The sequence below is a fragment of the Xiphophorus hellerii genome, chromosome 5 (genome assembly GCF_003331165.1).
Source record: "Xiphophorus hellerii strain 12219 chromosome 5, Xiphophorus_hellerii-4.1, whole genome shotgun sequence".
Classification (NCBI taxonomy): domain Eukaryota; kingdom Metazoa; phylum Chordata; class Actinopteri; order Cyprinodontiformes; family Poeciliidae; genus Xiphophorus; species Xiphophorus hellerii.
Window position 1 is genome coordinate 18,030,298 of NC_045676.1, and position 124,710 is coordinate 18,155,007.

Below are 124,710 nucleotides of genomic sequence, written 5' to 3' on the forward strand. Positions count from 1 at the left end.
GCCTAAATAAAAGTATTCAAATCGTTTTATTTTAGTTACTTATATTACATTTGTTTTTCAACCAATGGCAACAAAAGTATTCAAGCTATAACAGGGTCTATTTCCATGACGTTTTTACTGTTTTACCTTAACTTAATGCTGTAGCTTTTTAATGTTGACGATCTTCCCCAATTTTCTAACATTTACCCAGGAATAGGCGGTGGAGGCAGCTGTTATAGTTTTAAATACACCTCCTTACTCTCACCGGTCAATTTATTAGTCTGCTCTTTTTCTGAGTACTGCCAATGTCAAATCAGCCACACATGGCAGCATGTTGTTAGGCAACATGCTGAAGTTGAAAGTGACCTGAGAGGAATTCAAGGTTGTTTTTACACACAACTTTCTTTTTGATTTACAGAGAATGGTTCAAAAGGGGCAGAAAAAGAGAGGAGAGAAAACCGTCGTGTCAGTAACCTTAGTCTAGTCAAATCAGGGGTCCAGAACAAGAACTCTGAGTTTTCTCTCTTATAGTTTGTGCTTAGAAGTCAATTACCTGCAGATCCTTCCTAAATCCCATAATTACGGTTTTTAGATATGTGACAAAGCCAGCTGCTGGTTTTGAGGCATCTCAGTGACACAAGTCATTTGGATCTAATACAAACCTGAGTTTAAAAAGGTTGTGGTCGGTAGTAAGTAACTCAATAAAATGTAGAATTAAATGGGTTTTTGGTAGTTTTTATTTACAAGCTGAAGACCAGGAATTGGCTAAAATATCAATTGATGGAAAAGAATAACGAAAGTGGGGGAAATCACTGATATCAACAAAATGTTTGTTAGTTTCTTTATATTGAGGAGAAAAGGCTGTCTCCCAAAACAGCACAAAGTGGAGTACTCTATTTGTTTTGCTGTAAAGCTCTCACAAATCTCTTTTGGTTTCGTGATTGGTGGTACGGCATTTCCCACCGTGCGTGACCTGAGTGCAAATCATCAAAGAACCTGCAGCCTGTTCCCATGCTTCTTCTATGGGTCTTGCTATTAAATATAAGAAGATCAGGTTAAATGATCAAAGACCACTGGTTTCTGGGGTTTAAGTTTTGCTCCATTTCATCAAAGGCTATTAGTCTTTTTAACCCACACTACCTCGAGGTAACATAAAACGGACAGGTAATGGAGCTTTGCCTTTCCTGTAAATACTGTACGTGTCTTCTGCAGTGGGAACCAATATGAAAAAGGATATAATGACACAAAATGGAAGCTCCATTTCTTACATTCCTGTGGCCTCCAACAACAAAGGTACCTGTCTCTTTTATCTGCCAAATAAACGGCTCCAAAAAAAAAAACAATACAAGCAGACTTCAAATGCACATCCGACAGACGGTTGGTTTTTCCTCCACCTAAAGTGTTTATCAGACCACTCTGGGTATTGTGCTCCCAGTCACCCACTTCCTCATGCCCCTGCTTGATTGTTGCAACATCTGTCCTTCTGAACCACAGCTTTGGAGCTATTAGCATCTACTTCCTGTTCAACATGTTCTCATGTCACTGTGGCACTTGTTCCAAACGAACAGCAATGAACAGATTGAAACAAAGAAATGAGTGTATCTCAAGCACATGTTCCATCCGTCATCGACAGTGAGGGAGCTTCTTTTAAAGTAGCCAGTCCTGCTGCTGTTTTCCTTTGACTAGTCATGTTATGAGCACAAACTTGAATGTATCATGGATTTTGTGTTTTGACTAACACAAAGTTACGTGTACGATGGTAAAGTGGAAAAATGTGACACCTGGTTTAAATTTAAAGTACATGACTGTGTTTGAGCGACATTCAGACTTCAGTCCACTTGAAAATCTGTGGAAACGCCATTCAGTCAGACTGAGCTTGAGCGACTTTTCAAAGCAGAACAGGCAAAAATTCCTACGGTAGAGACGTACCCCAAAAGAGTCACCACTCTAATTCCAACAAAATATTGTTCAACACTAAATACGTTATACATATTACCAACTAACCACAACATTTAACAAAAACATTTCGAGAAATATTCACAACACATTCAAGTGATAAGGTTTTCAATGTGCATTTGTTTTTCTTTAATTTCTATTGTAAGTTAAGCAGAAATAAATTCAGCTTATCCCCTCTAAGGGAAAAGCTGAAAAACTTCTAAAATGTTGTACTTTTAGAAGTAAATAAAAGAAGTTTTACTTCTTTTTAGAGGGGAAGTAAAACTAAAGTGCTTCTGTCTTTGGTTAGCTTTGCTCTCTTTTCTCCATGTTCTAAAGCTTGCATCAAAGAGAGAAGTTTGATAAAACATGAGGTCTGCACGTGTTGTGCAGAGACCGCTTTGTGTCCATTGCATGTCTTGCCACATCATCTGCCTGACAAAACTGTTGCTCTCTATCCTGATAGGAACTAGGAGTTTGCCTTCACCTTTGCTTTAACACCAAAAAGCGTAGCCCTTGCAAAGTAAAGAAATATATCATAGAGCAGTAAAAGGCAGCATTGGATTTGAACAATCATGCTTGGCGAAACAAACTAATGAAGACTTTTATTTTCTTGATTTTTTTCACCTTGAGGATTTATGTAAGGTAGAAGACCATATAAAATAAGTTTGAAACAAAATTAACCTTTTTGATATACGTATATCTGTCTCTTGTTTTTTTAGTAAAAATTAGCACCATTACAAGTCTGGCCTGCTGTCAGTGTGGTAATGCCTGTGAGCATGACTTTCAGGGTTCAAGTTCAGTTAAACTTTGGCTACGAAACTTGGCAGAAAACCAAAGCAGTGTGTAGGATTGTTGCTCCATTGATGTTCAATTTGGTAGGCTAATTCTTTGTCTGAATTAATGGGCTTACACTGACCAAGGTAGCACTTGTGCCTCTGACAACAGATGACAGCGACTGGAGACAGTACGCTTGAAATATGCCAATTGTATTTCGTTAATAGTTTGCAAGAGCTGATTTATGACATCTGAGTCTGTTCAAAGAAACCTGGTTAGTAGAACTAAAGGGTCATGGTGATAAATAGATGTAGACTAGAGCATTTTATTGTATTTGTGAAAAAAAGCTAATGCGCAAATGAATGCCTTATTTTCCTTTGAGCCTTTATACACTTTAACCTAAAACATAACTCTCCCTCGGTTTTGGCTGCATCATTAATACTGGGCTCTTTTACAATTTCCCTACATCTCCAGCCAGCTGGCTGGAAAGCCAAGCAAACCTTTTAGGACTCTTTGAGTCAACAGTCCGTGCAATTTTTTGGAAACGTAGCCTACACAGTGCTAATCAAATGTCTTCAAAAGAGATATGCGTTTAATTTTTTTTCCAATAATAAATAACACACACTTTGATTCCTTGTGAGACACTGTGTTTTTCCTACTAATCCTTTCCAGTTTGTGCTGAGTAGTGCTGTACGTGCACCGATCCGTCTCACTCTCCCCATCCATCTCTTTCTCTCTTTCTAATCCTAGACAAAAGGGACCCGGACGCTCATTCCAAAAAGTTGGATTTGTGATCGTTTAAACCCACTTCTAGGACAGAAGAAGAATTAGCATGAAAACACTGACGGAGAATGTAAGGAAATGAAGTTTTGTACAAATACATAAGGCCCCGAAAGTATGGAAGACGTGTCAGTAAATTTTCAGGCTCATGTTCCTTAAAGGTTTGTAGAGTTTTGTTTAAGGTCGACAGGAGCCATTTATCAACAACACAGTATTCCAAGGCTTTAAATAATTATGGTTTTCAAAAACACTAGGACCTTCTGTCCTGCTCTTCCTACAGGTTACTGTCATTTTAAAGAGATACTGAAGAAATTTAAAGAGAAACAGGAGGGGTTTCTCAGCTGTTTTACCCACACTCACTTTGTATATCCCTTCTTACATATTTGTGAATTCGATTTGTTTTGTTCTTGTATTGACTTACTTTATATTTAGTAAATTATTTTGACCAGAAAAGATACTTTTCTCTTTTCTGTATGTGTTGCACACAGAAAGGCCTTAACATCTCCAGTCATCAGATCCTGTGTACTTAATCATCATCAGCTATAAGACAACATATTAGAGGCTTATAAAATAGTATTTATAGAAATCTTTATTTTCGATTGGTGTTTTGGCCTCTCTTGGCGTAATCATTAGCGTTAGCCACTAGGACCAGGAGATTTGGATTTACACCAAACACTTTAAATAAACATTGACGACATGTTTTCCACCTACATCTAAAAGTCAATGTTAGCTCTATTTCAGTTTTTCAACAATTATCTCTGCTAAATTGGTTTTCATTTGGTTGATGGGAAGACAAAGCATTCATCCAACTTTGGTGTGACAATTATCAAAGACCATCGCTACACTTTTCCTACTCAGCAGTCTGTTTTTTTGTGCTGCTGACATGTCCTGTCGCTTCTACAGGAGATGCCAAAAAGGCACTGTGGTACAAACAGGGAGCTGCTGACAAACAATAACGCGGCCCAGTGCCATCTCCAGCTGCTTCCTCTCTACAAAGACCCTGAGTGAAGTGGATTGTGCTTATTTATTCCGCTTTATAAGGCTAACATAAAAGACAGAGTTATTTATGCATGTGTGTGTGTGTTTTTTTTTCTGCTTAGTTTCGGAATAGGGTGAACCCTGTTCACATTGAATCAAAGGGTTTTGCTCACTTGTTGCCTCATAAAAAGCTACAGAAGCTAAGACCAGCTGTTTTTGTAGGTTTGTTAATTCTGCTGACTGTTTTTTTTTTATGTAAGTGTTGTATGGAACAATTCTGAGCAGTCAGAGCCAAACTCACTGTGGGAAAACATCTGAGCATTCCAGCTAAGAGTTTAGTAGAGAACAATTCATTCAGGTTGGATTTCTACCAATTAAGACTAATCAAACAAACCCAAAACTCTCCAAGTCTTTGGTTCAAACTTTAGATTATGTTTCATATCGTCTGTCCTGTCAACCAGGCAGCCTCAGGCTGCTGAATGTCCAATGACCAAAAACCAGCTGCGACCCACAACTATCCTGGTCTAACTGGACAACTGCAAACAAAAACTAGTGACAAGAAATGTGACAATGACACAACGTTTTTCTGAGAAGATATGAAAATATTGGCAGCGACGTGCAAAAACATTCATGCAACTAGAACTTTTTCACATTTTTAGAAATTGTAGAAACTATTCAGTTGTATTGGAATTTTACATAATAGGAGCTAATGTTTTGTGCAAATGAAAATTTGAAAAGTGTTAATTGTATTCATGCTCGACAGAATCCCAAACCTTGAACATCTCTCTCAGCACTTTACAGTCTGTTATCTAAAAATAATGACAATGTGTATGAAATACCTGCAGAAAAAATAAATAAATAGGCAAAAGACAGAGTTATTCAGAAAAACACAACCAAGAGGTCCATGGTAACCCTGGTGGAGCTGAGGAGACGATTGCATCCTAAAATTCATGAATTAGACCTAAATATAGTTGGGAATCTGTGGTAAGACATTTTCTATCCAGTCTGATTGAATTAAAAATACTTTGCAAAGCAGACTTGAGAAAATATTAAGGATAGCTATAGCATAGAATAAGCAAAGAGACAATCAAAAGTTTCTGATGGACTTAGCTGATCAGCAGTAATCGATACCACACAGATTTTTGAGTAAAAAAAGAAAAGTGTACACGTTTGACTTTTGCAAAAGTAAAAAGCTGCAGGTGGGCCCTGCAAACCTGACCCTCTGATCAGATTTTCTCCAAACTGTGATTGCTCTATTATCTACTCTAGATAAGATACTGACTTCTCTTGCAAACCCCATACGACTCCACTTCAAAAAAACTCCCTTCAGCCGTAACATTGCCCAGTGCTGCTGCTTCTTGTCCTATCAAACTCAGAGTATGAAAAGTGCGAACAGCAAGTTGCCTATCCTTCCCCTGAAAGTGACAGCGTCTCTACCACAACTGCACCAACCAGCTCCACAGCCACTGGGGAAACTTGGCCATTTCCCAGGCACGTCCCATGAAGAATGGCAAAGCCTCACGTCTGCAGCCGATTAGGGAGCGAGATTAAGGTCTGCCAGGAGAAACCGGGCCATGGTGGAGGTGTGGGTACTGTGAGAGATGGAATGAATAAAAGACAAGTTCAAACCAAAACCAGCCCTGCTGGGCTTATCCACCATCAGCTGCTGAGTGGTTGAGCTTCCTGATAAAGATGCAAGGAACCATGTGGAGGAAAAAGAGACGGAGGGGAGGGAAATGCCCAGCCATTAAGTTTACATAGGTTTCAGCCCCCACCACCAGCCGTTCTCATGCCATCCAAAATATATTAGCTCTTCTTTCCCTTTACCTTCATCTCATCTCTCACCCGACGTGATGGCCCCTTTGAACCAGGCTCATGCTGGTGCTCTGAGCTCTTATCCAGTCTGTCCTCATAACAATTTACAGTAGCACACTTCTCTAACTGTGATAACCCTCTGATGGGAGAAAACAGCTTCATCGCTCTCTGTATTAGACACACGGCTTTGGTTTCGATGAGATCTTCATCTGGATCCTTTTCATCTTTATCCTAATGAAGCTTTGCTTTGAAATGTTTGTTGTACTGTTGGAAATCTACACTGCACATCTGCAACTACTGTTTTAGCGCAGGATTATGAGGGTGAATAATTTCAGATGAGAAATTATTCACGTGATTGCAAAGACAAGTTTATGAAGTTTAAATTCAAGATAAAATGAATGCCAAGGAGGCTAAAGTTCTCAACTATAGACCAGTGCTTATAGATAACCTTATGATATGAAGTATCATAAACAAACACAACATTATTGTTGTAAATTGTTTGTGACAATGTATTGATAATATATTAGGTACTGATATATGCTCTTTGTTTGGTTGTGTCCCAAATCTGATTTGGGTGTCTTTCTAACAGACGTCGCCTGTATAGCAGTAATGAACATAACATAAAACATAACCATTATTATTGTTTACAACTGTAAAACAATAAATCAACGCACAGCATATTACACCAGTGACTTATTCACATGAATGTGTTTTATAAGGCAGAGCATTTTTAACAAGTTCAACATGCTTGTGGGTTTAGTGAAAGTCTGAGCTCGTAACTATATGCTCATTTAACTTTAATGCCATACAGTATTGAATATTTTCATGTCTTCTCATATTACCAAAAACAACTTCAATATATTCATAGTCATTTTATATAAAAGACCAACACAAAGTAATAATTAATATGGATTAGAAGGAAAATATGGGATTCACCCATTTATCTTTGCAAAATAGCTCGAACAAAGGCAGGGGATATTCTGTGAACAGCAAGTTTTGGCCAGATTATTAACTGGATTTTGTGTAACATAAATATGCTTTTAAAATAACTGAAATTTATTTAGGAGTGCCAAATTGAAAGACAAGACTTTTTTTTGCATAGTTTATGGGTAATTCAATGGGCACACGCTCAAAAACATAACATATAAACATATAAACATCTTATATAAACCAATAAAAACATAAGCAATTCAAAAACAGATAAACTGAAATAAATGAGTGAGTTCATTAAATGTGGCTGCAGTTGTTAACCTGACTTTGGTCTTTGGAGCCCATTGGAGGTGTGGATGCTGTAAACCGGTGTTTGGTTTTCTTTTGTGTGTTTACTTCCAATAGGCTTGGATTTTATCAAACGAAGATATTTGTGTATAAATATATATGTTTCCTAGTGTTTCCTAAGATTTCTAAAGGTTCCAAACTTTTCATTTGTTAATTTTCAAGGATAAATCTGTTGCCTTCATTTGTTTTGGTTCACCAACTTTGCCCACATTTTATGTGACATGTTCCAATAAATATATTTCCCCTTCCTTCACTCGTTTTGTAATCAGGAGTAGCTCCACCATCTAGTGGTTGTATCAGAAATACATCAGCTGTCGAAAACATACCCCAATGGCAGTAAAGCATTTTCTGATGTAGTATGTAAAAGACCATGCATGTTGCTTCTGTGGCAACACAAACGACTCCAAGCCAGTCATCTGAAGTTCATCCATATTAGGATAATGATGCTAATAAGGCTAATGACAAAAAAAAGGATGATCTTCTTTTCTTTCATGTTAGCAGTGAAACAAGAACAACATCTCTGTTCCTTAGGACAGTGCTGAATGGATTTTGGCTTCAGAGGGTGGCTCATCCGCTTTGAAAATCCTTTTTCTTCTTTCTTTTTTTTTTTTTTTATTCACATAAGAGAGGAGGCGACTGGAGCTAGTGAGAGAAAGCAGGCAAAGGATTGTTTGGAGTCAGAAACACATTTCAAAGGCTTCCCCAAAACCAGACTGCAAAATCTGAGATGAAACCAACTAATAAAGTGCCACACAGTAATAAATAATGCAACAAGAGGAAACAACATGAAAGATCTTTTCATCTCCTTACAGAGGGGAAACTGGAAGAAGAAAAGACGAGAATGTGTGTACACTGTTCTGTGGTTATTGGAGTTGTTTGTTGGACCTGCTTTAAAAGTTTTGGTCTCGAGAAGAAATGTATCTCCTTTTAAAATTCTTGAAGACATAACTTCTTTAAGGTTTACAGAAAAAATGACCAAAGGAAAGAATATTCTTATTTATTTGAGCCAAACCCAAAGACCTCTAGCATTTGGCCTCGGTCTCTCCACTTGTATTTACTAATCGTTATAAATCTTCTGTTCTGGGCTCTGATCTAAGATTCAGATTCATTCATTAAGGTTGCTTTGCTTATTTTTTTTAATCAAAGTTCCATCGTGTAGACGATTTTCTAGCCATAACTTCCCTGCCCTTATTAGTAGAAGAGCAGAGCTGAATCTTATGACTCAGTATACACTCAAAAGGCAAAAAAGTCCCCTTGCACCCACCCAAAATAGTTGTGTCCACCATCTGACGGCCAAGGATGGAGATCAAACCAACCTCAAAGCAGGGGGGGTCAAGTCAAGAGCAACAAAAGAGTTTTCTCCCCGTTAAAATAGAGCAAACTTGAGTTGGATTGTGGATTGTGTTTGTAAAAAGAAGACGATCAAGCAATGACTGGAAGGGGGGTTATGATATTATTATTATTATTGAAGGCTGCATAAAGGATTTACAGATCTTAATGCTGCCTGTGAAAGCTGTGTTTGTGTGTTGGTGGAAGAAATGTAGACAAGACAGAAGCAAAATTACAGAAAGTGAAAGAGAAATTGTACAACACTGACATCTTGTGGCCAGAAGGGAAAGCTGACTCTATACGCTCAGAAAATGTTAACAAATAGATTAGAAAACCGACACTTGTGAGTTTTACTTAACAACAAAATTAAAAAAGATTAAATAGAAATTAACTGACAGTTATTTGAATTGGTCTCTCTAAATTATCCCTACTCAGTAGGTGTGAGTGTGTGTGTGCATGGTTGTGTGTCCTGTCTGCTTCTGTGTTGCCCTGCGACAAACTGGCGACCTGTCCAGGGTGAACCTGCCTCTCGCCCGAAACGTTAGCTGGAGATAGACACCAGCACCTCTCCCCACCCCACTAAGGGACAAGGGTGTGCAGACAATGGATGGATGGATGGATGGATGGTTGGATGGATGGATGGAAATAAATTGGGCTGCTTCATGGACTTTAAAACAAAGAAACGAGGAAAAACAACAGATGATAGAAGAACGTAATGGACAAAAGGAAAGAACCACAGAAGGGCCATTCAAAAAGAAACGTAATTAGGCCAAATTTACTGGAAAACCAAACATTCTTCAAGTTACTTGAAGACTTTGTACAAATAATTTATAGCTGTCTCGATCCATGTCTCCTCCTCTGGCTGTTTGTTTACTCTTCAGTCCACTGCCAAACCATTTTCTTTTGTTTGTGTGTCAGACCTCTTTAGACTAGTCTCCAAAACATTTAGAGATAAAATGACTCCAAAGCACAAGTGTGACAAGATTCATAGGGCATTATTACTATTGCATGGCATTGCATTTGCACAGGACAGAGTCATTGAAACCTCTGGCACGCTTAGGTTTAATCTAAACTTCTACCTATTAACTATCTTTTGTGTAATCTGAGGTTGGGTCGCCGACCCAGCAATTTTGGCAGACAGGCCCAGACTTCTTTCTCCCCAGCCACTTAGGGCCTCCTAGCGAATCCCAAGGCATTCCAAAGCCAGTTCAGAAGCATATTCCCTTCTTGTGGTTCTTCCTCTGGGTCTCCTCCCAATGGGATGTACCGAGTCACTTCAGCTGGCTCCTCTCGATGCTGAGAAGCAGCTGCTCTACTCTGAGTCCCTCCTGGATGTCTGACTTCCTCATCCTCTCTAAGGAAGACCCCAGACATCCTGTGGAGGAAACTCATTTCAGCCACTGGTGTCCATCATCTTTTTCTTTGGGTCTCTACCCAAAGCTTGTGACCATAGATGGTCACAACTGTCTACAGTGTAGATCATCCTGTAAATCGAGAGCCAACCTTATGCTTAAATATGGTGTTCTCTATCAACAATCCTTGATGAACATAGAAGTTCAAAAACAAAACACTGGCTCACCTGCAAAGCGTCTGGTGCATGAGGCAGAACTGAAGATGAGCCAATTGCTAGAACCACAGATCTTTCCTAACTGGCTGACAAATGGACCGACATCCATCGTTTAAAAGTGTGGTTTTGTTTTTGTTTTCTTTTTAATAAATAAGATTCAACATACCTTTTTATTAAAGTGCAGATACAAATAGATTAGTCATTTTCAAGTCTGATACTTTCTTAAAATTTTTGATTATCTTATTAGAAATTGCTTTAAAATCCAAATCTGCCAGGGATTTGAATAATTTTGAGTTCAACTAACTTCTTCTAGCCTTGAATGAATCCGGAAATAAACAACTTCCGGTGCGTAGTAGTGAAGAACTATCGCCAGCAGGGGGCGACAAATACCTATTTTCAGTCAATGAAACGTGCCATTATGTTATTTCGTGTGAGCTAATCAGGTTGCGTCATTAAACTCAGTTTAAAAATTATATATTAAACGGTATGCCTATTTATAACTTCGACTTTGAATATACCTTATATATTCAACGCCGACTCCAACATTTGTTTTCGGCTTGTGTCGTTTTAATGCAAACTTTAACTGGGGTTTTGTTTGACAGAGAGATGGAGAAGAGACATGGAGAGAACAGTGCCAGAGAGAGAGAGAGAGAGAGAACTTGGGGGAGAAAAGGAGAGAGAGAGAAGGAGACAGAGAGAGCGACGGAGAGAGATGGGATTGTTGATTGAGAAGATTATCGATGCTTAAGCACCCCGTCCCTTCGCATCACCTGCTTCAGGACCTACGTATGGACTACCGAACGCTCCCTCTGATTTCTGCAGGAGGATGTGGCGCTCTGAAACCCCCAGGTGATATGGATTAACTGGCTTCTTTGCTGTCTGAGGAAGGTGCGGCTCTTTTGCGGCGCTTCTCCAAGTTCTCCACCGTTACTAGGGACGGTCGGGACGGCCCGCCCTGCGCTCAGGAGAGGATTATAGGACGGGAACAGCCGCTACTCGGTAAGGTCTTCAACCCTTGTTGTTGTACAGCCAACTGGACCCACTAACCGCAAGACAGAAAGTGCCTAAAATAGATTATAACTGATCGCAATTGTGTTGCTTTCCTGTCAGTGCATCTCCGTAAGGGAAATGACAAAAAAAAAAAAAATAGGGAGAGAATAAAAATTAAGAGAAAAGATTACATTTAAGTTCCCAATAAGCTTCCACCGTTGTTTTGCCGGGTTGCACAGTGGTTCAGGTGATGGCAATGTTGCCTTGCAGCAAGAAGGTCCTGGGTTCGAGTCCCATCCTGGAGTCTCTCTGTATGGAGTTGACATGCGTGGGTTCTCTCCGAGTACTCCAGCCTTCTCCCACAGTCCAAAAACATCAGCAATAGTCCTTGTGTTTGCGTGCTTGGGCTTGTGTCTGTGTTGCCCTGTGAACCTGCAAGGATAAACAGTAGATGTTGTTCTGCATATCACAAATGTGATAATTAGGTGTTTATTGTGAGATGTACATGTGCATTAAATGACAAAGCATCCATAAACCTTTTATACAGAGCTAATAAATAAATTATCTTAAGTTTCCCTACCCCTACTCCTCCATGAGAGCCAGTGCAGCAGGTGAGAGCTGCCACTCTTTAATAAACTTACCTCAGTCAAATAAGCAATGATGGGTAACCAAAAAGTGCTATGTTGCCTTTTTATACTCAGGAACTCTGACCGATCAAACTATTCAGTTCAGTTTATATGTGCAACAAATATCTTGAGACACTTTTCTTGACATAATAAGTCCAATACATATTAATTTACATAAAGTACATACAGGGGTCCTAATTAAATGATATCAATTTATGCCAATTCAGTCTAATCATATAGTCACATTTGAGTGCATTTTCCTAAATAAAAGTGAAAAAATTCTAATTTTAGATCCACTGAAAACAGATGTATTTTTTGAGGTGGAGTTGGAAAAACTACAAAATGAGAATAAAGTCAAATTTCAAGAGAGAATTTGAAACTAAAGTACTGAAGTTGTATTTCACCTCCCTAGTATCTGACACCGACTTCATATCGATATTATCAATATTTTGAATTTATCCACCCACCCTCCAAAGACAGCTGCTGTTATTTAGTTATTTAGTCCTGTCAACTCTAGCAAAACAAGAACACTCACTACTTTGTCTTTCTGAGGTGGCAATACCCAGCTTGTCTTAAGGGATAAATTAGACACTCAAAAGCAAATGGGCAAAACTACTCACTCCTTAACCAAATCTAGGTAAAAACTTACTATTAGCCCTCATGTACTATAGCTCCTCCAGATTTCTGATGTACCTTAAACCAGCGAGGACACAAAGAAACCTTAAAAGCAGGTGATGCTATAAATTCCATGGATGCACTCCAAAGACAGTAGCTGTTATTTAGTCCTGTCAACTCTAGCAAAACAAGAACACTCACTACTTTGTCTTTCTGAGGTGGCAATACCCAGCTTGTCTTAAGGGATAAAACACACCTACCATGTAAAGAAAACATGATCAAATCAGCTTATTTCTCAATAATCATCTAATCAAATCAAACTAGCTAGAGGAACCACTGTGCATCATACAACATCATGGGTGTATCAGTAAATTTTTTTCCCCTCACAATTCAACTCGCAAGGAGATAATTAAAAAATGGACAATAAAGTAGGGAATAATTAAACTGGATTTCAACATCCATTTTTATTAGATTTAACATAGAATGGTGCAAACAAGCCTATAAACAAATGGCATGTGAGCATCCTGTCCTGTTAGCGATCACAACTGGGCCCTCGTCAATATCTTTATTCATTTTCTAACAATCGTAAGAACGCAATGCTAACTTAATCAGTGTTATTCACTAGTCAAGGGTCATGATGTTATGCCCAATTGATCTATCTGTATGGAAAACACTAAAAGTTGTCATGAGGGTAGATCAACTGTACATCAGTCATTAGATACAAAGACTCTCAGACTAACACTGGCGGCTCTCGCAGCAAGCGAGCCAGTCATTTCACTGTGTTCAACCACTGCTAAAGAATTGATGAACAGATTCATAGTACATACTCTGTGTGAAATGCGTTTTACTAATGCATCAATGTGCGTGCTCACACACACATCTACAAGCACATGCATCTTATGATCACATTTTCTGCTCCATCATGCTGGAATACACTGTGTTGTTTCCACTGTGTTATGATAAGAAACGTGATCTCGTGCTCTGCATGAATAGCTCGACTCCATCTATACACTGACTGTATGTCCCAACCTCAGAGGAGGTATTATCACCCTGTGCTTTGTGCAGGGATGTTAATGAAAACTGAGTCCTGACACTCAAGAGCTGAAACAGAAGAAGAGCGAGGCTGCATGGCTGCGTTCTGACGGCCCTCCCCGCTCGGCTTTACTCATTTATGATGTTATTTTTAGGTTGGGCTACATTTTTGATGCTTCTTATTTGTCAAGTTTAATACTGAGAAACAACTGGATGTGTGCACGTCAGACTCTTTGTTTCTCTGTGCACAAGCGTTCTTGTGCTTACACATGATGAAAAGGCATTTTTGCATATTTTATCTCTCTTTTGGCAGCGTGTTGTTGTTCATGGTTAAGTTTATGTCTGCTACTGTATTAAAAAGCTGTGGGACTCGTAGCATTAGACTGTGCATTAAAAGTAGCAACAACTTCCCCAGATCAGTTCTGCAATGTATTGAGATCGCCCTATAATTTTGTTTGTACAAATTAGATCTGAAAGCTTTACTTTGTGAAATCTTTTTCAACATTTTATCGTAATATCTGATCTTTCACACAGCTTGTTAGACAAACACAATGAATCTGAAGAGAACCTTCTATAATGAGGTCCAAAAGATTTTAGGTTGACCCTAATCTCTTATTAAGTCAACATTTTTAGCCAAGTTTGACTTCCGTCTGCAGTACCTGATTAAAGGGTTCTCTGACAGTAGCAAGTATAGTTCCTGAAGTACTTTTCACTGATAAATGTTTAAAAACAAACTATACATCATTTGTGACTGAATGGAAACTTCTGATTTTACATCAGTAGGACAAATCAGGATATTAATTGGAATTAGAGGGAATCTGAACAGCTTAGCTGTGTAAAAACCTAATAAAAATATTCACTGTTATATGGAAAAAGTGTTCAGTTACTTGTTAAAACAAATGGTATATCTGCCAAACACATGGCTTGATGACTGGAAATCCTCTTTTTAATATAATTTTTTCAGGTGAGTCTTTGTTATGAACTCTGACACATATGTACAAACTGTGTTTGATCTAAACCGGTGAAACAAAAATCACAGCTATGGAGGAGTTATCTTTCAGCTACTATAAATACATACCATGTATTTAGATAGGCAGACTATTACAATCTTGGACAAATAAGTTGGCAGAGTCCCTGCAAATGTGAAACAAGTTTTTATTTATTGTCTCAAAAGTTTGTATCAGAGAAAGGGGTTATTAGGTTGTCCAAATTTAATCCTGTTTTCCACTCGCCTGATAAAAACCAGCCCCCTGTACTACACTTTGCTTTGTACAGAGGGTCTGGGCTCTTGGCTATTGAGAAACTATTGCTTCCTGGAGGAGTGGATTCTGCTGATGTTTTAAATTTTACCCAATTGCTAACGGTTGCCTGTGACGTGTAATGCACCAGTTTGATGCTACGAAGCTTCAAGCATCCAACCTCCACTGTGATCCGAACAAGGCGGCTCTTAATGTTAATTCAGTATTTGGAAACATGGCCTATACAGACTGAATGACGTCCTTCCCAGACTGTATTGTAAGTGAGATTGTATTTGAGCGGAATTGCAGAGGAAAGCTACTTTCCCAGAGAAAGCACATAAAATATTTGCGCCCACATTTACTGGATCCCCAGTCTAATATGCTCTTCAAACAGACATTGCTTGGTACACAAGTTGCTATTTGATCCAGAATATGTATGACCTATTCTTAATCTTGCTAATATGAATTAGCTAATATGGATTAGCAAGATTCTGTTCCCTCCGCATTACCAGGCTCTGCAAACTGAGTCCGGCTCCTCAGGTGAGTCCTAGGTGGTCCGTTCAAGTCCTCCATCCAATCAGAGGTCAAAACTCCAAATTAACACCAACCTGCATTCTGATACTGAGGTTGGATTACCTGACCTAGGCATATTTGCAGTTGCTTTGGATGTCCTTCACTTGTAGATTTGTTTTCCATACAGTGAAATGGATAAATTCATATTCTTTAAAGACTTCTTTAAATCTCTTTCCAGGCTCATAACCTGCTCCAATCCTCAGACAACTCTTTTGATCTCACCATGGTGTTCACGCTCTCTGCAACAGTCTAGAGCACACCAACTGCTGAAATGGCTGTTAAATATCTGTATGGCTGAATATGTTAGAACACACAGACTTTTACAGGAGCATCTATTTTCACATGACTGCATGAAGAAAACCTTGTTTTGAAATTTGACCTTTTGGGATGCCTTAAAAAAAATCTATGTTTAAAAACTTGCTTGTTATTTCCAAATCTGGCAGCCAGGCTATATTGGGATGTATAATTCTAATTTATTGAATATGACTACTTGTGACCATGCCTGGAGACGAACCTTTCATTCGCCTCTGTGAGGCTGATACAAGAATAAACATGCAGTTCACAGTGTGTATCGAACCAAGAACAGTTAAGTGCTGGAAAGATCAAATGGGACGTTATAAAAAGAAATCAGCGTCATTAATGGACTTGAGTTAAAAGAGCCAGTCTAATTGCCTACATGTTTGTGAATCTACACAGCTATTCATGAAAAAGTCAGAGGGTTTTTTGCTAGGAAAACCTTTAGAATGACGACTGGAAGTAGTTTACAGAGCCATTTGTGAGTTGAATAAATAAGAAAACAGTTTGCAGCACTGCTAAAATGAAAAGGCTGTGACTGAATTTATAATGGATTTATAATGTTTCTGAATATGCAGACATTTTTACAGATTAAAAGTCTATATGGATGTGACCTTTAAAGTGAACCCAGAATCTTTTTCCTAAATTTTTTTGATTAAGTAAACTAAATAGTCAGCAAACAGCTGGAGGTACAATGGAATAGCTCAGACTACACAGATTCACATATTAGAGTAAACCAGAAACTTGAAAGTTTATGTCTATCCTGACTGAGCAAGTAGCAATAATTTCAGTCTCTAGGTGTAAAGAGCTGATTCCCCAAAACATTTCAAAATATATTTGCAGCAATTATTACTTCCACCAGGTAGTGGGGCTGAATACAAAAGCATACAGTAGTTTTTATAGTTTGCATAATGGAAAAAAAATACACTTTCTTTTCATTTCACATTTACAGTATGTCCTACAGTGTGCCTACTTACCAAGTAAAACCCCAATAAAACACTTTGAAGTCTGTAGTTATAGCATGAATGTAAAAATGTTACAGCAGTACAAGCATTTTGAATCATATGTGATGGTCAAGTGTCGGCAAAATATCCAAAATAATCAGTCTGGTGAATTAAATAGCTCAGTTTTTGTGCACTAGTTTTAAAAAAAATCTATATCTTTCAGCAAGGTTAGGACAAACATACTGATACAAACAGAGTATTAGATATTTGTTGACATTATGTATTCTACTGTGTTTGGTTGGCAGATGAGCACTAGCCGAAATCCAGAGCTAATTTTTTTTTTCTGTATATTTTTTGTTAAAAACTGTAAAAAAAAAAAAAAAAAATGCTGTTTTTGTGGCATAGTTTTGTAGATTGTTCTGTTTTTCTCCTGATTCTTGTTGATTCTCCCTCAAATGTGGAACTTGAGGGACACGCATGCATTCACATCTTCAGATGACAGCGAGCTGTCTGAGGCAGTATTTAGTGGAGTCTTCCACCAGTAAATGTCATTAGGTGACATGGATTATGTGTGTTTGTTTGTGTGCTTGTATGTCTGTCTAAACGGTGATCTCCTAATCGGATTGCTACCTCTAAAGATGAACATAGTCAAGGTGCAGTCAGAGGTTAGGGGTAGACCTGTGTGTTGTTTGCGGCATGTGCCCTGAGATGACTTTTGTTGTCCACTTGTACAACATAAATAAAGTAAATAAAACTGCCACTTCCATCCATCCATCCATCCATCCATCCATCCATCCATTTTCTAACACCCTTGTCCCCTAGTGGGGTCGGGAGGGCACGAAGCTTAAATATTTATATCACCTACAAATTTACATACGACTAAAGTCTTTTCAATTTAGTCACTTCCGTTACATCTCACTGTGTTATCACTGCGTTTGTCCTCATTTCAAGAGTTATTCACAACCAAATCCATTTGAAAAGCAGAAATCCCCTTCCACCAAAGAGGGTGTCCTGTTTTAATCTCATGCCAGGTCCTGTTAAAGAAATGAGGTATCACAATTGATTTCCATCATTTTGGTAACTTTAATGACTGCATTGCATTTATTCTGGTTTCATTCATCTTGTTCTGTGAGCTTCCAGCCCTTAAATGATCTGATCAATCAGTAAAAAGGCCATAGTGAAGCTCAGATGTTTTCTTTACAGTCCTTTATTTTTTCCAGGAAGGTTATATTAGAATATACTATCGTTTCTAAGTGAAGCCTGGTCAACATGGTGGAATAAACAGTGGCGGTTCCTGATTTGGGCAGCCGCCCAGGGCGCCATCCTGTGGGGTCGACATGAGCCCCAACAATCCTCCTTAAAATAATTTAGGTCATCCTAACTGACCTAAAACAGAAAATAGTTTAATGTTAAACACAAAGCCTTTGTGTCTTTTTATACACAATGTGTGTAAATATTTGGTTTCAGCTGCATTCTGTTGCACATGAGTGACTTTTATATTGTTTGAGTTCATTTGTGTGGGACTCTTGCAATCATATGGAAATGCGGTATGTGATAAAACAAAAAAAAAACTAATTAAGTTTGGTGAAATCCAAGTAAAATCTGAATTGTATTATAATTTGCCTCACATTGTAGACTTTAAACCATTTTCTCATCACGCATTGTATTTTTCACATTTCCCCATCTCATCTTTCCATTTTTTTGCTGCCTCATGTGTCTCCTCTCTCTCTCCCCCTCCGTGTCCCCATCTGTGTGCATCGGTATGCCTGTTAGTTGTTGGTACAGCGAAACGGTTGCATTATCTGCATACATTATTGATGTGAGCAGCACACTGACTAACGCACACAAACTCCAGCCGCTAACCGGGATGATAAAAAGATACTCTCACTCCGGACATAAAACACAATGTTGCACACACATCATCAAATGCAGCAAAAAAAAAAATAAGAAAAGTTATTTAACTTATTTTTATCTGTTACTGTACATCAGAAAGAGATTCATGCTGTTTGTTCATTTCTCAGGAAACAGATGAATTTATCCATCTTTGAGGCATTTAAGCTGTTTGATATACACAATAAAAAGCTGCCTTGTTGGCAGCTCAAGTGCCTGAACATATATCAAATGATTAACTTTGAACAAGAGGGTAAGATGAGTTCTTAAAGAAAGGAGTACTGAGGTGAGGGTAACTGAGTGGATGAAGGCGGAGAAGGGAGAGAGGGGATAAAGAAGAGTTCCCAGCATCTCTTTTCCCAGGGCTTTGTAAGGGGCTCGTTAATAATGCATGGTGTTTAGAGCAGAGCAGGGGGAAGTGGGACTCCACAAACAGCTCAGCCCGGCCTATCCCGCTGTGATGGAGTCCCACTATATTTTTTGACGCTTTTATTCCCCCATCCTTCACTTTTCTCCCCACTTTTTCCTGCGTTGTCTTCCTTTTCACATTTCTGCTTCTTTATGAAATATCATTTTGCACTCTGCCTCTCAAGCGGCTTTCTTCTCATCCTTGCCTTGTTAACTTAGTGCACTTTTTCACACTGAATGTTTCCTTTTCCTGCCTGTGAAAATTACTGAATTGTTTAATTTTGTTTGCTGAACAGTGGAGCTTTTAATGTTCACTTCCCGTCCTTCAACCTCTTTCAGAAGAAAAGATTAGAATGTTAAATAGATGTAAATAAATGCAAACATTTGCATTGCTTTTAATATTTTCACATTTTGTCACCTTAGAATAAAAAAGTGTTTTATTGGGATTTTAACTGAAAAACTGTAACTAAAAGGAGTACATAGTTGTGAAGTAAAAGGAAGCTGATGGATTTCAAAATGTTTACCAAACAAAAATGTAAATGTTTGGCACATATTTAGCCTGTCCCCTTTATTCTTGAACAGAAAACTAGATCATAATCATAGCTATAATAACACAGAGTTCACCTGCATGTAACTTTTTATATTCAACCTTGTCAAATTCATCATGTCATCAAGTTGGACAGAGAATGTCTTCAAACATCAGCTTTCATGTGTTGCCACAGATTCTAAATTGTACTAAATGTAGACTTTGATTGGGCTGCACAGTGGCACAGTTGGTAGCACTGTTGCCTTGCAGCAAGAAGGTCCTGGGTTTGATTCCCGGCCTGGGGTCTTTCTGCTTGGAGTTTGCATGTTCTCCCTGTGCATGCGTGGGTTCTCTCCGGGTACTCCGGCTTCCTCCCACAGTCCAAAAACATGACTGTTAGGTTAATTGGTCTATCTAAATTCTCCCTAGGGGTGAGTGTGTGTGTGTGTATGGTTGTTTGTCCTGTATGTCTTTGTGTTGCCCTGCGACAGACTGGCGACCTGTCCAGGGTGAACCCCGCCTCTCGTCCAGAACGTAGCTGGAGATAGGCACCAGCAACCCTCCCAACCCCACTAGGGACAAGGGTGAACAGAAAATGGATGGATGGATGGATGGTAGACTTTGATTAAGCCATTCTAACAAAAGACTTTGATCTAACCATTTTATTGTAGTTTTGGCTGTATGATTAGAGGTTTTTGTCCTACTTCAATCTCAAGTCTTTTGCAGCTCCTGGCAGGTTTTCTTCCAGGACTGGACTGCATGCTGCTTCCCATCAAAGGTTTCCCTTTACTTGCTGTAGAGCAGCAACACCTCAGCACGATTCAGGCACCAGCATGATTCACTGTAGAAACAATGTGCTCAGGGTTGTAGCTTTCTCTCTCACATCTTTGCATATTGGTGACAAAGTTTCATTTGAACAACTTTTGCCATATTTTTGCTGTGTCGCCTGCATGGCCTTTGTAAACTAAGAATAAACAGTTTATGGTTTTTCTTTACTCTGTAGCTTTCTTCTTGCGACTCTTCCGTAAAGCCCAGATAAGTTGCATGCACAACTAATGATAAATATGTTGACAGACTCTCCCTCTGGAACTGTGAAACACTGCAGCTTTTGTAGAGTTGCATGGGCCTCTTGGAGGCTTCTCTGAATAATGACCTGTTTTTTGGTAAGACGGTCAGTTTGGTGTCATTCCCATCTGTTAGTAGTTTTGGAGTTATGCCATATGATTTAAATTTAAGCCCGCTAATGTTCTTTAGCAAACCTCTTTAACCTTCTCAGGACAGCTGGATTAAGTTCCACAAAATTACTAATTAGGTGACATCTGAAGAGAGCTGGGTAAATTTGTATTTATTCAGTGTCACACCAATGCAATCCTCACTTTTCAGACCCATCCATGTAAAAGAAAATTGGAAAAAAAACATGATCCTTTTCCTTACATGTCACAGTTAAGCACTACTTTGTCACATGCAATTTATGCAACGTAAATTGATGTTTATGTGTATGACAACATGTGAAATGGGTGTAGATACTTTTGCAGGCACTGTGTGTTGCCACGGTACTCTACATTTGTCTAAAGCCTCCCTTGTCTTGTCCTTATTATGTTGTGCATATCCCCAGGAGATGAAGATACGTCATCCGGGTCCCCTTCTGCCAGATGATGGACGAACCGAACGTGGAGCGTGACTGCAACCAGCGCCTTCAGGGAGCCCTGGGAGAGGGGGCGGCGAGCAGGTGACTGCTATTTCAGGCAGATTTGTTTGCACGTGTGATGAGTACGTTTACAGAAAATAAAGGTGATGACATTAGAGGATCAGAAAAGTGAGGGATAAAAGTGAAAATGAGACAAACGGGGAGATTGAGTTGCAGCTTTGCAGTTTGTCTTGTAGGGTTGGACTGAAGCTCAGTTTAATCTGGCTCAGCAGGAGTGACGCACAAACTCCCTGCCACAGGCTCCAGACTCACTCTCTAATCCCATTTGCCTGCGCCTTGCATGTCTCAGTGTGTTATGCAAAAGTTGGACGTAATCTGTGTCTCACTATACCAGGATGTTGAATTCACAAAATAAATAAACTAGATTATCACTATGTTTCACTTTTCCAAGCTGTAGAAAGTTCATTTATCCATCCATCGCCTATGCCCACTTTTCAAGAGGCAGGGGGCGGCGTTGGCAAGCGTTTATGGAGTCACATTGCTGCCAAAAACTCTGAGGAGCATATCAATCACATTAGAGCATATGTTAATCAAGAGAGCATTTCCATGTTTTCGTAGGCCCATGAACGCATCACAGAAAGCGGTAGAACAGCCCATGCTGGTTGACATATTTTTCCTTTTAGGGTTGGTACCTCTGCTGACTGATGTGACTGGACAAACAAACATGAACCCATACATTCACTCCTAAGGTCAACCCACTTAACCTTACATGCACATTTCTGACTATGAGATGAAATGACATCATCTGGTAAAAACTCATGCATTAATGGGGAGAACATACAAACTCATAGTCATCCAAGACCTTATGCTGCAAGGCAACAGTGCAAACATGCAGCCCAGTTGAAAAGTCATGTTTTGTCTTTTAAACTTTATCCTTCATGTCTTTTAGTGACATGTAAATAGAACACTGGGTGGAAATTGTGTTTTTAAAACTGATTCATTTTGTTATTCGATTCCCTTAAATTCTTCTTTGTCTTTGCAAGTCTGTATATTGATTGGTGTCGGAAATCACCTGAAACACAACAACTCTGAGTCTCTTTTTGAGCTTCGAGGTTGGAAAACATTTCATTCACTTGTTCACCCAGCATCGACCAAAGTTATCTCCCAACTGTAACTTTCCATCCAGTTGCATTAATTGCTTCTTCTGATGTTTTGCAACCACATTTGTTCTTAAATTGTGTATTTTTAAATCTATGCAGTGTCTGAAAGTTGAAAAATTTTAGTCTAAATTAAAACTTAATGAACTTTCACTGTTTAATCATTTGTATTTATCCACATTTCTCTCTCTGGGTGCTGCTTTATAAAGACATGAATAAGAAAGATATGGATTAGAAAAAAATCTGACTAACAGCTCCTTTACTCAAGAGCTCACATTAAAATTATGTGATTAAATATAGATAAAGAGATTATACGACAAAAGGAACATATTAATCTCATTGTAACTCTAGATGTACACAAAAAAAGTGTTTATAGTGGAAAATAAACTGCAAGTGCTGCTGCAGCCCCATTAGTCAACTGTGAGCGTGTGTGTGTTTTTTTCTGCAGCAGTTGTTATACTGCCCAGCTCCTGTCTCAGCAATAAACAAAAAGCCAACCTTTCTCCCTGAGATGACTCTTTCCTGCAGCAGTTGTATGGCAGGCTCTGCTTCCACACTGCAATATTCGTATTAGGTATTAAAAATCATCCTTTTTAAACAATGCTTTATTAAAGGGAAAAGCAAATATAGATCACCAACAAACAGAAGTGTTGTACATTTAGAGGATTCTTATAAATGAAGTTTTAGGATCTATCCTGTCTGGACTGGGAAACCTTTCTTAATCAGTCTCCCCACTGGAAACCTGCTACATAACATCACAGACAGGCAGCTTGAGTCCACTCAGATTATATACAGCATTTTTGTTTTGTTTATTGCCTCATACACACTCAACTGATTGCAACTGCAACGTGTTACAATCACGACAATCAGACATGCCGATTTTTACTTTCCTCCCTTTAAGAAAACGTTACACTATCCACCCAGAAGCGCATGGTAGACCATTTCTCTCTGTGAGAAGGCTGGTCATTCTTTTTTCTAAGTTTTAATATATGGTTTTTTTTTCTATATTATGTATTGAAAATAGTCTCCATTTTCTTTAAATAATCAATCTATATTTTACAGGAGTAGGAAACCACTCAAGCTTTATCTGCTGTTACTTTACCCACAACACGTCCGTTGGCCCAAGCTAATGCTACACACGTAGTGGTGGAAAGAGAAGTTAAAATAATGTTATGCAACTGGATGGTAGGGGTAGAAAACTTTGTATTTATTTGTTTTCTTTACTTAGGCAGGACAGATTCAGACTGATTTCTTAATCTGCCCTGCAGGCTGCAGTTGTAACCTGACAACTGCAGCCTGAACAACAAAGGACCTCTTGAGAAAAAGCAGCTAAAATAGCAAAGAAAAAAAAATCCAATAATTATTAACACTACAAGTACAGTTTCATTTAGCTCAGACACAGAGAGAGAAAAAACAATGCTGCTATAATTATATCATGTGGTCCTACACGCAGGAAAATAAAAACAAACAATACATTTCCCAAGATGCTAAACAGCTATTAACTTTTTACTCTTACTTGTTTTCTTGTGACTCTGTTGTATTCAGATTCCACTCTGTATCATCCATGTGTTTGTAACAATGTCTTAATGCTGCCAGCCTAATTTGTAAATTCATTTTTATGTTTGGGAATTCTGACCTCTGATTGGTCATTATAGGCACCACTGCTAACTGTAGAGACAGACACAGGCTCGGTCAGGCAGAATTTACAGACACCAGCTAGTAATATAAAAAGAACAAAGCTGCAAGCTATGTCAATAAATTCAGATGCAAACATCAATTGTGACTGAAGCTTTATTTATGCATTGATCTACCTCCGCTGTTTGATGAGTGGTAATAAAACAAACAGCATGAGAATAAGAGACACTGTGCTTTTTTTTCCTATGGTAATCTGGTTTGTTTCCTATGATGAAGCTCGGTGTTTTTATTCTTCTGTTTTCAATAAGGACTAAACATAACTCTTAATTATTAATCAAGATTCAAAACGGCAATTTGTCTCCACAGTCCAGCCAGTCACAAGTGAAGTTCTTGGTTCTGCCACAGCAAAGGGTTTGCTTTGTTGTCAATCTGAACAAGGTTTAGGCTAGCACTGGTCTTGATTTAGAAGTGGCTGTGTTGAGTGTGCAGACCTAATAATATAGCTGTGATATATCTACATTTTTACCAAGCAGTGATTAATCTCGCATTTATTTCCTGATTCGACAAGAATCCTTCTGAAAATGTCAGGGATTAAGTGTAAGGTTTCCTCCGATGCTATTATTACACCTGTTCAGAGAATAAGCTGACATTTCCTCTCTGATCCCTAATCGTGAATGCTGCCGTTGCAGAACAGGAACTGCAATGCTGCTGTGGCTGATTTGATTTGCTGGGCTTGGACTTCATCTGTGTACTCAATCAAAGCCATTCTGGAAGGAAACGCGCTTATAAAGGGGGCAGGTTGTAAAGGAGCACTTTGTCCCAATATTTTTATTGACTGAAAAGTGCAGACATTTGGCTTCAAATCAATCTGTTCTTGAGTATCTGATTTCGTAGAAAGTAACCTCAGAGGAAGAGTGTAATTGAAGAGATTGTATCTATGATTTTGGCAGCCTTCCATCTAGTAGTAAGGTAGCATGAATATCATGGCTCTAAAAAAGTCACACTTTGCATTGTGTTAATGCAATATGAGAAGTGCTTGAAAGGAGCAAGTGAATATGAAGAACGAGATGGGTTAAAGGAAGTATTAAAGGGCTAATATGAGGAAAGGAACGTCAGAGAGGATCAGGAGAGGGGTATGTGCCAGATGGATGGATAATGTGCTTATAATCAAACATCCCCCAGGAGACACTGCTGTCTGCCTGCGTCACTCAACACGCCTCCGCCTTTCTCAACTTTTATCACACTTGTCGTCTGTCATCACCTCCCTTAGTTGGCTGTTTTTCTCACCTATTTGCTCTTTATTTCTGCTTTTCTTCCCCTTTTCTTCTGTCAGCAATTTAATTCCTGTAATGGACGGTGCTAATGTTCAGCTTCTGTCTGGAGGGAGATTCCTTCCTGTAGCTGCTCACTGAGGGACACATCAGACCTGCTGAGATCATTCACTCATTCATTTAATCGACCCCAATGCTGTTTCTCAGTATAGCATTACTGCCGCTGCCTCTCATTCATCCCATCATTCATCTCTTTATTCTTGTGTTCAGTGTTTAGTCAGCAATGAATTATTATGTTAATTCAGTCTACACAAGTCTGGAACTTGATTTAAGCATATTTGAAATCTGGACTTTTCCATCCGTCCGTCCATCTGTCAATCATCCATCATCCATCCATTGTTCCTTCCTTCCTGTTTGTCTTTCTTTCTGTCTATCTCTGAAGTCTGACCACTGTACACATATCTGCCTTGTATTTTGGTTTAAATGTAATTTAAAAGGACGTCTCGTTGTTGTTTTTTTTAAATAAATAATGGCTTCAGTAATTTATTTTGCTATTTAATTATTCTATTTTTAATTATTCACTGTGAGTGAATCTGTTTCTCAGCTACAGCCTGGTGGAGTCACGATGATGTTAAAGGGATCTTGGGTATCAGGAAACAGAGTCCTAGGCTGAATGTGGCTATAAGCTTCAGATGTTCATCAGTAAAGAGAAATAAACTGCCATTACTTGGCCTGTAGGCCACAGAACACAGATCTTTGAAAAAAATGAAATTATGCTTTCTTTTTCAATTACTAACCTAAAACCAACATTGTATAAGGTGTTTAAATCAGTTTGTGCATAATCAGGAAATCTTAAATAGAACATGTAAGGCTGCATGAAGTGGGCTAAAAGATCTTGAAAACAATGACACATCAAAACTCGATCTAAAGGAATTCTGGAACAGCTACACTAACATTAGCCATGTTTCCGTCAATCTTTTTATGGGCATTTGAAAAGGTTGATGGTAATAGTAAAATGAAATTTGAAATAACGTCCTCAGTTTTGCAAAAACATTTTCACTTTGGCTTTTCCAAAAACAAAAAAAGAGATAGAAAAGGGAGATGGAAACACATTTGGCTAATAGGTTCGAACATAGGAATCATCGACCTCACATGATTGATGAAGTGTTGCTTTGCTGTCCTTTCTCTGGTCTTTGTGTAATATTGTCAATATTAGTTGTCGTGACAGAAGAATTACAACTTGTCCGACAGTAACACATGGTAAAATTGCGCCTTGCGTAGCGGGTTGGTTTGCTCCAAACCAGTAGATGGAAACAAAACTTTTTTACATTTTCTTTTTTGCAACATTTAAAATGCTCCCTCAAAATTTGCATGACAATGGGATGGAAACATAGCTACTGTTGGCCAATGTAACATTTTTAGTGTAACAACATTATGTTGGCTAAAACTAACTAACTTTACACTAAGATAAGTTAGGTATAAATAACTTATTACAAAACAGAAAACCTTAATTGAGATGTCATGGCAAAACCTTTTATAACTTTGAGTATTTTCTGTTGAAGACAAATGTAGAATATTCCCATCTGTGAAAATAGCTGGTCAGTCAGTTATCACAGTCTGTACATCTTTAATAAGCATGTTTTCTTGTAAGCTGATATGTCACTATCTAAAATGTTGCCCAGCTCCTCGATGCACCATTAACCAAACCCTGTAGACACCAAAATAGCCCATTATGTCCTTCCCACCAACCACCACAGCCTTTCAACGTTCTCATTTGTGACAACTACGTGCTTCACAGCGACACAACAGGGACTCATTTAAAGGGAAGTGAGTCATTACTTAAAATGATGAACTATTTTTATTGATTGCTATTGAGGCTTGTGGGCAATATTGCATCAGGTGGTTCATAAATCAGGCTAAGAGACCATTAGGCTACACAGTGCCAAAACTGATGTCATTGTTGGCCTCTACCCACGTAAAATCCAAAAATGTCACAAAGGATCTTTGAACCTCACCAAACAATATCGGCTCATATGACAGCATTGTCCAAAAAAGCAAAAGAAGAAGATTTATTCAGTTTTAGCTTTTAAAATGTATTTAATGTATTAAAATTGTTTTATGTCTGTCTAGTGCTGTTTTTGTAGGATGGTGGTGCTTACACCGTAGGTGTTGTTAAAACATTGGAAGCTTAGCCAAACATCCCTGCTCTTACTCTCGACTTTCTTACATTAATACACATGTAGGAAACAAAAGCATTGCAACTGAAATGTCTGAAATATGTGAGCTACTTAGGTTGGATTTCTGCTTTCAGTAAATGTTACATCGTACTTTTTTTCAGCTCATGTCCATTTTATAGAACAATTTGCAGAAACTGCAAATGAACTTTGTCAAATCTTTGGCAGTTTTCTGTCCTGTCCATTCAGAGGTGTTATCTTTTCTCTTCAGCACAGGAAGTGCCACAGTGTGCATTTTGCAGACACAAAGCATGTTTACTCTCGTCACAGAACCATTCTGTTTAACAGCCTGCATTTGCTAATTCAGGACTAACATTGCTGTCAGTGGAAAAGAGCATTTCTGGACTTTGTTTACCTGATTTGTGCATCATCCGTGTCTTTTGTTGGGCCAAAACACCCAATACTACTGTTTGTTTACGCTATAGTAGTATCGTACAGGACAGGGCATATCAATGAATAGGGCAAGATGTAGATTTCTTGCCCTGTTCATTGTTATGCTCTAAATTAAATTTAAGTTGCATTAAAATACATCTCTTTTAAATATTGTAATGATATATATACATTTTCCTTTAATGACAGGTAAATGGAGTCTCAGGACAGGAGTCGCTCCCCGTCCCGCAGAACCAGCCGAGTGGAACAGGTGGTGGGACGATGGCTGAGACGGTCCAGAGATTTGGGCAGCAGGTCTCACTCTCTGAGCAGGTAGGCTTCTGCTTTGTTTTTATTTAGATGCAGTTGTTAGATAATCAAATTTATCTGACTTGACTGTCTTCTGATGTGGAAACCGACCTGTTTAACATCAAGACCTTGAATCATCTGAATTTTGTCCTTGGTGTTCTCAAACAAAATCAAAACAACTTCAAAATCAATCAAATTAGAGTTTTGCAATGAAATATGTGACCGAGAAAAAAAGTCTAAATGAAATATATTGAAAGACTTAAACATTTAACAGCTAAGACTGTTCTTTTCAAGATAAAATTTCTTCATAAATTTGAAAAAGAAAATGAAGTCAACACAGCTGCCTTCTGAAGCTCTGAGTTTAATTAAGATGGAATGATATGGATCCTTTCTTCTAGTCTAAGAACTCAAAAATCAGAAAATCACTTCAGTAATTACTGTGACCATGAGGTTAATAGGGGTGCTTGTTGTCAGAACTTAAAAACTAACATCTGTATTGGTAACAGATATTGGAGGCGTTGTCATGATTTGCAGTATGAGATGTTGAGGAAGATGCGATGAACCAAGGTTGTTGAGTGAGAATGATGATTTAATGGTGAAAAATACAAAGTCCAGGCAGCACAGAATGAGCAGAAGGCTAAGAGCTCAAATACTGGTAGCAACTGGTATCAACAAACAACTGACGGCAGAACAGACATAAGACCAGACAGCTTGACAAGACAACCAGACAAGGACCACAGGTGGGATTAAATACACAGAGAGTAATCAGGGAAATGAGACAAAGCTGAGAACAATCAAGGGGTAGACAGGACAGTCTCGTGTCTATTGAGTCCGGGAGACTCAATAGACACAGGAACCTAAATGAATACACAGAAAAAAACAAATCCTTACAGGCATAGCTGCTCACACGGCAGAGACAACCTGCTTCATGCTGCTTGACCTCTGCAAGTTTTAGAACAAGAAATGCTGCAAACATTAGTAATTTAATTTTTGAAATCCATGTACTCTTGTTTCACTTAAGTTTTGGAAAACAAAATCACAATAATTTCACATAGAACCTCCAACGACATGGTAAGATGTCCTCCTGATGCTTTGCAGAGATCGTGCTGCAGTGGATGGGAAAACAGGAGAGTCCGGTAGCTCCGATCAGAGAAATTACCCGTTCCGATTCAATGTTCAGATCCAAAAGGACCCGGACCTCAACTCCCATGGCCTCACGCTTTCCAGCCAGATCCCCATCCTGGTGCAGGAAGTCACCACAGGTAGGACAATTTCCTCAAAGGCAACATTAGTTATAATTTTGACAGAAAATAGCGTGCAAAACGTAATCTCTGTTAATAGAAGTATCACAAAGTTTCAGTATTTAGAAATGGTTCATCATTAGTTTGTATCAGATATTTTACATATTCATGCTCATCTGAGACTAGTTGTGGTAGTTTGACTTTCTCCAGCAGGTCACAACATCCTATGCCACGGGGTAAATTTCTACAAGGAACTGCAGTATTTTAGTTTGCTGAATCGGTGCCTTCTGCCCCAGCACAATGTTCCCTGTAATGAGTTAACTCTTGGTTGTAAGTTAAAAAGCACCTATATCTATACCCCTCTCAGGTATACCGAAAGAACAGAAAAGAAAAACCACACTTGGTTTCTTATACAAGATATGTTCATATTGAGAAGGCTATTCTTTGTGTTCCAAGCGCTTTCAATTGTAGAAATATATAAATTGCTACATTTGCAAGATTCTTGTTATACATTTTCCAAATAATCAACTTTCCATTATAAAATAGATTTATTTTGCAGTAAGCCAAGATCCCTGCTGCAAAACACTGATTAATAGTTCTTGTTATTTTTTGGCAAATATTGTCGTATTAAAAAGAAAGTATTTGTCAGCCTTTTTTCACTGTAGTCTCCAGTACACGGTTCGCAATTTGCATAACAAATGTCTTCCCAGCAGATTAAAGCGTGAACCTATGCCAGACCTCTGCAGACTTTTGGTCGGTACAAACTGACAAAGTAAAACCTCCAGCTGGGGCTGCTGCTGTACGCTGAGGCTGCAGAGATGCACACAAAATTACATTAACAGAAGGAAGTGCTGCACAGCGCTAATGTCTTTGTTTCTGTTTGTGCGTGCATTTGTGGGTGTTGTGAAGATGCGAGATAATGTAGATACATACAGCCAAAGGTATGCCTGAGCACCTCAACTCAGTGCAAGCACTTTCTCCTAACTGAATTATTTAGCACTGACATGTGTCAGAAGAAGAGTAAATGCAGCAGAGTTTGTAAATACTGTAAGGGAGATTTGGTTTGACCGGCTTTTGTGACCATACTAACCATGTAATTATTACTTTACATTTAACAAAAGTGCTACCATAATCTTCAGTGTATTTTCGATAACATTTCATATGACAAACCATCACAGAAGTAATGCAAATTGGTGAAGTGTAAGGAAAAGTGCACAAACCTTTTCAAAGTTGTTTTTTTTTTGTTTTGTTTTTTTTTTCAGATAGAGATCTGAAAACATGTGAGACCCAACTCTTTATTTTGTTATAAACTGACATTTGATTGGTTTTGGTTTTTATAGGTAAAAAAAGAAAAATCCTTTTTGAGCTTTCATTTCATAAAATATGAGTGAATTCATATATTCACTCATATTTTGAGGCTTTGTGGGTAAAGGGTTAATACAATGAGATCCTAACAGCCCTTTGTTGCAGTAAATTCACTTTGAAATATAGGTGGCATCAGTTGGGATTCAAGATGACAGCACCCAAGAAAAATGCTGATATTAATGAGGATTAAATCAGACCCAAAAGGAAAAAAATGAAGCTGCAAAAATGTTTTCTCCTTTAGAAAATAGAACTGTATCTCCATATGACTTCATGTGAAATCTCAGCATGCAATATAAGTCTGAAAATCATCGTCTGTAGTGGTCTTTCAATATTAGGTAATTAGGTGGTAAACACAAATGCATGCTACATTTTGTTTAGATTTCCATTTGTAAAATATGTTGAAAACCAAGAACTGACAAAACCATTAACCGTGATTTTTATACTCTATTTTGAGTTGTATTTATCTCCTAAAATACTATTAAAATGCACTAAAGTTTGTGGTTGTAAAGTGCCAAAATATGACAAAATTTGAAGGTTATGAATACTTTTGCAAGGTTCTGTGTATTTTTGCCACAGTCACAGCTAGTTAAAAACTGGAGTTAGCATGTTGGAAACTAACAAACTGGATGACTAAAAGGGGACTAAATACTGTAAGTCATCCTTCCACAAAGATGCTACAACATGGCAAATAACCTAATGACACAGAAAACATTTTAGTACCGAACTGTGAAATGTTTTTACTGAAAAACTGAAAGTGCAGAGGAACACAGATCTGAATCCCTCTGAGGTTCAGGGGCACATTACAGAAACTTTTCACTCTCATGTCTGCCTCAAGTTTGTTCTGTCACCATCTGTTTCTACCCATGACACACACTCTCACACATGGACACACACTGGTCCTCACAGCACTAGTGGCCCCTCTGAGTCTTGGCTCAGTTTCACTACCCTCTGTCTCTTTGTATCTGGCAGGTGCTGCAGCATCTTGACAGTGAAATGTGAATCCTTTATTCAAAAGCATTTTCAGACCTATCAGTGTCACCGGCTGCTGTCCACATTGTTTTTAAAGAAAATATCAAGTGATGTCTCGTGTCTGAGAGCTACCTGATATTGCACGCTAAAGAAAGGCAAAGTGGACAAAGCTCAAACCTACGGTGGCTGGAGGAAAGCCTTCATACTGATGATCAATTCATGTATGCATTTTGTTCATAAACAGACCCACATAATTTTCTTTGATTTATATTTTGAAAACACTTTAGTTACTTATTCACATAATATAAACTCAGACCATTTCTTCATGTATTCAGCTTGATAGCAGATAACCGTTTTGGCATCTCTAAGCCTTCATCTTGTCTAATGAGAGCTTCTACAGTGTCAAGCACATTCAACCTGTCAGCTTGTTCATTTGTTTCACTGAACCTGCTGCATAATGCTCTGTGTAACAGGTTGAGTACAGGATAGAAAGATATGTCCAACAAGGTGGCAACCAGGAGAAATATCTGTAATCAATTCACAACTCTAACAGCTGCCAGAAAACCTATCAGTTAAGCAGCCAGTTCATTTTAAAAACAGCCATAGAGACAATATATGTGAGGGTGGATGATTGTCTTGAGGAAGGAGGGAAAGATTCCTGTTGCCGTTTTGAAAAGAATTAATTTTGTTCTTAGAGCAGTGCCTTGCAAAAAGTGTTAATGCACACGGAAGATTTTCGATATAACTCTTTTTATTAAATTGGATAATTTTAGTGAAGAAACAGCATCACGCAGAGCAGTAACACAGCAGACAAGTCAGGATAAAGTTGTGATGAAATTTGAATCAGGGTTAGGTTGTAAAACAACACTGCAAGCTTTAATTATTTCATGGCCAAATGTACTGTCCACTATAAAGAAAAATGTAGATTTAGGCAGAACTGCAAAGCTTCTAACCGTCCAGCTAAACTGAGAGACTGGACAAAGAGAAGCAGTAAAGATGCATAAATCTGGCAGAGCTGCAGAGATTCACAGCTTTTGTTGAACAATCTGTTTATAGGAAAACTGCTGTCAAAGATTTGAAGTGGCAAGACAAAACCCACTGTCAGGCTTTGACTCAAGCCACATAGGAGACACAGCAAACATGTGGAAGAAGGTGCTTTTGTTAGCATAGATCAAAGTCAGGCTCTTTGGTTGGCATGCAGATCAATACGTGTTGTGGAGAACCAAAACCAGGGGTGAACTGGCACTTGGGACTAGTGGGGATTTTCCCGATGGGTCGATGGGTTGGTGTGCCAGTGGTTTAGCTCATAAAGAAGCCACTGTGCTCACCCCGAATCACGCAACACGCTCTTGTTGTGAAGCACTACAACGCCTCAAACTATGCAATATCAAATGCCTTCTTTGCCTTTCCTCCGTTTCAGTCAAGTAGATCTGCTCGTTGTGTGGACCTGTAAACACATGAATGAGCGAGACAGGTCCAGTGTACAGTGGACATTACAAAAACGTGTCCCATAAAGCCTGGCCTAGAAAAATAAATAGCCACTTTGGCACTCAACAGTCAAAAACTCAACAAAAATTCAACAGTCAAAACAGAAAAGTCTGTACTTGTACATCGCTTTATCAAGTTCAGAGGACCCCAAAGTGCTTCACACTATTTTCAGCCATTCACCCATTTATGCACACATTCACAGTTTGAAAGAAGTGAGGCTACTACCGGGTCCTCTGACCACCACCAGCAAGCAAGATGGTTGAAGTGTCTTGTCCAAGGACACAACAGAGACGAGCAGAGTGGGGGCTTGAACTGGCAACCCAGTTCAAGCAGGACGAACCCCTACTACTGTTGCCTTGTCCCCACTAATGCTCCATAAACTAAATCTCTGTTTGTCTCTTGCATTCAGCAGAGAGATACGCAGTGCAGTGACTCTGGCTCGCCTTGCAGGTGTGGGGCCTTATGCAGAGTAAAGTTAGGGACCCCTCTTCCTGCAGAGAACATCACCACCACTAAACACTATATGCTTCAGTTTTGGATATGAGAAAAGTTAGAAAATATTTGTGACTAGATGATCATCAGTGGGTTCCCTTAAAGATAAACATCTAAATATTGTTGAACATCAATATAGAAATAATCAGAGCGAGATTATAAGCCATAATATTCAGTTACCATTCTGATTTCTCCTCGTCTTTATTGCAACTTGAAACTTTGTGTAGATTAAATTAGCTGATAAATTACAACAAACATCTAAAAATCATCTCGGGTATTAAAACCGAACCGAAACTTCAGCATGGGAGATTTCTCTTGGCGACAGTAAAGCACTGAAGCACAATTAATTGACTGCTAATATTCCTGTTGTGGGACAGCGAGCTCTTTAGAGAGCAGGATGGAAAATATTGCATTGGAGTCAGATGAAAGGAAATGACTAGAACACAAGCTGCTGCCTGTCATCAGCACTCATGAGCCGTGTGAGCTCAGACAAATTGAAAGCCCCTCAGGCATGACGACACAAGGACGTTTTGTGTGTCCAGGTGGTCCTGCAGATGGCCGGCTCGTCCCTGGCGACCAGCTTGTGAAAATCAATAACGTGGCTGTCGATGACCTGACCCCAGAGCAAGCTGCTGAAATAATCAGGTCTGCACATGCAAACACAAAACACAGGCTCAAATGTCTGAATGTTGTTGATTTCAGTGTATTTAGTCTGTTTGTAACAGGTTTGACCATAACAACCAGACCTTTTGTGTTTTTTAGGGAGTGTCAAGACACGCTGACCATGACTGTCCTCAGAATCATGCATGTGAGTCTGCTGGTAACCACTGAATGTGGGGATTGAGTTGGACTGGTTGGACCAATTAACCTCCCAGTCATGTTTTTGTACTTTGGGAGAAAGGTGGGGTACCTGGAGAGAATCCACGCGTGCACAGGGAGAACATGTGATCACCATGCAGAAAGATTGGCCCTAAATGTTACACTGACGGAAAAAAAATGCAGCTTGCCCTCAATTCCTAGTGTTTGGGTGTGAAATATTAATGAACACAAAAATCTTTGCAGGAGGAGGCAGACTGAGAGAATAAAACACTCTGACTGCACAGTTTAGTGGAACTCACTGTAAAACATTTTCTTGTGTTTGCAGGTGTTATCATTCTGACAGTTTCATAGACAGGGTTTATACTGCATACTTCCACATTCTTCCTTCCTTTCTTCTTTTCTTCCTTCCTTCCTCCGTTCTTTCCAGACAACAAGTAATAGTTCTTAGTTCACCGACATTGATGCCAAATGTAGTCATACGTTGTATAAAAATGACACTATGTAGCTGCCTTAGTTAACTGTAACTGTGTTGTTTGACATGTTCTGTTTCTCCACTTGTTTATAATTTTTTTAATAGATTTTATTAATTGCTCAGCTGTTGAAAGCTCTTGGATTCCTGAACAATTTTTGTCTTCAATATTTACCCCTCAAACATGATTTAAAATAGAGCTGAGGATCAATATTCTGGAGAGTTTTGTGTCTTGTAGCACTGAGTAAATTAACCAGCATAGTGTGTTTGTAGTACAGCCTGTGCAATTCAGTGTCTCTATTCACATGGGATTCTGAAATGCTGCAGTCAGCAGAAACATTAATCAGGCTCTTTCTGCATCTGAGCTTGAGGTGTATCTCATACAATCCACTCACCCAGCACACACCACTTTATCAGTGTTGGATATGACGGTAGGAACCCACAGGAATTTCCCCACAACTAGATCTACCTTGAAAAAGGACGAAGGTCTTCGCAGCTCATTTGTTTACTGCCTGAACATGCATCTCACTCTGCATCTGTGAAACTGAGGTGTGTGTTTGCATTAAGATTGATTTGATTAGATAATGGTAAATAAATGGCTGCTGCGCAGAGAGTCTCGTGTGGAGTTTTTGCTGACGGAAACACTTATCAAGTGATTCATATCTCGCTTCTCCCTTCAAGAAATCGTTACCGAGATTTAAGAAATCTCTGTAGATCAAGTTTTATTAATGTGTTTTCATCCCAGGGCCCGAAGTCGTCGTTCATCACACCTGAAAAGAGGGCCAAGCTCCGGTCCAACCCTGTCAAAGTCCACTTTGCAGAGGAGGTGGAGGTCAATGGACAGTCTCAGGTTAGTTACCTCAGACAAAAGAATGAGGGGGATTCATCTCAAGAACTTCTTTTCATGTGTGATCTGTATCAGATACAGGGGAATACAGCCAAAAGAGAAAAATAGTCATCTGATAGACTTTTGTTTATTTTTAGAGTTACAGTTTTGTTGTCTTCCAATCAACTTGATTAATCTCAGGAATCTTTATTTTTGGACATACAGTTTGTTCGCGTGAGTTAATGTCACTATAAACAAGAAACTCCCTCGATCTCAAACAGACTTGTTATGCAGACACATGGGATCCACACACAGCTTCATAAACACTTCAGGATTTTCATCTGCTTTTTAAACGAGACCAACTTCAACAGTGCCAAGCAAAGAGACAATGTGCAGATTTTACTTTACAAATTGCTTTTGATGCTGATTTGTATGTCAGTATTATTTCATGTATGCAGTTTTTTTTTTCCTATTTCCTTCATTCTTGCTGGGTTGAATTCCCATGTTTCTTGTGGATTTAAAAGCAGCTGCCGGAGGAAAATGCTGGAAACTGGAGTGTCCATTAGTAAAGACAGGAAATGTGGATCGATACCTAAACCACTCTTCAGTCCTCATTTCTGCAATTACAGGACATGTTTAGATTGGAAGGGAAAAAGTAGAGGGACATTCAGGGGAGACGAAGGAAGAGAGAAAGCAGAGCAGAAGAAGCTGGAGATGGGAGGGATCTAAACTCGACTGCTCTACGTTTGAACTTAAAACATGCCTGCATCAATGTTTCATAACATCACATTGTCAGTGGAGGAAAAACACTTTCCAAAATCATAGGAGAACAGTGATGACTCACTGCAGAGAACAAGCAGGGCAGACAGAAACAGGCCAGTGTAATGCACAGAAATCCTTTTGCAAGAAAAGCCAAAGAAGAGCAAATGTTCTGATTGTTTTATTACACCATGACATGTAAACAACATTTTGTTTTTAATGATGCAGATTTAAGAACCTTTCCAAATTTAAACTAAATCATAAACATGCTACAAAAATGCAACAGTTTAATCTTGCCTCGCAACATTTTGTTATGAAAGTATTCATACTTGTTTCTTCATTTTTCCCGTATGAGCTTTGAAAACACAATGTCTATGTTGAATTATTGGTACAATTATGCAGTGGGGTTCATTTCCTTTAGTCACAACAGGGAAGCTGATTGTAAGGAAGTTCAGGGCAGTACTTGAAGAAAACCTGTCAGAGGCTGTGAAAACATTTGAAACTAACAGGTTGGTAAGGAGAGAATAATTCAGGGAAGGAGCAAAGAGGTTCGTCGTAACTCTGGAAGATCTGCAGAAATCCAGAGCTCAGCTGGGAGAATCTATTGACAATTTGGCTAGTTGGTGGTCTTAATCTTAATCATGTCTTTATGGAAGAGCACCAAGAAGAAAGCCAGGCCTGTTTTCTGGCCTGGCTTGCAGTTTGACAAAAGGCATTTAGAGGTCATAGCAAATATGACCTCTATGATGTGAAAAGCTGAACTTTATGCAAAACTTACCACAGAACTGTGACAAAACAACTAACACTGCATATCACCCGAAATGAGCAGTTCTCATGTGAAATATGTAGCTGGCAATATTATGCTTTAAGTCCAGACCTAATGCATGCCACACAGATTTTTATATGCAAAAAGTGTACAATACAATGCACAATTTTTCTTCCACTTTATGAATCACTTTGTGTTGATCTGTCACATACAGCAGAAACATAATAAATTACATTAAGGTTAATAATTGTAATGTTGATAAAAGGTCCAGGATTTGCAGATACTTTTGTACTTTATATTTCTTCATGCTAGCATGTCCTGACCCTGTTCAACCTTTTTGTCAAACGCTTTCGCTGATCTCTGATGTTCCTGTTTGTTTACAGGGGAACTCGCTACTCTTCCTGCCCAACGTTTTGAAGGTGTATCTGGAGAACGGGCAGACTAAGGCTTTCAAGTTTGAGACCAGCACAACTGTCAAGGTATTTTTGATATGACTGTTGACGATTTTAAAGCCTGAGACGAGATGGTTACGACTGTGATTCATTGTATCCACATGTACGACTGGTGCACAGAGGGATTTTTGTGAAAATAATCTGCAACTTCAAAGAAAAACTTGTTAGAACAACATCTAAGTAAACATTATTTTCTCTCAAGATGGCCTTTTGTTTTTCCACTGTAGGATATTGTGATGACACTAAAGGAAAAACTTTCACTGAACCGAATTGAACACTTTTCCTTGGTGCTCGAACAGCAGCACAACAGCAGCAAGCTGCTGCTGCTACATGAAGAGGAGAGGATACATCAGGTATTAACACACTTTGGGAGAATATTTACGCTTTCATCTGCTTGTGCAAATATAGGTCTGACATGATGTATGTTTGCATGTCCTCAGGTGGTCCAGAAGAAGGAAGTCCATAACTACAGGTGTTTGTTCCGTGTTTGTTTCATGCCCAAAGATTTCAAGACGCTGCTGCAGGAGGATCCCACTGCCTTTGAGTATCTTTACCTTCAGGTACAGCTCCTAGGGAAATAAATGATACCTGAGGATATGTGTGTAGGGGTGAGGGTGTGCGTGTGTGTGTGTGTTTTTGTTAAGGTCTTAATTTTTTTGGAAGTGATTACTATTCAGATAGCTATGTAATGAAATGTAATATGTAAAGTAACACTAAACTAAACATAACTAAACTAATATGTTAATTCTGATGAAATCATGGAACTCATTTCAGATGCAAACATAAATTCTACAAATTCAGTTATGCCCATAAGATTAGTAAAATAATTACTCCTTCTTTCTACAGAAGGATTGCTGAAGGACCTATTGAATTAGTGAGTAGGTGTGATATTTTCTGAAGCGCTATAATTAACTTAGTTGACAGATTTCCGTCTGATGTGGAATAAAATCTCAGCTTCTTCAGAAAAAATACAACCTACCCTGTACCGTTTTTATGATAAGATACATAAAATTGAAGAGCTGATGCAAAAACATACACTAATAACATTGCTTTAAAAAATTCCAAATTAATTTGCCAAATCAAATTTTCATCATTTGTGTTGTTCCATTTTTAAGGGGGTGAACGATGTGCTCCAGGAACGCTACGCCGTTGAAATGCGGTGTAATACCGCCTTAAGACTTGCTGCGCTGCACATTCAGGAGAGGCTGGTGAGCTGCGGACTGTCCCCCAAAGCCAACCTGAAGATGATCACGTAAGCCTTTTAGTGTGATTTATTAAAGTGCAACAGAGAATCAAAAACGCATTTTTTGATAAATATGATGCAACCTTAAGCTATTTATGATATTTCCTCTTCAGTAGATATTCAAACAAGCTTCCGCAGTTTTATGTACTTATGTTTATAAGACACAAAGCTGCCTAGCAGAATAAAATCAATGATCCCCAATAAAAATTAATCTTACTGCTACTTAAGGGTATCTCAGAATACATTTACTCATTCAGCAGATGCTTTTATCTGCTCAGAACCGTCATTCAGGTTTTAGCACAGGAGGATGTTCTGAAAGGTACATCCTTTTCTGACATCGGCATCAAGAATGAAATCGATTGAAAAGTGTAAGCATAAAAGGTGAGGAATGCAGAAAGAAGGTGCTCTGTGCTCTGACAGTGTTTGGTATTTTGTTTTATTATATGGCAAATGTGGAAGAAGAATCCAAACTCGGACTGATTTGAATGTAGAGATGTCAGTTCCTGACAGAGAATCAGGATCATATTTTGGTCTTGCAAACAATCTCAGGTCTTGTTTTGTATCTGGAGTACTAAAGCACTCTTGATTACAGTTTGATTTGAGTTTATTTTCAATTTAAGCTGAAAGCTGTAATCCAGTAGACAAATTTATATCTTTTGATCATTTTTACAACCACTAACTTAAATATTTTTATTGTGATAAACCAACACAAAGTGTGGCTTTTTATCTCTCTTTAATAAAAGCTTCCACATTGCATGATGCTGCCACCACAAAGTGTATTCATGGCAATGCAGAGCATTGTTTTTTTGCATTCAGATCAAATAGTTCAGTTTTGGTGTCATCTGACAAGATTGCTTTCTTCCACTTTTGCAGCGCCCTGGTTGGATTATGGCAAACTGCAAAAAGAGTGTGTTGCAACTTTGTTTAAAAATTACTTTGGATGCATAATTGTCTGTTATTAATTTTCCCAAATATATTAATTGAGTTAGCATTTGGTTATACTGGATTTTATTTGGGAAAACATTACAGATTCTGTTCCAGGGGACAATAACACTTTTGAAAATCTATTCATGTCATTGATAGCGATACTGGATGTTTGTACCGTACAGTTACTTTCTAATGAAAGCAAATGTGAAGTTGTTTTTTCTGTTTGCTCCAGGAAGACTTGGGGCATAGAAAATTTTGTGTCGTCCACCTTACTGAGGAACATGCGAGAAAAAGATCTGAGGAAGGCAATCGGCTTTCACATGAAGAAAACCCAGTCCCAGCATGATCCCAAGCAAAAGAGCCTGTCAGTAGATCAAGCACGGATCAACTATCTAGAGGAGCTGAGTGATCTGAAGTCCTTCGGGGGAAAGTCCTTTGGTGCCACCTTGATGGTAGGCTTTTTTCATCTAAAAAAAAAGGAAGAAAGCTGACATAGACCAGCAAGATTTTTAAAATTCCTTTGTATTTTTTTTTTAAATAACATTTCCTTAGCTGTGCTGTTTTCTTTTCTCTTTCTGATCTCCATCGGGCTTCTAGCTTCAAGACAGGGAGTCAATGGTGAGCCTGCTGGTTGGCGCGCGCTATGGGGTGAGTCAGGTGGTCAACCACAAGCTGAGTATCATGACGACCCTTACAGAGTTCAACAGCATCACTCGCGTCGAGCTGCTACCGGAATCAGACAAAGTCAGCCTCGTCAAGATATACCTGCAGGACATCAAGGCAAGTCCCTGGAGGATTAACGCACCAACTTGCTCATGATGGGCATGCTTAAAGGGCTGGGGCTAAATTTTTATTCAGTTGTCTTCAGGCCTGTAGCTTTTTCTGTCTTTGTAATTGAGACAGAAAAAAGGCTTGGAAGAAACAAAAGACAAGAGCCACCGTAAACAATAAGACTGGTGACATTATGTACAGGACACCAGATAGACTTAATTAATTGTATTCAATTTAATGCATTTAATTTAATGCATTAAATGAATGGTTTCCCACAAAGAAAGTAGTGACAGTAACATCAGTAGCTCAAACTTACAATTTAAGTTTATAAGAAGATTCATAATCTCAGTTTATCGAGTGAGAAAGAGGAGCTTTTTTGAATCTAATCCATGTTTTGATTTTCTTTCTCATAGCCCATCACATTACTATTGGAGGCTGGTGCAGCAAAAGATATATCTTGCCTTATAGCAGGCTACTGCCGTGTGTTTATTGACCCTAACCTCAACGTTTTCCCCTGGATAGATGACAAGAAACACAGAGTTTCTGCTGAAGAAGGTACATAAGCAAAAAACAATTTAACAAGATTTAATTTCTTAATCCTTTGTGTTTTCCTCAAGATCCACATTTAAAGTTCACATTTTTTCAAGTTAGACAATCTGACGGTGTCTGACATTTAAACATTTAAATTTCTTTTGACAGCTTAGAAAAGTACTGCTGCTGATTATAAAAGCAATCAACTACATACCTGAGAAGTTGGTGCCATGTTGGTATTTATCACCTCTAGTATTGTACACCTCAATAAATCCAAAATCAAAATTGCTGACAAAAAGAAGTCATCCAATTAATGAACTATTTATGATTTTGACATGCAAACTGTTTATCTTCCGGTTTTATCTTGTATGTTGTAGAAAACAATTGCAGGGCAATGGAAATGTTCGTACTGCATGAACTATTTCACATTTTATCATAGACTTTGATCTGTTTATCGGGTTTTAATGTGCTAATTCAACAGAGAAGTTTATGTTTCTGAAGTGGGAAACAAGAAACAGAATCAGTATGTTTATACTGTGGTTAAATTATAAATAGTTACTGTGTTCACTCATTGTATGACTTCTGCTGGAGATTTTGATTTTGTAGTTATTGAGGTGCATAATAATAAAAGTGACAAAACTTTTCAAATTTACAGTTGCGTAGAAAATGAAAATAATGTCTTTTTATTTCCACCTCACAATATTCACTGTTTTTTGTTGGTCGGACACAAAATTTCAATAAAATACAATAAAGGTGGTGATTGTACTGTGAAAAAGCTAAAGTGTAAGAGTGTTCATGACAGGCAGTAGATTGTTGCATTGAATGTCAACAACAAAACTTGTGTCACATGTTGTGACTGACTATTGCTTTAATATGGGTTTACAGGTTATGTGTCAAGATGTGCAAGTGACTCAGAGGACTCTTCAGACTTGGATATGGAGCCGCTGTACAGCTTGACATCTCAAGATGACAAACCCCGCACTCGTGTTAGATCCCTGTCAGACTCTGAAGGAAGAAAGAGGAAGGACAGGGACCGGATGAGAAGCAAAGACTGCAAAGAGAAGGGAGACGCACCTGTGGAGAATAAAAAACCAAAACAAGAAAAATATCTTGATACTCCAAGAGCGTCTGCTTCATTAGGAAACGGTAAAGAGGGAAAGAATGAGAACACATTGAACAGAAAGAGGCCTGGTGCAAAAATACAGATTCAAATAACGGGCAATGATTCAGGGGGTCATATAGTAAGCCCTGGAACTGGAGAGGTAGAGCAGCCGTCTGTATCAGAAGCATCAGACTCATGTCACACTGACTCTCGTGTCCTCACCAGTCCCTCCAGTGACTCTCTTGATGCTCTGGAGGAAGACGATTTAATTTCGTGCACCTCCTCTTCTGTCCAGACTCAAGCTCTCTCACAAGCTCATGTCTGCGTCCACTCCCCTTTTCAGCTTCACCTCCACTCTGACGGACATGTTCAGCCTCACCTCCTCGCTCCTCCACCACCTCACTCTCATCCCCTCATTCACCTCACAGTTGTTAGCTGTGCCGGAGAATCAGGAGAAAGAGGAGACAGCAGGAGATCTGGTGATGGAGCTGATCCCAAACTTCTGTCCTCCCCATCCCTCAGCCCCAAAGGTCAAAAACGTTCAGGTGAACTCTGCTCAGCAGACAGCTCGCTGTGTTTCGCTGAGCTCTCCCGTCTTGCAGATCTCCTGCCGAGTCCTCCTGAGGCTAGCGAGGATGATGATGTCGAAGATGACGAGCTGAGGCGGAAGGGAAAGTTACAGAGCAATACAAGTGTGACACTGAGAAAGGCAGATGAAGGTGGAAGTGTTGGAGAGCATCCTCTCTCCACTTCTCCGTCATCCCCGTCTTCCCACAAAGACTTTGTTTTTAACTTTGACCAAAGCGATGCTCGCTGCTACTACAACCTATGCTCCAACATCACCCCTGACAGCGCTCGCAGCCTTCCAGGCCCTCAGGATCCTATCATCCATAAGGATGAAGCGAAGGTTGGTGGATCTGAGCTAATTCCCATCCTCCAGCCGCCCCCTGGATTCGGGGACAGCAGCTCAGATGAGGAGTTTTTTGATGCAAGAGATCGCTTCACCTCACCTGAAGATCCCACGTCAGGTGCCGTCCCGAGAGGTGATTTATCGTTGGCCAAAAAGCTGTTTACAACATTCTTCCAATATCTTTGCTGCCATCTGGTGGCTGTAGAATTTAGTACACAAATTGATTGAGTAATGACTAACAACACAATTTTTTCTTGCACACATTTAATCACAAATGAAGACTAGTTGCTAAAAATACTAACACCTTCAATGGTAAGTGAGGATAAGTTTCAAGAAAAGAGTGACATGAACTTAAATTTCTAATTTGTTGAGATTTCTATTGGGATATAAATTCATTTTCTCAATGTTTCTCCAGCTTCTTATACCACAGCAGATTTGAAAATATAGGCAGACAGATGAAGCTTTGGAAAATACTGTCCCAATGTCACTGACCTATACTTGCATAAAGGTTTTCTTATAGGAAGTCATGATAATTGTAAATTAAACTTGAAAAACTCAGCTTCGTGAACAGCTTAAGCAAAGAGAAACTCGTGTAAATATTGTGTTGCTTTTACACAGAAAGCACATGAGTATTTTTCGAAACATGCAAGAAATGTTTTTTATCCCCTTTGTATTTGTTTTGTTTCTTGCAGGCAGTCAAACAGAAATGAAGCTGGACACCGTGAGCATTCTCAGCCTTAGTGATATCAGAGTCTCTGTAACGGACACAGAAATGGACAAACGGGAAGACCAAGAGGAAAGAGAAAGCAATGAGTCAACATTTCTCCTCCGGAAGAAGTCCAGAAAGCGGCGCTCTTTCATGGAAACTGATTACACCTCGAGAGTTACGTATCCAGAAACTGATATTGAATCGGAGTCCAATTTAAACTCTTACAGGTTTCTTAAAAACATTTCGACAGGCCCAAATGATAACCCAACACTTACTTTAGATCCAGAACCCTCGGGGCAAACCCAAAATCCCAGCCCTACCACCTCCTCGCTCACTCATTCTGAAGGAGAGCCAGCTCAGCTCGAGTCCAAACCCATTCTGTCAAAGCTTTGCTCACATGACCCAGGATTTCTGTCTGCTTCTGAAAAGAATAGGAATCTAAGCCCCCCCTCCAGAACCAGGAAGCAGGAAATGGAGATGGAACCAGATGCAATGGAATCCAAATCAGTCACAGATTTGGTAAAGGTGGTTCCTCCTACTATCACCGTCGTCCGCTGCCGGGTTGATCCAGATGGAAAAGAGAGCGCAGATCGGAGAGGTGACGGAAACGAGGAAGGGGAAGATCAGGAAGAGATGGGTGAGAAAACAGAAGAAGCAGAGAAGGAAAACCCAGCAGGTTTGACAGGAAATGGACCACTTTTTTTGCCTGATACAGTTGAGGAGCACGGGAAAGAAGAAAAGAAAGAGACTGTGTTTGACTTATCATCCAGTTTAAAGAGACCCCTTGTGGGTGCTGAAATACCACAGGGTGCAATCATAATGCCTAATAGTTTTACAGAAGTGAATGAAAGGTTGGTCACTGCACATATAAACAAACATGTTGATAAGAATTTCCTTTCACTGATTTCACCACCTCCTCCTCCACCATCACCTCTTCTCCCTCAAACACCTCCTGCACTTAAACCAGAAACAGAGCTTTTGATAAAAGAGGCAGAAATCTCCAAAAACATACCAACATCAATTAATCCTACTGCTGTAGCTCCCAAAGAACAGAGTAATAACCACTGTGGCTCTGCTAAATTATTAAAACAGGCTTTAATAAGTGTTAATGATGAAGAACTCATTCATGAATCTACAGAAAGCTCTAATTCAGACAACGTTTTTGACGATGAAGATGATGCAGATGCTAGTAATTCCCTAAGTTACACTTCGGGTAAGAAACCGAAAGACAGGACTGTAAGTGCAAACAGTTGCCTTGGTAATTATTTAACCCAGGGAACTACAGATGAAACACACATCAGAGCTCAGCTTCTTTTAAACCTTGAACTCCAAAATAGGGGCCATTCTGTCAATGCTGATCACATTCTCGCTATAAAGTCAATAAGGGCAAAACTGGGAGCTGCAACAAGCATCATGTCCTCTCTTAACTCAGGAACTGCACTGAAAAACACAGTTACACCAAAACCAAAAAGTGACTCCACCTTGATGAGTAGTGGACCTGCAGAGAGTTTAGGAAGTCCTGGCATTGTGATGGCAAAAGCTGCCACACTGAATGATCTCTCCAAAGAGCTTCCGCCCCCATCTCGTTTTATCTTACAGACGTGTTCACCGAGCATCATGGGCCGCTTATCTGCCTCAACGCTAAGGGGGAAGATTCAAAACTTGCCCCTTTATCTATCACGCTCCCAAGAAAATCTAACTCAAGCAGGGGTTGGGAGTTCTGCGCCGAGTCCAGCTGGGGAAGCTAGTAGTGACAATGCATGTACCACCGACAGCGTTCCCATCATCACACAAACCCCTGACTTAGAGACATGCATAGCACCTGACTCAGTCGAATCAGATGATTCCGATGCAACGCTGACTGGATCTGAATTGGATGGGGAGTTTTTTGTAGAAACAACAGCAGCAAAGAGATCTCCTTTGGCGTCTGAGAAAAAAGAAGATAGTTGTCAGCTGCCTGTACAGACTGAGCCCAAACAGCATCATCAAACTCTTTGTTCCAGACCTAATGACAACACACCAGGACCCATAACAGAGCCTCCTGCATCCATAACAAGCCTATTTCAAAGAAATACTTCTGGGCTTAACACCAACATTCCTGGACCTGTAACAGATGCCCCAGAACTAAACATAAAAGTCAACAGTCTACAGGAAGACATCCCAGGTTACAAAGGGAGCAGTCAGTCTCCAATAGTGGTGACCACCCAGAATCTGAATGGACCACAACTTGCTTTTCATGGTCAATCTCAAAAAGCAAGGACAAGCAGTGACAGACCTTTGATGGGTCTTTGTAGTCCCTTGGAGCAGACTTCAGACCCGTCAAAAGTATCTTCTGCCGGCTGCAGAGTGTTCACCATCTGTGAGGATTTGTCTCAGACAAGTACTCCAGCTGACCTGGTTGCCACTACACCCCTGAAATCGGAGTTTGGTTGCAGTTCTATACTTGCATCTGGGTGTGAGTCAGTAGCAGAGGGGATCCAGGTGCCCCTGGATGCCTGTGGCTGTCCAACATCATATACAGACTGCTTCAGTGGAGAAGACAGCTTTGATGATGAGCTCACAGTCTATGAGTTCTCCTGCCGCTCTCAGAACAGTGGCATTTCTCAAACTTCCAGAGCAGGTCTTCATCTGATTACATCTCCTCCTGTTCCCTCCTTTATCTCTGCCTCCTCCACCCTCTCCCCATCATTTCCTCAAACCATCCTTTTCTCCTCCTCCACCTCTGAGCTCAGCCCTCTTCTCTCACCCCACTCAGACACCTCGGAATCCTACTTGTCTGAAACCCACAAGGACACTCTCACTCATCTGGGTCAGCAGCACTACCCAGAACCTCCCAAAGGCTTCCAAGTTCTTCGCAGAGATGTTGATAAGCTTCTATCAATTTTGGAAGGTAGCGGTGGCTCTGATCGTTCTGTGGCAGGGCTTGGAGGTCGTCATTCAAGGGACACATGCCCGGCACACTTCACAGAGAACAAACGGGTTCTCCAGTTAGAAGCACGGCGGCTCATGTCTAGTTGCCAGAAGGTAGCAGGGACTGGCCAGAGCCCAGAGGAAATGCTCCGGTTTTTAGCTGACAGTTTCCGAACCTTGGTGGAGCTGGCCACCGTCTGCCTTTGGTTCTCTGGTTGCGAAAGGTGCGATCGAAGAAACACAGAGGCAGTCGCAGGCCTGGCAGATGTTGCCCGCTCATTCAGGGACTTCTGCTTGGCGGCGGAGCGAGCCAGCAGCAAACGTAGTTGTCAAGACCTGAGCACCAAGCTGCTAGCCAAACAGTGCACAGCACTTACCGCCTCCGTCTTCTGCCTCACCCAGCTGTTTCGTACCCTCACTGCACTGTGAGAGAAAAACCTCAGATTTGGTGTCATTGTCCAGCCCAAGAGCTGCTCTAGACTTTATCAGCTGGAACACTCAACAATCAACATGACAGAGCCAAGTTTGATGCAGTTAACAGTGATCATGTGTAGAGGTGCATGTGATGACTTTCTTTATGCTGCACAAGTTTTGCTGTCCACAAATGGTGGATTTGTAATATTTAGGAACTGATATACTTGAATGTATTCTTTATCTAGCAAGTGTATTATTTATCTACTTATTTATTGAAAGGTTTGCTACTGTGTGTCTGAGGAAGCGTAGAATGTCAGTGGAAGGAGAAATGTTTACAGACTGCTTTGTTAGCAGGAGAAACAACGTGTGTAAGTCCCATCACACACAGTAAATGGTTTTGATTTCCTCATTCGCAGGCCTTTAGTTTACTCAGCTTTCTACATTAATATAACTTGGTGATCCTCTGAGATCTGGTTTACTTATTCTTGCATGCAGTGCCTTGCAAAAGTATTTTTTTTTTTTTTACAATTTTGCCACACCCGATTGCAAACTTCTTTTTTTCCCTTTAGAATTTTTGTGATAGACCAACACAAAAGAGCATGCATAGCTTTACTTTATGGTGGTGTATCACTTAAAGTCTTGATAAAATAAATGTTAAGTTTGGAGTTATAGGAAGTGTGGAAAAAGTTAGAGAAGAGCAAATACTTTTGCAAGGTGCTGTACTGTGATGTATATCTACATAACCCCGTCCATCTGGGAGGATCTTTTTTGAATGTTACTGTTTACAAAACCTAAAGTTATGTGATTCGAGGAATCAAACCGGAAGTTGCTGATTTTTTATACATAGCAGAGGAATGCCGGCGTATGTGCATTACATGATCAGTTTGAATGAGCTGCATTCAGTTAGGTGCAAATTTGCACGAACCTTTGGTATTATTTATGAAAAGTTAAATACAATGAACAGCTTTTATCTTTCTTTATCCAACTTCCTCTTTTTTCACCGGTAGTTAAGACTGAACCTTCCTATGCATATGGATGGACATTTATTTTTCTTGGTACAAACACTAACTTCCAAACACGTTTCTCCAAATATTGTTAATAATATATATATATTTATTTTTGTTTATAGTTGTGTGGATTTTAAGAGTCATGAGTTGCATACCTCGTTTTCAAGACGATGAAAACCTGCACAACTGTGTTTGAGCTCGGCACACAGTCAGAAACACCTATTCATATTTACCTGTCCTTTACACCAAGTGCTTTCTTACTGCGGTTGACAGCAACGAGCAAGAATCCAGTCACAGCAGAATCTGGCCACAGATATCCCAAACTGAGCTTTAACCCCAGGTAGCAGGGACGATTATTGACTGATTGAGCTTTTCTCAGCTTTTTGTATGTTTTGTGGGCAGTTCACTGAAAACTTCACATCAGTCCAGTCTATTTTGAGATCCAGTCATCAGAATTCATTAAATTCCAATTACATCTAGCACAAAACCTTGTACTACCCTGTATTACCTAAAGTTTATTAACCTTGATAAGCATTTTCACTTGGAATGTTTCTTAAAATTGAACGCCTTGAATTACACGAGACTTGCATGTGCACTGGAGAAATATTAATTAGGAGTACTTCTACCACTTCAGTGCTGGGAACACCATTTATGGCAATCAGTGTTTCTATTTATTATAAAAACAACCAAGGCTTTACTTACTGACATGTGCTGTTTTGTTGCATTTGGTTGCAGAATAATATATTTTACTGAACTTCATTTCTACTTTGCCTCGGAAAAAGAACCAACTCTCTTTTTATTATGGCCACAAAGTGAAGCTGTCCGACGCCTAAAGGTGTTCATCTGTCCTCACAAAGCATGCTCATATAGAATACATTGTTTAATCAGGGATTTAATCTGTGAATGACTGAATGGTGATCTCTGCTTCTTGCTTTGTAATGCTGAACTTCCACCATTAAAAATTATTTTAAGAAATTGCATTTTTGAATGAGCTCTTTAATGTTCTTGAGGTCAGCACTCAAGACAGTTTTGTGGTTTTTATTAAATCCCATTTGAAGTTTTAATTGTTAAAAATCAACAATGCGTTTGTTTTATTTAGTTCTGTTTTGACAAGGAGGGTTTGCATTACTTAGCAATTATTAAATTAATATCCACAAAGTAAAAGCTAATATAGATTCTCTAGTAATGTGAAAACATAAGGTAGAGCTCATGAATTTACAACTTCTAGATTATCACACCCCAAAAATAAGCTTGTTAACACCACCCTGGAAATTTAACGGAGGGAATATTTACAGATCTCTACAGCTCTTTTTACACCCCATGCCCCTCTTTGAACTTTAAGTAAAGTTGATATTCATAGAAATGCAAACGTCCAAAACATGAAAAAAGCAGATTATCAAATTAGAATATGGGTTTTGATGTTGATTCTGAGAGATTAGACTTACTTTTGAAAATAAAAGCAGGTACTAATCATAATTTTCTTTAAGCACATATTTTTTGTAATAAACGTTATTTTTTTGGTCTGATGAAATATTCTAAATTTAAATTTCATTTAATAATAATTAACAGGCTTTCAAACATCCATCTCTGTTTAATCTTAATGTGTTTAATTTAGTAATGAAGTTCCTAAAACAAACATATTCTTTTTTTTTTTTTTTACAGTACTCCAATTTAGTTTTCGCACGTAATTTGATTCATGTTGTATCACGTGGACTGTCTTTGTCCTGTGATTTGCTGATGTCAGCGTATTTAAAGGAGCAGTTGCACAGGTGCCACATAAAGTGATTTTTTTAAGGAAAGCAAATGGTGTTCTGGATATAAAATAGCCCAGTTGCATTGTACTAATTAGTTACAGTACCAAAGGGAAGGCTGACTGTTTTCCCTTTGGTAGCAGTGTTGTCATAAACATCATATCCTTTTTTAGCGCGAGGAGACATACAAGCTGCTTTACATCAAAAAAGCTCCAGATAATTTCAGCAGCAACAAGCAACATTTAACTAAATAGGAGGAGACCGTTTCTGGAGTCCTGTGTATAAAGGCGCAACATATCTGGTCACGGATAGTTCAGAGGATACCAGACGCCCGACTGACGCTTCTTTTGTTGAGACCAACGCTGAATACTGCGGACTCGACTCAGAGGAATCCAGGCGGACTCCCGACACGAGCTGCTGCAACTCCTTAAACTGGCAGGACCTGTGGTAAAGAGGAGGCAACCCCAGTCTCACGGACCGAGGGGAAGGTAGTTAAGTATTTGATAGAAACAGGAAGAGTAAAGCTGCCTTGGATTCGGCCGGAAACAGGAAGGGTTGCAAAAAATAATTTCTTCCTGTTTTTTTTTTTTTGTTGTTGTTTTTTTTATTAATACAATTGAAATAGAAGTATTAATTTTAAAAAATTCAATCTTGTTTTAAGAACTAAAATGTTTAGTCTATGTTGAATTTACCATAAGCGTATAAAAAGCCCTAAGCAGTAAAACCTAAAAATTACAACAAAAAAATGTCCATTGTTAAAATACAGTATATTTTTTCTTTAACTTATAATTTAAAAAAATTAACTTGCTTTTTTTTAACCAGAATTTTACAGTTGATCAATTCTTTTTCTACATGCTACCTTCTGAAGGATATTATGGAGCCTAGGCGAAGGCTGGGAGGCAACACACAGCTGATCCACATCATCCAGAAAACATATTATCGCTCTGAACCAATCGCAGGTTTCTCCAATTCTTTTCTTTAGTAAAAGAATTGGAGAAACTAATCTCCTATCCATTTTTTTGGGATAGGAGACAAAAAAAAATGATTTGAGTTTGATATTAGATTCCTAAAACGTCATACAATCTCAAAAAGATATAAATATTGAATATCAGAAAATATCACTTTCTACACGTGTGGCCAAGTCAGACTGTAATACATTTTTTAATAAATAAAAAAGGGTTAAAAATTCAGATAGAAGGACACCTTCTTAGAGCTTTTACATGCTGCTGATTGGACAGTTTTACTTCATGCACAGACATTTGTTCCTTTTGGCTTTACGGAGATTGAAGTTATACCTGTCACAATAATAAATTTAGCTGGATGATAAATTGTCCCAGAAACAGAAACAACAAATAAAATGAATTATGAAGTCTCTGTAAATACAATTGTCCTTAACAAGGGCTAGATGAGACCAGTGCATCAGACTGAACAGGTTTTGGTAATGAGAGAAAAACGATTCAGCATACAAATGAAAATTATTGAGTTTGTTTTAGTTTATCGTGTGATTTATTACTTACTGCGACAGACCTAGGTCCGGGGGCAGAGGGTTCAGCTCACAATATCTTGATAAAATATTATGAATCATATCCTAAAGGACACTTTCTGTGTTTATGGGCCTTTTAAAATATTGTTTTGAAATGCCTTTGTAACAAAAGGCTTGTTTTATTTTCCCTAAAAACGATGCTGTGTTTTCAGGTCATTTCCCAGCTGATGGTCTTCCTGATCAGCATCATCAGCCTGGCGTTCTACTGTCACCTGGGGAAGACAGAGCTAGCAGCAGTATCACTGGCAGCTGCGGTGAACATAATTGGGCAAACGTGATGCATTCCCAGGTTGTTCTCTTGGAGTTGAGTTGATTCTTGAGTTCTTTTTTGCTGTCTCCCATGCAGATGGTGAACGTCACCGGTATTTCTGTCGGCACGGGTTTGTCTGCATCTCGCAATACCCTCATATCTCGGGTGGATAATCCTTATCTACAGTTATTCAGCAAACAGCTAAATAGTAAAAGATTTGCATCAGGTGTATCAAATCTGTTTGTTTGCTCTGTTACATGGAGACCTATGGGAGCGGTAACCTGAAGCGTGTGGGTGTGATTCTCCAGAGGGGGGTTCTGATTCTGCTGCTGGCCTGTTTCCCCTGCTGGGCCATCCTCATCAACACTGAGTCCCTCCTGCTGGCTGTCAAGCAGAGTCCACAGGTTGCCAGGTCTCTTTCAAATCCAGTTTAGCAAGTGCATCTCATTTCTCTTAGACCTTTTCACATTTTCAAATTTCATGGAAGTACAATGGAGTAAAGAGAGCTGAGAGAACAAATGCACATCATACAATTTAGATTATTGTATATAAGAAATTTAAACCGATGCTGGTCAGAGTCAGCTTTATTGGCCAAGTTTTTGCACACAGACAAGGAATTTCACTTCACTTCCACTTTCAGTGCAGACATTTAATTAGCTCTTCCGGTGAGTTTGATGAGTCACCAAAATTACCTTTTCACAAAAAATTTAGAAAATTCCATCTCCTGGTCAAAATTACTCTGATCCTCACAAATATTAAAAAGGGAAAATAGATTAACAAAGACAGCTTGATTGATTCAATACACCTGAAGTTTTTCTTCTTTTTATGTCATGATCTTCAGGCTGCTTTTATGTACCAGCTGGAAGGGAAGAACTCACAAAACCAGGTGTGTCTCTCAGAGTAAAGCTGTTTACATAGAATGTAAAAATATACATACATTTAGGCCTGTTTAAAATTAAACAAATATAATTCTGTGCTTTAAATGTCAGGGAATCATGTGGCCTCAGGTTGTAACTGGAGCAGTTGGGAATGTCCTCAATGTTCTCATCAACTATATCTTCCGCTATCATCTGGAGCAGGGTGCAGCGTGAGTTTCTATATTATTATAGTTGAAAGTAACAAAGAATATTACGACTTAGTTTCAGACATCTTTACCACTAGATATTTCTGAATAATAATTTGTGCTAATTTGTCTTGTGCTTATGTTTTTGTCCTTCATGTCGTTGCTCTGGGTTTTCTAAGAAGGGGATCTGCAGCAGCCAACACCGTCTCTCAGTACTTGCTGGCTTTGCTCCTGCATGTTTACATCTAGTGGAGGGGTCTTCACAAAGCCCCCTCCAGTTCAGAACCAAGTCAGACACTATAATTTTTTGCATTCTGGATTGTATTCTAGCACTTTGGGGGTTTTTTTATTACGTATACTTTTATAAGAATCTCCTTCTGTTTTATTATCCTTGTTTATTGTCATAACTGGTCAAATCCTTTGTATATGTGGACTCACAGGTTGGTCACTCGACTGCCTGCAGGAGTGGGGTCTCTTCATAAAGCTGGCCATTCCTAGCATGTTCATGATCTGCCTGTCATGGTGGATTTTTGAAGTAGGAGGATTCCTGGCTGGTGTGATCAGCGAGGTTGAACTGGGGGCTCAGTCTATTGCATACCAGCTGTGCATTGTGGCTTACATGGTAATGTATCTATAGATGACACACATTGATGCTTGCTGCACAATGTCTGAAATGTGTTTTATTAGATCCCCAGGCTAAGGCTGCATTAAAAAAATAACCGGAATTAAGACGGCTTCTGCCATGGACATTTCCATTCACACAATTGTCTCAGTGTTCTCTTAAACAGTCCTTGAGATCCTGGATACAGAATAGCAGTCTTTTTCTGTTGTGAGGGGACCATTTGGCACAACTTCAGGCATTAGTATCTCCGCTTAAAAAATATACGTGACATTCTCTGCTCTTTTGTGTTGATTTTTCCCAGTGCCCTCTTGGATTTTCTGTTGCTGCTCCTGTCCGGGTCGGGAATGCTCTTGGTGCTGGAGACATAAAGCAGGCCAAGCTGTCGTGTAAAGTCCCAATCATCTGTGCATGTAAGACCCATTCCACAGCATATGTGCTCATACATGATGTTAGGTGTTTAATTCAGAAAACTGGAGCAGTACGGAGAGAATTGCTTTGTCTTTAAGCATTGCTATAATATTTGGTGTATGCATAAGCCATAGGATTAAAAACAAAAGCTCTGACAACGGGTTCTGTGTCCCTAATTCTAGCTCAATAAATCTGAGCTAGAATCATTGGTCCCCACAGAATTCTGATTCTATTGCAATGTGGCACGCTTGGAGAAATCTGGGGTGTTTTCTTCAGGTTATGTCATATTGGAAAATATTTCATAACATATAATGTTATGATCTATTTCATCAACCCAGTTTTATTTTTATTGAAATGTTAAAGTTCTATGATTTATATTTCTATAATATAAATCATAGATATTAAAGAAACATTTTAAAGAAGGAAAAAATCATTTATTTTTGCAGCTTTTAAGTGGAAACTGATTAACTACCTCATTTTGTTCACCTTTATTGACATTCCGTTTTGCGTGTTTTGCACAGTCATTGTTGCGTGCTTTGTTGGAGTTTTCGTCAGCATCACCAGAAATGTCATTGGATTCATTTTCACCTCAGACCAGTAAGTTAAACCCCAAACTCAGTAACTGATTCCTAAAACCCAGGTAAGGACCTTTGATTGCAGCTTGTTGCATGTGTCACAACAGGATTTCTTTGTATTCAGACAGCAGACAGTCATAAATTAACTAATATGCAGACTCTTGGACATTAAGCTGTAACTGTTTAATGAGCTTCAGTTATGTTTAAAAGCTCTGGTAACAGAGTTGCTGAATAAAAAAAAAATTGTTGAAGAAAAAGACTAGTTTAAATTGTTTTTAATATTGGTAGCTTAATAATATAATATTATGAACTAAGTTTGGTGTATTAGTGGTAAAATGTTAACCCATCAGCGCCAAAATCAGCGCTTTTCATCTAAAGTCAGTTCCAGCTACTGAAGACAACCTGATATCATTTACCTTGGTGTTACCTCACTAAAAAAGTGAATCATCTCCCTGTACTGTTTAATGTTTCCTGCTGGTAATGATTTACAGTCTAAAGGAGTCTAATTCCTGTGTTCTTTTTTAGGGACATAATTCAGAGGGTTGCAGATGTAATGCTTATATTCAGCTTCATGCATGTCAGCGATGCGACTGCGGTGAGAACGACTTTCATTCAGTCAAACACCAAAGTCTGAGACTGCAGGTTTCGGCACACAAATTATAATCAGACGTTACTTCTAGGGTGTAGCCGCAGGAGTTCTCAGAGGAGCTGGGAAACAACTGGTTGGTGCCATTTTCAATATAGTGAGCTCCTACTTTATAGGGTTTCCCATAGGCGCAACCCTCATGTTTGCTGCAAACATGGGAATTACTGGTGAGATTTAAAAAACAAATGTAAAGTCATTAGCGCAAGAAAGTTTATTTATCTAATAAAGTTGAATTCAAAACCTAAAACTACTCATAACAATCAGAGGAATATATATTTCCTCTGATTTGTAATTATGGTTTGGGCTTAGAGCTGATGGAAAAACAAAAATTATGCTTGAAAGAAAATTACATTTTTACATAAAACCAAGAAAAGGACATTTTCATTTTAAAGAAAGTCAGACAACTTCACAGTACGTCCATGAACTGTACAGCTTTTGCACGTAATAATTGGTTGGGGCTCCTTAAATGACTGATTGCAGCTTTCAGTTCACCTACATTTTTGGCTCTGGTCACTCTTTTCTTCCTCCGACTCCCAATCAGTCACAGCATAGCTTGGTTGTTATTAAAGCAGGTCTTGGTTCTTTTGAGTGTGGAGCAGGTGCCAAGTTCTGGTGGATAATGAGACCAGCATGTTCTTAAAGTTTGTCAGCAGAGGAAAGCATGAAGTGGTCTAACTTTTCCTTACTTAGTGCATCATGAAATCTACTTTATCCCCAACTACAACAGGACTGTGGACCGGACTTACAATTGCCGTTTCACTACAGGCATTTTTCTTCATCTCATTTAAAACATTTAAAACTTGATTGGAAAAAGGCTTCAGCAGAGGTTGGAAACTGAATTACTAATTTTATTTCATTTTTATTAATTTTTATTGAAGGAAAAACATGTTATTGACTAATGTATTTCATTACTTTTTCCTCTGTCTGATCAGACTCAAGTCAGAGCAGGAGTTCAGCTCATGGAAGAAAAAGAAACATTTAATCTGGAACAATTAGGTTGGAACATACAGTTATTGCTGTCCACATTTATTCATAAAAAAATATATCTGATTTGATTCTCAAAAGCTTAATTACTTGTTAAACATTTAGAATCAAGTCAGAGCCAGATCCAAGTTGGCTTTACTCCGACCAGAGGTACCAACGAAGAAGAGGGTATCGTAAGGAGTCCAGGCCAGAGAGAGTTCGCCACCTCCACAGTGGGGGACGTGCTCCCAGTTAAACAGCTGGTCTTACGACATGGACTGACACTTTTGATCATGATCGTCATTCTTGTGGTTGGAGTCATCAGCAGCAATTTGATAGTCACTCTGTTTTGATGATTTTTCCTGCAGGTGATGGTGTGAATCCGGTTCTTGGTGCAGCTGGTTCTGTTCCGTTTGTTTTTATCATTAATAAAACCTTAAAGATTGAAGGAGGACTTTAAAACAGTAAGACTGGGACATAAAGAGAAGTGCCTTACAAAATAATGAAATCCTATTGTACTAGTTCAGATTTTGTGACATTTCGAATCCCAAACCTCAATATGTTTTATCTGGACTACGTGAATACAAAGAAGCACTTTGAGAGATGAAAGAAAAACTATTTGTGCTTTTTCAACAAAGATTTCTGTGCGCATGTATTCACCCTTATATGAGTCAGTATAATGTCTAGAACATTCAGAAGCAGAAATATAAATATTTTATGTTTACATTTCAATTGGTCTTTACTTGTGTGATTTGTTTTCTCGTTCAAAATCCAGATGGCTGATGTGAAAAATGCTGAAACTGTTTGAGGACAGTCAAAGTTGCCCATTACAGGCAGACTGAAAAATTGGCTGAAAGGAAATTAAATATTGATCTTGTCTTACTCCCGCTTTACAACAAAGTGTGTAAGCTGTCCAAGACAGGGGAGAAAAACATTTTATTTTCTTAAAGAGGAAATGCAGTAGATAAATTAGACTAAAGCTTTGACCATGTTTAAAATGATAGATATAATGCTATATCTATATAATGAGGAGGTTGAAAGACTCTCCCCCAATAAGTTTATTTAAGAGAGCATAGTGAAATATAATAATGAGAATACAAATCCAGAGTATTGATTATGTCAAGAAGTCATGGCATAATCAATACAGTTATAGTAGGACAATATTTCTAGTAAGTTTTTTTTGGTTTTTTTGTGATGTATGAACTTGCATACATGTGCCTTCTGGTTTGCTATTGACACACCCAAATATCTGTACTGTGAGGCAAAGGGTTTCTATCCTAATTGAGAAGTAATGAACCATGAAAGTGACTGTTTTGAAAATCCAATATAATTTTACAGTCAAATAAGAAATGGTGTTGATTTGAACAATGAACTTTAACAATTGAAACTACAACAAACAGTTTCTTGATGATTGGAAATTAATTTCTCCTGCCTTGAATGGAAAACTCCTTTCATTTGAGATTTAGGCAGAAAGAGATATCACAACATTTACCCAACTGTTGGAAGTCAAAATATGGAATGCTTTGCCATATAAGAACTTGCAAAAAGGAAAAGAATAAATTCTGGTCAGGGTTGTGTAAACATGGCATGAAGCTATTTGCCTTTGGTCTGGTCTTCAAACTTTCTCCCTCAATTTTTTTCCCTCACAGACCTGCTGTGTATAGCACTGCATGTGGTAGCATTTCTTCTTTTCAGACAGTGTCTTCATGACATTTGCCAGGTCATCATAAAGCTCCCACACAGATGGAGCTCTCCGGCAGTATGCAGTATAATGTCCCAGGCCATCTTTGGTCAAGCTTCCCCGGAAAGTGACGACTGCTGTGAAAGTTAATGTTTTTCCTTGGAGAACGGTAATGGAGGGAAATTCACTCAAGGCAAATTCAGTTGGATATGGAAGGTCAGTGTCAATCCATGCTGTTTCTCCAATGCTGTAGCCGTGAGTAACGGTTCCTGGGCAGAGAACATTTCCTGAGGTGGTGGCTCCTGTTTTGAATTCAGATGGACATTCTGATTCATTCTGCAGTGGTCGGAGGCAGGGAGACTGTGGAAGGAAGAGTCCTTTTTCTACTGAAGTGTCAAGCTGAGCCATGCCAGAAGGACAGAAATGTCAGGTAAAACAAATGGTACTTCCCTGGTCATTCCTTTGTTTAGGTGGCAGTATTGTGAAGAGCAGTGTTTTAGGGTGTAGCCGCGGTAAACGCTTGATTCAAGAGGGGTTCCAGAACTGTCATCACCTTCTGCCTCACTGAGAGCCACACCAGTGATGGCATGCATTAGCTGCTTTGCATGGTCCAAGCTTTGTGATTGAAGAAGCTTTGCTATTCCCCTGACAAAGAAGTCTTTGACACGATGTGACTTGTTTTTCAGGTACTCCCACTGGCAGACCATCTTTATGCAGTGGGCAACATCAACCCTGATGTAACAGGGAGAAAGTTTTGCGGACTGGTTCCCAAGTAGCACACGGAAGCATTCATCAATATATGACTTCAGGTTAGAAAGAGGAGTGAAGGCCTTCACCAAAGCACCAAGAATAGCCAGGGAAAAGTCACTCACAGATTCCTTTGGTACAGCTGCGCCTGCATGAAGCCATTCTGTCAGCCATGTTGCAATTGCATTAATATAATGCCTTTCTGATAGCATTTGTACCACTTGTACCACCTTGATATAGGATGTGGCCAGATGTACCATTTGGTCGTGCCAGTTTTCTGACAACTGAACCAGTTGCATCAAAGCAGACTACTGAGGGACATTTTTTGATCAGTGCCTTATAAACATGTATCTGAGTTTGACTCCAATAGTGACAGAAGAATGTATCCAGACCAATATCTCTTATACTGCCACTGTTAGGTGTGCTATACTTTAATAGCTGCAAAGATAGAATGGGGTCTTTGTCGCCTAACTCCAAATCTTTTCTCTCCCGTTTGGCTTTTCGTAAGGTTGCCAGGTTTGGAAGGTGGCTTGGCTCGGGATCTCCAATATCCATAAAATCGGATGCCTTTGCTGACCTCCATACAGCTGGTTCCATCCTACCCTCACACAACTCTTTTGAAATCTGTGCACGAAGGGTTCCTGGCATGAATCATGAGTCTTTCGCAGGGAGATGTCAGCGCCTTCGATGGAACTCCAGCAGTGGTGCCTGAGTCAAACTCTGTGTCCACAGGGCTTTCAGGATCACTTTCTTGATTATTTATTTCCAAGCATGACCATATGTTTTGTCTGTTTAGCTTTACAAATGTGTACAGGCCTTTTGCAGACATTTTATTTCCCAACTGCTGACTTAGCTCTGGACAGCGGCAGCTGGAGTGGCTATATTGCCAGTAGGATTTTTCTAGGATAGCCTCTTTTGAATTGCAGAGAACTGCGAAAAGAGACTGTCTTCCGCTGGCTGTCGAAGCATCTAGTTAAAAACTAAAAAGGCTTTGATTAGCATTGCTCAAAATAATAATTCTGACCTACATCATTTCAAAGAAGCCACAAAACATTGATATTCTAGCAGTGACTGTACAATTACAATAGTCTTGAACTTAAAAAAAAGTTAAGTTGGCTTTCCCAGTTTCATTTCTACCATTTAAGCTAATTTTTAAACAAAAAATAATTTTCAATAATGCATTGTTACTAGTCTTGTGAATTGGCAATTTAAGTACTTGTTAAATCTTAATTTCCCTTTGGAATAAATCATTTGTAAATTGAATTCAGAAGATGTGCCCTTTGTGGACATGCTTAAGTGTTCATGATTCAATATAAATGTAAAGGCTGTAAGATAGTGCCTCACTATCAATGTTTCAATAGGTGTAAAAGGTCTGGACTTCAAATATAAGTATACAAATATATATACAGAGAGAGGGGACATGATTTGAGGGTTAGGTTTTTAAATATGTTATTTTGTGAGCTTTAGATATTTGATATTTTAATTACCCGTTAACTTGACCCTGTCGTGCGCGCTTGAACCCACCATGACAGCAGCAGGGGGTGGCTGGCTCTGCGGACGGTCGTCCACTCACAGCACAGCTCCGGCCCCTCCCGCGGCCTTCCTCTGGTAAAACATCCCGCTCACGTTTCCAGGGCTGCTGTCTGACCACCGACACCCGCAGGACAGGAGTCAGTCCAGAGTCACAACCTTGGCTGGGAGCAAGTCAGCTATGGACGGTCCGGGCAAAGCAGCGGCCACACACACCGAGGGAGTGAAGGTGGACCTGAAAGCAGCTGAGGCAGACCCCGCTGAAGGCTGCGGCTTCTGCCTGAAGAGAATACGGGACTTTGTTCCGCAAAAGTACCGAAATGAGCTGGCACAGCTGTTCAAACTGGCGGGACCGGTGGTAAGACTCAGTGCGGTATTCGTTCAGTGATTGGTTGGCTGTATAGTTGACTGTATCACTTTTGTCTAACGCCATAAATCACAATATTAGCGTTATTAGTTTTGCACATGTTTCGACAACTCTGTTTATTATTTAAGCTGCCATAACAGGACATGTTAAAATGTTAGGTTCTTTAACATATTTCAATTCAACCTTTTCTTTTTACAGCGGTTTCATGTTTTTTTCTTTATTAGAAAAAGCTTAAAAATATAAATGAAATTGTGGATCTTCAAAAATGACAAAAAAAAAAATAATAATAGAAGTTTAAATTTATGTCTCTCAAAAGTTCATTAAATATTTGTCACTCTACACAAGTTTTATTCCGCTAGCGAGAGGATAAAAAATATTCTTTGGATTGTAAAAGAGACCGTGGTATGTACATCAACATAAATTAGAGTACAACTATGTACAAATAAAAATCTAGAATGTCTGATCTTTTACACTATGTCTCTAGCAGGGTTTTAGAAGTTTAGTTCAGTTAAATTATATTTAGAGCATCTGTGAGCAGCAATTTTCCATTGTTGCCACTTATTGTGGACTTATGTCCTTGTACCAAATGAATATGCATTGCTCTAACTTTTTGCATCAGCTCTGGTACGTTTATGTTGTTCTTCAGAACTCTGTCTTATGTCTTTTGCATCTTTTAACAGGTTTTTTTTCCAGGATAGCCCCTTAAATAGATTGTTTTTCTGTTTTATGAATATAAACAAATGCACAGTTTATAATTTATCAAAATATTTAACTCAGTTCTATATTTATTCAAATTTGTTCTTGCTAATTTTTGTAAATGCATAGTTTTTCTTACTATGTACATTTGACCTCATGTCTCTTATTTTCTTACTTTTCATTATTATTATTTTCAAGTGTATCTGTCACTTCTACTTGCCTGTGACTTTAATGCTGACATACCTGAAGGAAAATAAAGGATAACGCTATTCTATTCTATTCTATTCTATTCTATTTCCCATTCATATACCATCAGAATCACACTCTCTATTATTTCTATTTAAAACACTCATACCCACAGCATGATGCTGACACCACTGTGCTTCTCTGCAGTAATAGTGAGCTACGTATGTTAGTTTTCCACATTTTGCACATGGACCAAAAATGTAATCACAGTCATGATGTGACCAAAGAAACTTTTTGCACATGTTTTTGGTGTCCTCTAGATGGCAGATGCATACCACTAACATGATATTAACCATTTTTGAGGAAGAAGTTCAGAGGTGTGGCGTGTTAGTATTCTATCTTACATATCTCGTACATTTCCATCGGAAAGACAGATTTTTTTTCTCCCCTGACTAAGACGCCTCCAAACTTTACAAAGTTAAAACTGGGTTTCTTATTACTTCCAGTTCTCCAAGCCAGACTTGTAGAGTGCCACATTTTATGTGTGTGAATGGTTTGAAAACCCAGTAAAGTCTTGCTTGAATTTCACAATTATTTACCACTTTGCGATGGTGAATTGACAATAAGTGAAACGGTTCTGAGAGAAGAAATACTTTGCCAAGACTCTTGCCATGTACCATGTTGACTGTTTAAGCTGCTGCCAACCTGGCTGTTGTTTAAACTTGGATTTTAGCTTGATTCCATGATTTTAGCTTGACTCCCTCCATTGCAATGGAATTGTAATTGAAATTATGATTTATTTTATTTTAGTTTTCTTTTGAAGTTTTTTCCTTACAAGAAATTATGCATTTCTAAGACAACAACAGATTGTTGTGCATTGAACGTGTTTCTGTTTCCAGATGATACAGAAGAGCATTCTGCTCAGCTACTGCATTCAGGACGAATCTTAAATCATATTTATAAATATTGCATACATATAATGTAGATTGTAAGTCGAAAGCAGTCCAAGGAAAAAGACTGGGCTGTCCCTCATGCAAAGGGATAAGCCTTGCAACATGTGGTATGACATGGAAGAGACTGAAGATTATTCAGGATATTTTATTTCAGGTGAACAATGTGCATATTGCAACAAAAGTTAAGTTGTGTGTAATCATAATTTCTAACATCTAAAATTGAAGATTAAAGACAAATGGAAAATGTGCAAATTTAACCTGACATGAATGTGTGCAACCAATTCTCTAAATGTTTTGTTTACGTTTAAAGTGACCTACATAGTGACCTACAGACATTTCAACATTTAACAAAATCTGTTGAGATTTTCACGGCTTTTGAGATATTTCTTCATTTTCATTCATTTCATGTGTCTGACATGCACAAGCTCCGGTTATATATAAATATGTATTTATATATTTCAGGTAATTTCCCAGCTGATGATCTTTATGATCAGTTTTGTCAGCATGGTGTTCTGCGGCCACCTGGGAAAAACTGAACTAGCCGGGGTTTCGTTGTCGATTGCGGTAAGGAGACTTTCTGGAATCCTGGTTTCTTTTTGTTTTGTTTCATCCAACCTTGTATTTAATACAGTGAACCCTCGCTATAACGCGGTTCACCTTTCACGGCCTCGCTACTTCGCTGATTTTTTTTTTTTTTGTATTCTTGTAATTTTTTTCCCCACAGTGTATTCTGCGTCCTGATTGGCTAAACAGTCTCAGCGCTTCTTCTCGACTTGTGTGCCAATAGCGTTACGGTATTTAAATAGACGTAATGCAGCTTGGCAAATTTTGGTAAATGTTTTTGCCCAGAAGAAAAAAAACAACAACTATAACTATGTTCTTCTCTCGAAAAAAACACACCTGCACCACAGACTTCAGAAGAAAAAAACACTAGAGAGCGGAGTCAGGATGCAGCGTCACAGGAACAGTGAAATACGCGAGTCACAATTTGTCCTACTGTACTTCGTATTGATGATTAAAATTATTATTTTACTGTAGTTATTTGTAAAAAAAAAAAAAAAAAAAAGCGTTATATTTGTTTAAAAAATAGTTGGGCATGAAAACAGGTTTTGTTCTTTGGTTTCAATGTAGAGTATTTAATTATGCAGTATAATAATTGTAAAAACATAAATAAAGGTACACGGATTTCGCCTATCACGGGTTCTTTTCGGAACGCAACCACTGCAATAAACGAGGGTTCACTGTAATGTGTTTTCTCTACCTTGCATTCTGTATCTTTTTGTATTTCTGCAGGTGGTTAACGTCACCGGTATTTCCATTGGCACTGGTTTGTCATTAACCTGCGATACGCTCATATCACAGGTACTGTTCTGAGCAGAGGTTGTTCTTTCACTTTATTTACGTAACCGAGTCAGTCCCAGCAGTTGCAGCTGGGTTCCCAGGTTTTCCTGGGATCCGCTTTGAAACAGCTCAGCGGTGAGCGTTTGGATCAAATTAGCTTTCCGGGATCTCTCACACCTTTTCTTGTTGCAGCAGTCGTGGTGTTTTAGCTGAACGTCTGTCTGCCTGTTTCGCGCAGACCTATGGGAGCGGTAACCTGAAGCGTGTGGGTGTGATTCTCCAGAGGGGGGTTCTGATTCTGCTGCTGGCCTGTTTCCCCTGCTGGGCCGTCCTCATCAACACTGAGCCCCTCCTGCTGGCTGTCAAGCAGAGTCCAGAGGTTGCCAGGTTAGCTCTCTGCAGCACCACATGCAGGGTCACATAATGAATCCCTTTAATCAGCAATTGTTCTTTTTCAGCGTTGCCATTTCTGTTTATTCATTACCTCTACCTTGCAAAGGTTGCAGAATCTCTTCTTTAACAGAAAAAGTCTGCGGTTCCCAAACCTTTTGCTTCTGACCTCTTGAAAAACCCTAACTGTCAAAGCCACTCAAATAATTAAATATTGTGGTTATTTTTAAAAAAATGTATTCCATCTTTTATTTTTGTTTTCTAGCAAATATTTAATCACAAAACATGCAAATATGTTTATATAATTTTTATACAAAATCTACAGCTACTATTTGCAATCTATTACATGCAGCAAAACAAACCGATACTCAATCTTGTCACTTAAGTTTTTGATGATAAATGGAAATTAAAGTCTTGCAACAGGAGGAAATCTAATAAAACATTGGTACAAGATGCCAAAATATGTAGATTATGGGAGTCCCACAAAAATAATAGATCTCCACAAAAAAAAAAAAAACAATGAACGAGAATCATTTTATGGACAGGTTACCAGTCCAGAAAATGCACATATAGTTGTATTGAAACGCTACCTTTTTTTTCTGGAAAGGAAGTAAGCAGATTTTCCATCACACTTTTTTCTTAGAAAAAAATTTTCTTCCTGTAAATTTATTGCATACAGCCATCTGTGAACAGTGAGCTTCTCTAGCAACAATCTTTTGTTGCTGCTTACCATTATCGTGGAAGGGGCCAGTGGCTGTCTGCAGTAAAGATGTCAAGGCAACCGGTATTCTCCATTATTACGCATGCCACACCATAGCACTTTTGTGTTTCAATTTCTAAGAAACGAAATATTTTGTGTTTTATTCCCCAAATAATCAGAAATAATGAATAAAAATACATCACTCTGTTATTAATGAAAGCTCATAATAAATGAGTCTTACTGTTTTAACTGAATTATTGAAAAAAGTTGTGTTTTTTTAAAACAATATTTCAATTTGTTGAGCTGTACCTGTCTGATGTTTTTATCTACAAATGTTGACTTGTTTTGCATATTTGTCACGGTCACTCTTCTGCTCTCTTTTTTTCCCACTTGAAGACTCTCGCAGATGTATGTGAACATATTCATGCCTGCTTTACCAGTGAGTTTCAGTACTCAGTTCATTTAACAAGTTTGTTTCTGAAACTTAAAATACCTTACCTGTTTTTGAGTCGCAATTACTAAAGCTTCATCTGTTGCAGGGAAGTTGTCCAGTTGCTTAGTCAGTAATCTTAGCGTTGTTCTTTTTACATGTCAAAGAAGCTTTAATGCAGCACTGTGTTATTTTCTTCAGGCTGCCTTCATGTACCAGCTGCAGGGAAGGTACCTCCAAAACCAGGTACGGTTTACTGAAGCACACAGTCCTAACAGCGTTATTAAAATCAGAGTCTGTTTAATAAAAGTTACTCTAAGAATACGTTGTGATGTTTACAGGGAATTATATGGCCTCAAGTTATAACTGGAGCAATCGGAAATGTCCTGAACGCAATAATCAACTATGTGTTCCTGTATCCTCTGGATATGGGTGTTGCGTAAGTTTTTGAAAAGCTTCCATTAGTTTTATTATACTTGAATAGGCTTCTTTATGATCCTAATATCTTTTTTATGTTTTATCTTCCAGTGGGTCTGCAGCAGCTAATGCTATCTCCCAGTATGTGCTGGCTGTGGTCTTGTTTGCTTACATCTGCCTGAAGGGTCTCCATAAGGCTACATGGGGAGGTCAGTTTATTACTGCTTTATTTGGGGACAATAAAAAGGCAGGGGTTTTTGGGGGGGGGGGGGGTTTGTAGACCAAAAGTTTATTTTTGGCCTTGTCTGACAGGATCCTCTTTTACCTGTTTGCAGTGTTCTATAGATAAAAAGTATAAAAATAAAAAAAATTCTAATTTCTTTCAACAGTGGCTTTCCTATAGCCACCCTACAAGAAACAATAAATACTTGATGTGCAGAACTAATACATAGTTGTGTTTATAATGAGATTAAATTATAAGTGGACTCATGTAACCAATTATGTGACTTTTGAACACCACTGGATACGTAGGATTACCTTCAGCGGGGTAAATGTAGAGGGAACTGGGTACAAATACATGCCACACTTTTCAAAATTTTATGTAGAAACATTTTTGAAACCTATGTATTATATTCCCTCTACTTTACAATGGTAAAGTAGACAACATGACCGAAGAAGATATCTTCTTTGGTCATGTTGAGGATTGTGTTTATAATCTGACAAAATGTGAAAATGCTGACGTTTAAAAACATTTTCCAAGGCCCTGATAATCCATTAATTAGTTTGTTTTTCAAACAAATAAATGAAAGGTTTTGACCATCAGGTTGGTCGCTGGACTGCCTCCAGGAGTGGGGATCGTTCATCCAGCTGGCCATCCCCAGCATGCTGATGCTCTGTCTGGAGTGGTGGATCTTCGAAGTGGGAGGATTCCTGGCCGGAGTGATCAGTGAAGTCGAGCTGGGAGCAAACTCCGTCATATACGAGCTGGCGATTATTGCTTACATGGTAACTCCTCCAAGACTGTTCCCTCGTTCTGGAGTTTCTTTCATTTCAGTTCCACAGTAAATTAAAACATAGCTGAAACCCTTTTTTTTCTTTTTGAAATTGAAGTGCACATCTTCTTCTTCCAACAGTTTCCTTTAGGATTCGCTGCTGCTGCTAGTGTTCGTGTTGGAAATGCTCTTGGTGCAGGGAACATTGAACAGGCCAAGCTGTCCTGCAAAGTCCCCATATTCTGTGCATGTAAGAACAATGCATGCAAATTTCACTCACCTCTGTTACATACAGTGTGTAAAATAAGCACTAAACACTCAACCAGATTTCTAAATATTCAGAGTTGTCTTTCGCTTATTTGATGTTTTTCAGTCATAATCGCATGTGTTGTCGGAGCAATTCTTGGTGCCTGCAAAGACATCATTGGGTACATTTTCACCTCAGATCAGTAAGTGAAGCTATCAGATAACACTGTTAGCCTTTATCCCGTTCCACTTGCCTGACTGCTTAAAGATTTACAGAAGTCAGTACACTCCATGCTATATGTCAAATTTGTTGTTGGTGATGCCAAATTAAACAGAGCTAAAATAATTATTCAACTCATCTTTTGGGGTACTATTCACCTTGTTGATGTTTTGTAACTTTTAAGTGTTTCCTTTACTACACAAAACATTGTGTTTCACTGTCCAAAAGATTTTGCTCCTTTTTATCCGAGTCTGTTTATCAGATTTTCTGCTTTTTTGACATGTTCTTTACATATAAACTCATATACCGTATGCTTGTTTGTTTGTTTTTTTTCTTCCTGTAGAGATATTTTGTTGAGAGTTTCTGACGTCATGATCATCTTTTGCTTCACACATCTGTGTGATGCTGTCGCAGTAGGTGATAGCTTCACTGCAGAATTTCAAACTACAGTAGTATTTGCATGTGAAAAATGTGACTTGACCAAATCACCATTTCCTCCTGGAAGGGTGTTACTGGAGGTGTCCTCAGAGGAGCCGGTAAGCAGCTGATTGGTGCTCTGTGTAACCTGGTGGGCTACTACTTCATCGGTTTCCCCATTGGCGTTTCCCTGATGTTTGCAGCCAAGATGGGGATTATAGGTAGGAAATCAATCGCTGTGTGTTGTATTGAAATGAACCGTTAACCTTCCGCTCAGCGCAAACTCTGTTGTCTTCTTTCCTTAATAGGGCTGTGGACGGGACTTACAGTCTGTGTGTTGATGCAGTCGATTTTCTTCCTCATATATGTGTCCAAGCTTAACTGGGAGAAGGCTGTAAAAGAGGTGATTAAAAGATTTACCCAATTAATCTGCAGCCATATAATTAGATAACGAAATGGGTTTGATTCTATCTTCTCTAGAGAGTAATCATTTGTATATTACCCACAGCAGTCGGCAGCTGGAGTAATCTCAATTTGGAGAATCGGGAAGGAAATCATGGTGAAGTTAAACAGCTGCGTACAGCACGGCCCATTCAAAACTCCATCTCTGTCATGTAATACAGAGCTGCAGAAATTGGCTACCTATGCAATAAATGAAACTTGTCTCATGGCACTGTCTGCACATGATGGTAAAAGGAGTGAGAAGGAAAAATGCACCCAAAATCCAAAATATATGTATTTTTTGCGCATCGCTGTGAGATGATCACAGCAAGGCTCTGAGGAATTGTGTTGCCTCTTTGAGCTGTTTTTTACGCTTTCCACCACGCTTCCTCTGATCTTCTTTGTCCTCTGCACTACTCATCACTGAAGACCAGTGCTTCTCTTAAATAAAGATGGTAGTTCACAAGAAAAAGAGCATTTTACATTGAAACTGTAGGCTTAAAAATTTCATAGCTTCCCTCGGTTACTAACCTGGTCATTGCCTTCCTGCATTATTCCGTTCGATTCATTTGTCGCTAATTGCACAGTCTGGGCTTTCTCCCATCGACTTGGATTACCTCCATTAGATTTCATAACGGGCCAATCAGCAAACAGAAGGAAAAGTTGTGAACAATGATGTTGATTGTTTTGCGCGGTTTTACAATCATGATCTGCCTGTAGTTTTAGCAATGGCAGTGGAGGAAACGGAAGAAGCTGTTCAGTCTGTGTTGGCCACACGTCTAGGCTTCCTAGATTCCAAATACTGAATATTGTTTAACATTAACAGCTGTCTCGTTCGGCTCAGTACTTCTCTCTTAGCAAAGAAGGGTTGTTGTTTAAAAATGCAGGCAATTTCCGTTAAGCTTCATAATGTCAAACTGACTAATCAAAACAAATCACAGTCAAACGTTAGCAATTGGGTAACATTTCAAATTTTAACAGGACCCACGTCTCCAGGAAGTAATTGTTTCTAGTTAGGCGGGAGCCCAGACCCTCTGTACAAAGCAAACTGTAGTGCAAAGGAGTGGTTTTCACCAGGCTACTAAGTTTCCTAGACACTAGACTACATGTACAACGCCCTTCATCACATGCAGTTAACTGCTATAACAAGTCTGAGCATGGAGCAGAATATATTTGTTGTTATTGTCGTGGCATGAACATTGCGGTATGTTCGTCTTATCAGCTCTGTGAAATGTTTTGTTATTGGACCAAGAGGAGGATGATCATTCCTCTCTGATTTCATCATCAGACCCATGCCAGTCAATGTCACCCCAGGAAATGCTGACAATAATGAAGTACCACAACAACTCCACAGATGTCTGTACATCCTCCAAACTGCCTGTGAAGTCTTGCATTACATCATGCATAGGAAAGGCACCGTAGAAATGCTCTTTCAGATCCTCAAAATACCATCCACATTCTATCAAGATGCAGTCTTGATCAGCCGTTAGGGTGTGTTAGAGAGAGAGAGCAACTCTTAAAGGATTAACCTGCACAGATGTGTGCAAAGCTTGCAACATAAAAATATTTATAAGAAAATGATTTAAAAATATGATCCACACTTTTAACAAAAGCTTCATGTCTTTGCTCAGGCTCTTGTGAGGGCAGGAGTGCAGAGCAAAGAAGAAAAAGATATGACCAAGATGGAAAATTCAGGTGAGTTGGAAAACACAAATCTTATTACCACTTGTATAAGTTCGAGAACTTATACAAGTTCTCGAACTTGTATAAGTGATGTGTGGTGCTGTTTTTTGTTGGACTGTCCTTTGAGCAAAAATAACATGGAAATAATAATGTTTATACTTACAACGTCAATAGGAAGGGCTAGTTTTTGCACTTTTCCTGTCTGGATTTATGTGATCTGCGGTTGGAATTTCCGCTGCTAAAAGACACTTCAAGCAGAAATTACATTCAGCTGCATATAAGTTTTCAGGAAGATGTTAGTAACATATGGTTGAACCACACTGAATGTGGTAAAGTTTTTCAGATGTTACGTAAGCATTGGCTGTCGAACTTGTTCGTTATCCCATCTGTTACATTGTTAAACCCAACTTCCTGGCAGAGCGCCACCTCTCTCAGTGAAATTCATTATAAATGGAAATTTTGAAACATATTTTATTCAAATGTATTCAGTTGGGAAATCGCAAACGTGCATAATCCTGATTTTTTTTGTATTTTTGACCTACTGAAAATAAAAGCTGCGCTGTTTTTAGTAAATTGACTGTAGTTGGTGTTCCCTAAATGCTGGGGATTAAATAAACCCTTTACATTTATTTAGGCCAAAATTTTGACCTAAATTGTATGCTTACACATTTTAAGTAAATCAAACGGTATCTATGTAGCACTTTTCTAGTGATACTCTATCACCCGAAGTGCTTTTACACTTAAGCCACAATTACCAAGCCGCACACAAACTTCTCCTTCCCTTCTGAAAAGATTGTTAGGCACATGGTGGATAATTTTCACATTATTGCTCTTCCCATTTGCACATTTTTACAAATATGTAAATATTTTCAGGGACATTCTACAATTTTCTTTACTAACTTAGAAAACATAAACAAAATAATCTGGTCATTTCTTCCCTTTGCAATATTCCACATTTCTAGTTTTGGTGGTTTCATGCATAATATTCAGCATTGAGAATTTGCTCAATATTGACCCAGTTATAATCCATCAAGGAATCATTTTGTAGCTGCTTTGACAACCGACAAGTTAAGCTAGGTTTCTATGTAGGGAAAAGTGATTATCACTCTGATAGACAGTATCGACTAGCAGGAGATCTCTCATAGCTATTTTGATTTGATTTAGAGTCATCATTTTTTATTTCAACTGGTCCAAACATATATAAGAGAATAAATTTGAGATCTGAAAAATTTTATTGCTATTTCTGTCTTATGGAAACGCTTGATTACAAAGACAGATTTACTAATACAGAAAGGATTAAGTTCACGGGTTTTTTTTTACAGGTGAAACATAATAAGAAAGGGACAAAGTTTCAACATGTAGGTGGTGCAAATCGTCAAAGAAGAGAATTGAGCCCATAAAACGATCAAACTAGCACATTTGATAAGTGATTTCAAACTTATTTCTTTGAACTTGTGTCCTAGTATAAAATCTCTAAACCTAAAAACTAAATCTAAATTTCAGCCTGCAACCAGAGCCAGGTTGGTGTTGCAGCATCTCGTGATGAGGAGGACCATGTGTACCAGGAGACCCATCCTTCAGAGCAGAGTAAACCCACCACCACAGTGGGGGACGTCCTGTCGGGGACTCAGCTGGTTTTATGGCGAGGGCTGGCGGTGCTGGTCATGTTCATCATCCTCGCTGCAGGAATTGTGGCCTCACACTTCCTCACTAAAATGCTGAAGTGATCCCTCCGGATGGTGTCAAGGTGGCAGTCAAATTCATGAGTGTTGGGGTCTTATGGGACAAAGTTTGGCTGCATCTTATTTTGGTTAAAATGGCCTCACTTTCTCTTGTGAACATCTCAGTCACATGCTGAACAAATGTAAGTGTGGCCAAACCAAACCAAACTTATTTTAGAAACATCAGACAAGTGTTTGCCGTTTTACTCACACTTCCTGTGTTTCTGTTTCAGTAAAAGCTGGTCTTTAACATTAATGAATGATAAGTCTCCAACATGTACTTGATTTTATTGTGTATTTTTAATTTTATAAATTTGTTCTAAAATTGTTTTTTTTTTAATTAAGTGGTATGGAAGATGAGAGATCTTAATGCTGCTGAAGTTTATGAGGTTGATGCCCTGGATTGTAGTTTACTTATTCTGGAACGTGTTAAAGATTTGGTGGACTGTCAGTATTGCTGTCATACCAAAATCACTTAAAAGTTAAAAATTGCTATGCTTTGCATATTGCACAAGTAGCAAAGCAACTGTGCATTTAAAGAATGTGAAATAATTTAGCACACTTAAAAGTTAAATAGGGTAGTACATCCTCACTGCCCAGTTGAAGCCAGGTTTATGAGTAGCAGCTTTGATAAGTTTTAATTATCACACACCACACAGCCTGTAAGGCATTTATAGAACCAGCATAGAGCGCATCTATATCATGTTGAAGATTGAGTGCATAAAATACAACCAAAGGTGGGGATAAAGTGTGTAACATAAACATGACTTGATAAACTGTAAACCTAACATAAAGAGTGCCTTAACTGACAAAAGTATAGTTTTTATATTTTTTAGAGAGAGAGAGAGAGTATTATGATGTCTTCACTGTGCAATTGTTATGTTATTAATACAATGTCAAATTATTTTGTACCCTTCTCCTGACTGATATCTTTCTAGAGTAGGTAATCTTGTATAACCTTTCTAGAAATTATGGCTTCAACTAAAGCAAAAAACTTTATTTTGAATTGTTTAAATCCACTTACTGATATTAGGTGTGCACCCAAAAAAACTGAATGCTGAAATTCAAGTGAAGATTTCTCAACAAAGTATTAGCTTAACAATGTGGAGACTTGTTCATCAGTTATTGCAAACATTTTATATTATTTTTACCAAAGGAATTGTTTCTCTTTTTTTTTTTTAGCTGAACTGTACAAGATAAATGACACATTAAAAGTGGAAAAAGTTTGAAGTGATTTTTATTGTCTTGTTTTTGAGTTTATGAAAATCTGGCTTTTTAATAACTGTTCATATTTTTCCATAGTACAAGTTGTATAGACACTGCATTAACTAAAAAAATCAAAACACAGTGGCGTCTGTTTCTTGGCTTCTTTGGTAACCAGATGAACCTGTTTGGCCCCCAAAGTTCTGCTTTAAAGTACAAATATCTATAAGTACGTAAAAGTCAGATGGTCAGTCATTAACCAAATGCAAGACATTACACCTTAACTGTGGACAGCTGCAGCCAGTAAGGTGTCGTGTGGTACGCTGAGTTACTGTATACCTAGGGGTAAATATATTCATATATGTGCATATAAAATAACTGTTCAATGCGTTTTTTGAAACGCAACACCTTTATTCTAAAGTTTTTGATAGTTGTCTTTTTTACATCAAGTAAACAGTGTTTGTGATTCTATGCCCATATTAAGAGCCAAATATTTTAACCATTTTCATAAAAATCTATAACTGCAATTAAGTTTGTCTGGCCTAAAGCAGAGGAAAGCACATTTTCTAATAAGATCCTACATTTGACATTCTTTCCTACAAACAATTCCTCCAATGGCCACACCTTGAAAAACACAGACTAATCATAGAAAAATGTCTCCACATGCCTGAAAAGAAATACAATCCTGTTCTCCACTGACGCTGTTATTAAAGTCAGATCAGATTTTCAAGAAGCTAATCATGGATCATATATCCAGGTTAGGGTGAACGTCCACATTTTTCACCCTAGGACAATATAACAGTGATCATCGATTTTAAAACAGGATATTTTTCATTTTTGCCTTAATAAGGCAACTGCTCCACTACATCTACCGCTCCAGCTTCTGTTCATCTTTATCGTTATTTTCTTCTTTGATTCCTGTCACAGTTTCTGGGGTTTGAATTTTTCAGTGATTCTCTCAGCTGAAGTGTATTTTCATTTCTAAGAATTCTTCAGCTTGAAATCCTCGTGCCTTGACTTGTCTTTGCCTTTGGAACCTCTGACAGCAACAGATTAAATTTTCATTTTAAAGGCTTCTTTAAACCACTTCAGTGTGGATAATGACTGGGCTGGCAGAATTCTCACCTTTTTTAGTTCTAGATTAGATTGTTTAAATTTTACTGTAATTACTTTAACATATAATTTGTGATTTTTAAAAAAACATATTTCCTTTTGACTCATAAAACAGTTTGAATACCATTCTATATGCACTTATCTGTTTCAATGTTGTCATCATAGACATCTAATTGCCTTTTGAAACTACTGCTGATAATGGTCTGGAAGGAAAAGTACTGATTTGTGGTTTGCGTTGTTGTTTGTTTGGTTTTTGTTAATATTGCTCTATATAGTTGGGTATTTACCAAAGGTTTTCCTAAAGTAACCATAAACCAAACCTGGTTGTAAAAGGTGTTTAGGAAAGACCAAACTAAATCAGACCAACTTCTGTACAACTAAAATTTGAAGTGCAGGGCCTTACATGCTGTATCAGTTTGTGTCCAGTAGAGAGCACTGTGGCTTTGCAAATGGATATCTTCTCCCTAAGAAGTTTCAGAAGCTTCTGTGACTTGATCATTGTCAAATTTATTCAACTTTCACATGTTAGGACATCATCCTACTAAGAAAAAAACTCAAAGATGCACTTCTGTTTTTTGCCTCCTAAATCAAAATGGGAAATTCGTTTGTTGTCTATTTTTGTGATTTAAACCAACTAAATGTTAAGTGCATCATTGCGAAAAACAAGGATGCATGGCAAATTTGGAAAGCATGGCACGCATTTGTTTTTAGTCCCTTTCACTGTACTAAAAAAAGTCCACTGCCTCTAGAGTCACTCTGTCTGTAAATACTGTCAACTTGTGTAATTTAATCTCAGTATAAATCCAGGGCGCGTTCTTTGAGGATCTCAGAGGTTTATGAGAAAAGTGAGTTAGATTGTAGAATATTCTAAGATAAGAAAAATCCAAACGCCCAGCATAACCCAGGGTTAAATCTAAATCTGATAGAAGAATATGCAATAATGTTGGTGAATGACACAAAAAATATGATTTACTACATATAATTAAAAAGCACATTTCTGATTTGGGTTTATAGCAAACCCTAGATAACACAATATCCATCTATATGGTTCTATACGGTGCCAATCCCCTGTGGTCAGAGGCTAGGTACACCCTGGACCATTCACCAGTTCATCACCTGATAACACAGAGACACACAGGAGGAACAAACATGCACACGCACAGAAACCTAAATTTAATGTGACCAATTAACTCAGCGGTCACTTATTTGATCATTTTTTGTGCTGCCTTTTAAACTAATGTCACCAAATATCTTTCGACAAAAACTTAATGCATGGTTCTTATCAGCTAACATTTATCACAGTCCAGACAGGCAAGACTTGACAATTGTAGTTCACATTCTGTTTTATTAAAGGGTATTGTGTCGTCAACAGCTCTAACTGTTAACTACAGAAATAGGAGGAAACAAATCTATTTTTTGACCACCTTGTATCACAATAGGCTAAAAGTTAGTTATTTGCTAATTTACTATTAAGAGCTACAAATCTGATTAACCTCTTCAGAGCTGAATGAATGAAAATGTTAGATAGCTTAACAAGCAATGGGATATTTCTTAAGAGTGTCAGGGAGCAGATTGAAAGAGGCAGTAAAAGCAACCATAATTGCGCAAAAATAGCTTTAGAATTTTTGTAAGACCTCTAGGTATCTTGAACAATAGATCAAGAACAATTCACAAGGAAGTCAGACTCTTGGGACGTTAAATAAAAAATGGGGTGTGGTCCAGGGCTTTTTGCGCATTATTGTTGACCATAACAGGGGGCATGAGAGTGCAAAGTTTTCCACTGCCTTTAATTCTAACAAACTGACTTATTTTTCCATATATTTTGCATCCTCAACGTCATGTCGTGATGAACAATTTGAACTGCTCGGTTAAACGCCTAAAGGTCACAATTAGCTGTCTTCACTGCAACAAAAGAATAATCCACAGAAATGTTGCCCCTATTTTTCTTTAGGGGACTGCAAGAAAGTCTTCATGGACTTTCTTGCAGTCCATGAAGTATCCAACAATATACACTGCTCAAAAAAATAAAGGGAACACTTAAACAGGTGTTTAACACTTAAAGTGTTCCCTTTATTTTTTTGAGCAGTATATTTCAAACATGTTTCAACAGAACCCTCCATTTATGAGAACTGATAAGAGAGGAAAATTTTCCACACTAACGCAAATGCAGTTCCTCAACGCGTCTGTAAAATATCGCAACCAATGGGCGTGTTTTCTGAATACGGTCCAGATGTTATAAGCTGAATTAAAAATGCATTTAGCAATGGGGCATTCAGCAACACGAGGGACTTGTGCAGAATTTCATCTCCTGTCTCATGCCATCTTAAAGTAAGTTTGCAACTTTCCTCATTTTGTTGATGTTTTTTCTCTTGTTCCTACACCACTTCTACGCGTTTCAGCCCACAAAGAGTTTTATTTGTCATCTCTAAATAGCTAACAAATCTGCAAACGTCGATGTACGGACATTATTTTAAACGCACCATCCACCTCGCTTACTTACTACTAAACAACCGTAGCAGCACTTTCACTGTCAGCGCGCGCTCCCGACGTCTCCGTCTCTAACCAGCTGACGCTTCTTGTCACAACATCAGAAGCAGGCGCGCACCCGGAATCTACCCGCTTTTTCGCGCTCCCGAGAGTCCGACTCCGATACTGGTTAAAGCTGACTTTACAGACAGACTTTTCTCTTGCTTTCACTTTAATTAGTATAAGTACAGTGGGTTAAACAGTAATGTCAACAGGAGGAGCTGGGTTTCATAGGGACGCTTCATGTGTCACCACCAACAAACAGCAGCAGCGTTGGGCAGCAAAGTGGAGGAAGGAGTCAGCGGACAGCAGCAGTAACGTTCAGTTGTCAGTTAGCGATGCAACTGGTATGGAATTTTCCATAAGAGCAGCAGCTGCGCAGACACACTGCTGCGCATTTAAGTCTTTGAACTTTTACAGGTTTCACAACTTTCAGCTATCCCCCAGGACAAATGTGATGGAATCTTTCCAGACTGTCCATCATGTCTCTTCCTTCTAAGCTGCAAGTGTGTGAATTCACAGAAAGCATAGATGTCACTATCAAAACACCCTCACCTGCAATAAAACTCAGAGCTGATCAGACAAGCACTGACCCCACTACCTCACTCTAAAACCTGACCCCAGGACCTGAATCCCAAAGCCTTGTCTTTGGAGCCAACCTGCAAGAGACACACACTCGTGAACTGTTCTTCTCCTATTCTAGTGGGTGGAGGAAGGACTTTTAAAATCTTTGAAGTGAAACCTGAAGAACTTTTAAGGAAAGCTCTATGTGCATCCAGCTTTTCTAAAGTTCATCCATTGGGCGGAGCTTAGACCTGGGGAGATCTAAGTCGACTCCTTGTTCTTTCCACAGAGCTGTTCCTATTATTGAACCTTCTCTTGGACCACTGCACTTACATCATTTTTGCATCTGAGTGAGCCTGTTGAATTCACAAAAATAAGGTCAGATTTTCAATTTTAGTCTGTGAAAGTTGCTATAAAAAAAATTCAGAATTGGCTGGTCAGGCTTTTTGAAGTTCGCCAATCAGCCAGAAAGCTGCAATTGGCACACTACTAAAATGAAAACATCTAAAATTTGAATATGTTTGGACAAAGACAAGTACATCCAAAACACATTTTTATAGTATTTTGAGCCCCACTTGTAGTTGGATAGAGAAAACGCTTCCTATCGTCTACATAGAAAATGCTCTAACAAAACAACAAAACCTGTCTTACTCGCACAGTGAGTTTGTAACTTTTTCTGTGACCATCCATCAAAACTATGTTTTTGTTTTACTTGCTGTTGCCGTTTGCAGTAGATATGTCAAACATTGTGGTTCTCAGTTTTGTGGGAACAAAGCTAGGGGCTATGTTGTCAAGTAAAGGTAAAAGGTAAAGATAATTTTATTTAGATAGAACATTTTCAGCAACAAGGCAATACAAAGTGCTTTACAGGATTTAAAAGGAAATACAAACAAAATAACAAACCAAAAGAAAGAGCAAAAGAAGAAAAAGCTAATAATGTTGATCCAAAGTAAAAAACTAGATACTCCTATTCAGGGTTGGTAGACTAGTATGAGTAAGTATCCTCTGGTCTAATTCCTTTTCTGGGTTGCAATAATAGGAGTCTCTCTGCATCTAGAGAGATGCAGAGATTCCCACTCACTCTCACAATCACACAGTTTAAAACGATGTAGACAGCATTTTAATGGGCTGCTGGCACAAGGCTTCGCACACCTCTTTCACGGAATTTCGAGCTGGGACTCCGCCGTCCCTCACGGATTTTTGTGCAATTCTATGGTACCTGTTAGTGTCTAGAATTTACAGGGTTTCCGTTACGCGCAATGACCCTCAGTCACTCGCCGGAAGGAAAACGGTACATGGCAACATTCAGACAAAACAAAAAGCAAAACAAAGACATGAGTGAAGGCGGTGACATCACAGGGCCATGAAACCACGTTGCTCAGCCTCCCGGCAGAAGTCCGACAAGATGTTGTTATCAAGGAATGTCCTTGGGAGTGCTCAGCTCCACAGCTGCATGGATAACAGAAGGGGGTGAGGAGAGTGGAGAGGAGATGGAGAGTTATGTTTACATATCTTCAAGAAGATTGGAAATATGCAGCCCTTTCAAGACAACACGGGGAAAGCCAATTCAGATACAAAATGTCTTAGGTCAGGTAGATTATAAATTTCAATCTTCTCTGAAGTCTCTCCGATACATCTCAGTTCCCAATCATCCAAATTAGTTTGGTCGTTCCACTGAACTGAAACTAGCAACTTCTCCAAGATTGATTCCATTCCGTTAGTGACTTTTGGAGTCCTCAGCTGGGCTGCGAGTCACAAGCAAGACTCACATCCAGCTTGCGTCTCTGTCCATACCAACAGCCTGAGTGTTCGCTAGTTCGGCCAAGTCCGTCAGAGATTTGTCGATAAGCCAGGTACCCGCAAGCTCCAAACAGCAGAAATCCTGTTATCATGAATAAATCCAGGGTGTATCCCGCCGGGTGTGTCCCTGCAGGGCAAGAGGGCTCTCCTGTGCCCAGTCTTCTCGTCGAGAAAATGTTTCTAATTCTCTGAAATTCTCTGAAAAGTTCTTTCTGGAATTACACAGATGAACTTTGCCTTTCGCTTTTCAAGTTCAAACGATGCCAGAAAATAGCATTCCAACACATATTTTTACTTCCTATCTGTGTTTTTTACCTTTGCTCTAGCACACTTTTGCACTGTGTGCATTATTTGTATTTTGTTACCCAGCCATCCCATCCACCTGTCAGTGTGATCCATGACAGCAGACCACCATGGCTCTTAACATCCCCGGTGTGGTTGCGGTGGTGCTGTTCTACATCCTGATCCTGGGCACAGGAATTTGGGCCGCCCGAAAGTCCAGGAGAGCCGAGAGGAAGAGCAGTGGAGACAGGACTGAGGTGGTGCTGCTTGGAGACAGGAATATCAGCCTGGTGGTCGGAATATTCACCATGACAGGTGGGGGATTCTGTGAAACACATATTACAAATATGCTAGCGTGCTGACAGTGACATATAAATGAACAGCAGCTGAAAAGACAAAACAGAATATACTGAAGGAAAATTCTAAAGCCGCTGACCTGATCAGGACAGAATCAAGCCACAGAAAGAAACAAGTTAAAACTGAAACTGAAACATCATTAAAAGACCTGAATATATCTGCACTGTTTTACTTTATGCAACACTTCATTTAACTACACAACCACTTTATTTGAATCAGTGTGAATGTTTAGTGCGCAGATGTCCTAACTGTTTATAAAATTTAAAAACACAAACATTGTCAGCATTTTTCTGAGTCATTTTTAACTGAGAAAGTCATACAACTCTCAGAGATATGAGAGATACAGGTGAATCTCAAAGTGGGCAGTAAAAATGAGTAAAGCAAAATTTTAAAAATCTACACAGTTGATCCCATCATATTAGTGGTTAAATATTTGCAGATTCATGAATTTGTCTTTAGAATGTAACTCCAGTGCATGCACCCACAATGTGTAAACTAGCCTTTAAAGGATAATATTGTTGCAGAAAAATCCATGTTTGTTTTTTTAAGTTTGCACAGACTCCTATGCTTAATTTGTACTTGTTGTGCTTGTGCAGCCACGTGGGTTGGAGGAGGTTTTATCCTGGGTGTTGCTGAAGCTGTGTACACTCCCAAAATGGGCTTGATTTGGGCTCTGATGCCGATTCAATACTCAGTTTCCTTCGTTATAGGTAAGACCGCAGAGGCAAGAGGAGATGATGATCTTAATGTCAAACATATGTGTCTATGCAGTTTGGGCCAATCCAAACCTTTCTATTAAACATTTTATTTAGCCATTACTGAATTAATACAATGGACAGTGGGTGATATTTCAACCCCTGCATTAGGTGGTCTTTTCTTTGCCAAGCCAATGAGGGAAAAGAAATATGTCACCATGGTGGACCCTTTCCAGGAAAAGTACGGCAGAGTGCTGAGTGGGGCTCTCGTGCTGCCATGCATATTGGTGGATGTGCTCTGGGTCTCCTGCACTCTGTTAGGACTGGGTGAGTAAACAGCTCCTTAAAATGTATTGTCACCCTTTGAACTATTTTCTCACTTTCCCATGTTGAAACTACATGTTGAATCTGAGGCTGAAAATGTTTTGGGGCGTGTCAGTAACACCTTCCACATCTGGAAACTCCAGATGCTTGATATATCAGTGTCAGCATCACTATCAGCTAATGTTAAACTTTAAGAATATTGATATCGGTCTCGTAATGCATAATGCTTATTTCCATCCTGTTGGAGTTTGTGTATGTGTTTCGGGAGGGGAGGGAATTGGCCATTTCTGTTTTGTTTGTCATGTAAAAGTGTTGCAGCACAGGAATAAGGGATGTTATAGAAGCATTCACCACCTTCTTAAAATAGTAAAAAAAAAATTTAAAAAGTCATTGTTTACCAAAACTTTTTTTTGGAAATAAAAGTCAGTACCTCTGACTTTTTTAGAAGTCTTCTGAAAAAAGTCACCACTTTTTTTTTTGGGTCATCTTTTGGCAAAATTCATCTTTTGGCAAAAAATTACAGGCTATTGTTTTAGGAAGGTGACGCAATGCTAGTGGTGTGGTCATTTTTTCAATGTGTTGAAAGGGTATAGACTTTGTTTACGTAATATAATCTAAATATTGGTTATTAAACTGAATAGCAATATTGATATTGGACAGTGATATGGATCCAAATTTTTATATTGGTGTATACCTACTAGAAACTGAAACATTCATTAATGGAAACAAGTTTTCTAGTCTTGAAACTCCAAGTGGTATGAATACTTCTGCAAGGTACTCTATTGGTTTGGCAAGGAAATAAAAACAATAAAACTTTTTTGACTGGATACAAGTCGAGGGGTTTGTTTCTCTAACTTATGTGTTTCTATAACAGGAGCGACTATGAGCGTGATACTGGACTTACACTTTGGCTACTCTGTGTGGATCTCAGCAGCGGTGGCTATCGTCTACACTCTGTTGGGAGGTCTTTATTCAGTAGCCTACACTGACATCATCCAGCTCGCCCTCACATTCTTCAGTCTGGTAAGTAGGAGGGTCCTTTGCTACAAACACCAACACTTACAGTACAGTATCTGACAATCTACTTCTGCTTCTGCTTCCACATTTAATGAGTTTTAAATCATTTCAAAGCTATTTTGATCCTAATTAGTCATCTAACGCTGCTTTAGTATTAGCAACAATTCCTTTATTGTTCTCCACTGTAAGAGTTGGTACTCACAATTGTCTGAGTGCTAAAAGTTTGGAGAATTTCACTAACATGTCCAGGTTATGAAGTCTCGTGTCATCTGTATGGCTCATGTTTTTTCCTGCTGCTCTCATCTGATGCCTGGAGTCTGATGAGCTCATTGCGTGTGTTGGTCTGTGTACAGTGGCTGTGTGTACCCTTTCTTCTACTGAACAAAACATCTGTTAACATTGCTGAGACGGCTTTCAACCACACAATTCAAGAGCCATGGGTTGGAAGTCTGGACAAAGATAGAGTCTGGAAGTGGATCGATGACTGGTTAATGCTGGTAAGCTGGTCAGTATATTTTACCTCTTTAACATTGGGCCTAATAAAACACATATGCCTTTTATTTCATCAATTGACACAATTTCGAAAAGTGTGCTAAACAAAACAATGAGGTGGGGTAACAGCTCTTTTTAGCTTGGCTAAAACAATCATGCAGTTGATTTTGGTGTTGCAGTGAGATGCTGAACTCCACCTCCGCCCTCACTTCTAGAGCCCAGTGCTTCTTGAGATAGTTGTATCGACGTCATTTACACTGAAATACTTTTGAAGAGAAATCTTAGTATCTAGTTTGCAACAGCTCTTACACCAAACTGAGTCCTCATCAGAGCAGTTCTACTCTCAAATAAGCACAATAATGTCATCTTGATTTAAAACCATACAGATTATATCTTATGTATTGTTTTAAGATGAAACATCTCCAAAAGCCCTAGGTTTTAGGACTGGAAAAATAAAGATATTGATACATTAGGTTATCTTAATCCTATAACTGACACTGTACAGTTTGTGTGCTGTGAAAATAAATTTGTTCATCTTACATATTTTTTGATTTGGCTTTTTTGTAACACCTTTGTGTTTAACATCAGCAAACTAATTTTAATACCAGACAAAGATAACTTGAGTGAACACAAAAATAGTTTTAAAATGATAAATTAATTTATTAACATAAAGAAACTCTAATAAAACAACCAGAGCCTATGTGAAAAGAGTGAAGCTAAACCTAATATCCACCTTTTGAAGCACCAGCAGCTGTCAAACATTTTGGATAATTGGTAAAGAGTCGCTAAATCATAATCACTTAGTTTTTCTAAGACATGTGAGGCCTGCAGTGCTTTTGATCTTTTGCATATTATTTTGTTTTACTGAATAAGCTTTCCGCGTGTCAGACAAGTTGATTCTACAGATATGACAGTATAAATCTTTAAAGCAAAAATGTAAGAAAAAAAAAATTGGGAACCACAAAAAGAGCATTAAAGTAGCAAAAGACAGAAAGATCAGCGCCTTAAGTTTTTGTAAAACTTTTTGTTTTACTAAAAGTTTGTAAGTTATTCAAAACAGCTAAAGCTCCAATGTTTCCTGTTGTTATTTAGGACGGCTGCTAACAGACCGATAGCGTCTTTTACAACTTAGTTGAAAGCTATTCTTTTGGGGAAAAACAATCTCTTCTTATTTCTGTATGTGACTGTAACCAACTATCTCACATTCACATATCTTCTATATTAAGTGTAGAAAAGTTATTATCTTCTCAGCTTATTTTCTGGTCTTGAAACATCCTTCTTTAATAACTTTTTGAGACTTTGGCAAATCCTCTGTAACATTTTACATGCAAGCTCTTGCCTGTATAGCACTTTATTTATTGCTGGAAATTTACTGCCATGACACACTATCAGAAAAATTTGCCCTCGGCTATTCTTCTGAGTTAGAAGAAAATCCCATTTCAATTAATTTACTTTATATCTGATTAGCATCTCAACAATAATCTTCTGTTTTATCACATCAGACTTTCATATCAATATGGAAGGATTCTGGCCAACATATCTTTTCAGCATCACTTGACATTATTTTGAATCATAAGGGTACTAATCAGTCAGATAGTGACCAAAATTACCTTGCATGGGTTAAATACAGAAAAATGTTTTTTTTATTTATTATTAATTGTTCATTAATTGCAATGCTTTTTGGATTTTAAACTGTTCAATTAACAGCATGTTCTTTGTTGAGTTTAGTCAAAAGAAAAGAGGTATAAAGAGCATGTATTTTGATTCAAAAATGAGGAAGAGCTTAATTTTCTGATTGAAACTTACAACTAGTGCTACATGGATCAGATCCATTCAGGTTGGCATCTGTTGAATGAATTTAATTTTATTGTTACTTGAGCACATCACACTTCCTGCAGTTGTAGGACAGATAATCATTAATGTGACTATAGAATGCCTTTAAATTGGAAAACCTGGTTAAATATATTAACTGTGTGATAAAAATGATAAGCATGACTGCAGAATATGAGTTGTTGCTGCCAGAGGTAATTAAAATGATAGGACAGGAGTAACAAAATACAATAGTGCTGTTTGTTTTGATTAGATTTATATAAGAAGACACACAGTGGAAGTAACAGTGTTGATCCAAACAGACTTCACTCAGTAAGTTGGAAGACGTAGTTTGCTACACGAGGCCTGTCTAAACACTGCAGGCCATAAAAGCAGATGTGGGCAGACATTTGCTTTTACGTCTGCAGGATCAGAGTTTTTAGTTTTGAGTAACCTAAAAAAACTCAGATAGAGTTTTTAGGTTCCATTGATAATCTGCCAACCATAGAGGGCTGAAGTTTATTTTTGAACCACTGAATTTGGGGTGGATTTAGTCTGTAGCTCTATTGTCCAATGGCTTTTCAGCATGACTCCTTTTTATAAAAAAATAATCTTTGGCGATTTATTGGATTCTTTACAATAAGGCACTGTTCTGAGCTGATCCAGTATTTTTGCATGTGGATTTTCCTCTTCAATTTTTGCTGCCCTTGCTTTTTGTGTGTAGCATTTACTTTCTTTGCCACTTGTTTTCAGGGACTTGGTAGTCTTTCATTCCAATGCTTCCACCAGAGGACGCTGTCGGCATCTTCATCAAGCACAGCCCAGTTAACCTGCTTTGTAGCAGCATTCCTGATTGCCATTCTAGGAATCCCTCCTGCTCTGGTGGGGGCTGTAGCTGCCTCCACAGGTAAGAACTACGCTAAAGACAAAGTACACATTAACTAGTAAATGCTGGTCAGCCTTTCACAATGAATGATACCTCAGAGTCATATCTCCTTTCTCTGGCATCCATTTGCATAACTTTTAAACTACACATTGAATAAATGCCACACTTCAGCAAGATGCAACCGTGAGCTACTGAGTAACATAGTCTTACTGATAGGGTAACTTATAACAACTCTGAGTAAAAGTCATATGTTGTAGGTTTGAAATAATCCCAGATTTTGCGATGTTTTTACAAACGTGACCTAAAATAAATAAATGTTTGTGAATAGTCTCCATATGAGTATAACACATGCTACTCCAGATAGAGAGGAGTGCAGGTAATATTCAAATAAGCAGCAGGAAGATAAGACATACTGCGTTTGTGTTATTCCACTGCTGCTAAAGGTCAGTTTTTTGTTTGGTGTGTCCATCATCCCAGCCATGTGGAGTCGTACATTGCCTGCAAAAAATATTGATAGACTTTGGTAATTTCACACTTTGTCATGTCATAACCATAAATTTTATTATTTGATTAGGCGTCTTTTGAGACAGATCAAGACAAAGTAATACCTGATTGTGAAATGGAAGGAAAACGGTAGATGGTTTGAATTTTTTGGACAACCAAAATTCTGGAAAGTGCGGTGTATGTCCTCCCAAGTTAATACTTCATATACTTTATAGAACCAGATCATTTGAGTTTATCTTGCCACAGATTCTCAGTTGGATTTAAGTCTGTGGTAGGCCAGTCGAGCAAATTTCAAACAGGTTTTTAAAAACAAACAAGTAACCAGTAGGACAAGAGAAAACATATCCTTACATAACAAAGAACAAAGTGATAAGCTCACTACTTTTCTGTAGGAAGAGGAAAACACAAAAAGTGTTAAAAATGATTTATAGCTCAACTCAGAGATCAATAGAAAAGCTTTATTACCATAGCATCGCTCAAACTCTTCTACAAACTGGTGAGCAGCTTTTTGCAAGTTTCCACTGATATTTTGATCATTTATCTTTGATGCTGACCGCTAAGACCTTGATGTTGCAAGTCATCACTCTAATCTTCATCGCTCTCTATCAGATTAAAGTCAGGACTTTGGTTTGATGTTGGAAGAAACATGCTGGTCAAATAAGAAGTTACTTTGAATCTAAATCTGCCAGGGGTTTGAATGATTTTGGACTTACCTCTTGCACAGTTTTTCTTTTAACCAAACCTAGCCAGCTTCTTTGATGAAAAGCATCTCTGCAGCATGATGTTACTACCACCATGTTTCGCCATGGGGATGGTGTTAAGGTTCTGTGGTACATCTGATCTGATGTGACCAGAACGTCTTTCACAACTTCACCACTAACCTATCTGCTGTGGTTGGTCTTCTTGAAGCTGTTTGTTCACTGACATTTTCCAACAAACCACAGAACAGCTGCAGATACTCAGGTTAAAATACTCAGAGGTGTACTTTACTTCCAAATTTGGTGGCTTCTGAAAGCATTGGGTGGATCATATCTGGGGATCACGTTAAAAAAAGTTGAAGATTTGTGGAAGACTCAACTTATCATCTACAAAAATTGAAAATCCATGGTTACTTCTTTTACCACTTTATAATTTTTGCACCACTTTTTGTTTATGTCTGTCACTTAAAATCCTGAATTTGTGGCTCTAATAACGCAACGATAATGTGAGAGCTGGTGATAGAAGATTTTTTTTTAACATTTGTAGCTCAGAATCTGTTCGTATCAATCAAATTCAGAAATTTCAGGGTTTACTAAAACATCACGATGAACCCTGTTCTATAGAGTACTTCAAAATTCAGAACTTGGACCAGGGCTGTAACATTTCTGCATGAGTAAAATAAATCAAAATCAGAATTCCTTTACTGTCATTGTGCAAAAAAACACAACAAAATGTAAAAAAAACATTAATTATAAAATAAAGCACAACGTTAATGTTGTGAATTTCTCCCGTCCAGACTGGAACTTGACTCAGTACGGCTCTCCGCCTCCTTACCTCCGCGGGGAGCACAGTTTCGTCCTGCCTCTCACGCTGCAGTACCTCACACCGTCCTACATATCCATCATTGGAATTGGAGCCGTGGCCGCTGCCGTCATGTCTTCCACAGACTCGGCTCTGTTATCTGCAACTTCTGTTTTCTCCGCAAACATCTACAAAAACATCTTCCGTACACAGGTAAGAAGATTGACGGTTCAACCCCGGCAGCCTTAAAACCAAACCAAACAAATTAACCAATCCCAAATAGACAGGATGAGTGTTCACATAAATAACCAAGCATCTTCTCTTTTATGACTTTTTGTTCCCAGGCCTCAGACAATGAAATGCAGTGGGTGATTCGGGCATCAGTGGTAGTTGTGGGTCTTGTTGGAACATCGATAACGTTCTGCACCAACAGCACCCTGCTCCTCTGGATTCTTGGAGCAGACGTTTCCTATACCCTCTTGTTCCCCCATTTGGTTTCTGTCCTTTTCTTCAGAGTGACCAATGGTTATGGCGCCACCGTGGGTTACATTGTGGGGGTGACTGTAAGGATTTTGTTGGGAGAAAACACTTTGGGCATTCCTGTTGTTCTTCACCTTCCAGGTTGCACTCTTGAAGACGGCATCTATGTCCAGAAGTCTCCTGTTAGGACAGTGTCCATGCTGTGCACCTTGGTAACCATATTGATTTTTTCTTGGTTGGCTGTGGTCATGTTTAACCACAGCTTGCTGCCTGAAAAATGGGACGTTTTCAAAGTTAGACGTATTGTCACTGAACCACCAGAGGACGGTGTTGCGCAAAACCTGAAAGACGAAGCAGGAAATGATGATGAAAGTGATGAGAACAGCCATGGAGTGGCTTTACAGCCATTGTAGCAAACTGAAATATAAATGTTGTTCATTCTGTATGTGAAGTTATGTTCATAGTTTTCACCTACTGTGAACTGAAACTGACACTGAGGCCCTCTGTTCTAGCTATTTTCCAATTTATTTTGCAATAGCATTCATTTAAAAATGTTTGCTCTCTAAACATTTTAGAGAGCAAAATGTTTAGAGAATGTTTTGCTCTCTAAACCTGGAACAGCTTGTGTTTATAATACTGTGTTCCTCAGATATCTTCTGTTTCTGCTTTTCTGCCATTCTTAAACGTTTTGGATAATTATATGGTTTTTCATATCAAACAAAGATACTCTGAGTGAATGCAAAAAACAGTTTTCAGATGATTTCATTTGTGAGTAAGAAAAGCTATTGAAACCAAACTCTAAACCTAATAACTATTTGTGCCACCCTTGAACGTGATAACTGGAGTCCATTACATCTCAGTGGAGGAATTTGGCCCACTGTTCTCTGTCCACTTGTTTCAGTTTAGCCACATCGGAGGTTTTTTGAGCATGACAGCCTGCATGCCACATCACGTTGAAGCGATTTATGTCCAGTGCTTTAACTATGCCACTCCAAAACAGTTACTCTGGGTAGTTTGACTCATTCAGATGCGGATTTGATGGATTTAATGTTTGCATTGCTGACCTTTCGTATAACCAAGTGCGCTTGAGCTTAATGTCACAAACTGAAAGTCTTCAGAATCTTCTGCTTGAGAAACGAATTCATTGTTCCAACAATTGAAGCTAGTTATCCAGATCCTGAAGAACTAAAGCTGCCTCTGACCATCACACCACCACCACCGTGTTTGACTGTTATGATGTTCACTTTACAAAATGCTTAGTTTTACACAGATGTAACATAGCTGACTATATTTTTCTGGTCTCAAGGATCATGTGAAATGTGAGACAAGCCTTTGTGTTTTTCTTTTAGATAATTTTTTAACCATGTTGAATCGGATGCAACAATATTCGATGTGCTTAATGAAAACTTTTTTTTGTTTTGGTTTTACTGAGGATAACTTAGCCCGATGTTTCATTTTGTTTGATATTTGTAAATATTTATGTTTGACAAAAAAAAAAAAGAAAAAAAAACAGAAGAAATACATAAGAGGCAAATACACTTTCACACGACTCTGTTATTCAAACAGCTGGGTAGAAACCCGAGCTTGAAAGCACAAATGAAGAGAGTAAAGACGGTGTTTTGTAATTATACAGTATTTACTGTAGGTTTGCTTAAACAATCTTAGCCCTAATTGGCTAGTCACTTAGCATTATTCAGGTACATTAGCATTGCAATTATTAGTTTATGTGATATCTTGTTGGTGATTTTTTTCTCTCTCTTAGACCTCTTTGACATTAGAAAAAAAAAATCATGTTTAGTCATACATGTGAAAATTTTCAGTGCTTTTGGAAACAACAATATTTCATTTTGCCCCTGTGGGGTAGAAAGAGAAAAACAGCTACCAAACTGTGAAATTCTGAGTATGAGACAAAATATCTGCACTGTAAAGTACCTGTATCATTAATAAGATGTGAGCCAAATACCTGGATGAAAAAAACAGTTTAATCAATGTTTTTATATGTGTATGATTCTTCACATGTGTTCTTTGTAAATGTTTTTAACTTTTGCACTTTCTTGCATTTCTTAAATAAAAATGTTCTTCTGCTTAAGAAGGAAGGTCCGTATTTGTACCAGAGCCCAATAATCTACGATTTTTAAGTATTTTTGTTGTTGCTGTATCTGGTGTGAAAGCTTTCAAGGAGTTATATTTGAATTATGTCCCAGCACCAGAAGACGGCCATGTCAACTGGAGGAAATGGGCTGTTGAACATGTTCAGTGTATCAATGTATTAAACCTTTAGGCATTCGGCTTTATAATTTCACCAATATCCTAATAACTTGAACATTTCATTCAAACTCCAAAGATTGGATGAATTTATAAGCTGACCTTTCTCTGCTGTCACCATATGCCAAAGGGCAATGGCTGTTGTTAGGGGTCTAAAAAGGCTGCTAAGTTGAATTATATGTCATAACTATTGTTAAGCTAGATGATAGGAGAAATTCGTAAATTTCAGAATCAGTATTTCTACTGATTTCTCTCAGCGGCATCAAGAAAACCTCAGAGGATTTGGAAGCAGCTGAACCCAACAGTGCAGCGAGTTCCCTATTGAGTCACTTGACACCAGACTGCAAATACTTTCTAAAACTGAAGTTAGCATTGGTATCATCTTTGCATTTCCATCTAAGATTTTTCCAAGATTTTGTTCCCAAGTAATAAATCAGATGAAAGCTAAATAACACTTCCGGTTAATGAAGGAACCCTCGTGACTTAAAATAAAACTAGCTTTGTAAATCCAGCCCCATAACTTTGTAGAGACAGGTTAAGTGTGCATTATGGTTGCTGAGAAGGATGGAACAGCTACACTGTTGTGCAACACTGGTCGCATAGAGAGCTTAATCTCCACCTCTACCATTTAATAAATCAAGAGGGAACCTATCTTTGTCAGTCCATAGATGGTAGACATGAAGACCGAAGAGACTTTGCTTTGTCTGGCACTTTTCCGCTCATGGAGCTGCACATGGAGCCTGGTGGGGGAAAAGATAATATATGATATCACTGTATCCTATGAGATAGTCAGAGGAAGAAAGCAAAACATAAAGTAATCTTTGAATCACGCTGAAGTTATACCTACTACCACAGTAAGCAACATTACTTAGTGGCAGTTCCTAGTTATCTGGGATATATCTGGCCATTGAGTACTGATGTGATATTAACACAAACCAGGAGACATTTGTGAAGTCAAGGGCAAAAGATGTGTGGTTTAAATTTTTGCAAATAAAAATCTAAAAGGTGTGGCAAGTATTTGTGTTCACTGAGTAAATACTTTGCAGAATCACTTTTAGCTGCAGTTTCATTTCCAAGACTCTTGTGACATGTCTCTACCCCCTTTGTCTTTTGCAACATACAATGGCTCAAATTCATTTAGACTTGAAGGTGTTGAATCTGTAACTATTGTAACATGAAAATGCTTCCATTTGAAGGTCTCTTGTACAGTTTTTACTATATGACTAGGGTTGTTCTCCCATGACAAGCTAAACCTCAGACTTTATAAACTTAACAAATGATATCTCAAAGCATGTACACATGCTGAGAGATATAAACAGACCTGATGTGCCAGACTTCCGCGGCCGGTTAGCTCAGTTGGTTAGAGCGTGGTGCTAATAACGCCAAGGTCGCGGGTTCGATCCCCGTACGGGCCAGCCTTTTATTGTTTATTATTATGTTTTTCATTTTAGCCATTAACCTAATCATTTAATTATAAACTAGTCGGCAGAAGACGACACTATATCGTATTAAAGAACAATATTTTGCTAGGATTATAAAACTATTACTCAAGGACTACTCAGATCCTAACTAAAAAAACGTGGTGACAGATTATCCGGTTGCTAGACATTGAGCAGACAATAAAAGATAAACATGTTCAATAAAAAAAACAGAACTAGTTCTAATGTTGCTCGGTCAAATACCTATGGGTGATGCCAATTTCCAGTGCGGGTTCCATGGTGTAATGGTTAGCACTCTGGACTCTGAATCCAGCGATCCGAGTTCAAATCTCGGTGGAACCTGTCCTTTTCTTACGTCCCCTATACTAGTGTATACGATCTATACGAGTGTATAGAATTTGTTTATCTATGCACTTGTAAATAATGCTGGTACTCTGTCCATTTGTCAACATGTTTTTTATAAACCCTACAATGAAATAAAATATATAAATGTTTGATTTATATGTATGATTAATGAAGCCTTGGTCATAGCCCAAATTATGTAAAAAATATATTTATTAGCGCAATGTGAAATTTTCATTGCATTTCGATGTCACTCTACTTATTTTTCTTTTTATTTTACGATGCTGTCAGATCAATTGCAACACGAATCATTTTTTCTTCTGTTTCCTGGATGTTCCTGCCCCCTTCTGGCCAGAACTGGACTCTGTATTTCTAAAAAAAAAAAAAAGAAAGAAAGTGAAACCAGCATCAGAAACAATTTGTTTACTTTCTCAGCTCTAACAAGGAAGATTAAGTGCACTTACTTAGGTTTTTTTGTTGTCTCGGGATAAAGGATGACCACTTCCTCCTCCTCTTCATCACTATCTAATATCTCCACAACATCCACTAAAAAAAAAAAAATCTATTACATGATCTGAAACATTTACTTGTGACAAAAAAAGTAAGTATTTTATAAACAACATTTTTATGACTTTCGCACAATAATAAGCAAACCTGTTCTGCTCTTGTCTTCTTGATGCTGTTCCACATCCATCTTTGTCACTTCCTCCACACTGTCCCCTCCACTGCTCTCCACATCCTCCTCCTCCTCCTCTTCTTCTTCTTCTAGGCCCCAGGTGTTGCGCAGACCCTCCCCTACCTGTCCGACCCCTGGGACTGGCACCAATGGGGATGGCACCCTGATGAATGGGGTTAAAGAGGCTAACTAAAAATATATACAGTATATGACTCTCAGTCTTCCTTTGTTCATATTTAAAATCAGTTCAGGATACATTTGAGGTGGGGTTACAGCTGTCTGGACAATGCTACTGGCTGTTTCACTGACATCGGTCATCTCCACAGCTGTCTGGTCCGTTTTCAGAGCTGTGATTCGCTCCTGTGGCATGGACTCCGCAAAACCACACCTCCCACCTGCTTTCCTGGGGAATTACAAAAACACAAGACACTGATATAATTACCTCCAAGGATTTTCCAGAGCTGGGACCAAGTCACTGTTTTGCAAATCACATGTAAGTTTCAGGTCTTTCTACCTTTGTCTCAAGTCAAATCCAAAGTCAAGATATGCAAGCTGTGAGTCGAGTCCACGTCGTAAAAAACACTTCATTTGACAAAATATGCAAAGTAATAACAAACTAATAAACAAACATTTGAAAGAATTTCTAAATTATTTGATCCAGATCATACTCACAGCATAGTGACTGCATTCCCACACATAATAAACAGAGGAAATCGTTCAATTTGAAGGAAATACTGAAAACTATTACCAAGTAACTTTAATATTGTAAATCTAGCAAACAAATCTTTTTGGTAACTATCTAAGGAGGAATCTGCAACTATTTGCTCATGTGACCATTTGACTAATGGAGTTTCCGGACTATTATTTAATTTGCTAGCAAAAAGGGAAAAAAAATAGCAATATGTTAGTCACTATATTAGCTTTAAATAATTGTTCTAAGTGCCGAGAGGACGTTATGTGTTGCCTCTATTTAAAGTTTTCAGGCAACATGCTTTACCCGGTTAAATTAATTTCTTTTAGATTGCTTTGTAGAAATGAAATTCTATTTCATTTTTCTTTGTTGTGTCTGTGAATTGTGAGAAGTTACTATGAACTGGCTGGAATTTAATGCTAGCTTAAAAAAATATTTAAGTAACATTCAGAGCAACCCCTTGAAACCAAAAGAAAATCTAATAATTTGTTCCAACACCTGACTTGCGTCCACATCTCTCAAACTAAATACATCACAACCCAACAGCTCACCTGGCAGTCTTGTCGTTTAGCAGAGCTTTGTTGATGAGCTCTGTGATCTCAGACACCTTGACACTGGCTATTTTACTGCATCTCATCACCTTCAGCAACAGAGGAAAAAAAATGTATTAAAATAACATGGAAAATCAATGCAAACACAGGACCATTATGCAGACATAATCACAGACTTTCTACTTAATTTGATGGCCTTTTTAACAATCCTGAATGAAACTGGTTGGATGAGCACTGTGCGAACCCTTCAAAGCATTAAACGTAAACAACAAAAGTTCAGACTGGAAGACGAGGAAGAAGAACGGCAGCGTTCTAGTCTGCTCGCCTGCTCTTTCAGTAGCATGATGCCCCCGCTGGACTGAATGGAGCAGATCTCTCTGTGTTTGTTCATGGCGATCATCAGAAGGCCGTCCATCACTCGCTCCTCCCGCTCACACGGGTCAACCAGCAGGAAGGTTCTGCAGAGAGGACAGCATTCACATGGCGGGACTCCAATTTGACTTCTATGTGTTATGTAATAAAGCGGCAACACCCTCAGAAAGATCAGTTATTACAGATCAATAATAGTCGCTTTAGCAGCAATCTGTGAAAATCACTAAAAATTACATATAGATGGAGAATGATGAGAATCATTTCCAGCTGGAGAACAACACCAAAATATATGTCTGTTTTATTCTACTATTCAAATTTGAACAAAGTTTAACAGATTCTATTCTAAATTTACGTTACTTAGAAATGAATTTGCCATACAAAAAAAAAATGTACCACATAATTCAATAGAGACTAAAGAAACATGCCTTTTTTGAAACATAACCACTGTTGATGTAAACTTCAAAGCCATAGTAAATTTGATTTTGGCGCATCTCTCTGAAGAAGCAAGCTAACTTCTGGATTTATGTATGGATTTATTTCTGATATTCTAAATACAGAAATAGACTCAAAAGCGAGTCCTCACCCCTGCTGGAAGAAGGCGAAGCTGACGCTGATGGGCATGTGGTAGATGCTCAGAGGAATGGGGTCTCTCTCCTCTGGACTATACTGCAGACAGAAAAAAAAAATGCTATGATGAAGACATCTGACTATAAAGCCTCTCCTTGTTGGACCCGGCTGACTCACCACCGTGACCTCCTCTCCCTGGATGCTGACGTCGGGTCGTCTGAAGTGGCACAGAGCGCCGATGGCGGCCACGCTGGCGGCATCCATCAGGTTCCCGTCGTTATTCAGCGTGTGGACGTCTACTCTGATCTGCCACACCTAAACCATGGTCACACACAATACAAGGCTCTTTATAGTTGTTTCATAGGCCCTGTGTGGGGCTCGGGTCAAACATTTTAACAGCTCCGCCCGGCCAGGTGGTCTGTGACTGCGTACAACTGGACCTTTTAAGCTCCCTTCAGAATAAAAGCCAAGGTCTTATTGTGAAGGGAACACATACAAAGCATACAGAGTCACATGTTGTGGAGGACAAGGCGCTCAAAAGTCAGCGTGTCCAGCGTCAGTCTTTAAGCGTCGGTGTCCTGCAGGCAGGTTTTAGATGTGTCCTTGTAATAAACCAATTGTTTGACTCAGGTGTGTTGACACAGAGTGACATCTAAAATATGTAGCACACGAGGCCTTGAGACCCAACCGTGGTCATCAGTGCTGTCAAGGTTTCAAAAAGCACACAATGGAGACAGCGTCACCATGTGGGTAAACTTGAATATTGCCATTCAGAAGGTAAAGTTTAAAGAAGACTCATTTAATGTCTGCTTTAACATTTCACACAGTTGCACTTATACCTCTTTGCACAATCTCTAGTGCTGGGTCGTCTCTCTAAATGTTTATGTAAATCTCACAAAATTTCAAAGAGTTCATGGTGTTCTGTTTTCATACAAGTTGGGGAACCTGTCTTTAGGAGAAGATGATGCCCACCTGCGTCTCGGTCTGTTCCGGTCTCTGGAAATAGTTCCAGTTGGTTTTTAGTACATTTTTATCAAGGATGTCAACAACTGGGCTGTCAACTGAGAACTGAGCGAAGTGAATATGAAAATAGCCTCAAACTAGTAAGGTTCTCTAAAAATAAACATGAAATAGTCTGGAGCCTAAAATGTATGAAGTTTCACCAAAATAAATTTAAAAAATGCTGTCCCTGCCTCCTCAGCTGGGATGTGAGCAGTTTAACTGCGAGTGTTGTATTTCAGCTTAGGAAGTGTGTGTCTCGCCGTGTGCGTCACCTTTTCTCCAGACACCACACACAGGGACTCTGTATCAATGCACTTGGAGTTCCTCAGGCATCTCTCCAGCTGTCTGTTCAGCTTCACCGACAGCTCCGACTGTCTGCAGGGAGGACAAAATCCCACAAATGATTTTCTGCTCCAACAGGCCGACTAAACTCGTTAAGGCGTAATGGAACGCAGAGGGTAAACAAGAGGGGATGGAAAGCTACGCCGGGAGCCGGATCCGTTTGCAGAATAAACCGAATCCTTGGGCTGGCCTCACCTTCCCTGCTCAAAAGCCGGGGAGGCCATCGGCGACAGCTCCAGGTTGAAGAACATGATTCCCTCGTTCGGACGATTTTCCTTTGGCACCACCAGTTCACATGACACCTGGGCCATGACCCTGAGAAGCAGAGACACATAACTCAATCACAAACCAAGTCAATAGTGTGTAAAACCACCTTTTACTGAAATTGTAGCTGAAAGTCTGCTGGGGTGCGCCTCTACCAGCTTGGCACATCTAGAGGCAGAAACCTAATCTTCTTTGTAACGGAAACACAGAACCATATAAAGGAAACAATTTCCAGTTGCACTGGCAAAAGGGGGGATATTAAACTTGAAGAAAATATAGAAAAGATTATTTAAGCTGTAGTTTTAAAAAAAAAAGTATAAGAGAAAACATACATGACATGGTGATTGTAAATAGAAGGTAACCATAGTTTCCAACAAGAGCAAAAGGAATCAAGCTGAAATTGATACAGTAACAGACATCCTGAATCTTACAAGATTATTTTTCAAATTTAGACAATTTGGATTGTATTTTTGCTTTTGCCAGCTGCAGTCCACCATGATGGATTGGCTCCAAAGATAGTGGGAAAGTCTGGACCAAACAGAATTAGTATCGGGCCTACGCATTTTCCTGAGCTCAAACTGGTTTGCTTTGGTTCCTAGTTCTAGTGCTGACCACACACTCACCTGGTTTGTCCCAGATCCACAAAGCAGCATCCATAGTCAGTCCCAAAAGTGATTTTTATTTTCCTGTAATCATACGTCTGTCGCCCATCCAGGCGCTAGAGGAAGAGACGGCAGGAAGATTAAATTGTACGTGTTAAAGCACTGGTATCTATTCTGGGTGGCTGGTATTTTTCTTACCAAAATAACACTGACATACTGTTCCAGGCAGTATGAGGTTTACTGTCAAGATGTATTGTTACAATAACTGATACATCAAACACTATTGTGCTGGTATATTTAACCTTCAAACCAGAACCAAATAAATGCCTCTGAACAGTTTACTCCTGCTGTATGTCTTCTCACCTTCCTAAAATATCATATTTAGTAAGCGAGGCAAATATGAAAGGGAATTTCTTGACAAGGGGACTTAAGGATATACAAATAGCAATCAATATAGAAATCAGAATAGAAATCAAAACTATATGCACGGATAGTTTCGATGTTTGTTTTAGTGATAAGAAAAAACAACTCCCGACACCATTCTATCTTCAGAAAACACTAAGAGCACACACTGTCTACTCTTCCTGAAAAATTATATTCTGGTTAGGGTATTTTTTTGTACTATTTCCACAACTAATAATTAATAACTACTTTACTTTTTGAGATAAGTAAAAAAAGAAATGACCTATTCAGCCATTCTCACAAACCACCCAAGTAAATGCACTTATGTGTCCTCCTCACTTCTTCATAAAACATGTGAGGAAATGATACAACAATCTGGATGTTTTCCAATTTGATTCCTGTGTTAATTGGAACATGATGGCGACAATTGCGTTCATACTGTTTTCTAGCTTTATGGATAGACGAAATAAAAGGATTACAATAAACACCTTTTTCTCCTCGATGGCCTTCAGTATGAAGTCCCGCTCACAGTTGGACAATGGTGTGTCCTTCATGCTGACGGTTTCTCTAGTATATTATTTTTATATCACTTCTCAGGAAACCATGCGGAGTCTGTGTTTACACGTTGCGAGCATGCGCGAGAAAGAACGATTTACGGCACTAAATCTCGACAGACTAAACACAAAATATATCAACTGAACTAAACGTTTGATACTTGGCGTTAGTGTAGCACTTCCAATTGAGTCAGCTATTGAGCCGAACATAGCCCACATTTACTAACCCAAATCCCAAATAAAGCTGATTTCATTTTACGACATATGCTGCTTTCAATGTAAGCAGGAAATGTGGGACGTCCAAGCTCTGCAATAGTCTTCTCTCGAAATGCAGGGCAAAGGGTTTTTATTTTTGGGAGAAAATATAATCAAGATAAAGCGTAGATTAATAACTAAAGACACCAAGTAAGCTTATTTTATTACACTTACAGTTTTCCAGAGGATTTTATTTATGTAACTTAACGCTTACTAAATCATTACACATAAAAGAAGCATCTAAACTCAAGGGACAGACCAAGGCTGTGTACGTCCACAGAAAAAAAAATGTAGCAAAAAAAAAAAAAAATGCTACAAAACACCGAGCTTTTTGCTCTTTTGGTGTGATAATAATTTAGCTTTGCCGCGCTTACTATCAACAGGCGCTGTTTTCGCTTGTCCATGAACGCATCACTTCAGTTAGCCTGGCATCGCCGTTATTCGGACCAAGCTGTCACTCACGCTCCCTCAGATATCTTCTTTCCCCCGTAACTGTTCCTCGCCAAAACCTGAAACAGGATAACAGCGCAAGATTCTGACACGGAGAGGCGGACTTCAAAGATTTTTTCCTCTGCGGCTACAACACCTCATAAGGTAAGTGTTTGGTCTGAATGAGTGTCTACATCCCTTATAATGCGACATCAATGCTAAGTTAGCCAGCTAGTGGTTACTATTCATTCTTTTTTTTTTTTACTGCAAAAACAAACCCGTTTTGCTTCTAATTAAAATATCGCAGCTTTCTTATTGAACGCCAGCGCGTGTTTGATTGTGGTGCTGCCTGTCGGAGCTCATTAGTTTGATCTGCTAAGCCCATGTTTTGCTAAGGTCTGCTGTCTGTGAGTGGCGCTCCGCGCTGTTAGCATCAGGCAACGGAGCAGGTGCTGCGGACACAGCCGCTCATCCTAAAACCGTTTGGGCCACTGCGGTCCTCTGTGGCCGCCATGTTGGCTCCACAGCCACGTTCTGTTTGTCTGTGTTTTATCGCTGCCAGTGGTGCTGTAACTGTTAAAGAGATCTGCAAAGCGGTTTATAACGTATGAATAAAAATGGACGCCTGTTTGTCATCAGCGACGCTGGACAGATGTTTGGATTGTTCTAGTAAAATCAGCTGGAAGGATGACATGTCTTTTTGTGTATTCCATTAGGTTAACACACCTGTAGATCATCTGATTAAATTGATAACCTAAATTAAATCAGTGCAGCTTTTATGCATGATATTTCAAATTTAGGTCTAAACAAAAGTCATCATCTCCCTTGACTTTATATTTTGTCTTGTAGTTTTTCTCTACACTTTCAAACTTCTTTTTAGCTGTTGACTGTTTTTGGTCAGATTTCCAGTACAGCCGTTTCCCATTTGTTTTTTGTTTTTTTCTGTTTAAGCCACTTTCTGCTTCACTATAAAACCTCAGACTTGTACAAAAGAAAAGAACAAAAAAGTTGTCCTGCTTTTCAGACAGTAATACTAGGAGTATAACAAGATTGCGTATTTGTTTGTGTTTTTGGCTACAATGAGAATAAATGTTGTCTTTCTGTTTGAGATAAAAAGCTACTACACATTTTAATGTAAATACAGTAAAGCCTTAGTTTGCCAATATGCACAAAAATGTAGTTTGAAAACCTAAAAGAAATAAACGGAATTTGCCATGAGAAGAAATAATTTGTGAATAGAAAAGAGGATATAATGAGTGTATCCCCAATTTAATAATTAAAAGTTAAGAACTGCTTGTCATATTTTTTGATCTCTACATGTCAGGAAGATACCAAGACCTAAATCATCACGTCTTTTCCAACTCTCATTTTTCTTCAGTTTATCCTGAACTCAAGTTTAATTTTACAGTTATGTATATATTTTTTTTAGTTTATTCCCTATTCACCTATATTCTAGTCTAATAAAATCCAGTCTTAATCTTGGGTTTCCATATATGTCTTATGGTTTTTATGAACATCCTCTGTAGTTATTCTTGGTGCAAACTGAGCCGATGGAGGTGAGTTCCCAACAGGCTCCTCATTTGTGGAAAAAAACAGATAAGCATCACATGAAAAATATGGTATATCAGGGGAAGCATGGTGCTTTGCCTGCATCTACAGTGAGGATTTTAATTTCCTGCTCCACCACAAAACAGAGCCAGGCTGAGCTGATCCAGATGAAGCTACTGATATGCTATTAGAGGTCTCTCTGAGGCAATATTGAGCAGATTTTTCTGATTGTGTTTCAATGCATGCAGCTCTGCAGTTATACAGTCATGAAACCAGAAGTCTAGATGAGGTAAACTGCAGTTGGCCGCAGAATTTTTATTGTTTCTTAGAGAGTTCCGTTCTTTAGCTTTTTGCAGAAGTGTTGACTCTTGTATGGATCTTTCAAAGTAATAATTAAAGGTGCATTATAAAGATGTGAGACTTGACCTCTGTATCTCATCCACTCACTCTTCCATCATTTTATGTGCTTGTGTTCTCTATTTTTATCACCGACATGACATGAGCAGCTCTCCATAAATAAAATCTGTGTCATTCATCATTCCACATCTCCAGCCCCTTTGTTCTCCCTGTTCAGGGGTCGTACAGGTGCTTGAAATCCTTGAAAGCGATTGAATTACATAATACTTGTTTTCAAGGTTTGGAAAGAGCTTAATAAAGTCCTTGAAAGTTCTTGATATTCAAACTGTCCAGTTTTGTAATAAGGTGCAATCTAACATTTGATTCAAAGCCTAAATTTGGAAAACATTACTGACATTTGAAACCAGATATTTTCATACACCTAATAAAAAGGAAGACACTTTTTTCTCACTGTTATGTCAGACTAAACTTTTGTTGTTTTAGGTTACTTAGAATTACCAAATTATCACTACTTGCTAAATGCCAGAAAGCCTAGCAAGAACATTTCTTATTTAATTTTATTTTTAAATATTTATTATTTCCAATGGCTCAATGACTTATTGATCTGTTTAATTGAAATAAAGAATCATTGTATGTTATCAAAATTGAAGGATTCTTTTTTTATTTATTAGTGTTTTGTTTTTGGACCAGTCAGGTGTGTAGGGTGTGTGTGAGAAAAACATTTCAAAACATACAATTTTGTTATATTTTAGTTTATCTTGGCAGTGCCGTACGATGTGGAAGACATTATTAATAACAGTAATATATGACATCATAATATTGAGTTGAAACTGTCTTTTTTTTTTTTTAGTTCATTTGTATTGTTTTCAACTCCACGGTGTAATTCTGGAAAAATTTGAAAATGCTTGAAAAGTGTTAGAAATTTACTATGGGAAAAGTGTCTGACCTTTGCCTGTCGCTCTACGTTCACCGTAATCTTTCTTCTCCTCTCTCCCCTTCAACCATTCTTCTCTCCTCCTGTCCGCCTCAGATGAAACTAGGTGGAGGCTGGGTGTGGCGGCTGCTGTTCCTGTCCTCGCTGGCCGTGGCGGCCATGGCGTCCAGCGACGAGCCTTCTGAGGCGGACGTTCTGGACGGCGATGGCGACATGCGCCTTGACGAGGAGGAAATGCAGGTTCTGATGGCGGACGATGACGAAGAGGAGGAGGCGATGGTGGCGGATGAAGAGCAGTTTGATGAGGATAAAGATGGAGATGAAACGTCTGAAACTGACGCCAATGTCACCTTCCAGGTCGAGAACAGATCCAACAATAAGTGCATATCTGGATTTTAAACCTTTGATTTCAAATTATAACATTATAATCCATTAATCCCAGGTAACATACAAGACTCCTGTTCCCACTGGAGATGTATACTTTGCAGAAACCTTTGACGATGGGTCACTGGACAGGTAAAATTAGGAGTTAATGGAAATTCTGGTTATATCAGCCCTCACTGTTATCTGGGGCCTGTACGGTTTTCCATACCTGAAAGATTTTTTGAATGTTGATCTGGGCAGATGGCAGCCATCAAAAACAACGAAGGAGGATGCAGATGATGAAATCGCCAAATATGATGGTTTGTAGCCTTTTATCTGCTAATCCTACTGTTTTATTTTTATACACCACAGACTCTCAAAGCCCTTTAGACATTTGGATCAGTCTAAGCCATTCTTATTTCTGACTAAATTTTATTTGTCCTCTCCTGTCTGTCTGCAGGAAAGTGGATGGTGGAGCCGCTAAAGGAGAACAAGGTTCCCGGAGACCAAGGCCTGGTGCTCAAGTCCCGGGCCAAACACCACGCCATAGCAGCCATGCTGGACAAACCCTTTGTCTTCCAGGATGAACCTCTGGTTGTCCAGTGAGTTCACATGAGAACAAGATGCAAGTTCTAATGAAATAAAAACATAAATGTCAGAGTTGAGTTTTTTTTTGTTGTTTTTTTTTTTTTTTATTGCAGGTATGAGGTGAATTTCCAAGATGGTATTGACTGTGGTGGAGCATACATCAAGCTGCTGTCTGACTCTGGCAGCCTCAGTCTGGTTGGTATTTGTGTTTTATATTCCTTAAAGTTTATGTATTACCGTTTTAGAAATTTTCATTTTCTATGTGTTCTGGCTTGCAGTTCATATTGGATATATTTCTTAACATAATGGCCACCCAAGATTTCAATATATCCACAGAGTCAGACCGTGTCTGTTTCCACCTTTGGGTTTTTTAGTAGGAGTTTTGGTCTCATCTGGCCAGAAAATATTAGTGTGAAACATTTGTTTATATGCAACTTTAAGACGTCATTTTATTCATTAAAAAAAACAACAAAAAAAAAACTTTTTGCATCTGTCTAACCATGCCATGCTTTTTCTGCCTTCTTCTAATTGTTTTCTCATGAATTTTAACCCTTGTGTTGCTAACTGAGGTCTGTAGGATGTTAGGCAGCTGCTGGGTTGTTAGTTGTCTGCCATTCCCTCAGAAGATTACTTGCATTGTTAAATTAGCAGAATAATGTGCTGCAACTGATGCAAGATCTTTGCTGATGTTTTTTTTTCTAATTGGTGCAATTATTAAGTTCTAGGAAATGTTATTTACATGAGGTTTCAGACTTATATTTTGCAACAATCTGCAGTCACATTAAGTAGCAAGTGACGACACAACCGTCTCCATTTACTTTTTTTTTTTTGTTTTGTTTGGGTTTTTTGTCAGGACAAAAGGGAGCAAGTAGCATCAACCTAACTGGTGATTTTGTGGTTTCAGTGAAATGTTGCCAAATCAGTAACGTTATTGATCGTATTGATTTCCTTCTTGTTTTCGCATGCAGGAACAGTTCCATGACCGTACACCTTACACCATCATGTTTGGCCCTGACAAATGCGGAGAAGACTACAAACTGCACTTCATCTTCCGCCACAAAAACCCCCTGAACAAAGACATGGAGGAGAAACACGCCAAGAGGGCCGACGTGGACCTGAAGAAGTTCTACACCGACAAGAAGACTCACCTCTACACTCTGGGTGTGTGGCTGATTGACGAGCTGCGTTTAATTTTTTGATCCTGTGGGGATTTTTTGTGTGTGTGCTCTCCTTACTTTTGTCTGCTTTCAGTCCTGAACCCAGACAACAGCTACGAGATGTTCATCGATCAGTCGAGCGTGAGCCGTGGCAACCTGCTGTACGACATGGTGCCTCCTGTCAACCCGCCAAAGGAGATCGACGATCCAAATGACTCCAAGCCGGACGACTGGGACGAGAGGGCCAAGATCCCTGACCCCGAGGCTGTGAAGCCTGATGACTGGTGATTAATTTTTGTCTCTAATAGCAACAGGCAGAAGTTTCACCAAATGTTCTGGCCACATTTAACATTTTTAACTCAAATACTGTTATAAAAACTTGATGCAATACACAACCATAAAACTACATCCTGAGTACAAATTGTGTTAATTTATTAAAAATGACACAAAGATTGAAACGGTTCCTTGACAGACCGTTGCATACCTTTTAGAATTTTACATTAACATCTGAGAAACACTTGGATTTCTTTTTGTTTCCCGAATGTTGTTGAACCCATTTGCAGCAGATCAAATTATGTCACATGATCAAAGTTGAAGATCTTTAAAAAACTAAGAAAGAAAGAAAAATCAATACAAGTAGATTTATATAAAATCTTTCAGACATAAATCAAAAAAGTGCTTAGACAAATTTAAAAAAATAAGTCAACCAACACTACATACAAAAAGTTAAGGAACGTATTTTTTTCATAAATCGTTTTTCTTGTTAGAAAACAGAATCCACGGTTCTCAAACTTGGTGGGAATAGTTGAGGCTATTAATGAAAACACATTTCGTGTCCAGCCTCGTACGGTGTTCAGCCATCAGATCCTGGTCACCAGACCTCCAGGACCAGCTAATGAAATATTCATGTAAAAGTCTTAAGAGATAAAAAGTTGGACCTTGTCATCTAACATAAAAACAAGAGTCAAAGTAAAAGAGCCCAGAGGACAAGAAGTTTTTATGACTAGAGGTAAACATTTCTGGAACCCAAACAGTTCTTTCTTCAACAAGCTAGAGAAATTATTCAGCCATAAACCTTTCTACACATCATCTATAAAGCTGTGATTATTAAAGGTCTTTAAAACACTCCGGACTTTCTGAGCCTCAAATGAAATCTGTAATTGGATTTCTCTTTGTCTTCCAGGGACGAGGATGCTCCTGCAAAGATTGAGGATCCTGACGCCTTGAAGCCAGAAGGATGGCTGGATGACGAGCCAGAGTTCGTTTCCGACCCAAATGCAGAGAAACCAGAGGACTGGTGGGTCCTTGAACTGACCGGCACCAACAATGTGTGTTTGATAAAGCAGAGTGATGTTTGTCTGACTGCTGTTTGGGGGCAGGGACGAGGAGATGGACGGGGAGTGGGAGGCCCCGCAGGTTCCTAACCCATCCTGTGAGACGGCTCCTGGCTGTGGCGAGTGGAAGCGGCCGATGATCAACAACCCTCAGTATAAGGGCAAGTGGAAAGCCCCTCTGATTGACAACCCCAACTATCAGGTAACGGGAACTCTTCTCATGAACCGTCCGTATTTTTGTGACGTTCCTGTCATGAAACCACGTCCGCTCTGCAGGGAGTCTGGAAGCCGCGCAAAATGATGAACCCAGAATATTTTGAGGACCTGCAGCCGTTCAGGATGACTCCGTTTAAGGCTTTGGGCCTGGAGCTGTGGTCCATGACCTCAGACATTTACTTCGACAACTTCATCATCACTTCTCACAAGGAGGTGGCTGACCGCTGGGCCTCAGACAGCTGGGGGCTGAAGAAACTGGTGGCCAGCGCCAACGAGGTCAGTGGAGGACGGTTGGACCGATCGTGTACTGTCCTGTTTCTGCAAGGCTCATCTCTGGTCTCTTGTTTTTAATCCTGACAGCCGGGGATATTTTCTCAGCTGCTGATGGCAGCGGAGGAGAGACCTTGGCTTTGGATAATCTACATCCTGACAGTCGGTCTGCCCGTCGGACTGGTGGTGCTCTTCTGCTGGCCAAAGGTGGCAAGAATCTCCTGATCTTTACCAACATGAATCCATCTCACAGGTCCTACTTGACTCGGCTGTTTTCATTTCCAGAAACCAGTAGATGACTACGTATACAGACGGGTCGAACAACCCCAGTCTCACATAGAAGAGGAAGAAGAGGAGGAAGAGGGAGGAGAAGCAGATGAGGAAGAGAAGGAAGCTGGAGCTGGAGAACCAGCAGCAGGTGTGACAATTATCTGTTGGTGTTTCAACTTCGCTGCGGTGTTATCCTTCACCCTCATCATCACCGCTGCTTTTCTTTTTAAAGCACAAGACGAAGGGGAGAGCCAGGAGAATAACGGACAGGGAGACAATCAAGTGGGGGCTGATAATGAAGAAGAAGAGATGGAGGAGGAAGAGGAAGAAGAAGAAGAATCGGAGGAAAACAAAACTCCAGAAAGAACATTAGAAGATGAGGTGAGAGTCTCATGTTCTGTTTGTTTGTGGTGAATCTTTCCGTAAACATGGAGGCTGGAAATATTTCCCCACCAAAACAACTCTGGCATATCTGGCATTAAGTGAGGATTCAAGAGGAGTTTTGCCGAGTAGTTTTGAGCAGTCAGTAGCTAATCCTCCGGAGAGGATGCAAAGACTGATGAGGTGTCAGATTTTTAGTTTTGAGATTTTCAACAGGTTTTGAGTTGGAGTTGTTTTAAAATGTGTCTTGGAACAGTTAAGGTTTTAGCAGCTGTTTACTGGGGTCGGGTTCTGATATTAAATTATTGTCATTTTAAAACTTTTATGGCTTTCTTATAGTTTTTAACAGGAGCTATACAATACTGAATCACAGTCCTAATTGCAATATCTGTCATCAATATGACAATCACATAAGGCAGCCAGGATCAGTATTTAGTTGCACATTATAATTCAAATGCCATGCATTCATAATACCAGACAGCTGCCTAACATTGTAACACTCTTGCTTTCTCTTCGTTGATACTCCTCCGATTCTCCAAGCTGAGATTATTTGGTCTGCAGGTAGGATATTGCTTAACTACGCCACAGAACCCCAATTTAGACAAACGTTAATGTGACACACACCTAACGGTGCAACCAACGATTATTTTAGAAACTGATTATTCTGAGGATTAATTGGATTTACAGATTGACACATTCTACAGATTTTTCATTTAACCATATAAGCATTTTTTACACAATAATAAAAATACATTAGAAGATGCAAATAAATAATTTAATTCCTTTTTAAAATAAGAAAGTAAGCATTTTAGTGCTTGAAATGCAATTGTATAGCATTCCTTTAGTGAATCTGGGGAAAACATGTACAGGCAGGTGTTCTTATCTTTAATGTATTTCTGGTTAATAGCTTCTCTGAATGTTTTTTTTTTTTTAGCAAATGGCCTTTTTTTGAGTCTGTGCTCCAGTTAACGGTGAATCGATTTCTAAATCAGTTGACGACTATTTAAATCCGATCAAGCATTTCAGCCCTGCAAACATGCGAGCCTTGCAGTTTCAGCACTCCTATTACAGCTTGACCAATAAGGACAGAAAAGTGTAATTACTTGTGGATGATCCACGGTGAAGACAAAACTCGCCCTTCGGTTTCGACTGGGTTAACTGAAAGTGACTCATTTGTCAACTGCAGCTTCTCTTTTGTCAAATCATTCAGCAGAAAGATGGAGGCGACGTCGCTGGAGAGAGCCACAAACAAGCTGTCAGAAAGAGGAGGGTACGGAAAGACTGAGGCGAGCCCAACGTCTGCTGTCTCTTCCTCTCTGAAAGGGGTCTTCTCTGTTGTAGCTGCTCCCTCCTCTCTGAGCGGAGCAGCACGGCGTTTCCTCCAACCCCAACGGTAGCCTGCAGTCACCTGGCTGCCCCATCTGTGTCTCAGCTCCACCCGCCCCACTCTGCCCAGGTTTGCAGCCTCACAGACCCACGCACCCCGTCCCGCGCCTCTCCTTCCTCCCGTCCGCTCAGCCGGATGAGCTTCCCGGAGGTTACGCGTTACTTCCTCCGCCACTTCTAGCTTCCATTGATAGTTTTTTTTTTTCTTCCCCCACCCCCACAACCTTATTCTATTCCAGAAGTCGTCAAAAAGTCGGCGTCTTCCACCTCTGTTTTTCACTTTTTCTCTTCATAAACCATCAGTTTATGAAAGCAGCAGAGCCCCAACACAGCTGATCACCTTTTTTTTTTACCGCATATCGGAGGGGCCCTCTCTGAGGTTATTCACGTAAATCCTTGATTTGAGGGGAAAACTTTGAAGTTCTTGTTTTAAAAATGTTCGAAAACTGAGCTGAGAGCGAAGGTTAAGATTCATCTCAACTTAGTTAAAAGATTCCAGATAAAATGCATTGCTAGTCTACATTTTAGTTAGTTTGTAATGAGCATCTGTTACTTTATTTTTTTTTGTGTGTTGAGTTGAAAATTTGCTCCGCTGTTCTATTTATTGGTTTCGACTTGACTGTTTCTCACCAGTATGAATAAAGGTTTTAATATTAAAGTGTTTTAAGGCTTGAGGCAACTTTCCACAAATATGTGCCACTGATGTGCTTACTGTGAGCAGAGGTCTGTGAAATATTTAAATTGAAAATAGAAAACTGACAGTCAATGCTTGCAGCTAAAGTAGCATTATTTCTTTGCCTTGGCAGGAATAAAATAAAAATTAAAAAAACCGCAGCAGTGCTTTCCTCTTTGAGCTGGGGATTAGATCTGGGAGACACATCGATCTTTGTTTTTTTTTATTGTCGTCTAAAGCTTTTGTAGTTCACCCTCCAGCCACATGTTGGCACTTAACCCGTTTACATTTGTTTGCAACTTGTACATTTGCTCTTGGAAATAAAACTATTTAATACAAAAACAAATCAGATGCATTGCGTTCGTTTTGGGAAATATTTTTATTTTACTGTAGTAGGTCTGTGCAGGTGATAAGACTTGGAGTGCTAACTGTGAGATTTTATTAAACAAAAAAAAAACATTTAAAGGCAAATGTGGACACAAGATATGACTAGCTAGTGTGTAAAAAGGAGGAAATTAGCATGCCAGCATGACACATAACTGCTTAAAGTATAAAAAGTAACCTTGAAAAGCCACAACACAGCCTTTTGAACTTTGACTTTTACAAACCTGAATGCATTTAATCAGCATTTGGCTTGATAAACTGACACAAAGTCAGACATGAAAGAAAAACAGTACATGGTTTACAAAATGTTACACATCTGAAAAACATGGCATGTCTTCACCCCCTCAACTCTAGTGCCTTTAAAACCCGGCGATCACAGACGCACTCCATCCCATCTGAGTTTGAGCTATTTTGTAAATATGGGCAAAAAGGCTCTAGATGTGCAAAGTTGTGGACAGGCATGCTCCAAAATCCTAAGCATTGACTCAAAGGAGGACTAAATACAAATGCAAGTCAAACGTGCACAAATAGACACTAGGTGGTGCTAGAACACCTGCCCTTCTTCCTCTGAACCAAACAAAGTGCCCTTCTGAAATAGTCGTTTTGATTTCCTTAGTGTAAAGCCCAAGGTAGCATTTTCTGGATTTAAAAGCCTACATTACCAATCCCCCATATATTTGCATCTTTGCCTGTATTGAAATCTCTCACTTCAGCTCCATGTGAGCACCTTCCCCGCCAAAACGTCTCTGCACATCACTGTTAATCAGGATGATCTCATGGAACCAATCATGAAAGTAAAACTAAAGCTTCTTTCTCACAACAGACCAGGATTCTCGATATTTATTTCCTTCCAATAAATAATGGCCGTTGTCCTCTACTTTGGTCTATCACATACAATCCTATTAAAATACATTAAAATGTGATAGAAGCTGCTTTTGTACAGCACCGTGTTCACACACAATTTTGAAGCGGCATCAAAATCCAGTTTTCATTCACATTAATCTTTTCGACTCCCCTTTCCTTTGAGGCGGCGGATAGCTCGGACACGCCCTGTCTGCCGCTGCAGATGCGTTTTAACGCCCGTCTCCTACATCCCAGGCCAAACCGATCGGATCAATACCACTCTCAGCCCGTCTTGCTGCTGCTCTGAAAGTATCTCTTTCTTCCCTCGTCATCGTGTTACTTGATCTGTTATGTTCCCTCCATCACTATTAGAGGAACAAGGAACCAAATCTCGGTTGCATTTCCATCTTGAATACCTAAACAAAGATTTTAGTTGCAATGAAAACATAATTGATGGTGTAGCATTTAGCCTTTGTGCTTTCCTTATTGACGCTCTGCAAACTTCCTCAGCTTTATCCAGTTTACTGCTAAATATAGGGACATTTCTTTAGATATGTTAATACTTAAGATATTGCTTAAACATGCCATTATTACACATTTTTCATTCTGCATAACACTGGTCAGCAAATCAACTGCAAGTAGAGGAAAACAGTTGAGCATCATGAGATACAAGACCAACTGAAATACCAGATCCAGCTGTCCAACAACAGAATATACAAAAATAAATTAATTTAACGCTGATAATAAGGTTCACGGTAACAAGGTTGATGTTAAACTCATTTTAGAACATTATGTTTTAAATTGAGGCACAATAACATGTCCCAAAAAATAAACACAAAAGAAAAGTATTTTACAGACGTTATTTTCATATTTACATTTGTTTAGTTCTGACTCAGGTAAATGGTTACGGGGATCTCCAACCCCCTCCGCTCTGTGCCACCTTCTGCTCGACTCCGCCTCACTTCCGCTTGCTCTTGGTGTCGGTGGTCTGGAAGACGCTGGAGGCCGACATGAGGTTCTCGATGTACTGACCGAGGACCTGATTCTCCGACTTCAACTTCAGGTTCTCCTCTTTGACCGCGTCGACTCGAGCCGACAGATCTGAAACATGATAATCAGACTTAAGGTTTGTTCGGATGTTGCATTGACACCCCGGAGATCTTGCAACAAGTTTCTGAAAACTATTCATACCTTAATCTTTTTCACTTTTGTCGCTACAAATTAATGTATTGTATATGATAGACTAACCAAGGAGAACAATTGAAATGGAAGGAAAATACAAAGAAGTAAAAGCTAATCAATAAATCGAGTTCACATATGTGGAATTTAATCTCATCCAGCTGACTCTGTGAACAACATGGTAACTCCTCCAGAGTTACCTCTAAGCTGTGCACTGAACAAACCTCCCCTTTATGCTGGTTTGTTAGATTGGGTACACTCATATCCAACAGCGAAAAGTTTATTTTATAGTGTTCTGGTTGGTTAAGGCTTTGTAGCATCTCTTAACAAATGTGACGAGTTCCCATCTGGGATAGGTGAAACTTCCTGTCATTAAAAAGTAGAGTGGAAGCTTTCGTCTACCTTCCAGTGTGTGCTGCAGCTCCAAAACCTGGTTTATCAACCTTGTCTTCTCCTCCATCTCAACCTGGTTCTCCAGGTCTCCTGAAACACAAATTTATAGTGTTACAATTAAACGTACAGTAAATATAACAATTCTATCTAATACAAAACTGGCATAAGACGTACCATCTATGTCGCAGTTCATGATGAAAAGCTCGTCTTCCTGTTGAGTATACAGGGCTGCAGGTCCTCTGTCGGCTAAGGAAAAAAGGCAGAGATCAGAATGGTTTCCAACAAGCTGCTGATTAAACGGGACGGTTTGAACTTCTTTTAAAACTATTACCAAATTTATTTGTATAGCACATTTCAGCAAAAAGGACATTAAAAATGCTTTACATGAAGGAAATATAAAACACATTGTGGTGGTATAACAGAGGAAAGCAATATAAAGAACTGGATCATTTAAAGTCTTGTACAAAATTTCCTTAATTTTCTTAAGGTCTTTCATCCAGTATAAATGGGCTTTCATTGATTTTTCATTCATTTGAATGTTACTTATTGCTTAATCCCCTCAATGCCAACCATTGAGTCATATAGGCATAAAATTGCTGGTGATGAGCCAGTATTTTGTCCAAACATGAACAGGCAATTAAGCAAAGAAGTAATTTCAAACTGAATCTTTAAGCGATTTCACAATTTTTTCCCCTTTACTCACTTGGTTTAGTGCAAAATACCAATGATGACAAAAGCAACCAGATGATTCTCAAGCAAAACTTAGATAAAAATTGGTTGTCGGTTGAAGGTTGGCTGAAGAAGGAAAATATGGATAATATTTGTCTGGGAGGAACATTTTTCCCCCCATGTTTGGTATCAATTTAAAAATCACAGAATCTGGAACGATTTGCCTCACATCTGTACAACAACCTGATTCCAAATTAGTATTTCAATGGCTTTGTGTCTCCACATACAGTCGTACTGAAAAGAAACTACCTTAAATTCCTGGGTTTTATACAACCCATCATTTTGTTATTGCCTTTGTTTATTAAGTTTTGCCATGGCGGAATCTGTGCATTCAGGTATTTCAATAAAAACCTGATTATAATATACGAAGCTGAAGTTGGTTTCTGATTCTGGAAATGGCTAAAGGACGATTCCACCAAATAGTAATCTGAACTTTAATAATTAATAATAATTCATATGATTGGCTACAGAGACTGGATTAAAGATGTAGCAAAGAAGTTCACTTAAAGACCTTCAAAAAGTTAGGAAATTTAAGATTCAGACTGCTTTGAAAAATGTCTCTCCAGGAACAAAACATATATGAAAAAGGTAGTAAACACATTTTTTCCAATGAATGTAAATGAATAAAGAGATTGCGACCGGACATTTTGTATTAGAAAAGTTGTATAAAACAAGGAACGGATTAAATTCGAAATTATAATAGGTACTAAAAATGCTATGAGAGCTCAGAAACCAGAGTTCAGGTGGCTCTGGTCGAGTGGTGATGGGTAAAGACACCGCGCCCTGGATGTCAGTGGTGAATCCCTGTCTGCTTTCTGCGAGCACGATTCATTTCACCACTGAAGTCACGATTTAATGAACCAGGATTGTGTATGTACAGTTGATCATTTGTGAGAAATAGCTACATTTAAGAACAGCAACTAGACACCACGAAACCTAAAGGCGTCATAATTTTAGGCTAACCGAGCCACAGCTAAAGAGCCTGTCCGATAATGGGTTTCTGTGAGTTAGCTTTTAAGCTAATTAGCTTAGCGACTAGCCATGCTAACCACTTCCAGCATCAAATGCAGAGTAAATGTGACGCGAGAGCCGCGGAACATAAACCGTGTTTCCAGACTCGCATTTGGAAGAGACTCTCTGATCAATAATTTGAACATTGGGTGTTAGAAGCAAGCCTCCGAACTGTTTTTGAGTTATTTTCTGCTGGTGACTACTTTTAGCTTCATATAATCCAATTTAAACAGCCAGGTAAGAGTTTTCTCCTCATCGTTGTAGGAAACAGAAATGACATTTACTTACCTACAGTAAAAAAAAAAAAGAACCACCTTTTCGCTTAGCCGAATTACTCTATGATGTTACTGTACCGAGTTGATGATGAGGAAGATGACGACAGCTGATATCTTCAAAAAAAAACAAAAAACCTGAACCATGTGTGTAACAACATCTACCGAAAGGGGGCGCAATACCAGCAGCTCACAGGAATAGGTAAACCATCACATCTCAAGCAATGAGTAGAGCAGCCCCTGGCTGCGGCCTGTAGGTAGAGCTACTGGAATAAGTGAGGCAACAGTTGTATGGCAGGACGATTGAGGCATTTATCTGATACCTTTTATTCCAGAAGTATTATTTCTTCTGTTGGTTCGCTCGTTCTCTCTCTGCGTTACTGAAAGAAACATTTCACTTTTATGTTACCCTAACCCTAACCCTAACACTGTTTGCCTCATTACTAATGAGTGATTAATATTAATGAGTGTTTTGAGTGTCGTCCTCAAGTGCTTCCTCAAGTGATATTTTCTCATTTAAGTCAAATGTTGTGAATCAAGCAGAACCGTACAAAGCAACTCTTAAAAAATGATTCTGGCAAGTTTTAGTCTCATTAGGTGTCCAATAGTAAGACAAATGCCTATATAGATCAAAGTGGCTATTTTTAACGCAGTCGCATTTATTAATTTTCAGCTCAAATTTGTGGTGTGATCTGATATTTAGAAGTGGAGAGAGTTTTTAGATGAGAAAGTTTAACTGGATGAAGTATTGTTAAGAGCTACGCATTCGTCCTGTTCCTGTCAGAGCACACCCACACAGCCACACCATCTGCCTCATGGCCCTTTGTCCCGTCTATCAGGTGTGTAGTGAGCTGAATGTAGGACAATTGTTAGTTTATTCAAATGTGGACAGTTATGTCACACTCGTGAATCACTCACTGTGAATTTCCTATGCAAAAAACAAACAAATTCTAGCTGAATTTGAAACCGGTTCCAGAGGAAGGATCTGGTCTCTTTAAGAGATCTTTAAAGGTTAAAAACAACTTCTGTACCTGAGTCGTCTGCCAGAGAGATGGTCGTAAACGTCCCATCATCCATGTCCACGTTGGCCTCGAGGGCCTGAGTCTCTTTGTCGTCCTCCAGCTTTTATAGTTGTTGTTTTTTTGTAGTTTGTTTTTTATCTGTCACAATCCTTCATTACCGTCAGTATTTCCAGGTTTCTAGCTCCCTCTTTCCTCCTGCTTTCTTTCACTTTTGTCCTGCCTGCTCACGCACCTGCTACTCGAATCGTCCGCACGAGCTTGGTTACCTGTCCTACCTGACTGGCAGCTCAGGTTACACTGCTGTCATGGCAACACCTGAAGCACTACAAGAGACGATCTACAGGAAAAATACCAAGGGTCAAAGATTAAACTCCAGAAGGCTCATGTGAAACACACTCATAAACGTGCACTTAAACTTGACATTAAGAGTGCTTTTAGTGACTGACTTGTAAACAGTCTGCAGCTCACAGGGTGGGGTGGGAATGGTTACCTACCGGTGTTTAGCTTTGTTTAAGCTTATTTAAGCTGAACACTAAGGAGTAGAGCAGTAGATGGCTGCAGTTGGTCTGTGGGAGCGACATCTGCCCTGCTGGTTAACTCTGAATATTGCAGGAGAGAGACAAACTCCATCGTGTTTCAGCTGAGATCAATCTGGAGAGAGGATTCACAACAATCCCTCATGTACAAACATCTGTACCAGACGCAGGCTGATTAATTTGAAAAGTAACTATTTAAAATAAATTTTAAAAAAGTCAGTTAAGGACAAACCTGATCCAGATCACCCAGATAGCTAGGGGTTTTTTTGTCATTTAAAACTGTGTTTTGATTTTAGTCAGACTATCTTTCTCTGGTGCTACAATTTATTTGATAGTCTGAAACATTTAATCAATCAATCAATCAAATTTTATTTGTATAACACATTTCAGCAGCAAGGCATTTCAAAGTGCTTTACATCATTACAAACACAGAAACACAATGCAATATAGAATTTAAGAGCGATAAAATGAAAAAAAAAAGATGTTTGGTCCTTCATGGGCGGATCCAACAAGATTCAAGTTCATGCTTTTGGTTTGCTCAGGTTTTTATATCTAACGAAGCAAACAAACATGTTTCCAAAATCAGAACTGGGAATGTTTATTGTTGTTTCTTTTCTTAGAAATAGTTCCTTGTTAACCTTACGTGTGTACTTCTTGAGTGAGATTTTTTATTCGTCTATTATGCCTTTTGGGTTTTTAACTCAAAACTGAGGTAAGAGTTGCAACCAAGATGTCTAAACATCATCAGAGTTGATGTGCTAAAAACCAGAGGAAGCCTTTTATTTGCATTTCAGCAAGGCTTCATCACAGCAAACAGATTTCCAGACACAAACTCACGCTCAACACTGAGCATCCTGCAGGAGACACAAACATGCTGATGTGCTCTCTCTGCAGCGGAGACGGGCAGATGGACGAGTGCTCTTTTACAGCCTCTTCTGCTCTCAGTGCGCTAATGTGTCTGCACGTGCATGTGTGTTTGTACGCCCCCCCGCGCCTAACATAACGCTGGCAGCGAGTCGATGCCAAAGTGGGCATCTGGTCTGTGGACTATCACAGGGGAGTGGAGACAGAAAGGGAACGAACAATCTCTTCTCCTTGGCTCCCTCTTCACAAAGATCTGGATGATGCCACCCATCAATAATCAGACAAAACAGACACACAAGGAGAAGAACACACTGGCTGCACCATCCAACCAACAAGCCAGTTGAAAAACAAGAGAAAAACAAAAAGCAACCTGTGGGACAAACTGGAAAGACCAAATGCAATTTATGAAAAAGTCTTTGGTCAGTTATAGATTTCTTCTGTCCTGGCGTCTTGTCACAGGTCAGCATATCTATCTGTCTATTTGTCTGTTTGTCTGTCTGTCTGTATGTCTATCCATCCATCCATCCATCCATCCATCCATCCATCCATCCATCCATCCATCCATCCATCCATCCACCCACTTCAGGGTTTGCAGGCTGCCAGTAAACATTGCAGAGCGTATTTACCCTCCATCTTCCCCCTCCTCTTCCTGACTCTTTCCTCTGTTCCTGCTTCAGACTTAGCTCACTCTCATTTACTCTACAGGAGCAGGTAAAACACACACAAACTGGCTCCTGAAAACACACAGTCTCTTCCTGCTTTCTGAAATCACAGAGCAGTGCTTCCGACTCGCCAGTCTCACCTGTTCCACCGACTGTCCACCACAGCATCAAACTAAGCTCTCCAAACAGAGGAGAGAACTTTGGCCAACCCATCTACATGGGCAGGTCAAGTTAACTTCTTCATACTTGTTCCAATATTGTGCAATGTCAACTGGAAGAGAAGAATAAAAGTTGTAAACTGTTTGGAAGTAAAAGTATCCTATTAATGTTTAACAATTAATGTGATTTATTTATGGCTTAAAGGTTGGTCAAGTTGTCAATTAATCCCACCTCACATATCCAGTGCACTGTAATAGTGAGGAAAAAGGCAAACAAATATCACACATTGTTTGGTTTGGTGCAACGACTGCTGCAGTCTAGTTCCTGCTTATCTTGTTTACTGTATCATACTGTAAGTGTGTTCAGTTCATGCAGTTTAACCTTTGACCTGGAGCATCTAAACAGGGCAGCCAGTTGACTCCTGGTAGGTTAAGAAATGGCTGAACAGAGGTGGTGGAAGTAATCAAGTTAATCCTAACAATTATTGTAATTTTGAAGAGAACAACACACACAAAATGCAGATTTCCAGGCCATTATGAAAGGGCAATCAACATGTTGGAAAACATAGATTATTGTTTCATCTACAGCACCTTTGGCCATCTTCTAAGTGAATTACAGTTGTCTTATTTTTAAGGCTTACCCCAGAACCTCAGCTAGATTTAATCTGAATACAAGATACTTCTGGTCACAATCATAAGGTAAAGAAAGACGTTGCATGTCTTTGGCTTGTAAGCAGATCTCAAGCTGAGCTTTAAAATGCAAACAGAAGAAACAGGAGCAGCAGCCAAAACAAACAGTGTGGGTAATGTACTGAAAACAGCATTTAAACTCAGACAGACTGTTCATCAGCTGACTGAATGTTGATGGCAATAAGTAAAAAATATATATATATATATATATATGCATTAATAAGTGAAACATGTAAAAAAACATAGATAATGTAGTGACGAAGCTCCGCTGATCTTTCTGATCACTTCAAAAATGCTTTTTGACATGCCAGAGGTGTTTCCTGTAGGTTCTTGCTTCGTGAGGTGAAGATGGCTTCATGGAGGGCTTCCATAGTTTAAACTGACTTTTTTTTAAATCTGCCTTGCTGTTCTTCCATAAATATTTTCAGTAAACAGCAGCATCTCTCGATAGTTGCAAGTTGCAACATCTCAACATAGCCAGCAGTGGTTTAAAACCGAGGGCACAATCTTTCATAAACGTTTTTCTTTCTGGCACGAAAGTGTCCCATCTTTGGTGTTCCCTTGCAAAGTTGAAATGAGGATGTTTGTGGCCGTTAAAGATGATTTCTTTCTTACAGATACTCTATGGTTTGGGGCTACATCCAGTAAGGGTTTTAATTTGGGTTGTGGATCTACCAGTGTCTTCATAAACAGCCCAACTGATTATATGACTCTGCATAAATTGTATTTATTTGGATCTCCTTGCTTTTTGACCTATAACCCTCTAGATTTTTTAAGAGATGACTCTCTTACTGGATGGAAAGCCTCTTTGCCATCAACAAGTCATGACTGGGTGGGAGGTGCCAAGAAATGGGCATATTTTTTAGGAGCTTCCGTCTAAAGCTTTTAATCAGTCGATGGATAGCCTGTCTGAGTTTAAATGCAGTTGTCAATCTGCTCTACTAAAGTTTTGTTCCTAAAAACAAATCCGTCTAAGAAAAGGTTTTTGATGATTGAAAGAGTCTTTCAGACGAAATCAGCCAGAATATCACAGAAATGTGGACCTCTTTAAGTCTGGTTCCTCAATGATTTTAATGCCTGAAGGCGCTACATTCATCTGTTTAATAAATTAAAATACAGAAATGCATGAGAATGTTGAATCAACATGTTAAGTACGTTTTTTGTAGGATATCCTTTGTGGGATAGGAAAATAGGAAAAATTTAGTCAGATTTCATATCAAATGGAAAAAAAGGGGCTATGACTCACCTTATTGAGTGAATATAAATATCTGGTTCAAATGTGAGTGTATGTACTGTGTATATGTCAACGTTACAAACTTTTGCCCCTCCATTCAAACTTTGTGTTTTCAGTCTTCCTCATTTTGCTTTTTCTCCACATTGAGCTAAATCCACATAAGAATGTTTCCAACATTGTCTTATAACACGGCAACAGGATTTTCATTAATATCGAGAGGAACTGTAAGAAACCTTTCTCACGCATCGTAATCACCGCCGCTGCAACTAAGATTCCCTCTCAAGTAAAGAGGTCTTGATAATGAAAGAGCCACTTTTTGTTTTTCTGTTTTTGCAGAAACAACAGCCCTACTTAATTGTTCTCTTTGCCTTGTGTAATAATGACATGACAAGAAAACGCGGAATAACAGCTATTAAAGGATTTTCTGTGACTGATGAGTGAGTCAGTGTGTGGTCGTATTGTTGACATCAGTCAGTCTGTTTCTCCAGCTGACCTGCGAGGACACGTCTTGCTGCTGTCAAGAAGTCAAAAACATATATTAAATTCTAAATTCAGAAGTTAGTCTGTCACATTGTTGCACATCAGCACTTATGTCTGAAACCCCAATTATTTAAATGTGGAAACCTTAGGGGGAATTTAGTTCAGTCTTTATTAGAGCAAGCGGTTAATCCCGAAATAACTTTTTCTGTGTTTTACAGCTGGGAATGGTTTTCATTTCAGAACCAAAGTCAAGACTCTTTCTCTTTTTAGGGGTCAAATCAGTTTAAATTTATCTGCAGTCATTCTTTATCAGTTCATGACAAAAAGCTCCTTTACTTTGGTATTTTCTTGTTGTTATTTCTTAACAAGTGTAAAACCATTGTAAGCTAGCGTCTGCTACTGGCTTCATACATGCAAAAAGGAGACCTTTACATATGTTTTGCTAACACATTTGGACACATGGATATTTAATATAAATTATGACAACACTGACCACAAGATGTCATCACTAAAATGAAATCACGTGAACCACAGCAGGTTGTAGCTAATTGATATGAAAGTGTATGCGCAGTTGCCTGGGCAACCACCCAGGGCGGCATCTTACAGGGGGAGGCATTGTTGCTATTTGTCAGAGAGTATTTGGGAGAAATGTGGGACCACCAGTAAATAAAAGTAAGCTAAAACAGAATTGGACTATGTGACACCGCATTATTGACAATGAATTATGTTCATCATTGACTTTCAACATTTAGCATCCCGGTAATTCAATTTGTTTCACCTGTAATTAATCATGTAGTTTTGGGCTTATCTGTGTGGAACTTTCTGATTTGTCCAACATAGCTCTATTTGTATTTGTGTTGGTTTTATTTGTCATCCGATAATCTCCATTGTTTTCACAGATCCATCAGTAAATCAGTCCAGTATGTAAAGAGTGTCATAAGTTTTTATTAGCAGATATCTTTGCTTATGTTTGTGGGGGTATATGTCTACTCACAGTCATGTTGTGAGTCATGTTGTTGCAGTGCTGTGAGTGGGGGGTATGCATGCTTTTGTGCACAGGGTCTTTACATGCTCACAATACGCAGAAGATGTCAAAAATACCTATTTGTGTGGATTTGTGCATGTTCACCCTTTAGCACTTTGGAAGTTAACATATTCTGAAGAGAAACAAGATGTCGCTTAATGGCGGAGGACATGTGCATCTCATTATGCCTTCATTAGCATATTTACCCAGCATCCTTTGTGATTATGGTATGCTCATGTAAGTGTGTGTTCGTTTGTTTTGTGGCTTTGTATCTGGCTAGTACTGCATCCCACCTTTGTCGCTCTATTATTTTTATCTAAACATGCCTGTTTTTCCAAATCGTTCTTTTTAACCAACAAAAATCTGAAAATCTTAGTTTTTCATTTGTGTCAAACTCTGGGGTTTTAGACTTGACATTGTCTATTGATTTGTATTTATTGATCTAATTGAACCAAATTTAGTTTGATTGATTCATAACATTTGGAAGCCTGACCAACGTGGACTGAGCGGCTTCACTCACTTCCTCCCGCTGCCACTGCTAAAACTACAGGCAGACTACAATTCTAAAACAGCGCAGAATATTGACATCATCGTTCATAATTTCTTCTTCTATTTGCTGATTGGCCCGATTGAAATTCCATCAGAGGAAATCCAAGTGAAAGAAGGGAAAACCCAGGGAAGGCTTGGTTGTCTTACCTGAACTATGGATCTCAGCCATTGACATCTTTGCTGCTATTCTGATTATCTGCACCATATTGGCCTACTTTGTGTTGGTTTGTTACATAACATAACATTAAATCTATTGAAGTTTATGTTAGTAATATTACCAGATTTTTATGAAGGGTCAAGAACACTTTTGAAAGGCACTGTACACATTGTCTATGCTGAGATATTTTTTAATGGTCAGTATGTTGCATGTTATGTATTCATTTTGGTGTATTTTGTACTGTGTCATGTCTTTGCTCTGCTTCTTGCTCCTCCTGGTGTATCTCCTCTTTGTCTGTTTAACAGCTTCTTAGTGCGTACTACTCCACATTTTATTACTCTTAACGGAAAATCTGAAGTTAGAGTCTCTCACTATCCAAGTTTCTTCAATGTCTCATTAGGAGAGTGTGATCTGCCATCATTGTTTGTTGCTTTCTGTGTTGAAGTCTCTTCTGTGATACCTGATTTTACCCAGTTATCTTGGACTCTTTGTTATGTTACTTCATCTGCCTCAGCAGTCCAATGCTACATGATTAAACTTCATAATTGCAATTATCTTTAAGAAAAATAAAACATAACATTTCTACAGCTTATCCTACATATAGCTGCTCTGAAACAGCTGACTCTGCAGAAAACAAAATGCTCCGCCTCCTCTTCTCCGACCTCCATGGTGACTGTGGTCACCACCTCTTCTGATCCAGACAGTCATTTCAGACTGTTACAGCTCTGTGCAGGAAGAGTAAACACTGGGGTGATTTGTGCAGTAAGAGTGGCTAGCAATAACATGCCTGTTTGAAAAAAACTGCAGCCATTGCAGCACATATACTGTAAGTCTAACACCAGCGCAGGGGAAAGTTTTTGCACTCATTAGCTTATACACTACCTGGCAGATTTAAAAGTCAAAATATGGATGTGGTTAAGCAGTTAGTTTGATTAGTCTGTTGCAAAACAATTCATTCCTCTTAAATTTATTTAGCATTTTACACATTATACCCACAAACATCGTATTATATCAAGGTTGCTTGTTGAACACAGACAAAACATAGCAAGTAATTGTCAAGCAGAAAGTAAAAAATGTGTTTCATGTAAAAGCTTTGAAGTGTGACATCTTGCATTTGTATTCAGCCCTTTTTACTCTAATAGTGCAATTAAATTCTAGTATCAATACAATACAAGAAGAACTCAGTGGTAAGAACATTGACCACATGTTAATTTTGGAGGAGCTGCATAGATGCACAGTTGTTGAAAAAAAGCCATAAGAAGATGCGTCCCAATGCACAATAGATCCTCTTTGGGAGAAATCGTGCAGTGGTAGATATATTTCAGTCAGCAACAAGTTATTTATCCCTAAATCATAGCTTCTGTTCCCCTAAATAACCAACTTAGAAGTTGTCCTATGATTCTGGAAAAATGTTGCACCATTCTAGAGGCTTTTAATTATTGGCTTGCAAAAATTCAACAAACCATAACATTGTCGCACAGTGTGTGTTTACATGCAAATTAACTTACAGATTAGGAAAACAATTACAAAATGTATGCTTATGGCATAAAATACATAAATAAACAAACCCTCCATATCTACTGAAACAGCCCACACAGCAACAGTCTGCGTTTTTTTTTTTTTTTTTTTTTTTGAAAAGTCACAAACTTTGATGTGCTTTGAATTTCTAACGGCGCCTATGAAACTCAGATATGTGTGAAATAATTGTAAAAACAGGCAGATTTTGCTTTTATGACAACTGAAATGAAAGCAAATATCTGTAAAAACTAAGATGAATTACCTTGGCACCCTGTGTATTTTGACTTTGTCTGAAATTAAATTCTGCTTCACAGACTGAAGCCCTGTGATGGACCGGTGACTTGTCCTGGGTGTACCATATTTTACTTACTTTTTAATGCAGTGTTGGCCCATGCAAAGGACTTTGTGATATTCCAGTTTGAAAGGTGCAATATAAATAAAGATTTACTTACTTACTTGCTTACTTACTCTGCCTCTTGCCCAGTGACCACTGGACTCCTCCCAGTAGTCCTGTAAGGATAAGCGGGTAAATGGATTAACTGAAACATTTAAGTTTGAAAAAAAATGAAAATGACGAGAAATGTTTATGGGGACAGATTGCTTGACCAACTAAGGGTTGCTTAGTGTTTTTCTCAGATGTTTTAAAGCAAACATCTGGATTGTGGTTGAGCATCCTTGTGCACCTAAGTGAGGTATCTCTCCTTTGTCCTTTTATCCACCAATTTCCAGCCATCCTCCTTCCTTTCATGCAATTCTCTACTCTCCCTGTAGCTCATCAATATATCAGGCACCCTGATTCTCTCTCTCTTTATCTCACTCTTGGAGGCAGTGCTGTGTACATTAAAAATTTAAGAGCAGACGGTCTGGTGCAACAGCCCGGCAACCTCTCCAGTGAGAAAGAAAGACAGACAGGGGACTGTTTCTGTCTTTCCTTCTGCTTTTAGGAGGAGTGGGAACTCCAGAAAGGCAAAGGGCCCAAGGAAAACCCCATTCTGCCTCTGGGTATCACCAAGCATATATAAGGGTAGTCCTCCGGGCGAACGGTGCATCCTGAATGTCAAAAAGCTGCAAAAGTTGACGTGGCCGCCTTAGCGGAAGAAATAAAAATGTAGGAGGGGGAGTTATGTGGTGTCTGTGTGGGAGGAAATGTTCAAATGAGGTTAAACACATTTCTCCTGCCTGGGTTTGTTTGGTCTGCATGTCCCTGATTGGTTTGTGATGCAACAGAAACGCAGACCCAACACTTCCTTCCAGTCCTTGCTTCCCAACCGTGAGCCTGTCTGTTTGTCTCCACACGTGTGCATGTCCTTTGTGTAAACTCATTCTTTACCACCCACACTCAAAGTCGTGAGCAGACAAACCGGCAAGACGGTGACAAAAGAAAAGAATTACGTCTTTCCCCTGTTCAAGACTGAACAACAAATGATCTTTTGTGCCTCGTGTGTGCGTGCACCGGCAGATCGAGTGAAAACAGCTTAGGCCATGTCTCAATAAACACTCCGGCTTTCTAAACACAACTCTGTTCCTCAATCTACCAACAAATGTCACATTTTGCATGTTTTTCTCCTCTACATGCTGTTATATTCATTGAATCTAACCAGAGTGGAGAGCAGAAAGCTAAAACTGGAGGGTTTTTTTATCTAATGGAGGGAACCCATATTTTAGCTGAACAATAGTTGTTTGCAGCTGGACACTCCCCCGCTTCAAAAAACTCCTGCAAGTCGTTCTCACAAGGTCAGAGCTGAAAACCAAAAAGGACGGACCATCTCACTTTAAAACCAGTGTGGAGTGTGTAAAATAACATTCCATTCATTCCTAAAGCACTAAGCCCTCCAGACTGGCCAGCAACACAAGAATACCAGTTACAACCACACACACACACACACACCCCCACACACACACACCCACACGCCTACATACACACATGCACAGCGGTTGTTTCTTCTCCTTTGTTATCACACTGCTTGTAGACCTTGCTGCTTGATGTTAAGCAGGGATTTTGGTGTATAGGGTAGCACAAGAGGAAGTTTCAGTGATAAGTCCATCCAGGATCAAATATTTGTCAGACATTTTTGGATTTGGTCTTCAATTTGTTCTAAATGAAGACAAAATTACTTAAAGTTTTGAGAAACTTCAAAGCAGTTTTCCATGACTCTCACCCACACTGCTTAGCTTATTTTCTCATCCATCCCAACTGATTATTTCTTTGTTGCTACAATGCTTCACTGCTATAAATCCCATATTGTTGAAATCCTCTTTATCCCTTTAAATGCCACCACGTGTGTGAGAAAAACGCAGGAGATATAAATATCTGCACCTATTAGAAAATGTGTAATCATCTCTACCAATTCTGCTATTGACACTTATTTGCTGTCATGATTTGGACTGAATAGTTGAAGTTTAAAGAAAGACACCAGAAGCAATTTAATATAAAAGAAGTGCACATCAACTTTCTATTTATTTTGTAAAGTGGAGGGTTTGTGCTTAGTTTTACTTAATTTAATATTGTATTGGTAACCCAACACAGTCCAGGTGCAAACAATGCCAGTAAACACCAAAAACCCAAAAACCGTTTAAATTAAAACGAGCGGTACTGGGAGCAATTGTACTAAACACATAGAGTGAGACTGAGGTAGCTGCAAAACAATAAAAAAATAAAATAAAATATAGCACAAACCCAAGTTAAGAGAAAACTCATGATACCAAGTCAGGAAAGAGAACTTTTTCAGCCAAAATTATTCAGTCGTCTTGCTTTGCACACATAAACTTAAAGACCATCAAATTCGTAATCCATCCATCCATCCATCCATCCATCCATCTTCTTCCGCTTATCCGAGGTCGGGTCGCGGGGGTAGCAGCTTCAGAAGGGAGGCCCAGACTTCCCTCTCCCCAGCCACTTCTTCTAGCTCCTCCGGGGGAATCCCGAGGCGTTCCCAGGCCAGCCGAGAGACATAGTCCCTCCAGCGTGTCCTGGGTCTTCCCCGGGGCCTCCTCCCGGTGGGACGTGCCCGGAACACCTCACCAGGGAGGCGTCCAGGAGGCATCCTGACCAGATGCCCGAGCCACCTCAACTGGCTCCTCTCGATGTGAAGGAGCAGCGGCTCTACTCTGAGTCCCTCCCGGATGACTGAGCTTCTCACCCTATCTCTAAGGGAGAGCCCAGCCACCCTACGGAGAAAACCCATTTCGGCCGCTTGTATCCGCGATCTCGTTCTTTCGGTCATGACCCAAAGCTCATGACCATAGATGAGGGTGGGAACGTAGATCGACCGGTAAATCGAGAGCTTCGCTTTTTGGCTCAGCTCTCTCTTCACCACGACGGACCGGTACAGCGCCCGCTTGACAGCAGACGCTGCGCCAATCCGCCTGTCGATCTCCCGCTCCCTTCTTCCCCCATTCGTGAACAAGATCCCGAGATACTTAAACTCCTCCACTTGGGGCAGGACACCCCCCCTGACCCGGAGAAGGCACTCTACCCTTTTCCGGCTCAAGACCATGGCCTCGGATTTGGAGGCACTGATCCCCATCCCGGCCGCTTCACACTCGGCTGCGAACCGCTCCAGCGAGAGCTGCAGATCACGATCTGATGAAGCCAAAAGGACCACATCGTCTGCGAAAAGCAGAGATGAGATCCTAAGGCCACCAAATCGGATCCCCTCAACACCTTGGCTGCGCCTAGAAATTCTGTCCATGAAAGTGATGAACAGAATCGGTGACAAAGGGCAGCCCTGGCGGAGTCCAACTCTCACCGGAAACGAGCCCGACTTACTGCCGGCAATGCGGACCAGACTCTGACACCGGTCATACAGGGACCTGACAGCCCGTATCAAAGGGCCCGGTACCCCATACTCCCGGAGAACCCCCCACAGGGCTCCCC

The 124,710-nt window shown here is 39.1% G+C and overlaps 6 protein-coding genes, 2 non-coding genes and 1 pseudogene across 11 annotated transcripts; 7 read left to right on the forward strand and 2 right to left on the reverse strand.

Annotated features, from left to right (window-relative positions):
• The first annotated feature begins 11,092 nt into the window (after positions 1 to 11,092).
• frmpd1a (FERM and PDZ domain containing 1a) lies at positions 11,093 to 49,345 on the forward strand. 2 transcript variants are annotated; one of them, XM_032564162.1, is made up of 16 exons: positions 11,093 to 11,437; positions 21,190 to 21,303; positions 28,099 to 28,221; positions 29,296 to 29,459; positions 34,295 to 34,397; positions 34,515 to 34,560; positions 35,786 to 35,890; positions 37,775 to 37,870; positions 38,071 to 38,196; positions 38,284 to 38,403; positions 38,959 to 39,095; positions 40,246 to 40,465; positions 40,611 to 40,793; positions 41,198 to 41,339; positions 42,201 to 43,460; positions 44,020 to 49,345. In XM_032564162.1, the coding sequence occupies exons 3-16, from the start codon at positions 28,103 to 28,105 to the stop codon at positions 47,373 to 47,375; spliced, it is 6,177 nt and encodes a 2,058-aa protein (XP_032420053.1). In that variant the 5' UTR covers positions 11,093 to 11,437; positions 21,190 to 21,303; positions 28,099 to 28,102; the 3' UTR covers positions 47,376 to 49,345. The 2 variants fall into 2 exon arrangements, with proteins under 2 accessions (XP_032420053.1, XP_032420054.1); XM_032564163.1 differs by having other exon boundaries at positions 42,201 to 42,461.
• Positions 49,346 to 50,368: 1,023 nt separating this feature from the next.
• LOC116720718 (multidrug and toxin extrusion protein 1-like) lies at positions 50,369 to 60,318 on the forward strand (annotated as a pseudogene).
• Positions 60,319 to 60,327: 9 nt separating this feature from the next.
• LOC116720717 (multidrug and toxin extrusion protein 1) lies at positions 60,328 to 72,580 on the forward strand. The gene is made up of 16 exons (XM_032564113.1): positions 60,328 to 60,504; positions 62,811 to 62,912; positions 63,642 to 63,710; positions 63,928 to 64,076; positions 65,176 to 65,218; positions 65,411 to 65,455; positions 65,551 to 65,648; positions 65,738 to 65,835; positions 66,450 to 66,631; positions 66,760 to 66,868; positions 66,992 to 67,067; positions 67,428 to 67,497; positions 67,590 to 67,722; positions 67,810 to 67,904; positions 69,574 to 69,637; positions 71,129 to 72,580. The coding sequence occupies exons 1-16, from the start codon at positions 60,328 to 60,330 to the stop codon at positions 71,350 to 71,352; spliced, it is 1,734 nt and encodes a 577-aa protein (XP_032420004.1). The 3' UTR covers positions 71,353 to 72,580.
• A 3,264-nt stretch (positions 72,581 to 75,844) lies between these two features.
• On the forward strand, positions 75,845 to 88,990 carry LOC116720541 (high-affinity choline transporter 1-like). Of its 2 annotated transcripts, XM_032563856.1 has the most exons (10): positions 75,845 to 75,990; positions 77,042 to 77,130; positions 78,922 to 79,149; positions 79,788 to 79,901; positions 80,058 to 80,213; positions 81,085 to 81,233; positions 81,581 to 81,724; positions 84,282 to 84,435; positions 86,414 to 86,631; positions 86,763 to 88,990. In XM_032563856.1, exons 3-10 carry the CDS (start codon positions 78,966 to 78,968, stop codon positions 87,309 to 87,311), a joined length of 1,668 nt encoding a protein of 555 aa, XP_032419747.1. In that variant the 5' UTR covers positions 75,845 to 75,990; positions 77,042 to 77,130; positions 78,922 to 78,965; the 3' UTR covers positions 87,312 to 88,990. The 2 variants fall into 2 exon arrangements, with proteins under 2 accessions (XP_032419747.1, XP_032419746.1); XM_032563855.1 differs by lacking the exon at positions 77,042 to 77,130.
• A 1,514-nt stretch (positions 88,991 to 90,504) lies between these two features.
• trnai-aau (transfer RNA isoleucine (anticodon AAU)) lies at positions 90,505 to 90,578 on the forward strand. The gene has a single exon. It is a non-coding gene; the product is annotated as a tRNA-Ile (tRNA).
• Positions 90,579 to 90,872: 294 nt separating this feature from the next.
• On the forward strand, positions 90,873 to 90,944 carry trnaq-cug (transfer RNA glutamine (anticodon CUG)). Its single transcript has one exon. It is a non-coding gene; the product is annotated as a tRNA-Gln (tRNA).
• A 195-nt stretch (positions 90,945 to 91,139) lies between these two features.
• On the reverse strand, positions 91,140 to 97,072 carry exosc9 (exosome component 9). Its single transcript, XM_032562377.1, has 12 exons — positions 96,902 to 97,072; positions 96,033 to 96,127; positions 95,341 to 95,460; positions 95,076 to 95,178; positions 93,979 to 94,116; positions 93,818 to 93,900; positions 93,188 to 93,320; positions 92,863 to 92,951; positions 91,877 to 92,023; positions 91,599 to 91,783; positions 91,409 to 91,490; positions 91,140 to 91,316 (listed from the first exon to the last, which is right to left on the reverse strand). The coding sequence occupies exons 1-12, from the start codon at positions 96,965 to 96,967 to the stop codon at positions 91,253 to 91,255; spliced, it is 1,305 nt and encodes a 434-aa protein (XP_032418268.1). The 5' UTR covers positions 96,968 to 97,072; the 3' UTR covers positions 91,140 to 91,252.
• A 553-nt stretch (positions 97,073 to 97,625) lies between these two features.
• On the forward strand, positions 97,626 to 107,286 carry clgn (calmegin). Its single transcript, XM_032562376.1, has 15 exons — positions 97,626 to 97,816; positions 100,587 to 100,847; positions 100,933 to 101,006; positions 101,115 to 101,173; positions 101,314 to 101,455; positions 101,555 to 101,636; positions 102,410 to 102,602; positions 102,693 to 102,882; positions 103,782 to 103,895; positions 103,978 to 104,134; positions 104,209 to 104,424; positions 104,509 to 104,625; positions 104,704 to 104,836; positions 104,921 to 105,069; positions 106,280 to 107,286. The coding sequence occupies exons 2-15, from the start codon at positions 100,587 to 100,589 to the stop codon at positions 106,352 to 106,354; spliced, it is 1,962 nt and encodes a 653-aa protein (XP_032418267.1). The 5' UTR covers positions 97,626 to 97,816; the 3' UTR covers positions 106,355 to 107,286.
• A 203-nt stretch (positions 107,287 to 107,489) lies between these two features.
• Positions 107,490 to 113,221, reverse strand: scoca (short coiled-coil protein a). 2 transcript variants are annotated; one of them, XM_032562378.1, is made up of 4 exons: positions 112,971 to 113,221; positions 110,102 to 110,173; positions 109,937 to 110,017; positions 107,490 to 109,456 (listed from the first exon to the last, which is right to left on the reverse strand). In XM_032562378.1, the coding sequence occupies exons 1-4, from the start codon at positions 113,014 to 113,016 to the stop codon at positions 109,314 to 109,316; spliced, it is 342 nt and encodes a 113-aa protein (XP_032418269.1). In that variant the 5' UTR covers positions 113,017 to 113,221; the 3' UTR covers positions 107,490 to 109,313. The 2 variants fall into 2 exon arrangements, with proteins under 2 accessions (XP_032418269.1, XP_032418270.1); XM_032562379.1 differs by lacking the exon at positions 112,971 to 113,221 and adding an exon at positions 111,956 to 112,056.
• Between the last annotated feature and the right edge of the window lie 11,489 nt (positions 113,222 to 124,710).

Excerpts from the sequence above, each read along its gene's own strand:
- frmpd1a (XM_032564162.1), top strand. The coding sequence starts at position 28,103 with ATGGAGTCTCAGGACAGGAGTCGCTCCCCGTCCCGCAGAACCAGCCGA. Across the intron at positions 35,891-37,774 it reads AGGTCAATGGACAGTCTCAG|GGGAACTCGCTACTCTTCCT; the intron begins GTTAGTTACCTC and ends GTTTGTTTACAG. Across the intron at positions 40,794-41,197 it reads TATACCTGCAGGACATCAAG|CCCATCACATTACTATTGGA; the intron begins GCAAGTCCCTGG and ends TCTTTCTCATAG.
- LOC116720717 (XM_032564113.1), top strand. The coding sequence starts at position 60,328 with ATGGACGGTCCGGGCAAAGCAGCGGCCACACACACCGAGGGAGTGAAG. Across the intron at positions 63,711-63,927 it reads GCGATACGCTCATATCACAG|ACCTATGGGAGCGGTAACCT; the intron begins GTACTGTTCTGA and ends TGTTTCGCGCAG. Across the intron at positions 67,068-67,427 it reads TACATTTTCACCTCAGATCA|AGATATTTTGTTGAGAGTTT; the intron begins GTAAGTGAAGCT and ends TTCTTCCTGTAG.
- LOC116720541 (XM_032563856.1), top strand. The coding sequence starts at position 78,966 with ATGGCTCTTAACATCCCCGGTGTGGTTGCGGTGGTGCTGTTCTACATC. Across the intron at positions 79,150-79,787 it reads CGGAATATTCACCATGACAG|CCACGTGGGTTGGAGGAGGT; the intron begins GTGGGGGATTCT and ends GTGCTTGTGCAG. Across the intron at positions 81,234-81,580 it reads CCCTCACATTCTTCAGTCTG|TGGCTGTGTGTACCCTTTCT; the intron begins GTAAGTAGGAGG and ends GTCTGTGTACAG.
- exosc9 (XM_032562377.1), bottom strand. The coding sequence starts at position 96,967 with ATGAAGGACACACCATTGTCCAACTGTGAGCGGGACTTCATACTGAAG. Across the intron at positions 92,952-93,187 it reads TCATGCTACTGAAAGAGCAG|GTGATGAGATGCAGTAAAAT; the intron begins GCGAGCAGACTA and ends CTGTTGCTGAAG. Across the intron at positions 92,024-92,862 it reads CTAAACGACAAGACTGCCAG|GAAAGCAGGTGGGAGGTGTG; the intron begins GTGAGCTGTTGG and ends GTAATTCCCCAG.
- clgn (XM_032562376.1), top strand. The coding sequence starts at position 100,587 with ATGAAACTAGGTGGAGGCTGGGTGTGGCGGCTGCTGTTCCTGTCCTCG. Across the intron at positions 100,848-100,932 it reads ACGCCAATGTCACCTTCCAG|GTAACATACAAGACTCCTGT; the intron begins GTCGAGAACAGA and ends CATTAATCCCAG. Across the intron at positions 104,425-104,508 it reads TGGTGGCCAGCGCCAACGAG|CCGGGGATATTTTCTCAGCT; the intron begins GTCAGTGGAGGA and ends TAATCCTGACAG.
- scoca (XM_032562378.1), bottom strand. The coding sequence starts at position 113,016 with ATGGATGATGGGACGTTTACGACCATCTCTCTGGCAGACGACTCAG. Across the intron at positions 110,018-110,101 it reads CATGAACTGCGACATAGATG|GAGACCTGGAGAACCAGGTT; the intron begins GTACGTCTTATG and ends TTTGTGTTTCAG. Across the intron at positions 109,457-109,936 it reads GCTGCAGCACACACTGGAAG|ATCTGTCGGCTCGAGTCGAC; the intron begins GTAGACGAAAGC and ends ATCATGTTTCAG.